The 121,432-nt window shown below is 40.5% G+C and overlaps 7 protein-coding genes, 1 long non-coding RNA gene and 1 pseudogene across 21 annotated transcripts; 4 read left to right on the forward strand and 5 right to left on the reverse strand.

Moving 5' to 3' along the window:
• Nucleotides 1-28,643: 28,643 nt before the first annotated feature.
• On the forward strand, nt 28,644-33,304 carry baalcb (BAALC binder of MAP3K1 and KLF4 b). Of its 8 annotated transcripts, none has more exons than XM_075459160.1 (5): nt 28,645-29,499; nt 29,698-29,901; nt 30,138-30,356; nt 31,966-32,162; nt 32,532-33,304. In XM_075459160.1, the coding sequence occupies exons 3-5, from the start codon at nt 30,176-30,178 to the stop codon at nt 32,694-32,696; spliced, it is 543 nt and encodes a 180-aa protein (XP_075315275.1). In that variant the 5' UTR covers nt 28,645-29,499; nt 29,698-29,901; nt 30,138-30,175; the 3' UTR covers nt 32,697-33,304. The 8 variants fall into 8 exon arrangements, with proteins under 8 accessions (XP_075315280.1, XP_075315281.1, XP_075315275.1 ...); XM_075459159.1 differs by having other exon boundaries at nt 28,645-29,026; nt 29,227-29,901; XM_075459162.1 differs by having other exon boundaries at nt 28,645-29,026.
• On the reverse strand, nt 32,293-40,731 carry nme6 (NME/NM23 nucleoside diphosphate kinase 6). The gene is made up of 8 exons (XM_075459158.1): nt 40,708-40,731; nt 39,992-40,167; nt 38,074-39,374; nt 36,773-36,867; nt 35,694-35,796; nt 35,499-35,538; nt 34,494-34,654; nt 32,293-33,602 (listed from the first exon to the last, which is right to left on the reverse strand). The coding sequence occupies exons 4-8, from the start codon at nt 36,863-36,865 to the stop codon at nt 33,451-33,453; spliced, it is 549 nt and encodes a 182-aa protein (XP_075315273.1). The 5' UTR covers nt 36,866-36,867; nt 38,074-39,374; nt 39,992-40,167; nt 40,708-40,731; the 3' UTR covers nt 32,293-33,450.
• Nucleotides 40,732-47,740: 7,009 nt separating this feature from the next.
• eif2b4 (eukaryotic translation initiation factor 2B, subunit 4 delta) lies at nt 47,741-53,865 on the forward strand. 2 transcript variants are annotated; one of them, XM_075459365.1, is made up of 14 exons: nt 47,741-47,885; nt 48,314-48,351; nt 48,446-48,626; nt 48,826-49,041; nt 49,348-49,430; nt 49,605-49,631; nt 51,265-51,356; nt 51,492-51,606; nt 52,186-52,262; nt 52,391-52,493; nt 52,608-52,735; nt 52,991-53,168; nt 53,272-53,452; nt 53,579-53,865. In XM_075459365.1, exons 1-14 carry the CDS (start codon nt 47,864-47,866, stop codon nt 53,776-53,778), a joined length of 1,641 nt encoding a protein of 546 aa, XP_075315480.1. In that variant the 5' UTR covers nt 47,741-47,863; the 3' UTR covers nt 53,779-53,865. The 2 variants fall into 2 exon arrangements, with proteins under 2 accessions (XP_075315480.1, XP_075315481.1); XM_075459366.1 differs by lacking the exon at nt 49,605-49,631 and having other exon boundaries at nt 47,743-47,885.
• A 785-nt stretch (nt 53,866-54,650) lies between these two features.
• Nucleotides 54,651-60,375, reverse strand: atraid (all-trans retinoic acid-induced differentiation factor). Of its 2 annotated transcripts, none has more exons than XM_075459379.1 (7): nt 60,264-60,375; nt 60,001-60,131; nt 57,132-57,200; nt 56,116-56,187; nt 55,901-56,022; nt 55,691-55,791; nt 54,651-55,575 (listed from the first exon to the last, which is right to left on the reverse strand). In XM_075459379.1, exons 1-7 carry the CDS (start codon nt 60,360-60,362, stop codon nt 55,471-55,473), a joined length of 699 nt encoding a protein of 232 aa, XP_075315494.1. In that variant the 5' UTR covers nt 60,363-60,375; the 3' UTR covers nt 54,651-55,470. The 2 variants fall into 2 exon arrangements, with proteins under 2 accessions (XP_075315494.1, XP_075315493.1); XM_075459378.1 differs by having other exon boundaries at nt 60,001-60,134.
• LOC142375377 (uncharacterized) lies at nt 57,780-59,993 on the reverse strand. 2 transcript variants are annotated; one of them, XR_012768943.1, is made up of 4 exons: nt 58,823-59,993; nt 58,684-58,738; nt 58,497-58,595; nt 57,780-58,395 (listed from the first exon to the last, which is right to left on the reverse strand). It is a non-coding gene; the product is annotated as an uncharacterized LOC142375377 (long non-coding RNA). The 2 variants fall into 2 exon arrangements; XR_012768942.1 differs by having other exon boundaries at nt 58,684-59,993.
• A 619-nt stretch (nt 60,376-60,994) lies between the features above and the next one.
• On the forward strand, nt 60,995-83,286 carry snx17 (sorting nexin 17). Its single transcript, XM_075459241.1, has 15 exons — nt 60,995-61,751; nt 65,307-65,381; nt 67,283-67,400; nt 68,713-68,777; nt 70,439-70,549; nt 71,803-71,893; nt 73,404-73,491; nt 74,883-74,952; nt 75,517-75,609; nt 75,929-76,132; nt 80,018-80,146; nt 80,552-80,629; nt 80,911-80,985; nt 81,090-81,131; nt 81,255-83,286. The coding sequence occupies exons 1-15, from the start codon at nt 61,692-61,694 to the stop codon at nt 81,372-81,374; spliced, it is 1,419 nt and encodes a 472-aa protein (XP_075315356.1). The 5' UTR covers nt 60,995-61,691; the 3' UTR covers nt 81,375-83,286.
• Nucleotides 83,287-84,750: 1,464 nt separating this feature from the next.
• On the reverse strand, nt 84,751-94,854 carry znf513a (zinc finger protein 513a). 2 transcript variants are annotated; one of them, XM_075458557.1, is made up of 5 exons: nt 94,653-94,854; nt 92,791-92,900; nt 91,499-91,624; nt 87,485-88,261; nt 84,751-87,342 (listed from the first exon to the last, which is right to left on the reverse strand). In XM_075458557.1, exons 2-5 carry the CDS (start codon nt 92,828-92,830, stop codon nt 86,384-86,386), a joined length of 1,902 nt encoding a protein of 633 aa, XP_075314672.1. In that variant the 5' UTR covers nt 92,831-92,900; nt 94,653-94,854; the 3' UTR covers nt 84,751-86,383. The 2 variants fall into 2 exon arrangements, with proteins under 2 accessions (XP_075314672.1, XP_075314673.1); XM_075458558.1 differs by lacking the exons at nt 92,791-92,900; nt 94,653-94,854 and having other exon boundaries at nt 88,739-91,576.
• Nucleotides 90,067-90,219, reverse strand: LOC142375722 (U2 spliceosomal RNA; annotated as a pseudogene).
• On the forward strand, nt 94,398-119,481 carry LOC142374754 (E3 ubiquitin-protein ligase RNF19A). Of its 3 annotated transcripts, XM_075458555.1 has the most exons (12): nt 94,398-94,488; nt 96,822-97,077; nt 100,512-100,589; nt 105,069-105,681; nt 105,943-106,433; nt 110,658-110,863; nt 111,005-111,152; nt 114,315-114,477; nt 114,912-115,026; nt 117,145-117,276; nt 117,402-117,672; nt 117,836-119,481. In XM_075458555.1, the coding sequence occupies exons 4-12, from the start codon at nt 105,529-105,531 to the stop codon at nt 118,098-118,100; spliced, it is 1,944 nt and encodes a 647-aa protein (XP_075314670.1). In that variant the 5' UTR covers nt 94,398-94,488; nt 96,822-97,077; nt 100,512-100,589; nt 105,069-105,528; the 3' UTR covers nt 118,101-119,481. The 3 variants fall into 3 exon arrangements, with proteins under 3 accessions (XP_075314670.1, XP_075314669.1, XP_075314671.1); XM_075458554.1 differs by lacking the exon at nt 100,512-100,589; XM_075458556.1 differs by lacking the exon at nt 100,512-100,589 and having other exon boundaries at nt 117,423-117,672.
• The last annotated feature ends 1,951 nt before the right edge of the window (nt 119,482-121,432 follow it).

A 121,432-nucleotide genomic window follows, 5' to 3' on the forward strand; every position in this document is an offset into this window, starting at 1 on the left:
TGTGCCTGCACCATAAAAAGGATCTCTTTACGTGTCTCTTTATATGTTGAATAAACCTTTTGAGCTGCAATATTCAGACATCTGCATCCTCATCTGTGCTGTCAACTCTGCCACTTTCAGATTTAAAGAGATTTTTTGGGAACACTTTCTCCAAAAGGTGCTATCATGAGTGTAAAGAGCCTGATTATGATCTTCACTTGCCCTCTTAGAATTTTTTCACTTTTAGTGCTGCCGTGATGAGCTTCAGTGTCCTTGATTTTTCTTTTGATTGCATCACACTGATTACTCAACGCACTGTCATTAGTGTACTTAAGCCAAAAGAAATGTATTCTGCAAAAGAGATACAGATTCTGCGTCTCCATGCTAGCGTCAACCTGTACACTTCGATGTCTTATTTCTGTTTTCCAATAGTTTGGAAGAAACTTGAAAAAAGACACGATGCATCACCGAGCAGCACAGCTTTAGAATACATCTGCTGCACATTCATTTAATGGAATAAACTCTTGTAATTATAATTGTCCCTGTATTATGGAGCAGTAATATTTATAAGCATATAAAACTCACGGTGTCAGGGTTATTTCTCCCCCAGATATACTTCTTGACTTTGATTATAGCAAATATGTTTTATTATATCTTTAAATTCCTCATATTCGTTTAATATTCTAGTGTTAATGTTGAGTCTTTTTAATGATTAAGAAAACTAGGGCTGACTTTACCAACATTGTGGTTTAAGTTGCATGATCTTAAGTGTTCAGGTCATTCATTCTGAATATCATAAGTATACCTACCCTATACAGTATGACCCGCTTCACAATAAAGGGGTGTAAGAAACCCACTGTTTGAAACCTGAGCTCATTTTTCTTGTTGTTTGTATCATTCATTACTGGTTGTCTGTTTACAAATTATACAGTATCTGCTAGTGACATGATATGAGGGTCTGAAAAACCACAAAAAGATTTTCGTAAATACCCTATTTTTAAAAGTAATACATTTTTACGTTTTGTTATGTCAAAAGAGCTCCTGCCTCCCTCCATATCTGTCCATTAAAAAAGATGTGAAGCAATATATTATATTTGACAGAAGAGGAAATGCTTGGTGAGTGGCGGGTGATTTAGCGCCGCAAGCCATATCTCATCCTCATATCGCTTGGATCTGAACGTGCCTGTTATGATTTGTCACTTCGGGCAACGCTGAGGGCTAACACACACACTACTGTCAGATGTGGAGCATGAAACTCTCCAGAAGTCCACTATAGCTGACCTACATTTAAAGGATTCATGACAAGTAATCATATTAGGGCTTTTGATGGTATAGATCTATGCCAACTATTGTTCATAGAAAACAGTGGTGACACATACAGAACCTGCCACAGTCTGTTTGTGGCTGTCATGCACAATTGTTGAAATTGCAATCCAGTTTTAAGGGTAGCACTACACTGAAATAGTTTGTTGTCATTAGATTTAATTGATTTTGTCCACTAGTGTATTCATCTTGTGTCTAAATCTAGTGATTCGCCTATATGCACATGTGCTTTGCTCATGTTTTAGTAAGGTGTTGGTACTGCTCAACTCTTCTCTATTGGTGCTTGACTTTAGCAGTCTTAAGCTGATGTCTTCCTAGCCCCAGAATTGTAAGTAGTAGTTTTATTTATCAAAATAACAGAATGAAAACTGGTTGTTGAAAGCTTGGTTTAAAACTATGTGTCTCTAAAAAAAAGAGGTAATGGTCTCCATGGGCATCTAAAGACACGATCAGTGGAAAATGTTCAATTAGAAGGGCTGACGGTGGTCAAATATGGCGCAGTGAATGTTTCCAAATATGGGTTATTATTGCCCAGATCAGTAGATCATATCAGCAAGGACAGCTATCTGTGAAATTCTGCAGCCATTGTAATTGAACTGAACACATATTTGTGTTTTAGTACTGATACTGAACAAACTCAAGTCGGTCTAGAAATCATCAGCCGAAAGAACTAAAACACATCCAACAACCAACCTGTTGTTGATAAGAGGGGAATGAATATGACAGTAGATGGAGTGGTCAGTGCTAATGTTAACAATAGCCTGCTAACTAACTATAAAACTTCAGCCATTTCCTTGTTAAAATATTCACAAATGGTCTCTGGCCACAAGTTTCCATCACTCTCTCTGTTATGGTTTTATACAGTAACTCCCTGTCCTTCAGCGTGATGGGGAGCTACAACCTCTATTTTGGAGTGTGTGACTCCCAATCCCATCTTGAGGTAAAAAGTGGAATCATGCAACAGGCTGACACTAGCTGGTGTCGCCCTGTGTCCTTTACGTTCTATTGATGATCTCAGAACATTTTGATTATATTCAACTGTTTTTGATGGCTGTGTCTGTTACTGGTGTATACAAGCTAACACATTTGGCTCTTGAGCTTAGCTTTTAACCCGTAAAGCTATACCTCCCTCTGTATTTGTCTCACACGAGAGACAAAGAGAAAACAAATTGAATCATATTTGAAAGACTTTAAGATTAACATTGTATATTTCAGGCAAATAGGTTCTTGTCTGCATGCCAGTTTATCATAATGAATTTAGTATGATCTTTTGATTCATCTTACCTTGAAATAGGACTAACCTGCTGCATTCAGGAACTAACACATTGGGCTTGGGGCACCTCTGATAACACCCATTTATATTCAGTACCTGTAATAATCATGCATGACACCACTATATACCATATCCTGCATTCAGCTTCAAATATACTTGAATAGTCGCAGGTGCATTAGTGTCACCTGTGTGGTGAAAGTAAATGTCTGCCATGTGAGGTAATGATTATTTTAATAGTCCTTGTATGAAGTACTTGAAGACAAATATTCATGTTATTCTTTGAGGTTAAAAATAGATCCCTGTTGATGTAATGAATTATACCGAGGCAACTGCACTTTTCCCTGCAGACATGCCTGGTTAATTGAACTCCATCTCTGTTTGGCCTTTGCTCATCTCCCCTGGCTCATTCCCCAACTCGCTTAGGTTAATTGAAGTGCACAGAGTAATGGCACATTTCAGATCTCCATGTAACTAGATCATATTTCGCGGTAACATGGCAACTTTAGAAGAGCATTCATGTCACAGGTAGATGAACCTTGGTTTTTATAGAGTCTTGTAACTGTGAGATGGTTAACCAAAGAAGTAGTTTACCATTTACATTTATCGAACACTCTCACTGGAATTTAGAGAGCAGGTTTGAATTCAAATGCAGCTACTCCTCAGCTGAGATGCCTCAATCAGACATGGCTATACAAACCTTTGAAGTGGGGGCAGAGACCAATTCAATAAAAATGAAACACCTCACTTCTCACTTCTCGCTTTTCAATTTTATTTCTTTTTTCTGTTTGACCTGCTACTCTCTGATGCAGCAACAGCACAGTAATCAAACTGGAGGTAATATGGCAGCATTGTTTCACTTAAACAAGGGATCATTCATCAAAGAATGTTCTACAGACGAGAATCAATTCTTTGCTAAATAAATGTATGATCCCAGCACATACAATCACGTGATGCTCTGATTACACTGAGGACTTTACAGATTATTTTGATTCAAAGGAAATTAATGGCAGGAAATTGATAGTGTTCCTCCATCCATTTTCTACACCTGCTTAATCCAGTTCAGGGTCATGGGGTCAACAGAAGTCAGTTTTGCTTCTTTTAAAAAAACAAACCTCTGAGGGCAGAATGAGGGCAATGACATGCAGCAAAGGGCCCATGATAGGACCCGAACCTGGGTCACCTGAATGAGAAGCGTGGCTTCTGTGCAGGGGGTGCCTTCTCAACTCATTGGGTAATTTGCTCTCCCCAGAAATATGAAAAAATTCTCCTCAAAATTTTACCAACAGTCTAATTTGGAAATAAATCCTCATAGTGTATCAACTGAAACATTTTACAATTTCAGTGCCATTAGCAAATATTGTATATAATACGTGAAGGATGACATCATTAGTGCTTTCTGTTAACGCCCATTCTGTATTTTGTTTTTATGTTTTGAGAAGTTTCTCAACTCTGTCACTGTAGCTACCCTCAGTTATTATCGTCAAACCTCTAAGTTTTATATGTAATATCATATTTTATTGTAATTAAATTAAACTAATCCAATCAAGGCCAGATGATTTAGAATTTATTTTCCCATGTTTTAGTTGTATTTCCTTCAGCAAAGTTTAACATTTTTTCTTCAGTGGCTTCTAGGGGCTTATAAGAGTCAATTGTTGGAAAAGACTGCTTTAAGTAGTGCCATTAAAATAGCAACAAATGTGCCAACACAACTTGGCAGATGAAGGAGAAGGAGCTCTCCACCAGCGTACCTTTGTTCATTACTGAAAACGGCCACTTTTGGCTTTTGAACCACATCGAACTGCCTGCCAGATGAGCTGAATTTATTTCTGCATGCGCAAGTTTAAAGACAAGATGTGGCCTTTTCTTTGGCCATTGCTTAATATATCCATTACAATGAGCCTACTTTTCAAAGATGGTGGTAATTTATCATGGAAAACAGGTACAGCCCTGTGGTTCAAAGTTACACATTTCACTAATTGTAGTTAGTGGTTCCCATTGTGTCGTATGGACGTTGCCCCATACAAAAAGAAAAGAAAACATGTCCGGGATATGTTGCTATCTCACAAACTTCTAACCATGGATTGTATGACTACTATGCTTCAGAAATATGTACCAGTACCCTTTCTGCCCTGTGACTACATCCATTGCTGACTCGTTGGTGTCAGTCGAAATAGACTGTGAAAAGAGCATTTGACTGATGGTAACAGTACCTTTCATGCAATTAGAGTTCTCTCTGGTCCAACTGATATAAAATGTAATAGACTTATGCATTTGTCAATAACATCTTAGCATGTAAGATGACCTAATTGTTAAGACCACAGGCAGCTTTGTGGTAGAGAAGAGGGATACCATCACAAAACAGATAGGAAGTAAAAGGCCAGTATCAGCCAACACAACTAACTAAATAGCTTCTTAATGCTTCCTCGATTATCAGTCTTGATGCTTGGCAGACAAAGCCATCAAGGCAGCTGTGAAACCAAATGTAACCGTATACCACATCCGTGCTTCCACAACACTCTTGCTCAGGGATTAGCGAAATGGCTACTGATTCGCTCAGGCTTGACTTCTCTTCCTCATGGTTCACTGGGGAAAGAACGACCTCACATCTGCAGTCACTAACAATGATGTAGCATCTCTTCAGAGAGCTCTTCATCTGTTCTGCAACATCTAATGCATGTTTTCAAAAAATATGTTGCTCTTTTTGTACACTTTAAAATTCACTGAAAATGATCAGTGATTCATTTTCTGGAGACTTACCATGACTGCATTGTTAAACGATTGTTGAGCCATATTTTAGGTGTAAAATTTAGCCTTAACATTTTTACAACTTGCTTTGTTTTACTTCTCTTACGTCCGGATTAGCCCACATTCTTAGTACAGAATATGAAATGGGAGTTTTCTGACTTTAAATCTGCTCTTTTCCAGTGGGAGCTCTGTCTTTGGCCAACAAGTTTTCAGACTCTTTATGAAAGCCCCTGTAGCTTTGACATAATTTGTTTCTCTGGCCTGTTGTGTTCAGGAAAAGATAACTGCACAATGTGTCTGCCGCCAGAAGTTTCTAAGCTCTTGTTTTTACTCAAAATCTGTCAGTGCAATTTTATAGAAGCTGCAGAGCGACCTGTATTCTGTAGAAAAGCTGACAGAGTTTGGACTGTTACAGCAACAAGTGTGTAGATAGAAATGAGATCACCAGCAGATACTTTTATGCATCTGTAGCCTTTCTGGCTACAGATGCCTTTCTTTTCCACATGGCATCTTCACTGAGGTAAAATAATTAATAACATATCCCCTTGATGATGGGCACTTTGATCCATCTGATTATGAAAAGATAATGAGAGGATTTTTTTTTTTTATCTAACTCTTCCAGCAAATTAAAGAACAGATAACTTGAGTTCTTATTTCAAATATAGAATTGAATTTTATTCCATGTCTGAATATGTCAGGCCTTGAGGTCATGTCCATGTTTTTAGCATTATGGGTCTGTGGCTGGTGCTGCACAGTGGTGGAATATTTATCACTCGTGCCTCACATGAAGTTCTCTCTGGCTACTCCAGCCTTCTCCAATCATCTAAAAACACAGATTAGGTCAACTGGGGATTCTAAATTGCCTTAACGAGTGATTGTGAGAGTGTGTGTTTTTGTTTTTTTGTGTGTCTGTGTGGCTATATGATCGACATGCAACTTGTCCAGCGTGTACACTTGTTTAAATATTCATCCATCACCATAATCCAGTCAAATTCTTTGATTAATATACTGTGGTAGATTTATGACTAAAACCTTGCAGTTGATATTCCCATTAACCTCAGAGACACTTTGGATTTAGTTGCAAAGAACCACTGTGAGAGCGTCAACACCCCCAAAATAAGTTGGTGAACATGAACCTCAAAACTTCTGAACACCAACACATGCTCTGCTCTTATCAGAGAAGACAATGGTCAACCAATCTAGCTGCGGACGCGTGGCTCTGCATGTTGCAAAATTTAGGATACTTTTCAGGGATTCTCTGAATTATAACACCGCTGACAATTTAACCAAGATTCAATCACACAAATAACGTCAGCAAATATACTTATTTGATACATAAGATGTGCTCTTTCTCGTCACAGCCTGAGAATTACGGGGGAAAAAGAGTAATCAAAATGGATTATCTTTTGCCTGGCTGACTGCCATTTTATTATCTTTATAATTAACATCGTGGGGCTAATTTATCAGCAAAAGTTGAACAAAAGTGTTTTGATCTATTGACAATGAGTGAAAACTTCACTGTGACAGCTGTCAAATACATTTAATGATAATGTGCAGCGTGAAGTTGGATCATGTTCAGTCCCTTTTTTCACAAAACGTTCAAACAAATTGTCATTTATTGGCTCCAACTGCCTCCAAGGAATATATCCACAGTCACCATGCAACATTGTCATAACTTTTCTTTCATTTCTTTCATTTCTGTCATTTAAGTTGAACAATTCAATAAAGCAACCACTTCTTTTCAACGTATCTCACTGTTTGCTTTTGCCCTAAATCCATCGCACTAACCTGCCTTGACGCCATTTGGACAATGAAATCTTGAACACAATTAAGGTGAGCGCCTTCTGTCTACAGTGTGACTAATTTGTTTATTTTTCATGGCTGTTTAGAAATGATAGATTCAGCAGAGCTAGCAGTGCAAGGGGCTAAAAAAGGTCTAATGCTGTGGAGAGATTGTTTGATACAGACAAGTTTAACAAAACCACTGAAATGAATATTGCATTGATTGAACTGATCAATTCACTCTGTAATTATGTTTTCCTAAATCAGAATATTTACATGTATTTCAAAATACTTTGTTAAAGGATGATTGTGCGGCTGCAACTGTCATGAAATTCTAGAGTGCAGAGACAGCTGTCTTCCCTAACCTCGTAGTTCAGCTCTGACCATCACAAATAGTTGATTTAGGAATAATAATGGTGCGTTTAGCTTCGAGGTGAGACATCTTGAACTGTGGCTTTTACAAGACAAGTGTCTTATCAAATAATCTTAAGGTTAAAATGTCTCCCATTACTATAGTGATTTAAGTCTAAAACGCTAAATGCATTCATTGCTCTCGAACACAAATGCTTCAGATCAGTTTACCTACTAGAATCCAACATGACATTTTTTCAATTAATAAGCCTCTGACGTGAGCGGTTGTGTTGTTTTTCGGCAGTCTGATTAGGAATGATGGATGATTTTAGCTGTTCTGTCAGGAGGTGAATGCAGATGTTTTAGTGTGTGGCTGCTGTTGCTTTGTATGGGCGCTACAGTCGTTTTCCATCTGCTGACACCTACGACAAAGAGAAACTGTGCAGCAACTCCGAGGCATAATTCATCCTGATTAGAATCAATAGTGGTAGGGTGTTAAAGTGAATTATCTTCACAGTCATCTAAAGCAGCCTCATTAAACCGTGCGAGCAATGTATCAGACATCAGAAGGTTTCTGCTGATCTTAGAGGAGAGATAAAGCATTTATTACACTCTGGAGAAATTAGCAGACTGTAGACTTCCTCCCACAGTGTTCCCAAATCAGCCTGTTCTCTCATTTAGCAATATTTGTGTCCTGTTTCATAATACTGTAATTAGCTCTAAGTTATTCTCAGCCGTTATGACGAAATAATAATTTGTCGACTGCAGCATCTGTCTCAGAACAAAGCAAAGTAGGCTTTATAGGAAAAAACTCAGGTCAATTCAATGGAACTGTTTCCCTTTCCTTTTGTGCACCTTGAGTCTATACAAAACTTGTAAATATTATAGATATTAATCCATATCTTGCTGACTGCCATCACTTCATGCTGCACTCCTGTTGGCTGTACTGTTATACTGAGGTTGTTGCAGCAGCCGCATGCTGAAATGTTTCTCTTCAAGTTGTGACCCCATGTAGACTTTTAAGAACTTTATGACAGCCGTCTTTGAGTGTCGCTCACCGTGCAGTGTACAACTGCTTTGGAACCATGACCAAAGATATCGCTATGACTCTGTTACTTTGCTCATCTTTTCTCTGGGACAGTCCAAAATTGCTCTGTGTATACCAATAGTGTGTTCTTCCCCTGCCCATATGCAGGGTCACAAACTTCATCTTAGGGTTTTGTGTAAACTCGCTGATGAAACCCACAAAGAAGGAAATGGCAGCCATCACATACAGTTTGTCCACCTGCCTCAGCAGAGGACAAACAACAGCAGGCAGTGATGGTTTGACATTATTCCAAAGAGTATATCTTTTATAGCCCATTAATGCTTCCATTAAGAATATTCACTCAAGTGTTTTAAATATTTTCAGTTCTATGATATACTTCGACTCACATTACTTTAGTCCAATTCAGTTTACAAAGCTTTGCACTGATGAACTTTTTTCCTTCCATGAACTCTTACGTGTAAATTTTGACACTTCTTATTTCATTACTGTATAAGTAATTAAAAGCACTACAGTAACAGTAAAATGCTGCTCGTATGTCAGTCCATCCAAGAAAATAATCTGGAAATGTTTATGTATGTGCTAATGCAATCCCTGTGCGAATGTTCTTGATGTGCACTGTACCTGCTTTTAATCAGTAGAGCTGACGGAGTAAGAAAATCTCTGACAACAGGGTTTGAATATAAATATCCTCACAAGCTCAGATTCCCAAGCACCTCTTTTGGGAAGTTATAATCTCTTGTGAAGTGAACTTTAACAATCCACACGATCTTTCATAATCGGCTGGTCTTTGAAGTCTCATCTACCTCACTCTTAAAATACTGATGCTTACATACTGATAAAGAAGAACTGCTGAAAGGCTCAGAAAGTTAGTGCAGTAACAGAGCTGGTGCTCTGTCTAAAGTTTAGACTAAGCTTACAGTTATATTCCTGAATTTGCATTATTAAATGCCAAGAAACCATCTTCGGTCGATACTTTATAGATATGAAGTGGATGAGACAGATGCAAGTTAGCAGATTGCAATGGATCTGGATGTTGAAGTTACATCATGTCACGTTCTGCTTTATACACCACTATAAATCGTCACTCTGGCATGCTGTTGTGCTCAAGTTAAATCACAATTGAAATGTTGCTCCGCTCTTGATATAAGCTGGCCACATGAGAGTGTGCAGAGTCTTTATAATTACCACTAATGCTGTCATGTACAATACTGTAAGTGATTTGATATTGTTGAAAGCAAAGTTGTTATGACTTACTGTGATGTAAAAGAAAACTACAATCTATCCACTGAAGTAAAAAATTAATCAATCATATTTGTAAGTCCGGCAGCTTTCTGTAGTTCGTGTTGTTACTTTGCCTGAAAGAAATACTTTGACGTTTAGGTAAAAACACCGAGAAGGCTTCATTAAGAAGCTCAATACCACTTTCGTATCTTTCACTAACAACAAGTTCTCCAATTAGGCCGGTTATTTGTTCAATACCATGAATACAACCCTAACGGGTGTTCTCTTAACTGCCCTTCGAGCAGCAAAACGGAAACACGACTCACATAAGTGCTTTTAACATCAGAGCAAACCTCCTTCTCTCGTGTTTACTTTAACAAGAGGGGCAACAGTTAATGACGTTGTCAATTACATGGCAATACTTTCATAAAATACTGTCATCGTTTCTTTGTTGGGTTTAGGTTCTAAACTTGTTTAGGGTTAGAAAAAGATCAAGGTTGGGGCTAAAATACATCCGTTTTTCCAACATCACCTTACCGGGTGCAGTTTTTGCACTTCACAGGTATTTGTTCTCACAACCACTGGAGATCACATATTATTTGGACCTATCCATTTCAGGTCGCTACAGCCTGCATGAACAAACGACCCACGGGAAAGACAGTGCAAGTCCTGTTTTTTGACGGGTGTCCCGTCAAACACATGAGATAAAAGTGTGCCTTCGTTAAAGGTGCCGTCATGCTTTTGTTTTCATGGTTTTCTTTTCATTCTCTGTTTCCGTTCATTTACAGTCATACCTTGGTTACGTTTAGTCCTCCCAAAGAATAGCCACCCCCATTGTCATCTCATTGTGTCTCTTCAGAGAGCAAGCTGCTTCCCAAATTCCTCTTTTTTTTACTGAGATGCAAGCACAATATTCACCCTGCATTGTTGCCCATCAATAATTCATTTGATAAAAAGGGTCTGTGCACAGTGATCTAGTTGTCTTCTGACAGCAGCAGTGAGACTGATCTGACAGACGTCAAACTTCATCAGGCCACAGCTGCCTAAATGCAAACCAGTATTACAGCACCATAATTGAAAATCCAATTGTCAGATGGGGGAGAAAAAAGACATGAAGATCAGCAGAATGGAAAAGAAGTGTAAATAAGTCAGTTACTAATGCACAGAAGAAGAACATGTAAATACAAGAAGACTAGATAGCAAAGGACATGTAAATACATTTAGACTGAAACAGGGGTCAGAATATTTTTCTATGTTTTACAGTTGCAAGTGTAAAATACTGTAAATGTCATGAACTGACGTTTGAGTTTGCAAAATGTCAGTGATAATCCTGGAAACAAAGTCAGAGAGGCTAATGCAGGTCAAGTAAAGCCTTAGTTAAAAAGGGGGTCATTTGATTGTTTGCTTTCCCAAAATGTTACAGTTTTTTTCAATCGCTAACAAGCGCTTACCCATACTTCAGATACTTTTTCTAAACTCTTAACACAATTAGCAAAGCATGGGTATTTTGTGGCCATACCATTCACACATTTCACGTCATTTCACACAATATGCAGTCAAACACATTTCCTTAACAGACAAGCTATACCCCCCAACAAAATTATGGATTGTTTTTGCATTATTTACGAATGTTAACACACAACATCCCACAATAGCAAAAACAACATTCCAAATCTTAGATACAGTATAAAAACCTCTGCTTCTGTAGTGATATCAGTTCAAAAACAATATATCTCAGCTGATAATAAACAAACAATTGAATAATTGTTTCTATTCCCACTTGACATGTCAAGAAGGGCATACAGTAATGCATATGTTGATTTATTTTATTTTATTTTTTTATTTTTTGGTGCATTTTTTTTCTTTGACCCGGTGGTTGGGGACTGCTGCTCTAAAGAATACAACGTCTTCCTTCCTCTGGGGGAAGAGGAAAGCTCCTCAATAATGATCAAGAGCTTGCCATTGTAGAAATGGTTGTTACAAATAATGCAATAAAACTACATGAAGTTCAAACTAGAATTGTGGAGGACCATGAGATATTTGACAATATCGATAGCATCAGCCTCACAACCATTACACGGACATTGTCCAAACACAGAGTGCGGATGAAGCAGCTCTACACTGTTCCCTTTGAGAGGAACAGTGAGAGAGTCAAGGCGCCACGACGACAATATATCCAGGTATAGTACTGTATATTCAATTCAATGTCCAGTTCTATAAGCTTTGCACTTTGCAAGTAGGTAACCTACACAGTAATAGGTTACAGTACAGTATGGTATACAGTAATGAGATATACATAAACTTTGTTTCAGAGTGTTATGGAATTGGAGACCAACCAGGCCCCTCATGAATTCATATACATAGATGAGGCAGGATTCAATCTGATCAAAAGGCGTGGACGTGGCCGAAATGTAATTGGAAAAAGGGCCACAGTTGATGTGCCAGGTCAGAGAGGGGCAAACATTACCATGTGTGCAGCAATTGCAAATGCAGGATTAGTCCTTCACAGAAGCCAGGTTGGACCCTACAATACCGAGCGCCTCCTTGCCTTTCTCAATGATCTCCACCAGCACCTGGTTCCAGAGCAGGATCAGCAGGGTGAAAACATGAGGACCTTTGTAATCACCTGGGACAATGTGGCTTTCCATCATTCGCAAGCAATAAGTACATGGTTTGAAGTCCACCCAAGACTGGTACGTCTCTTCCTTCCACCCTATTCACCTTTCCTCAACCCCATAGAGGAGTTCTTTTCTGCGTGGAGGTGGAAGGTTTATGACCATCAGCCACATGACCAGATGTCCCTCCTTGAAGCCATGGATGCTGGCTGCAGGGACATCACAGTTGATGATTGCCAAGGGTGGATCCGACATACCAAGCGGTTTTATCCCAGGTGCCTCGCCTTGGATAATATCAGATGCGATGTTGATGAAAACATGTGGCCTAACCCCGAAGATCACAGAGATCAGTAATCAGTCATTTTGTGCTTGTTTTTAGTTCCCCCCTTTTTATCTGGGCTTTTTGCTGTTGTTTTTTTGTTCAGAATGCTCTTGTGTATTTCATGGATTTTTTGTTCACTGTAAGTGAACTGTTTTCCGTTCTATCATATTGTAAACAGCATTTCTACTGTACCTCCTGTAGTAAACAGTAAAGGAAAAAAAAAACTTATTTGCTTTTTACTGGAATGCCTTTGAATGTGAACATTACATGTGGACATACAGTTCCCAACCAAGAAATTCAGTGAAAAAACGGTGGATTTCATGTTTTGCATGCAAATACCTGTAAAACTGAAACATAAAAGTCTATGCAGTTTTTGTAATGTCAACAATAGCCAGTATTTTGAAACCTGGGGTCCGTTTCACAAAGCAGGTTCAACCAACTCTGAGTCTATTCCTGATCTCTGAGTTGATCTACTCTGAGATAGAAAACCCTGAGTTTTCGGTTCCAGAAACGCTGATTTGAGTGAGGTTAATCAACTCTGAGTAGGTTCACCTTGAGTTTAGCGCGTGCGCCACAACTTTAAAAAGCCAGCATCAATGGAGCCCCGATTCGACGAGTCACCATGTCAACGGGGAAGAGGAGGGGCTACGTTTTTCACCAACCTCGAATTGGAAATCTTATTGCGCTCATACGGCGAGTTTCAATACGTTTTTAGAAATAAGTGCAACACCGCTGCAGCGGCAAAAGTGTAAGTTTAAATGTAGTCCTTTGCAATCACAATAATATTACAGGGAAACTGCTTGAATGGTAGCCCATTCATTTATTTCATTTAGGTGCAATCCCGCGGGGGAGAAGCGCACTTGGCAGCAGTTTAAGATGAAATATAAAAACATTGTTCAAACAGGTGAGACCTCGGCATGGAGGTACCTCATTTTGATCATGTTTTACACTGTAAAATAAATATTAAGTGGCTATTTGACTGTGCAGTTATTTTATTCCCAACATAATGCTGTTTTCACACACATAAACTATGTCTTCTCATCTATATCATCCATCCATCCATTATCTATACCGCTGAATCCGTCAGTAGGGTCGCGGGGGGGCTGGAGCCTATCCCAGCAGTCAATGGGCAAGAGGTGGGGTACACCCTGGACAGGCCGCCAGTCCATCACAGGGCCACACAGAGACAAACGAGACAAACGAACCATGCACACTCACACTCACTCCTAAGGAAAATTTAGAGTCATCATCTATATCATGTTCTGTTAAATAATTAAGCCTATTTAAACTAACACCGACTTCTACTGAGCCAACAGAAAGAAGGCAGATGCCCGTAAAACCGGTGCTGCCCAGCACCGCCACCTCTAACGGGAGGCCAGTGGCTGAGGGAGTCCCTGGAGGGAGTTCACCCCCAAGACACGAGTGCCTTTATAAAATATAATAGGCCTATATATGTCTTATTTAAGCCTATTCGTACAAATATTTATTTGTCTTTTATGTCTTTTTTTTCTTTTGTCCCAACACATTCTGATGGTGCCGCTCAAAAAGATAATTGTCTGTAAATGCAAAAATCTATGCGCGGTCTGATAACCATCTCCGACGAATATTTATTTCTCTGCGCAATAATGCTGCACCTTCATCCACGGGATCGTTGTCAAAAGGACATGTCGTGTTCGTGAAAAAGTCGCCTCCTACTGTGCCTAATGGACTTCTAGAAGTAGAAGAACTCGCTCTGTTGACTGAATGAATGAGGACATCAAATGGCGTGTGTGGCTGAAAGAGGGCGGAGACAGAAAGAAACTTGAGGTTTCTTGAATAAAACCTGGTCCCGACCAGGTTAGGTTCAGAGAGTCTGTTACTCCGGAAACTGATCGAGAGCTTAAGTTACCTCTCTTTGTGAAACAGGCTAGAGTTACCCCTCTCTCGGGGTTGACTTACCTCCCTTTGTGAAACGGAAAACTCAGGGTTTCCCTCATTTCAGGGTTAACCAACTCAGAGTTTTCACTAAACCTGCTACGTGAAACGGACCTCTGGTGTACTTTGATTGACTACATGTACCTTTTGAAGTGTAAACAAGTGTTATTCTTTGACAGAATAATTTCATTTTGAGTCAGATTTCCAGTGTTTTGGTAAAAAATGTGTGCAGAGAAAAATGTGTTTTTGAGAAGAAAATTATCCATTTGGCCAATTGTGTTTTGTAGGTGTGAGTCTGTGTTAAGAGTTTAGAAAAAGTATCTGAAGTATGGGTAAGCGATTGTTAGCGACTGAAAAAAAACTGTAATTACTCAGATATTGAAAGCGCAATGAGTGTACAAGCTCTATTATCAACATGAATTTTTTCTTTTACAATAAAGTTAAACGTAACTTTTCTTATTATTTATTTGCAGAATAAAACATCTCAGACCTCTCCCACGTTACTAGAATATTTTACTCTTCAAACGTTCCCAGCTTTTGACGCAAATTATAATAACAAATTTAAGTTTAAAAAAAAAAAAATGAAACCAAACAAAGATGCCACGTAACGCAGCTATTTTTATTGATACATCAACCACAACATGAAAGCCAGCTGAATCATTGTCATTCCCCTAGCTTGTCAGTGGTTTTATTTTCCCCCACAACTCAAATGCAAGTTTGAAGACAGCATCCAAGAATCTGTATTGTTTTCGCCGCAACAAAGAAGCCAAGGCCTTTAACAGAGAATTGATTTCTGAAGGCTAACTCCTTCCAAGACCACTTTGAAAAAAACTAATACAGGAAACTGAAATGGGGAAAACTGTGACCAATCACTGCAATAGATAGCATGTTCTTTCAGTTCACAACTTTTTAGCCCATTTCGGGATAAACACAGACCTCCCAGAGGGCAAAGGAAGAAGGAAGAAGGTCACATCTTCCAACTTCTATCTCTCATCTCCATTGATTCTCTCAGCTCCGAACTGCTGCCCATCATGTGAATCATGCATGACGAGCTCTGCTGGACTACAGTTTTAGTGAAGCAGTCTTTAAGCTGAATTTTTCAAATACCAAGGCTGTAAAATTTCATCCATCCTCAGGAGTAGCACAAGTTAGATATAATGATATATTTTGTGCAAGCAGTACGGTGTGCGTCTTTTACTAAAACATTTTAATATTCAAGTCAGCCTTCAACGAGCTGAGACACTGTTGCCACCGTGTGGTCAGATAGTGTCCAAAATTTGTCAGAGCTGAAAAATGTATTATTGAGGGAAAAAACGTACAGGTACAGTGTCAGAGAAGGTGGCCGCTCCACTTTAAATGTAAACTTGAGGTCAGATTAATGTCTGTGTAAGTGTCTGGCTCCGCTGCTTACTGTCTGGGCAGAAGTAACAATACCCAGAGAGAACAGAAGACAAAGATCATCCGTCAGAAGTCCGCAGCTCTCAGCACGCTGAAGCACAATCACATTTATAGCTTTCACTTGATGCACTTCTCCCATCTGCGGGCAAAGCTTTACTTTATTAAGTGGTAAATAAAATGGGGGTAAGAATGAAGTTCAATTTAAAGCACCTGCACAGAGATATTTTTTTTAATTACTTCGAGGAATGAGAATCCTGAATGAAGACACTATCTTCTGCCACAGGTTTTGGTTCTTTCCATTAGATGTGTATGTTTTGCTTTCTTTCTTCCTTTCGTTTTGTTTCTTTTCTTTTTGATTATTAAGTTTGTGGGACTCAGTTGTAAAGAAGTATGCCACATATATAGCTATTTATTTAATTTATAATCAGATATATTCAACAATATATGATTCTCTTAATCTCATGAGCAGATGGGATGATGTTTCACTGCCAGTGAAAACTAATCAAATCATGCATGTTCTGTCCTGTTAAGATTGTTTGATTAATAAACTCATGACAAACATACAATATCTAATCTACAGATTTTTGTCTAATTAGGTTCAAGTAGCATTCTCCAGCACCTCCCTCTTAAATAGTTCAAAACTTCAAAATGGCAGCTCACAAGCCAACAGATGATGCCACAGTGATTTTTGTCCACTTCTTATACAGGCTTATGCTCCAAAATGGAGCTGTCTATATTTCAATTTATCCACTGAGATTGTTGTAAGGCTTAAAGTTATGCATGATTAAAAGCACGGCTACCTTGTCGGATCAATCTTTACTCATCCAACAGCAACTGTAACTCAGTTATGTATCATACTTCTGGTCTCGACGAGATTCAGACAGAAATATTTCTCTCTTGTTGCTAAATGGAGCCCGAGCTCGAGCTTTTTATTTTTTGTGAGATTGAACCAAAAACATAAAACGTTGAAGACAACATGCTTGACTTCACAGGGAGATAAGTGAAAATTAGGGGTGAACAGAAGCACATTTGAGAGGTTTGATTTTTACATTTCTGGTCTTAAAAAGGATTTGATTTCACAAAAATAGCTACCTGTCTTTTTTCTGTCAAAAACACTATTTCACGTGGCTCTATCACTCATGTTCAAGAGGTTGGGCTGTAGCCTGGAGTTCTGTTCACAGGAGACACACGATGACCCTCTTGTTGGCGCGTTTCCATGGTTTTGGCAGCCTGATGGACAGCTGAGGTCAGGGGTGAGGTCTGAAGGTCGTAATCACTTTTTGCTCTGTGTTCCACATTCACACTGATCCCTTCCTCAGCCTTGGCAGACCATCCATCTCTCTCATCCCATGTTGTAGTCCCTCTTCCTCTTATTGTCTTTATTGCCAGAGAGGCCACAAGGTCACAACTAACAAAAGCAGAATCATGCATCTGTCCTAATTTGCCAGTGGACCTGTGCTTCTTTTTAGAGGAAAAACAGTAGCTTCAGGGATCATTTTGTGCCTTGTCAAGTTGACACATCAGCGTAATTAACCTGGACTGTGGTATCGTTGCATCCACATTAGTTTATTATCATCCTAAATGGCCAATAGAAAAACAAGCTGAACAGCTACTTTAAAAATAAGGAAGTATATCATCATCCCTACTATTCAAGGATCAACTCTGCTTTTTCATCTCTGTGCAAACAGACTGATGGGTCATATTCAACATCGGATTTACTGACTCAAGTGATAATATCTTGCAGAGCTCCCGGCATTCTCAGATTTCCATTCACAGTGTACTCAACATGCCCTCATGGTGTTCCCTTGTCCGTGCCAGACCACGCCTGACACCGCTGATTTATGGTTTTATGTCGAGTCATATCCAACCTGAGGAACAGCTGTGCGGTAGAGGTATAAGATATTACATCAGCAACCTAAAGACAGAGGTCACTGGGATGAGGACTCTGCCCTACAGGTGTCATTTTCACATTTTTTCATGTTGTCGACGTCTATCATTTTCGATTTCCTGTAAATATCATTACTCCAATTGCTTTTTTTTGGTGTCTTCTAGAGGAGATAAACGTTTTCAGATTGTTAATTGTCAGGTGAGTCCCATAGATGAGTACTCTAGGTGACAGATGTTGAAGACGTACAGAATGTAGAACAATAATGTAGATAATAATTTGACTCAAGAGTTGGTAAGTCCACTCTTATAGTTTTAGTACTGCTTCGATTGTCAATCGATTTGCTACAGATGGGGCCATGATGATGGACCATAAAAACAATTTGAATCATTCGAATATATCTGTTTGTTTTCGTAATTATACTGTAAGTATGACAGAGAGCCTTCAAATGAACAACTAGATAAATATTAACCGACGTGATGATAATGTCATTGTAGTCCCTTTGGCGTGCATATCATCACGTGTGTGTCAGCTTCAGCTCTATTTTCATCATCATTAATCCGTTAAGTGTGAGTCTGGTACAGTAGCTGACATTGAACTGATGTGTGAAACTTGATTTTGTCAGCGGGTGCACACTGTTCTCATCACACAGACGGAGAGACATGAATCAGCAGTGTGGCTGCCAAAATAACTGACAAAGTCACTCACTAACGCGGTGATAGCTGCCGAAGGTTGACACTTATGTCACATCAGATAAATGTGTGTGCGCGTGTGAGTGTGAACAGCCACCAGGAGACTCGGCTTAATCAGAGGGCTCATTGTAACTCAGTTTTTAGTTAAAGATCACCAAAGCAGTGCTCAGAATGCGCACAAATCTGTCTGTGTTTGCCATGTCCTCATGATTCCATGCAAGAACATGCTGATGGGGGTTCTCATTCGCAACATAATTAGGTGGAAAGCCATTTTAAATCAGACAAGGCTGTTTTTAAAAGTAAAATATGTCACTGTGTGTGCTGCCTTATTGACTAATTACTCTCTTGAATTATCATCTTTTACATAAATCACAGACAAAATCACATATTTATATTTGTGTATTTATGTTATTGCAGCTACATCATTAATAATTGGTATTGATCATCCTGTTAGAGTCCTGTGTTCTGTTGTGAAACACGGTACCCAGCAAACATTGTTGCCACACACCTCAGGATAACTCCCAGACATCCAGTACCGATGCCCTGACAGGTCAGAGCTGTGTTGGTAGCACAGGGAGGCACTAAACAATATTAGGATGGTGGTTTGAATGCTGTGACTTATTGGGACCATTTTATCAAAAATACAGTTTTACTACGCTTAGCAGCAGTGTAGAACTTTTTTCTTTTTTCCAACGCTTTACCTTTGCAGTTGACTTCAGCAGTAGTGAAATACTGCCCAGACAGAGCTACGTGAGCAGTGGACCTGTCGGTTCGCCTGTACTTTAAATCATCTCTGACAGCTTCGTGATTATAGAGGCCATCAGCTCAGGCACAGATATTCCTGACAAACACATCTTTGCCCTCCTCCTCCTTTTCACTTTGCCTTATGCTCATTCCTTCTCTTTACATATTTCATTTAACACAAATAGTTGCTCGGGATGGTTATTTAGGATGCCTTTTTTTCCATAAAAAGATGGGAAAAGATCATTTCGCACACCAATAAGTGCTGATCAAGCCTGTTGCAAGTAATTGCAAGATAATAACAACTTGGGGACACCTTAACCACAAGTGATAGTAGCTATGATTCAGCTTGATTTTCACAATCCTTGTCCTTAAATATCTTGTCGGTTTGAGTTTTGAAAAACATAGATCAGGTCATAAGCTGTGGATGTTCCCTGGTCTCATTTCAGTGAATCAGCTGTGTATTAAACAATCCCATCTGCTGCACCGCCTGCTCCTTTTTATGGTCATGCACACTTCTGTGTCTGTAATGAGGGTTCATTTTGGTTTGTACTGACCCTCTATGAGACTGGACAGTGCTGATTAGAAGGAGAGACGGCTGGATGTGGAAAACACTTTCGGGACTGAGTTTAAGTGGAAGTTAAACTCAAAAGTCTTATCCTATCTGAAAATTAGTTCCCGGCAGTGTCTCAGTGCTTAAAATCCTTGTGTTGGGAATTAGTTACACTTGTATGCGTCGATCATAGCTTAATTTGGAGGACTTGATAGTGAATATCCTGTCGTTGGATATTCTTTACTGCACTTGTGTTGTTATAGATATAATCCATATAAATATGTATCCCAAATGTACACCCACACAAAAACATAGAACTATGAAAAGCTTAATTCAGCTGCTCTGTTTATTTTCCATATTTTATATGATATTTGTGTAGTCTAAATGATTAAACATATACATTTAAATCACATCTGCAATTTTTTTTTAACAGAAATGGAATCTGCCGCTCAACCAAATATCAACAAATTAATCTAAATGGGCTCTTTGATTGATCCTGTTGACTTTATAAATGCCTCACTGCGCCCACAAGTGAACATCACCCATTCCTCAAAGAGTACAGAGCAACTAATTACCCAAATGATCTCTCTGGCTCATTAGCGTCTGAAGGCTGCTGACACTGTGAGGGCACTTTTCAAACAAAGATAGAAATTATTCTGTCAAAATGCCACTCGTGCTGTGAAATAGCTGTGCAACTATCATGAGCCGAAAATTCATTCCACACTCAGTCACTGCATCTGATGTTTGGATCACTCCCTTTAAAAAAAAAAAGACTGACCATATGCAGAAGTATTATTAAAGACATTTGACTAAAAAAAAAAAAATGTAATACAGCTGGGTAAAAGGTCATGAATAGGCTGTCAGTGGTGTTAAAATCACTATCCATCGAAGTTAATGATAACCTTGGACAAGCTCTGCATGCCTTCCCCTACACCAATTGAATTAGTATTTACTTGAATAATTGAATAATTGTGGTTTATAAAATCAGCCTTGAGTACATCAAAGTAGCAAACTGAGATTTTAATTCTTACACCTAATAGAGAACTTTATAGGCTGGTCCTTGTTGTTAGAGTATAGTTCTGCAAATGGCCTCATGTTCACCGTCCAGAGAGGAGGAAATTCAACCATAAGCTGCTGTCAGGAAAAAGATTGTGGAGAAATTTACCGAGCGTGCTCAATCAGCTTCCATGCTGCCACTCATTTAGATCAAATTGTCAAAATAAAAGAAAGAAATATGAAGCGGAGTTCATGGTGTGCCAAAAAAAACAAAACAACAACTACTGTACCAGTCACCTTTCTCACAATGCTTTCCCCACAGGCTTAAATTTCTGCTTACAGATAGCTAAAAAGTGAGAGCATGCCATTTACTGCCGTATTTGACATTCCCCTCATTCAGTTCTCAGTCATTAGTGTCATTCTCAGGCCAATTAGATTATCAGCTTCATGGCCCTATAACTGAAGACTGAAGATTACCACAGAGCTGCAGTGAATATTCAGATGATCGCAGTTATTGATTGTAGTGTTGTGTGGCCTTTCAGACTGACACTTCATAAAAGAAAAGAGTAAATTGATCGCCTTGACATTTTTCGAGCATCATTTCTCTCTTGAGGAGGATTTCCTTTCGTTTCTTTGATCAGATGACATGTTTTTTTCGGAGTCACTTTATGCCACTGTAGCTGCAAGGCTCCAACAACAGCAAAACCACAGATATTTGTCCATAATCTCACCCCAGTTCTCTCTGGTCAGCCTGAACTTGCCTTTTATTTAGTATTTCACCGAAAACAATGGAATTTCTTCCCGCCGATCGCTCAAGAATGCATTTTGTCGAATTTGAAGTCATTCAGATTGGCGGTGGTCTTTTTGGAACTCTTTTAGATTGTCTGAAAAGATACAAAAGGTTCTCTGTCTAACAATTAGATCAAAACTAACAAAGTTGGAGATCGACAGTTCTCCGTTGCCATTAAAAGGCAGCAATACAGTATTTTAAGCTTGTACAGTGTGTTTGATTTGTGACCATGCAGATGATGTCAGAGTCTTCTGTAATCACATAATGATGTCACTCAGGGTTGACGCCATGGAGTGTGACAGCTATCTTTGCTGATAACATGATTGTGACAGCAAGCTGCTCATTAGTGAGCAGTGAAAGAGAGCCACATGCTGCTGAAATAATGTGTTTTGATGGACTTTTTAGCTGAAGTGCTTTGTTATGCTCTTTGTTATGAGACCGGGAGGTCAAGAAAATAAGCAGCGCTGCCAGTACACCGCTGATGAAAGAGCACTTACTGTATGTCAGCGTACTTGATTATTGTTATTATTCATCTAAGAGCGAAAACTCAACCACGCAGGTAATTTGAGCCTGGGAGATTTTTGTGTTATTGTGTTATTTCAACCAGGTCATGTGCAACTCAAACATTTAATCAAGGCATTGATTTAAAGGGCAGCACAGGATTTCCAGTGAACAGACGATAGTGAGTCCTTTTGTATGTGATCTATGAGCATTTGGATCGCCAGTCAAGGCCTCATCCCAATTTTTTAAACAGATTTTAAAACATTTCTCAGCTTTTTCTGTGTTTTTTTTTCACTCTTGGACCTAAAGTCCTGCAGCTCCTTATTGATATTGAAGATTTGAAATACAACACAGTTGCTGGGCAGATACTTTCTATCTGCCAACAGTACTTTGAATTTCTCATTAACAGACAACGCGGAACTCATGCATCTGTTTTAGATACAAAAGAAGGTACAAAACCAGAAACAGAGCAGTTTTGAAAATAAATACTGGACTTTCTAATCTTTTACTTCCACCCTCTAAGTACCGCTATTAAACTCTTCAAGTCATACTGGGGAATTGGAAATCAGCTCACAGTGTGTTCATCTTTCCTTGAAAACCCACACAATTCATCGCTCTTTTAGAGCAAAAGTTTGGTTTCAACTCCTCTGAGACATCGACTGTTCATGGTAGCTCAGTTGGTTTAATGTTGATGTAAACTCCATCAATTTTCCCAGGATAATTTCCCTAAAACTTAAGAGTGTCCCTCATGAAATTCCATGAATACTAATACTCCTCTCTCTCGCCTGTTAAGCCCCCATCATGGGCCTTCCTGGAATATTCCTTGCCTTTGATAGGATTAGAGTTGTGTGTTTAGCAAGATAAAATGAATGAAGCACATAAAGTGCAAAGGCTGCATTTATGGGCCAGCCTTCACCAGAATTTAAAAGCCAGAAATATCAATTGAGGCCAGAGGAGTGGCAAAAGATCGATTTTAGTTCTTCCCCCAATGATGTAAATGACAGAAGGGGAAATTACATTAATCAGTCACGGAAAACGACTTCGTTATGGTGGCAATATTAATAGTTTTAGACCAGTTTTCACACAATGTTAGCGTGCTAAGTTTGACTCTTTGCAGGACACTTATGTAATTAAATGAGATGAAAGGCAGTTTCATCAAGATATGATGGAATATGGGAATTTATATCTCAAATTATAGCTCTTGAAGAGGATGGATGATATAGACTTAAAGATGCTATGCCTTGCAGTTTCACTTCCCAGCCTCCATTAGGGGCTCAGTCCAGAAGACACTGCAAGCAGATACTAACAATTTCTGCAAGCTATGATATAAAAGCTCTTTCAAAGTAGTCATTAGGTTGGTGATCGGTAAGAAACAGAACAAATAAAAAGTATTAAAGTATTCATGTTCACTGAGTGGTTGTATATTTCAGACTACTCACTGTTGTCTCGAAATTAATTAACTGGTCCTTTTCTCATTATCTCTTTGGCAAAGTAAATATGGTCGTCTTAACCCCACTTGCTTATTTAGGGCAGTCGCGCCTTCCTCTGGAGCACTCTGAACTAATGAAAAAGTGTCATGTTAGCAAAGACCATGATGGATTGAAAAACACAGCCTCTGAGAAGATCTTTGGCACTGCTCTGCTTGAGAGGTAGAGATTACCCGCTGCCAGTCTGTGGGGAGCAGGCGCGTCTCTGCCAGAAAAAGGTCCAGAGATGTGATTGATGGTGCTGAACCACAACCTCCAGGCAAACCTCAATCTGGATAAGCTGTTCTTTGTGCCGCTGGCAGCGCCACTATCAACAATTTGCTGATGGAATCCAGAGAAGTGGACATCACTGACACTCAAAATGTTCCTTTTCTTTGTTTTTCAAAGAGGGTAATAGTGGTAATTTTTATAATAATGTGGTATTGTTCATTTGTTACCGCACTAAGCAGTGACTGAGGGCAGTCTCGGGCATCCTAATTAGTTTCTCAGTGATGCAGCTCACGGACTGTCTCATTGAAATCCCAGTGAAAGTTTGGATTTGGCTCCACCTCGCAAACAGAATTAGCCAGAAATAAGTTTCCTCACTCTCACAACAACTTTGCAAATCAATAGTGAGTGCATAATATCTGCTGTCAGCCTTGACAAGCTGTAAAAAAAAAAAATGAAGGGGTTCAACACACGCAGAGCACATAAATTTAAAGTCGACGTAAAAAATGTTTCTTCATTGGAATGATTGGCTGTAAATTTGCTCTGGATTTATTACAGGATCTGAGTGTATTTCTTAGAAATTGTAAAATATAGTGAGGTATTGATTCCTTGCATGTGAGTCAACTGTTTGTGCAGCCAGATAATCAATAACAGTTGTTGACTGTAATTTATCTACAAAAGACAGCATTTACATTCATGTTAGATCAAAGAAGCTCTGACGCCGTGAGTGCAGTTAGTTGTTGGATTGATGACAACCCCTGTACTGAGCACCGATGTGTACATTTAAATAAATCTGCTACTCTGGAGAATATGCTGGTTTGAGGGGCAGAATTGACTTGACCTGAAAGCTGGTTTACATTGGTGCACAGCACATGGTGTTGCAGTTTCACAACATAGACAAAAAGCTTATTACCCCTCCCTTCCTCTGTTAAAATGATGCAACCCTTCATTTAGTCAGCATGCCATCAATCAATGTCTCCATATGTGTTCCTACTCACAGCAAAATGTGAAATAGTTGTGAAAACTTCATCTATTGGTTTTTGTCCACAGACTTTTTTTATTTGTCCTGCTGGATATGCAAATAACTCTGAAGAAAGGAACACTGTGTCACAGAATTCCTTGAAATACTTACAAAACAGCTGCTGCATCACATTTAAGAGGCTACAAAGAGGGGTTGGAGGATAGAGAAGGAAAGAACACAGTTTGACTGCCGTCACAGCGATTGATCTTTTAAAGAAACACTACAGAAATTTGGGAATCTTAACACGATGTGCTTCTGACTCGTTTTGAAGTGCACCAACCTTAGTTATGCATATAAATTGCCCTGGAGCACCCAGGAGCTGAGATACCGCAGTTCAAGACTTTGGTTTCGAGCCCTGCATCACCCAGTTTTGTTCAGTCACTTGACCTTTTTGTAGGCCTTTAATGCATTTTGCTGCCTCTTCAACATGACATCAAGTAAATGTCTATCCCACAACTGTTGGGGCAGTCATAGAGAAAAAGAATTGCCAAAATCTTTGGTGATCCATTAAAGTGACTTCACTTAGAAATATCATTTTATAATTCCTTTAGACAGTTTTTTTTTTTTTGAATGGCTGAATGAATGGCTTAAAAGCACCACCCTTTTCAGAAAAACACAACATGTCTTTGACACATAAATCAGATGTCTTCCTGAAATGTATTACTTTGAGAGTCGTGCTTACATCCTGTGTATAGTGTACAATAAGATGAAATATATAGCCTGATATTGTAGTTTCATGTACTACAGCCCTATACATGATCAGACAATATTCAAGTCAAATACTGTAGATGCGCTGTGTGGCTTCACCCGACATGTTTCAAGAAATTTTTATATCACTTTAAAATGCAAAAGAACCAAGTGTAAATAATAGATTTGGTATTTGGGAGAATTTGAATTATTATTATTTTTACAATTCATCACCAAGTCAAAATGTCTGCTGGAACCCTACATCAGGCTTAAATCTGAGAACTGAGGGACCACAGTATAAGTTAGACTTAACTTGAACTAGTGCCTCATGGAGTCATAACTAAAAGAATGCTGTTGAACGATTATAAAAAGTACATTTTTAATGTCATCCACTGGCATACAGCTGAGATCACTGAGAGCTTGGGGATGAACCATGATTCACTCCGGTGTCGCGTTTGGCAGCGCGCCACATTAATCGCCAAGGTAATGGGAAGACAGGCTTATTGACCAGCAGTCCAATAGGACATGAGGGCAGGACATACAAATCAAAGCTGTCCGGCCTCATATTGACCAGACTGTCCACAGGAAGCAAGATTCATTAGCCAGGTGACGGGGAATGAGGTGTGGGCGGAGCACAGGAAGTCACAGAGATTTGATTCAGCTTAGGACCCTGCCAAACCTGCACTAAATAATGGCTGAATATGTGTTTAAAGAGCATTGGGTGGCTCTCTATTTTTTTTTTTATATTTTGGTATTGGTCATTAAACTTGAATTGCCTGTCCACTGAGATGAAACACATGGTTCTTTTTACTTTTCAGTTCTTTTCAGTTCAGTTCTGTTTGATTAGGATGAGGGTTCAGTGGTGCAGCAGACAGGAGAGAATTGAAGAGCGATGGGTGTGAAACCTGCCCGTGGTTTGGTAACAGTGTTCTCACTCTTTTTTTTTCTTTCTTACCAGTCTCCATAATAGAATTGATTAGTTCGTAAATTATGTATTTTCACATGTATTATTTTAAGGATTTTGAGCATGACGTCATGGCAATTTGACAAAACCTGCAAAAAGTAGTATGTGTGTGTGATCACCACAAATTTCGCCATCTGGGACGTACGATATGCTGTTGCACGTTTAATCTGCTCGGTAACAGGAACAAGCTCAGAGCTTCCATATTAGGGAATTGATCCCACAGTCTGAGCTCCATTCTTCCTTTTTTATTCTTTTGTAATGTGTTTCACATCAGGAATAAACAACCTGTGCTGTGCTTTTCAAACTCTGACTGCAATGAAGCAGAAAGAGGGATGCTGCTTGTTGTTCCTCCAGTACATTTGAGGAAATCACAGACTGCAGCAGAGAACTTTGATGAATGTGCGCTTTGCTGCCAAGTGAGAAGTTTCACAAGCGGCCCATAAAATGCAGTTGGTTTTTTTTAGAAAGAAGCAGCTGCTTTGTGATGATGTGAATTTTACCGGCGGATGGCAGTACTCGCAGAGTGTTTTTTAACTGTGAAGAGGGCTTTTTAGAAGAGAGTGCACTGACATGTCACAACAAAAAAGCCCAGGGGTAACGAATAAAATCAATTAAGGATGTGGTCTGTGTGCACTCACTCTCAGCACTCACAGCTATTTCATATGTCATTTTTTAACAAGCACTCACACAGCGCGTCTATTAATAGGGTTTTCAAAAGATAAACATCTTTGCTTGCGCTTGTGTGCGGCAACTTCAAGTGGATTTTTCTTTTTAAATTGCTGTATAAAGTACAATGCTTGTACATACAAGCCACATTTTACATTCTTCATTGAACACTTTCAATCTTTACAATTAAACACATGAGATTTCTTTGTGACAACTGGGATAATATGTAAGCTCCTGTATAAAGAGGATAAAGAAGGTGCACAGGATTTATCGATGGTTTGATTTACCAGCCCTGTTTTAATTAAGTAGGCTGGGGGTGTCCCCTTGTGGACAAAGTAGTGAACATCTTTGCAGGGGTGCTCACAGTTTAAGAACCTTTGAGCAAGACTGAACATAAAACTAGGCAAAAAAAAATCAGATTTATCGAAGGAAAAGTATAGCTAGTCTTTAAGGCACTAAAATGTACTTGCATTCAAATTACCAGCACAAGTAGGCTCTCTTACAAGAGTTTAACTGTGAAACACTAATGTAATTCAGCAGTATGTAACTATTTAAAATGACAATATAAAACTGGATAACTTGAGTTTTCATATTTACAGTATGCTCCAGTATGATCAATTACGTTTCCAATTCAAAATTAGCATCAAATAACTGAACTTCATGCACATTCTTTCTCATCTTCACTTCTTTGCCTGAAACCGGAGTTAAGGGGAATAAATCTTCCCGAAATCCACTCGCTCAGCGGTTTGTTATTGCCTCTCAAATCAGTATTTTACGTGTAGCAGTATTTCAACGTAGTCTTACTGCAAAAACGTCACATAAAACTGATTTTTTTGTCCAGACAGACTATTTTTGTATTTTTTGTTGGTGCCACTGGAAACAGAAATAACTCGAACTCCATGTGAAATAGTCACAAAACAACTGATGCCTGCATCACATACAAGAGGCCACAGAGTCCATGTTGGAGGTCAGAGGGGTTAAGGGGGCGGACCTACGCACATCACTGTCAAAGCCATGTGTGTCAAAGTTAAAGTTGGACTCCAACCTGACATTTAGGATAGTTTCCTTTATTTGCTGTTGTTTTGCACCCTACAAACTACTTTAACTATGGTTAAAGTTAGGCGTTAAAAACCACACGGTTAAGTTTAGAAAACCATCATGGCTTGTGTGAAAACAGACTGGCCTACTGTAATAACATATCACATGAGAAAAAAAATCCTGTTCTAGGATCAGTGTGAGGGTGGCTTTTTGTCAGAAATACTCTTTTTATCTTGATAGATTAAAGACATAAATACTGTTATTGGTTAACTGGCCGCAGGAACTTACATGGAAGTACATTTATATGCAAAGGGCTAAATCTGACTGTTGCTTCCATGACATGATCATCGAATACAGTACAGCCAGAGACTGTTGTAAATCGCCTTCAATTTGGTACAATTTGTTGCTATTCAGTCCCATTTGCTTTTGCCCAGCAATGAGTTTGATTTACTTATTACCGGAGCTGGTTCTTTGGCTACGAACCAGCACTGCGTCGGTGGAAAAGCGTCCTCAAAGGACATTTATATTAGTTCCAACTTTACCCAGCAACAGCCGAGGTAATTTCTTTATTTCTTTATACTTCAATTTAAAGACAGGCAGACACCCCTCGACTTCGGGACAAGAGGACGGATGATTGAGCGTTTTTTTTCCGCCTCATTGTTGATCCGATCGGGCTGAGAGGAATGCGTGAAGAAGCTGCTGCGGAGCATCACGCCGCCGGGGTTGTGTCTGCTTAACAAGATGCTGGAGTTGTGAGTGGCAGACGGCACGCAGGAGCAGAAGAGCCGAGGCGACCCAAAAACAAAAACACGGACTTTCCACCATATGTAAGCCTCTAGCATCTTTTATTGTGCGCCGTTTGGTTCACCCGCATTATCCGTTGGTGTCTCTGTCTTCCATCACTGCAGATCGTTATTTTTTATTCATTTAACGCTGCTATTGGTGTTTTTTTTTTTCTCGTTGGCCTGTGACGATGATCCGTGCCAGCATGCATTTACTGCGTTTTTACTCTCGCCTGCTCTCGCAGGCAGATGTGCGCAGGATGGATACATTGCGGCTTCACAGCGGTACTGATGTGGTCCGTTTGGATCCACTCATCTGGGCATAATCGTCCCGTTTCAGGCAGTCAAAGAAGTGAACCAGGCGACGTGATGATCCATAGGGGGCCTGTCTTTGTGCAGCCTGATGTGTCTTTGTGTCAGTAAAAGTCATCTTCGTGTTGTTAAAGAGAAACCTGCTTCAGCTGGGCTCCATTACCCCTGTTGAGCTGATGTTAAACTGTCCTGGAGGATTTTGAGAGGTGATCCAGTCTTCTAGATAGATGCACACAGGAATTACTAAACTGAAATTTGGAAGTTTCTGGTCACTCCACTAGAACACAACTGAGAAATCCTCATTAAGCTGAGCCACAGTCTTTCAAAGAAAAACAGCGAAGAACTGTTTTAGGTTTTACAAAAAGAGCTTTTCCATCGCTGCTCTGTTTGTCTCATCATTTAAGGTGACTGAAATATGGTTGATTATCGACTGGCTCCTGTGTGATATGGTCTCCCAGGCCTGCTAAATCATCAGAAGATGTTGTATTTAAACATTGCTGGAGAAATGTAACTGAGTTAACACCGATAGGACCTCTTCATCTACACTTTGAAGGACAGAAATCCCCTTATGAGAGCTCTCAGGCTCTCCCACAGCTGTATGCTAAGCTGTAAGTATTGTGCATTTGTGTTGGTGTCATTTCAGAGAACAAAGAACAGATTTAAATGTAAAGATATTATTATATATTTCTGTTTTCAGTGTTTTGTTCCAAACAGCTTCACCTTGAATCTTTTTTTTTTTTTTTTTTTTTTTTTGTACCACAAACATGAGTGACTGGACTTAGGGAAATGATTTAACTAAATTAACTGAAACTAAAGTGTTGGGTTGTCTTTGCCTCCTCTGAAGAAGAGTTGAGCTGGGACGTGAAGGTGCCCTGCAGAGCTATGGGCTGCGGGGGCAGCAGGACCGACGCTCTGGAGCCTCGCTACCTGGAGAGCTGGACCAAAGAGACAGAGTCCACATGGCTGACCAGCACAGACACCGATATCCCCCTGTCATCCATCCAGAGCATCCCCTCTGAGAACTCTGAGGCCGGCTCCGCCTCAGAGAAAACAATCAGCCCCGGTAAGAATGAGAAATGCTTGAGTGGATGGGTGAGGGACTCCTTAATGAATCTTCCAGGAACAAGCAATAAGCTAGATTATTGACTACTAATTAATTGATAAACTGATCATGAAATGATTAAATAAAGTTGTGGTGTTCCTCACAGGACTGAGTATGACGTGCAGCAGACAAAGCATCAACTTTGGAAACCGGTTTTCTTCCAACGTGCACTTTGTCACTATGTGGATTCCACATTGTTGTTTGTTAACTTGTCTTTCGCACTTATTCCGGGGTGCGTTTTCTTTGAAGCCGGGGGGAAGATGAATAGCCAAAGCGTCACAATGGACCGCATCAAAAGCCACTCTGCTCAAACAGGACTTTGCTCTCATGGCAACAGTTGCAGCTGGCGGTGAATGTAGGTGGAGGAGCCTTGATTTGATCCTGTGGACCAATTGAGCTCGGCTCCATGCTGAAGACATGATACATATACAGTTCTGGGCAAATTAATTAGCAGACCATTTCAAATAGTGGCTCCACATTTCTATAACAAGTCTAGAAAGGGTTCATTGAAAAGGCTTCATCCTGTTTGTATTTGTTCTGTGTTATGGGTTTTTAACGTTTAGGCACATATGCACAGAGGAGGTGAAATATCCTGTATGTAAAATATACATATAAATATACACATACATACAAATATATATGCATACACACAAATATATACAAATACACACATACATACAAATATATATATATATTTATCATAAGGTATACATCACAATTGTATGAATGCAACAGAGAAGCCTTTATTTTGAGGTTTACCCTTGCTGCATGATTGATTTGACTTTTTTTTTTTTAAATGTATCTCATTGATGAATTTTTGTTTACATATCAATCTCACCAAAAATTCTCCTTATATTGATGTGATTCATCCCTTTGGTTTATTTCATTGATCCTCTGGCCCTCTAAATGTTTGTCTTTCCCATTTTTATGAGAATTTTTGCTGTTCACTGAATGGCCTGTTTTTTTTTTTTTTTTTTTACTATGTAGCCTATTTATTCATTTTGGCAGAAACTCAATGTTAAAATGCAGCTCGGCTGTTGGAGTATCAGCTGTTGACCAACTGTTTCCATGTGTACTCTGTCAAATCTACACACAATCTTTATTTAGTAATTATCAGATTTTATATATAGTCAAACAGCAGGTGTGTGTATTAGGCTGAGACTATGTTTAGTCTGTTTGGGCAGCCAAATGCTTTTCATTCACAACAGAAACGTGACTTTCACGAAGCCAAGTCTATGCTAAATCCAAGCCAATGTGCAAATGTTCCTTTTCTCAACAGAAATATACCATGGAATTAGTACTTGTGACACCTTTACATCCAGTGACTGATTAAAAAAAGAATTAAGATTTAGAATAAAGTAATGCAGGTCTTTAAAGTTGAAAAGAGGCTTAATGTAGCTACTTCTAAGATTGTGTTTGATTGCGATTATGTCATATACATTTGTGTTTCTTCACAAGACATCCATGGTCTGTTGTGATGTCTTGAGACTAAAGTTTTCATTGGTGAACAAGGTGAATCCAGTGGTTCAGTCTTCCCCCAGGGACAAAGCTGAGGCTTGCCTTTTTCCAGTTCCAGATTTCTTTGAAGATAGCCTCCCACCTCCGGCTCAGGCGTACCTGAAGGTCTGCTCGGCCGTGTCTGAAGCCAGCCTGAACGATGTGAAACCCAGGAGTCCGCCATCGATACTGGCGTCCCCACAGCTGGAGGTGCAGCCTTCATCTGGCACCACAGTGCAGCGCAGAAGTGTTCTACACACTGAAGAGATTGTAAGCCACTCGCACACTTCTTTACATGCTCGAGCCAGTTTAGCGTCGCCTTTTCTTTTTCATTTATTTATTGAGGAAAACTGAAGAATAAGTGCAAGAAGCTAACCATCTTTTTTCACTTCTTTGCCCTGCTTATTTACATTAAATAAATGCTTTTTCTTTTTAATACCCGATGGCTTTAAGCCTAAACAAGGCCTTTTAAATCCACTCTGGGCTGTGGGAAATTTTAAATGTTCAACAACTTTTAAAGTCATTTAAAAACAACATACGTGTCACATGCTCCTTCCTTCGCGTCTCACAAACAAACACAAAGAGTTTCAGTGTTTTATTGCTTTCATTGGTCATTCTCCGACTCTTCTCCCTGCACAGACAAAATGGCAGGACAATCGGATGTCAACCAAGCAGGTGACCATTACCGTGACGCAGAGCATCCACCAGGTGGACAAGAACGGGAAGGTGAAGAAGTCCCTCACGACCTACGAGGTCATGAAACCTGTGGAGACTCTCAAACAGGTGGCCACACAAAACACTTGAGGACAGGAAAACCAGGAAGAAGTCTCATTTCTTTCTTTCTTTCTTTTTTTAAATGTCTATGAAGTGGACATACTAAAGGTGTTTTTGTGATTTCTCTGATGGCTGCGAAATAATGACTTCAGACGGAAAACAGGGACTACGTTTTACTAGGCTGAACCATACTTTCCACAGTGTGATTTGTGTTTTGCTGTACTGTACTTTGACATCTTCGAGTGGCTGACATCTGAAACATTCATTCGATCAGAGAAAATACAAAGGATGACATCTCAGAGTTGCAACTCACATTTTCTCACAGGTTGTTTCAAACGACTGAGAACAGTATTAATAGTAAATGTCTCATTTCACATTGCAGAATATTGAACAAGTGTAAATATTTCGAAGTTTTGTTATTTGGTATTGTTACACGGAATGTGGTCGTTGCTGTCCTACAATCTGTGCGGCTCAGGAAACTGAAGGTGATTTGTGGCGATCGCAGAGCCGGCCGTGAAAGCCTTGGCAGGAGCACCTGATGACAAACATGGCTTAGTGCGTTGTGTCGTTTTGCACAACACAGTGTTCCCTTTTTATCTGGTGGTTTGTGTTTTTTAAATAAATCAACACACATATGATCCTTGTTTGAGATGTCTTCGTGTGTTCAAGGTAAAACATGAGTTGCGCTTTGAGCAACGGCCTCCCTCTTAGTCTCTGACGCCTTCGGAACGGTCTTCAACCTCCTTGACCTTCTTTTGCGAAACGACGCTGAGCCGCTCCGGGGTCAGCTCGGAGCCGAAAGTGTGTGGATCTGCTTTTGATGGTCGTAGTGCATCTGTCCCGATCTGAACCGGGGCTCCTCCTCCTCCATCCACACCTCCGCATGAAACTCTGGGAAGAAGAAGCTGATTTCTCTTTGAGCGGCCTCTGGAGAATCTGAAGAAGATGAAACGCAGATGATAAATGTTCATTTTAAAAATGTCTGACTGAAAACGAGACTGAAACACAAGCTTTTTCGTGTTGTACAAAGATTCTCTGTTGCAGTACAAAACTTTTATGTATAAATTAATGTTTAAATCAGTCTCTTGACAATATGCTGGCCATCCAAAAAGAGCTAAATCTCACTAAATATAATAAAAACAGGACAGATGGATTACCAAATAGGATGAGATGAATATTAAGGATTTTGACAGCATTTCTAAAGTCTATTCAACATAAATGAAAGAAACTAAAACCTGATGGGAAACAATTTAAATGCATACAGAGGGGTGGCAAATGAAAGGAGGACAACTAAATGTGTCTCAGTTGGGTAACGGGCCAGCTTGTTCTCACTCAGAGGGTGTTAAATACTGCAATTTTGTCAGGTACCCTAAGTGCCACGGATAAACTCTGAGTTTCCAAGCATATTTAAGATCTGAACTACAATCCTTTCCTTGCTCTAACAAACTTGCTTTGGTTCCAAAAACTAGAAAAGTTAAAAAGTCACGAGCTTATATAAGTAAAGACTTGAGTGACCTTGAAGACGCAACAATTTTCTGCACAAGCTTTTCTTTCCCAAGACATCCAGTACTGCCGCTTTGTCAAAAAGTATCGCAAATTAGTTGACCCACCAGAACAGCCTTAGTGCACCTTGGTATTCACTCGAAAAAGTCTGAGTAATTGTGTTCAAGCCTCCAAAAGATATTTCCCTGTTCAGTGTTTTTTTTGATGATGGTTGAGAGAGCGCTGTCTCATACAATGGTCTAAAATCTCCCACCTGTAAGCGGTTGACATCATGTTATTATTTCCACGGTTCAGGATGAGAATAGCGCAGATAACATTTCCTACCAGAGCCATGAGTTGTGTTCCTTGTGTCTGTGAGGCCAAACTGAGCCCTGATGGAGGCGGGCGACGTGTATCTGGCTCTGAACACTTTGGTTGGTCCCATCAGTTCCCTCCAGTGACTGATTGCGTCCTCTCGGGCTAAAATGTACGCTCGCATCGGACCACTTGGGAGGGGGGGGGGGATTTCAAAAGAAAATTGATCATTGGATGCTTTCACGTAGAAAGCACAAAAAGAAACATTGACTTTTCTTACGAATCTGATCTATTCTCTCCAGCACCTCCTGAGGAGAGATTCAGCCAGAAATAAAACATTTTTTTTTTTTTAAAACCAGCAGACGCAGCTGTCAGTTTATCAGTTTTAGCTAAACTCTGCCAACTGGAGCTGCTTCAGGCTTGACTGGCTGACACACTGAGGATGCCTCCCCCTGTATCCAATAACAACAACAGCCCGCAGAGAAGGGTTGCTGTGGCAACTGCAGTTTCGATGCAGTGGCCAGAGAAAAATGACAATGTAATTCCAAACACCTTTTTCAAACCCAGCGGGGGCTCGCTGCTGTTGTGAGCGAGGTACATAGAGATTTTTTAGACAATAGCTCCAGGGATGTTGTGCTAAACGTAGCGGCACGCCGACAGCTGAAACTCCCATTGTGAAGTTTCTGTAAATTATTGGCAGCCTGCTGAGCATGAAATAGGAGCTCCAACAACAGAGGGGAACATTTTCTGTGTTGATCTGGTAATGTTTCCTTTTCATGTACATCATACTGGTGAACGTTCCAAATCCAAAGTGCTTGGAAGTTTCTTTTTCCCAGTCATCTAATAAAAATGACCGGGTATAATAGTTCTTAATCATTTGTTTTAATTGGGTGCTCACTTTTTCTGCTCTCAGAATATCTGTTCAAATCTGTTGTTCAAGTCCGAGAGCTTCGCAAGCTTTGAAGCACAACCAGAAGAGCATGGCTCATCAATCACAAGGATCTCATCGTCTATGATGGCGGCAGAGAGGCTTACCTGGACATGAATTCCACAAGTCTTTGAAAAAAGAATCGCCCTGAGAAAAAAAACAAAAAAACAAACACAGTGAGTGAATACATACACAAAACACCGCTCCTTGCTGTTTGACTTGCTGAATAACTCTGGGCTCCTAAGCAGCCCAGTGTGGGATGATTTCAGACAAATCTTAACACACATCGTTCGTGTTCGCACCCGAATGTTCCGCGTAAAACCTCTCGGAGTCTTGTCTTCTCCACACCAGGTCTCTGCATCTGACAATTGCAAAGTTGCTGTCCAAAATTCTCTGGTGAAGAGCCTAAAAGAAGAGAAAAAAAAGACTTTAGAGACATCAGTATTGTACCATTTCTCCTTCCTGCAATTGCACTAACACTAACGATCGCATATTGTGATTGAAAAGGTCATTTCTCTGTGCTGTAACACTGCAGAACACATAAACTGGTTCACATTATGAGAACTGACGCTGAATATTTTGTAACTGACACAGCTTTAATGACTTTGATGCCCTGAGGCCTTTTTGAATCTACGAGGACAGAAAATGGAATTTCTCACACTTAAATGAAGGCGATATAACAGCAGGTCGATAAACGGCCCACTGATCTGAAGCTAAATAGAAAGCAATAGATAGCAATCAAATGCTCCATAAATGTTAGAATGAATCTCTAATCTCACATATCATCCACATTGTACGCCAGTGTGTTACATTGTCTGGTTAACTTGAGATTCACTGAAAGTGTTGAAATTCAATTAAGGAAATGAATCATCTTTTTAAGTAATCATACTGGGTAGCAAATTCATAAAGTGAGCTGCTGCACAAAGATACTGGCAGATTATCTGTGTCCGAGTCATCAATGCGATATACAATCAATGGCTGATTTATGAGGCACTCCTGCAAAAAGCTAACGCCATTTAAAACAAAGATCTGGCATCATATCGAGAGGTTGATTTTATTAATGTCCAGTTGCTTTTCTACAACTTTTGCAAAGGCATTTGACTTGATTGCATTACACCGAGAGGTGTCGAGAGTGTTTTTACATAATAGGAGCACAATATCTGAAATAAGCTCTCAACTGACAATGATCTCGGTCCTTAAACACATTGTGTATCTGGCCTCATTAAAGGGGATTTGATGGCAGAGCAGCTGCATTACACAAGATTATTTACCTTTAATGACAGCAAAATGCTCACTCTTTATCTGATCTCCCAATTAAGCAGAGTACCAGAATAAGTCTGGCTGTTTCTAAAGAAAAAAAAAAAAGTTTTGTAGGACTGACCTCTAACATCAAGGGATGAGCCACCGCATCTGGTTTGATGACCGCCAGGGTGAGCTGCAGCACTCTGGACAGGCGGCCAGCTGTCAGTATCATCGCTTGAAAAACGAGCAGAGAGGAAGCCGTCAACAGCAAGTTGTGTCGCAGATTTTAACGTTTAAACCCTCCCGAGACACAGGGGTGTGCTATGGAGCAAGTTCAGCACAGTCAGGCTTTCTTTGTGTGAGCTGGCTGGACAAAACTTAAATCTCCGATGAGAAAATTGGTTCCACAACGGTGATTATGATCCATCTTTGGGAAACTAAACCTTCCATTACAGGCTTGTATAAAGGTATATCTTTAAAAGGAAAAATAGCAACAGCTGTTGCAATTGAGTCGATAGAGGACTGCCACTTATATCTTGACATAAAATCGTGGAACTTTTAACTCGTGAGAAGACTCAGTCTGAGTTGCTATCTGGGGTATCATGAGGATAAGAATCAGTAAAAGTCAGCCACCGGGATTTTTTTTGGGCCCCTTTTAACTGAAGTAAGTCGTACAGATTTGCAGGTAAACTCACCTCATTTAGCAAAGTTATACAACCTCCCCCCTCATTATCTCTGCCTAACTTCTAACACAAGATCATGGGTTCAACACACGGCACATCCAAAGAGATTGTGCCCGATAGAGGGATCAATAGCCTATCAGCTGCCCACCGGTCCAACTGCAGAAGAGGGAAATGTAAGTATTACCAAACAAACTTGCCTGGCAATTTTGTGGCACTTCTTATACTGCAATAATGTGCTCCAACAGTTACTAAGTACAACAGATCTCAAAAGAGGCAGATCCTGAGGAACAGAGGGGCAGAAATTAGTCAAGTGGGTCATTCCACTCACCCAAGTTAATCCGCTTGAATAACAGAGTAAATTAATGGATGGAAAATCAAGCTGCTGCAGTCACTCTCAGACATTTCATTAACATCTGTGTGTCAGCTTGTGGGGAAAAAAAGGGCATAATATGTCTCCTTTAATCCGAAAATCTGAGGATAAACTGCTCCAGAGCAGGCTATGAGCTCAACCAAAGTAATACCATAGTCATCCAGCCACCTTCGTGACACTGAAAACTGATTTTCAGCTCAACGTTAATGAGTCATTAATTTCGCTAAGCGGTACACATGAACGCAATATGAACGAGATAGGCAGCAAAGATACAAGCTTTAATCCTGTTGAAGGGTTAATTGACCGCTAATTTACAACAGAAATGACGTTTTTCTAACATAAAGCAAAATTTCCTAAATGAAATTGAAATTGATCAGGATGGCCGACCTCTGTTGTTGTGGCTGGTGTCCAAAAGGTCAGGTTTCTCCGCCAGTTTAGCAGTCCGTAGTTATCAGACAAAGGCAGCTAGAGCTGTTCATTTAATCCCAGACTAGTTTAAATAATTATGTTCAAACATAAAGTGAAAAACTAACATTAAAATGTGATTACTAGCTACACAGCTCCCCGTACCCGGTCAGTCCGTTTGTGAAAACGGTCCCCAGGAACAGAGGCTGCATAATGCGGTTCCTCCAGAGAGTGGGGAAAAAAAAAGATTAAATAAATAAATACTGCAATATACTTATAAACTGCAAATTGTTCTAAAACAAGTTCGGATTTAATTCCCTATTAGCTGTTATATCAATACATTCATAATTAATTTCACCTTATATGTTATGTGTGTAATAATCACGGAAGACATGACTCTGCTTGAGCTAATGCACAGTCTTAGGTGCTTCCTCCACCACTGACAACAGGTGACTAAAGAGCAGTGCTTTCACAAGGGCACTGGAGAGAAGGTGAAGTCTCCCATATGACAAACTAAGTAGACAAATGATTGTTGTGTTTTATTCATTAAAAAAAATAATCCCTTTCTCCCCTTGCCATCCAAAGTCACCAATTTGCACAACAAATAAAGAACCATTTTAAAGTGCAGACAGGTTAGAAAACTCATCATGATACCCCTTTTTAAATGACAACCTGCACATTATAAACTATTTGGGATATTTTTAAGCCTGATAATATGGTTTTCTCTTACATCATGAGAACAAGTGCAGTTAAAGTTTCCAGATCACACTGAAGCTGCCCACCGGTTTCTAAACCAGCTGAGATGTCACAAGTCCTGCAGTTTTCACTTCATGAGCTTTTATCCACCTACGTACTTACACATGTCAAACACTTGTTTGTTCTATTAGTTTTTCATTCTGAGTTTTGACATTTTACCTCAAATCTTTACTTTTTTTATTTTCTCAGTTTTGATGCAGAATATAGATATTTTTCCAAAGTGGTCTTCATGTGAAGTACTTAGGTTCAGAACAACTCTGCTAGAAGGCAGTGCCTTAACATTCAAAGGGCTTGATGATTACCAAAAGTGTACCCTGGAGTAAAGTGAAATTTTCAACCATCAGAGCTGCAAGCAAACAGGGCCTCTTATCGTATCGTAGAGTCAAAGGTCACATCTTCGAGGCATGGATGGTAGGAGAGGATGTTCAGTCCAGCAGCTGAAAGTCTCTGGGGAGAGACCGAGACACAGCAGCTACAAAGGAGCACGGACTGGAGCGAGAGAGACTTTTGCCTGTGGAATTTCATCGCTGTGGGACACATCAGACGTAGAGTGTCAGATACAAACAGAGAGCAATTCCAGCAATGCAAAATGGTCACACCCTTGAACAGTAGATGCTGTACAAGTCTGTGTGTGTGTGTAGTTTGACATTCAGGGAGACAGAAGAGGGACGAAAGTGTGTGTGTGTGTGTGAGTGTGTATGAACGGGGTCCTGCATAGGTTTCTCCCACCTGCCCATGTCATGTGACTCGGGGTAAAACCACAGCTGTTACCTCCCATGAGGGGGATGAAGAGGACAAGAGGAGTTGTTGGGTGGTTGTGGAGTTATAGGGGACACATTTTTAAGTATATACTTCTATATAATTCCATAGTATAAAATCATTTAAAAATGTCATGTTTGTGTTATCATTTTACTACTAATATATGATACAAAGCCTCAATTAAACCCACTCATCTGAAAAGCTTCAGGGACAGTAATTCTCATTGTATGTCAAGTTTAGGAGATTTTGGGACACAAATATTCTTTGACCGCTAACAGAGTGGCCCCTGGAAGTCAAACTGGACACACTCAGAACAGACAGCATCTCAGAAAACACAGCAACCAATCAGAAAAAAGAAGAACAAACAGTTGAGATTACTCCTAACCTTTTACTAAGAAGTTGCTTCTTGTTGGGACAGTGGATGAGCTGAATAAAGATAGAGACCATCAGTGATCACTGCTGACTCGAGCTTCAAACATCCTCAGCTGATTCTGTTCATTCTTAACTCTGCAACTGACTGACTCACGACCCCCACAGGCACTTAGTGTTCATGTTCAAAGTCTGTTCAAACAAGGAGGATAAGATTGAGTTGAAACATATCACATGTAGCAGCTGGGAGAAAAGTTCACTGTAAGAGCATAAAAAGCCTTTAAGACTGCAAAAAAACGCAATGGAAATATGTAGTCTATGTATTTACATTAAGTATGAGATATATATATATATATATATGGATATCTACATATACATCTAAATATACTGTATATATATATATATATATATATATATATATATATATATATATATGTTTTATGTTCTTAACAAAGAGTATTAATGACACATGAATGATGCTTACATGCAGTAGGAAGTTTTGATATTTTCCATATTTTGCCAATGGTGCCATTATCTGAGCAATTTGTTTTCCCAAGACGCTTATGAACCATGTGTCTGACCTTAAGACAAAATGTTCTCAAATAAAAAGTACATTGTAAATATAATCAGGAGTTGTACAATCAGACCTACGTCAACACTATGGTACGATATAAGTATGTAGTGGTTATGCGGTGACTCTGGTGCACAGCGACCTAACACACGGCGGCTCACCTGTCACCCTTGACAACAGGCTCATTTAGGGCGACACAGGCCCCACCGTGGCAGCAGAGATCTTTCATGTCCTAATTGTGTGGTTAGTGAGAAAAGTCTGGGAAGTGTTTCCTGCTCTCACACCTTTTGAGGCTTCAGTATCACTATGAGACCTAATGAGGGTGCCTCATTAAAAGTAATCAAAAGTATCTCTGCTTTTCATTTATTCATATGGCCTCCAGCAGTCACATTTCTATCACATTTTAAAATGTTGTGTTTTTTTTTTTTATTGTGCATTTCTTTCTAGTTATTCTATATCTCTTTGTGGTCATTTTGTATGTCACTGTGGTCACTTTATGACATTGTGTCAGTATCTTTTTGTGACCAGTTATCCTCTTTGTGTCATCCCACATCTTCTTTCCGTCTCATTTGGGCTGCTCTTCAATTGCTTCCAGTTTATATAAACATACATATATATATATGTGTATTGTATTTCTGGGATGGGATCCATACGATTGGTTGAATGTAGCTTGTAGTTTAAATCTCTGTTTAGATTTTATCCATTTGCAGTCCATTTACTCCTTGGAGCTGTGAGCATTCAGTAATCTGCCAGTGTTCAGCCCTGAATCTAACAACCTCAATCCATCCGTCTAAATCTCTTTGTCCCTCTCTGTGAATCAAGTGAGTGTGTTCCCTTCACCTCTCCATCACCTGTTCTCTCTGTCCGCCTAAATGCTGCTGACCTTAGACCTTTCTGCTCCATTGCTTCACCACACGAGACTGTGCTGCCTTCAACAGCTGTGTCAACCTCAGTCCTGGCAACTGGTGTGCCAGGGGAAGGATAGAGTGGCATTAATGTCAGACCATGTAATGAGTCAGCAGCATGTTACTGTCTTATCTTTGTCAGAAATAAGCAGCTTTCTGTTTCTTATCGGTGTGTAGTTACAGGGTTGCCATTCTTTGTTTAAATTGTTCAGATTTTCTCTTTTATGCTCTTTTTCGTCCGTTTTTTTTCAGCTTCAAATAACAAAAAAGCTAGTGTCCTTCTTACGACTTTCAGACATTTTTTGTCAACATAATCCCAGTCTTTAACATCTCAAACCTACACACAGTTTATAAGATGAACTTTCCATCTCCTGCATTGCACTGCAGTGCTATCTTGTGCATGTAAAGGACCTGGTCGGGCACTAGCTGCTAGTTTATTTATACCAAAAGAATTCAATGCTTTTTTTTCGTGTGGAAAAAAAAAAACGTCTCTGAGGTGACTCAGTCAAACTCCTACCTGCTCTCAATATTTCCTCATGCCAAGAGAAGTGTGTTGTGACCTCCCCAGAAGCAGAGGGGGCATTGGCAACAGGGCATTTGGGCATGACAGAGGAGAACAAAGTGATTAGCAAACGGGGGCCCCGGTATGCGAGCACAGGTTAAAAATAACCTCACTGGCCCAATTTGTAGAGGACGCTCAGCTTAGCCACTCAACTGCTGTGATGTCTTTCTCCCATTTTGGCTTAATTGTTCTTGAGAGGGACATATTTAGGTAATGGACATGTTAGGGGCTGATTAATGGCTGTAAATGATCAACAGACCTAAGAGACAACAAAATAGGGGGTAACGGATGAAAAGAAGCGCAGTGTAAGATGAGCTTTTTGCATGATGATGATAAATGATGAAGGGGAAACAGATGATTAGATGAGAGGCCTGTGAATGCGTGACAGCGATCAGCTGTCCCACTGAGATTGCAATTTGTGTCTTTTACCAATGTGCCCCGTGTGAGCAACCCAGAATCCACTCAACAATCTAAGCCAGCGGATATTCCCAGCACCCAGATATAACCGACGAGGCCTCTGCGCATAGCTAACATTAGTGGAAATGTTGCATTTGTGGTACACCCTGGCTCTGGGCCACGGGAAATATTGAACAACTGTCGAATTTAGACAACATCCTGTGGTGGAGAAAAACGGGAGCTACAAAGATGCGGTGTGGGGATGCTATTTGTGGACGTCGAGTGCCTCGAAAATAGCGAGAGCATTGGGTTTCAATATAAGCCCCTCTCTCTGAGCTGGAGCTTTCTGTGAATGAGGCCCGGGTTCCTGTCACACCCTACCCCGGTGCTGATTTTAGAACACAGGTGTTGACCTTAGTGGAGTGGCTTGTGCTTGCTGCAGAGGAAAATGAACCCCTGAGCTCATTTGGCTCTAAAGCATGGGTAATCACTGAATGTTCACACAGATGCTTCAGAACTGTCATACATTCAAAACTGTACTTCTATATGTTTACTGAGAAGATGAACAGGTACACATACTGTACAAATGAGCCTTTTTTCAATGGAATGGAAGTTCTTTTCTCACTACAAAACAACCTTTTAAATTCAGTGTTGTTTTGGAAGTGTCATGGTGGTAGCATGGTCACCCTGTGGCCACTTGAGAATTTATTGCTTGTTTTTATGGTGCCACAAGAACACCCATACTCCCACTCCTCACATATTCCCGCCTGTGCTTTGTGGACAGAAGTTTACGGAGCACTTTATTTGGGGATTTACTATATTTACTATATTTAGATTGTGTTGTAACCCTGCCGTTTCTTCAAAGAAACCTCATCACATGAAATTTCACCACTTTCATGAATCAGATAATCACTTTTTCTTCCCTAGACCATAGATGATAGTGTGAAGCTTAAGCTAAGAACAGAAACCAAAGTGGGATGAAACTCAACCTTGGCTTCAGCTGTGACTCCCTGCCTGTTGTAACTGCTGCTCTGACTGTACCCCCAAAAACCCACTAAGACACGCCCATCTTGCAGTTGCTTCCTTGTTTCTCCTCTTTCTCCCTCTCATTTTTTTCTTCCTCCAAAAAGGAGCCATTGACATTCGGTGTAAAATAGAGGCAGGGTGAGGTGGGGCGGGGGCTGAACAGAGGAACGGCAGGGGTGTAGGGTGTCTCGAGCCCAGTGCGAACAGCTGAGAGGTGTGATTTCACAGGCTGGCTCCCCCCTGTCAGGGCCCTGATTGGGCCGGACAGGAGGTGCAGGAGAGGCCCGGGGCTTCTAAAGGACACCAACAGGTGGGAGGCCGCATCGGAGGGGGGCCACTCCTGGTGGGGATAGAAAAGGCCGGTCTGCAAGGCCTCTTGTGGGCACAAACCACAGGCCAGGAACTGAGGAGGATGGTTGATCGCAGGAGAGCTGAGGAGGAGGGTTAGTGTGAAATGAGTTGAGTGGATAGAAGGCAACTTAAGGGACAAGAAGCAAGGTTGGTCTAATCTGAATTTTAACTAGTTTTTAATGTAAGTGATTTTGATCACAAAACTCAAATATACAGTTTACAGTGTTTTTGACTGAGGCAAAAGTGTCTCTATGCTAAAAGTCCTTGTGCTTTCTCTTGGGTCAGTTCCCTTGACTTGCAGCACCACGTGAGGAGTATCAGGTGTCAGACCAGTTGTTGGCTGTTTTTTTTCCCTCAGTTTTATTAAAGAAATTACACATCGTGGCAGAGCTTGACACCTCTGTCAGCTGAGGGGGAAACAGAGGTGTGACTCAGGAAAGAATCAGGGAATTCTGTGCCTTGACATGTGTTTCCCCAGAGGAGCAATCACAGTCTAATCATTGTAGCCTTTCTAATGGCCATTTGCCTCGGCTTTAGTTGACACAGCAGCAGCTAGATTTATCAAGAAAGACACCAGCAGATGACAATGAAGGAAAGGTAGAGACTCAGGCCTCCATCTCAACTGTGGCTACTCATCACAAGATAATCACAAGAGGAGCCAGAACAGAGTCCAGCGAAAGTGAGTAAAATCTGTTCATTCTATTTCAATTTTATAAATATATATATATATATATATATATTGTATTAAATCTATGCGTAAAGCTGCATTTTACACAACTGTTGGGATCCAAATAAACTGGTGTAGGTGGATGTTGAAGAAACAAAACATGCTGTGACCTTTGTTTGCTGGACAAGCCTTACAGAGTTATTTAAACCCAGTACAGCATCATCACATCGGCATTACTCATTGGAGATCAGAATGCACTGCTGTTCAGCATATCAAAGCACTATTATTTTGGTTTTAGCATTAGAAAGTCCTGCCTTTTGCTTATTTAAGCCATAAGTTGGGGTATAAGACTAAAAAAAAAATGTAATTAGATCTCCTCATTTCCAAAGGAGTTGTGTGCATTTCAGAATCTCCTGTGATCGAAGCCTCCATCACGTGTTTCTGTGGCCCCGTTCCTCTCACTCTGTCACAGTTAACCATGATTTGGCCAGTTGTTCCCGCTACTCTTCATCTGTGGCTGTGAAAGGGTGCTTTGTGTCAGAGGAGCAGTGAACCCAGTTGTTGCCCCTTGCGAGGACATGCTTCCTTATATCCCCATATTTATACACCACTTATGGAATGTAAGGAAGTGTGTGGTTTCGAGGGGACTTGAACATCAACCAAACTGGAAAGAAGAGATAATTCTGTTTTTTTTCTCTCTCTCTTTTTTTTTAAAGCTTTGTAAGCTTGACTTTCATACATCATTGTTCCCTGAGTGAGTCTTTGTCTGTTTTATGAGATGTGAGGGGTATGACAAATTTCATGAGCGTGTGCGTGTGGCAGGACAACAGGTGAAAGGCCTGTTCCCCCTCCTTCAGCTATGGCACGTGTACAGTTAGCATTACTTCTAGAGCCTCTGATCGGGTCTCAGGGACTTCTTGAAAAATTCCTGCCCTGCCCAAACTGCTGACAGTCAAGGAGGATTGACAGACCACAGATGTCACCCATTATAGCAACCGCAGAACTCAAAAAAGGAAGAGGGGAGGGAGGGTAAAATTGTGAAGCTGTCACTGAGGGTGAAAGTTCGCTCATGTAGGCTGGGTTTGGAAGGAAGCAGGGAGATGTCACCAGCTGTCAGGGTTCCCAAACCTCTAAATAGGAACTCTCTGCTTGGTAACACAGCAACACTTTGTTGCAATCTGTCTGACCCATTAATAATGATCTTCTTCTGTGTGTGTGTGTGTGTGTGTGTTTTCATCAGGTAGCACTGAGGAAGATTTGACAGCCTGTCAGCGCATGAGGTCCACCTTTCATTTCCTTCTGTCCTTCTTCTTCTTTCCCTCTTTTTCTGTCTTTCACCTCTTACCTTCTTCTCTGCGTGGCCTTTCTTGCTCTCTCTTGCTCGGCCTCTTGCAGCTGAAGCAACACGCCTTGCTGTGGCTGGTCAAACGGAACCAAGTCAGGTGTTTCAGTGAGGTTTGGTCCCCTTCAACCAGCTACTGCGTCGTGAATTCTGTCAGCGTGGAATCAAAGACACAGTGGCGTTGTGGCGCCACATTGCTTTATCCAGAGGTGGTAGTCCGGTGGAAAATATAGTTTCTGTTGCAACTACTCTTTCATAGCTTGGTGATGGTTGTTTCGTGTGTCTTTTGTGTGTCTGTGAGTCAAAATGAATAAATAAATAAATAAATAAATGAACATTAACAATGTAGAGTGTTGATTTCTATGCATTGCATTCTCTTTATTTTGTCCATTTTTAAGAGATTGAAAGTCATTCTCATCATATCACTTAAAAGATGAAAAAAATATGCTACAGGCCTAATTTTTTCTGAATTTGAAAAGGCACCTAACTCGATAGATGAACCAATGTTTTGTCTAAGCATAACAGACAACACAATGAGTCTATTTTAAATTCTATCTCCAGGCACTTTGTTAATAGAAGCCTCTCACAAAGATGCTATCTATCAAGTCGCATCAGCGAAGAATACCAAGGATAACACCGTTAGACAGACATAATTCCATATTCTTTGGCAAAAATCTGGCTCATCTCATCATTGGGTGCAGTGTGTCCTTAAAAAAAATGAACAAGTGGAGAACACAAGAAGAAGTGTCAGGCTTCATCAGAAATGGTCTCCATGTTGGCTGCCAAGAAGCCATTCTTAAGGAAGAAAAACAGGGAGAAAAGGCTGAGGTATGCCAAATGACACAAGAAGTCGACTGAAAATCAATGGCAACAGGTCATAGAGTGATGAATTGTCCCAAGATCATTATCTTTAAAGCAGTTGTTATTATTATTAATTATGAAAGCACCTTATCAAAGAATTGTGGGATTATCTTGGCAGAAAACAGAACAAAAGACAAAAATGACAAGAAAGCTTATTTAAAAGGGTTCAGGCTTTGTTAAAGAATAAAGGTAGTCATACCAAATATTGACTTTCAAGAAACTCTGTTTTATTCCTCATATTTCCATTGATGTTGCTGCACCTCGTTTTCCTGGCATTACTTAAAGAAATGAAGGGTGGCTCACAACACACTGGGTCCATTTCAGACAATTCAGGACCATGGTCAGCACCCGTTTTGTATAGAATAATAAGTTTTCTTTTTCGGTGATGAAATATTGTGTCGTGATAAATTTTATAGTGTAAAATTAGATGTCCATCTTGCCAGATCAACTCTTAGATGGTTCCTGTTGTAAGAATCTGCACTGTAACTATGAAGACCTGATGTGGATCCCAAAAAATAAATCGATAAAGATCTCCGAGTCTTTCAGCAATCAGAATTGCCACCCACATGTGCAATTTTGAAGTTTCAATCAAAAAACAGAATTCCTACTTTTTCAGCCTAAATTAGCTATTTCTATAAGATATGAACAAAATCTAATTTCTAAGCAAAACGAAGTTGGAGTTGCAGTTCAAATACAGCTCCCACTGACTCCGCTGTCAGTGCTTGAAGGGAAAAATACTTGTACTTAAATGATAGCAATAAAACTTAAAATTATTGTAAACCAGCACAAAGCAGTCATTTGCTTCAGAAATTTATGGACTGTTTAACATCAGATTGATGATAATAATACCCAGTGTGTGATTTAAATTTTTTTTTTCAATAATATGAGTGAAGTTTATTCTATAATACTCAATACAGCAAATACAAAAAATAACAAAATATAATTTAGATACATTTGATTTGATTTGATTTCCACTCTCACCTGCAGTTATGACAGTGTGTGCCCCAGGCTCAAATGTAACCTAAAATAACAACTGTCTATGAGCTTATGAAGAATGATAAGCTTGGATTGGAAACTGTTGCACAGTCCGTGTCTTGGGGCACGATGACCGCTCTGCACTACACGCCCCCCTCCACAAGGGGGCGATGCGGAGTTTTCGGGTTGGTAGTTTCTGCAGCAGTGGAGGAAGTGGAGCGGTATCGTAAAGATGGCTGATAGTGGAGTGACAGGTGAGTTTGTAAGTGTGTAACAGCTTGGCTTTACACAATTTTCCAGGTATTTTTGTTTCTTTGGACTGGTTGTAACAAAGGATAATCATCTACCTGTTGTTCTCTCTTGGTGGTTTTAGTTGAAGCTCGAAGTAATTGCAATTTCCAGATGCGAGTGCCGCTAACGTTAGCATAGACAGTAGTCTGACGGAACACATCGTGATGGCATTGCATCATTTTTTTCGTGTTGTTTTGAATGGATAGGGTGTTTTGATAGGCGCCTTTTAAGAGGACATGAGACTTTGGAGACGGTTTAAGTAAAGTTCTGTGAATGATGTTAACACCTTATGAACCTGGCAAGTTTAGTGGTGTAAACAAGAGCATCACCTCATCTGAAAGCTCGCCCTACTATTACCAGTTTGATCACATATGCTTTGCTCGTCTTTCAGATGGACCTGTAAAGAAAGAGGATATTAACCGTTCAAAGGTTAGGGTTTGAATTCGTAATAATACGCTACAGTCTCCCGTAAGGCTTGGTGTGAAGTCATGTTTTCTTTGTGTGACACGATGTGACTCAACAGAGTGACGGCAAAGAGCTGACCAAAGAGGAGAAGCAGCGGCTGAGGAAAGAAAAGAAACAGCAGAAGAAAAACAAAGAGAAAAGAGATGACAAAGCTTCGCAGGACAGTGAGAAAGAAAAGAAGCCTGTCAGTTCAGCTGCTGCAGCACCCCAGCCTCAAGTACAGTCTGCAACACAGAAAGGTGCGGATTATTTGGTCACACTAAGGGTTGGTACACCTGGATGGTTATTGTGGCACACTTTTCATGTCAAATTATTATGCAACGAAAATCAAATCCAAGCAAATTCCACCGGATTACGTCGGATTTGTTTGTCATTGATATGTTCGAATCCTTCAAATCTTTTACTCTGACATCTGCGTGGGATGGGTGTGTTTTTCAGCTCATCCAGCAGTGCCTCCTCCTGCCCCGGTCTCCGTGCCTGCCTCAGAGTCACCTGCTGCGCCAGACAAGCCCACTAAGAGTAAAGCTGAACTGAAAGCTGAAAGGAGAGCTCGGCAAGAGGCTGAGAGGGCGAGCAAACAGAGCAAGAAAGGGGACTCCGGACAGCAGGCTGCCACAGGCAAACAGAAAGCACCGCCCAGTGAGCTCCAGCCAGGTACTGTTACACCTGCGAGACAGACGCTTTGCAGTGAAAATGCATGCACCTAGTAATCACTAATAAATGAGGCGAATAATATTTTTTATTGATTGACAACAGTATATGGCAAGGTCGGAGTTATGGTAGACTTTAACTATGAACTACAGCTGCAGTTGGCAAAGTGTACCTTTGGGTCTTGCAGAGTCCGGGCTTCAGCCTGTTTGAGCTACTCTGGCAGCACCCAAAAGACCAGTAACATATTGGGCAGCTGTGATCATAAAGTTTCTGCTCACCGGGGGAAAATCACTCTCTTTTTATTTTCAGTGGTCAAGAGGCTCCCAGAACACATTCAGGTGGACAACCCAGATGTTTTGAAGAAACTGGCCAAGAAGTTGGAAAGACAACAGGTTGGACACGGTGGATGTAATATCTAAAGACCTTCAACACATACAAGCATGCTTTTATTTTGACTCTAGATAGCTTGCCTTGAGCATATACTGCCGTTTTAGAATTGGAGTGAGGAGAACATGCATTCAGTTACAATCAGAACTGCATGTGATTGTTCCTCACGTTTCTTTCAGACACCAGGTCACAGTGATGCCAAGCAGGTATAAGCCAATGAGGCCAGGCTTTACAAAATGCGTGCTGTTAACATTTTTTATTTTGTTTTACTTCAGTTTGTTGGCTAACCCTTAAAGTGATGGTTCGGAGTAGATTCAACCTGGGGTCATTTGAACCGTGACATCCAGCCAAGTAGCCCACCCGAAGTTTTTCCGATCTTGGCTGAACATCAGCTGAGTTACTGAGTTATCCCAAATAGCTTAGTACAAGCGCTAATGGAACCTGGCAGTATCTCCAAAATTACCACACTAAAATCACATGCCATGACACCAAACTTCTACAGTAGTACAAATATGGTCTGTACCACAGATTCTCTTACTACCAGATTCGCAACTCACGGTGCATTTCCGGTTTCCAACGAGGCGATTTTGGTTGCAGTTCCACCCTCTTTCCACGTGGGGCGCTCAATTTTTGGAGACCAGAATGAATGGAGTCCTATGGAGCTATACGCCCTAGCGTGCCCTTATCTCAAGATATAATTTTTTCTCTAGTAATTCGAATGTTGTGTTCGAAAGAGGATGTTTAGAAAATACCCATGGCTGAGTTTTAGATTTTTAGAGCCACTCATTTGCTTTTACATTTTTAAGTGTCTATGACGTCATACATAGCTTACGACCGGAGATGCCGCTTTAAGCAAAGTCAAATGAAAGTGACCGTAACTGCGGAAAAGGTTTGGAAAAGCAGAGGTAACATAAGCGGAAAAAGTCCATCTTAATTCTGTTGTCGCTTGGTATGGAGCCAGTCGTCAAGCGGTGCCTCTGGTCGTAATTCATTCTTTCGCCGGTTGACCAGATGTCATTAGCACAATGCTAGCGCGTTGTGGACAACAAGAAGCCAACCTGTAAGAAATCAAAGGGATATATGTACTCGTTCAGTAGATTTTTGACTTGAAACCCATTTTGAGCTCTCAGAAACTACATTCAAATCTGAGCGCTCTTGAGGAGACTTAGGTGAAACTGACCATTTGTAGCATTTCGCTCTATTGGGCCCAATTCATTCTGGTCTCCACTGACGCGCCCAGTGGAATTCTGGTGGAACTGCAGCCAAAAAGCCGGTACAATGGGGCTTAATAGTAAGTGGCAAGGCTGTTAGATAGTGTCTGTACTCACAAAACGATGCATTTGGAAGTTTGTACATAGTCCAGGAGTTTATTATTATCAACACAAGCCTAATAGCTTCTCTGCTGCTAAAGCTGCGTCGACGTCACTTCCTTGATCTGGGAGCTTCAAAGTAAGATGAGGGTTGATCTACTACTGTAGACAACAAAGCAAGGCATGTGATTTTAGTGTGGTAATTTAGGAGATACTGCCAGGTTCCATTAGCGCTTGTACTAAGCTATTCGGGATAACACAGCAACTCGGATGATGTTCAGCCAATATCGGAAAAACTTCGGGTGGGCTACTTGGCTGGATGTCACGGTTCAAATGACCCTAGGGTGAATCTACTCTGAACCATCACTTTAATGTTTGCTATCTAATACCATACATTCGTTGTTTGAGTGTCTGAGCTTTCTTTAGCCTAAATTTAGTTTCCAGGCTGTGCTGTGACTCTTTGTCGTTTGTAGTCTTCGTGTCCTAGTTTCATTCCCTGAAATTTTGGTACCCGTGTCGTGTGTTTCAGATCCCGCTGCGCTCAGACTACGGCTATAAAGTCAGCCTGTTTTCTCATCTCCATCAATACAGTCGGAAAGCCCCTCTAACGCAGCAGCTCAGGTAATCTGGTCTGTAGATAAGAGACTTATAAGTGTTGTTTGTTTTGCTTTGTTTAATAGATTTATTGCCAAAAACTGAACTTGATCATGTAAATCTGCTTTCAGTATCATTGTTGACTTTCAATGTTGTTTGCAGCATTCCTTCCACAGTGATTCATCCTGCGGTTGTCCAACTTGGCCTCCAGTATTCACAGGGCATCGTGGCAGGATCTAATGCTCGCTCTGTTGCCCTGCTGCATGCTTTCAAACAGGTACCCGCCTTTTCTTCTGGGCCTCTTTGCAACGTGCTGAGCTGCACTAGCCTAAAACTTCTCATTGTTGCCAACTTTCAAGGATTGTTTTCAAAAAGGAACCGCCCCTATATGTAGCTACGTCCTGAACAAAACAACGCTGCAACACTCCGTTACCCGGCAACACCTCGGACTAAAACTTTTCTTGGTTGACCAACAGTCACAAACTGAAGCAATTACTTTCCATGCAGCCAGTTAAAAACATCAATCGGTTGCGTCTCCTTTTGTCTGCAAAATAATGCCGCCCGTGTCAGAGCATCTGTGGGAGACATTAGCCTCTGCTAACGTGTGTCTGTAGAGGAAAAAGTGGAAGTTCCAACTAACGCACCCTCACTGAAAGTTGACCTTGAGAGTCCTTTGATGCAGCACTGCTTACCCAATAAACACTTTCCTATTGCACTCAAAAAGCAGATGTTAGCAGGTGTTGGTCGGATTTTTGTAAATAGCTTCGCACACTCGTCTGAAGTGATTATGGGTGACACTAAAATTGTTTTGCAAACAAGTCAGGAGAAAGACTGCTGAGACCTGCTTTTTCTTCAGGTAATAAGGGACTATACTACACCTCCAAATGAGGAGCTATCGAGAGACTTGGTCAACAAACTGAAACCATATATCAGGTAAAAAAAAAAAGAAAAAGAAAAAAAGTATTTGTTTTGTAGCCGTTTTTTTTTCTTAATTTGTCACTTGATAAACTGAATAATTCATCTGCTGTGTTTTTTTCTTCTTTTTTTTGTTTGTTTTTCAGCTTTTTGAATCAGTGTCGCCCTCTGTCAGCCAGCATGGGTAACGCAATCAAATACATCAAGAAAGAGATCTCCAATATTCCAAGTCAATGCAAGGAAGAAGAGGTTCGTGTGACTGTGATTTTGGCATGTGGGCATCAGACTCTCATAACCCACAAACATAACACAGCTTTACAACACAACATTCTTAATTGTGCATCCTGCTGTAACGTTTTTTAGGCGAAGAGAAAACTGCTCAGCTGCATCGAGTGGTATATTAATGAGAAGATCAAACTTGCTGCTACAGCTATTGCTGAGTACTCCATAGAAAAGATCAGTGATGGAGATGTCATTCTAGTTTATGGATGGTAAGCCACTTAAATCTGGCATGTTTGTATGTCTCAACTGTGAAAGTGCTTAATTTAAGCTGTTATTCCTGTTTCCTCTTCACTAAGCATTGCATCATTGTTTATTGCATTAAACTAGTGGGTTCAGACATTCTTTTTTTTTTCTTCTAAACTTTCTCTTCCCTGTTTTTGTCTTGCCTCTAACACTCCTTCCTTCCACATTTTCCAAATGCGTCCTCCTTTTAAAATGATCTCTGCTTCCGTCTTCTCTGTCAGCTCATCACTGGTCAACCACATCCTGTGCGAAGCCTTTGACAAAGGCAGGAAGTTCCGCGTTATAGTGGTGGACAGCAGGCCTCGGCTAGAAGGCAGGGAGGCCCTGAGGCGGCTGGTGCAGAGAGGCATCAGCTGCACCTATGTTCTTATCTCGGCTGTCTCCTACATCCTTCCAGAGGTAATCGTGAAGCCATGACGGACTGAACAGGGCGTCTATTTTGTCCCATCAGTTTGACCAAAGGATTGAGCTCTAAGCACATTTTGTCCTCATTTTTCTTTAGGTATCTAAAGTGTTCCTTGGTGCTCATGCCCTCTTGGCCAATGGTTATGTCATGTCTCGAGTGGGGACTTCACAGATAGCTCTGGTGGCCAAAGCCTTTAATGTGCCTGTTCTGGTGTGTTGCGAGACTTACAAGTTCTGCGAGAGGGTGCAGACGGACTCCTTCGTGTCCAACGAACTCGGTGTGGAAATCATTCAGTGGCTTTGTAGATCAACATGTTTTTATTTAAGGTTTTGGTGTCTGAATCCTTGAGTTCAGTTCCGGCTTTTGCTAAATCATTCTCTCGATCTTCGTTGTTCCTTAACAGACGACCCGGATGACCTCATTGTGACGCGGAAAGGTAAGACGCAGCTGGAGGACTGGCAGCAGGTGCCCTCTCTAGGCCTGCTCAACTTAGTGTACGATGTGACGCCGCCGGACTTCGTGGACCTAGTCATCACAGAACTTGGAATGATCCCATGCACCTCGGTCCCTGTGGTGCTGCGAGTCAAAAACGTGGACCAGTAAACAGCTTCCATCTAACTGTGTGCATGAAAGCTTACACACAATATCGTGCTTTTAGCATGCAATAAATGTATATCTGAAATGGCATAAGCTTTGTTTTCTTATATGGTGTCCATGTGTGTTTTTGTATTTTTTTAAGTTTTTTTATACTCTGTTGACTACTACGTTAATGTTGATTGTCCCATCTCAAAGCCAGGCTGTGGTAGTCAACCACGGCATAATATTTTATATATTCCATAAAACGGTTGGAGCTGAGGGGAATTTTATGGCTCCAGTGAATTTTTCAGACTTTTTTCTTGTAATGACACGAACAAATAAGCGTGAGGTATAAACCAGGCAGTTTACGTCCTCACAGCCGTGCAGAATATCCACCTCAGCTTTCATTTTTACCACAAATTTTTTCGTCGTAGATGAGAACAAGGAAAGCTAGGAAAAAGCTGAAGATGTGCTCGGCTTCTTTACAACGATTACTTCGGAATTATTGCGGTATCCAACGTCAACTGCAGTAATGCTCTGATATTAAGTCATCTGGCCATGTGTTGAACATTCCTGCACTGACTTTGTCCTCCATTAATACATTTAAACATTTTTTTTTAGAACCCCTTGTCCTGTCCAGCATTATGGCAGCAGAATTGTAATCTGAATACCGTTTATGCCGAACACATTTGCTATATCAAGGGAAGCTTTATGAATGTAAAGCTCCCCTTGATGCCCATCAACTCCTTATTTATTTATTTCTTTTTGTTACAATACTTAACATGTGAAAGTGCCGAACCATTAATACATTTTCTAAGTAGATGACTGAGACCTCTATAAATGGTTGTCTTATAATACATGACGGTGTGACGGACAGGAAAAAATAACAAAGCGAGAAATCCACATCTTAGAATTTTATTGGAACCCTAAATGTCATTTTGAAAAAGCATCAAAGCAACTTGTAACTGAGGAACCACTGATGCAACACAAAAAATTCTGAGATTTAACTATTTCATAAATATTGTGTAATAATAAGATTGTGAAAATGCTGTGAACAAAAAAAATTTCACAGACTCCACATTCACCATTTATATTTTGCATCCCTGGATTCAGAACAAACATAACTAGGTAACATGCTGTAACACAGTAGTTAAACTACGTCCCACCACAAGAACAAAGTATTTTCTGTATTAAAGTGACCATTAAAGCACAGTTAGACTTGCAGTTTTGGTGGTTGGGATCAGGATTCACGGTGGTTTTTGCTACCAGTAACGCACATGTTCGACATGCAATAGCTCGTGGCTCAAATTCTGTCGAGCGTGTTTTTAGGCGTCAAAAGTCAGTATTTATGTAAACTCGCACACATTCGGTTTGGCAAAAGTTACCAACAGTGGTCAGTATCATGCTTTGTAAGTCAGCTTCTTTTAAAAATAGAAATAAAGTATTAGTAGTTGCCATTTTGGACAAAAAACAGGGACATGTTTTAAAATTGAAGCAAATATTTTCTGTAAAAGAACACTGATAGTGTAAAAAAAATAAAACCCGTCGGTCTTTAAAAATTCCCTTCAGTAAAATTTAGCTGCCCCTCAAAATGTGTAACATCTATAAAAAATTTAAGAGGAAGCCTGGGGGGCGCCTGCCTCAGGCTTTTTGTCAGTATTGTCCCTTTTTGGAGCGTCAGTTTCCGTCAGATTAAAAGCGGTCGGCCGCAGCTCGGTCTCACAGATATTTTGCCTTTCGCCTCTGGGTGACCCACAGCAGGAAGGATATCACAACTGTCGATGCAGCAAGAGGCCCGAACACCTGAGGAACTGGAAAGTCTCCCTATGGACGGTTTTAACAAAGAATCACACATTCCAAGTTAGCGTTAACACTTAGCAACAAAGATACTGATAAAAAAATAATACATATTTAATGTAGAGCCGCTTTCAGAACTGACCTCTCGGAGACACTTGTATCCGCGGTAGTTCTCAGCGCAGCTGCACTCATAGAAGCCGGGGCCATAGGGGGCGCAGAGGGAATTTTCTGGACAGTTCATGGCTGTGGAGTCCCAATAATTGTTAATCGAGTCCATGTATTGTAGGACACTGCACTTTGAGATGTTTCCGATTTTATATGAAACAGTACAGGACATCACATGGGGACTCACACAGCTCTCCGGTCTGGTTGCACATGTTTTTTTGGCCTTCACAAAGACGATTTCCCTCTTCGACTTCCACTTTTTCCCAAGACGTGTTCCCTCCAGGGCAAACTATATCTTGTGGCAAAATCCTAAAGCACATTAAGATTAAGATGCGAAAAAAAGAAAGAAAAAAAAGCTAACAGAAGAAAAGATTCAGCCATCATTTTTAGGAGGATACTTACATGTAATTTAGGTCACGAAATCCTTGAAACGTCGTGTCACTGATGTTGACAATGGGATTGAGAGAGAGGTCTCTGCAACACATTTATAGGATAAGATACTTAAGAACGGCACAGGAATTGTAAAAAAAAAAGAATGTGATCAGAAATAGATATGGAGTAAATTTGCTTTCACTGTCTAAGATGTAGCAGAGTAAAGTTGTCGTGTCCTGCTATAAATAGAAGCTATCCACATTTCCTGCTGCTCAAGAATGCTCTTATCAGTGTTTACTTTGTGAGAAATCACCCACATAGTTTGTTCTCCTGAGTGCATCAGCACTAAAGTATGCAAAACATGTTTGTGGAACAGGTTGGTGCTATTTGTACAAACACAATCTGCTATAGTCACGGGAGCCATATTTGTTTTTGTTTTTTTTAAGCCTCGAACGGAGCAGTCGCTGCCTGAGAATTTGGGGAGGCAGACTGCCTTCTATACTAAGCAGCTACAGAGGCTGGCTGGGTCTATCTTAGAAGATGGCTCCCACCCACTATATGATGAATTTCAGCCTCTCCCATCAGGCCGCAGGTATGCAATGCCTGTTTGCAAAACAAAGAGATATAGAGGCAGCTTTGTTCCCTCAGCCATCAAAACCTTAAATAGTAATTTGGCTATTGTTGGACTACGCACTAACTTTTTAACTTACTGACTGTACAGCCGTCTTAATCTATTTATTTATTCATTCTGATCTGTATTTGTATCTGCCATGATGGCTTTTATTCTGTATTGCATCTTCTGTCTTTTGATACTAATACCTTTTTGTATACTTTTTATCCATGTTTCCATGTCTGGAGCACTGTTGTCACTGTTATGTTCACTGTCTCTGTTGTTGTCCTGAATGTCGTCTTTGTGTCTGTGTAAGCAGCCAACTCTTTTAACTGCAACCAAATCTACCTTCAGGTATGAAATGAAAGTTACCCAACCCCAACCAATACTGTTAATAGTGCAAAAAGGGGTGTGACACAACAGCCTGTGTACCTACATCACTGATACCGTGGATGCACCATGGAGCTCGTCAATGTGAGTTAGCGAACAATTGGACAGATCCAACCTGACAAACAAAAATAATGATGACACAAGATAAAGGTTCATGCAGTATAGATCCAACTTTCAAAAACTGTGAGCCCATCCTTATCGTCCCTATCATGTAAGGACAAAGATTATAAACACAGGCACTGTTCAGGCACTGTTCATGCTTACCTTCAGGGGCCCGTTGCACTAAAGTAGGATAAGGGATTAAGCGGGGATATGTTGGCTATCCTGGATCAACTTATCCGTGATCCAGTTGCACAAAAGTGGGATAGAGGGAAGTGGGATATGTTCAGACGTAAGTTACCATGGAGATTTATTCTGTGAAGCTAGCCTGCTCCAGACCAGGCTAAGTTCCAGGATCTATTTAATCTCATTCCTTATCTCAGTCAGCGGTCGCCACAAATGGAAACCAATATTTATTCCACTGCCTAGAACATTTTGTTAAAACATTTAACTATACCCACTATCATTATTGAAACGTTTGTGATCATTAATTACAATCATTTTAGATAACTGATGATTTTAGATGAACCACTAGATAATTTAGTTTCCCACAGACTACACATAAAGTACATCACCATATAAATATAAATACACATTAGAGAGTACCACGATGTTCCTTTATTGAACAAGGATGAATCAAAGGAAGTAAACCATCAGCTCCTTTCAAAAACTGAAGTCACACAGTGCTCTACAAGACAAAGCACAGAATCAAAGCCTGCAGTTTGAGACAAATGGTTTGTAAAAATGGGCTATACAAATAAAATTGCCTTGCCTATACAGCACAAAAACCTAACAAAAATTCCTCTGCCATTGCAGGCCCAACTTAAATCAACATGCATATTAATTAAAATAATTTAACACATATTGGCCTCTGACCAGCCGACCACAGTCGTCATCCGGGAAGATGGCAGGATTGTCCCAGTCTATGAGAGCTGGCACTCTGGGGGCCCTCTCCTTTCTCAGGCAGGCCACATTGTGGAGGACAGCACAGGCCACAGTGATATCACCTGCCCTGTCTGGGCTGACTCTCAGGTGGGTCAGACACTGAAAACGTGCCTTCAGTTGGCCAAATGTCATTTCTATCTGGGCCCTTGTTCTGGCATGGGCATGGTTGTATGCCAGTTATGCCTCCAGAGGGTCTGCAAATGGAGTGAGCAGAAAAGGCTGGCAGGCATACCCTCTGTCACCCAGCAATACACCCAGGAATTCACCTGTGAATACAAAATGTTACCATCACAACCTCATAAGTAGTGACATTCTTAACACAGCCATGATGTTAAAAGTGGTTATCAATAGAGGTTCTGTGGCGCACCTTGTGATAGGCGCCGATAGATCTCCGAGTTCCGAAAGAGACCGAGCCGGGCCACTTTGCCACAACATTACTGATCAAATAGTTAGCATTGCAGACCATCTGAAATGATAAGATGTTAAACCAATTAATGCACATCACAGGCAATGTACAGTGTTCATTAATTAATTTTATCAAAAGTCATGTTCACCTGTACATTGATGCTGTGGAAGTTTTTCCTGTTCACAAAATCCCCCTCAATCCCCCTGTAATACGATGCAATGAGTATCTTACTCTGAATGTTAACATTGTAATTGTAACTGTAATTTAAAAAAAAAAAAATTTCTTACCTGCAATCCTATAGAACTCCTCCTTGATGTCACAGAGTCTTCTATGCCCAGGGAAGGAGATGAAGATGCTTGCAAGTCCTTTAATTGCGGTTTTTTTTTTTTTCACTGCTAAAACAGTACAGGCAATGTGTGGGCAGGCACATTCTTAATAAAAAGTTGCTGCCATGTCCATTTTGGTTGCTTGCTTGCGCTTGACTCAGAGCGCGGATCTCGAAAACACATGAGAAGCTATACAGAATCATACGCGGCGGACAGCACAGCTTTATGCCAATTACGCACACAGGCTCCACACCTCCACACGCATCGCGTCTGCAATCATAACTCATCAGGGGAAATCCCATTTTGCCAATATTTTAGAGACCCCCCCAACATTTCCCAAATCCTGTTTTCGGGGGGGTCTCGTGTCAGTTTCAGGGGGTCTCGGATCCCCCGAGTCCCCCGTAGTTCGAACACTGCCTATTTGTGATAGTTTCAGTGGAGTGGTGAGTGTGTATTTGTGCACTACTTACGTATTCAGGCGGTCAGCAATGGTTTGCCACGCTTGCTCCCTTTGTTTTTTGACTGTGGCAGTATTTCCTTTTTGTTTTATTTTCTCCGTCACCTCTTCATATGCTTCCATTAATAATTATTGCTCCGCTGGGGAGAAATACGCCGCCCTTGTTGCCATGGTGAATCAGTGAATCTATGATCGATCGTGGGGTCTATTTAAGAAAGCCGTGTGCAGCACTTATCCAGGATCGGTTTCACCTGGCTTAATGAATCCGTGTCTGCTCATCCTGGATTGGCCGTTGTGCAACCAACTAAGCCTGGGCGCCGATGTTTTGGATTCCTTGAACCTGGCTAAGTGACTCATCCTGGATGTCTAAATCCTACTTTTGTGCAACGGGCCCCAGGTCTCCAAGTGATTGCTTCATTTAGGCTATATTTACTAAAAACACTAATTAGATCATAATTATATAGATCTATACTACAGAAATCACCGTTTTGTTTTCACATGCAAAAACAATAAGTGAAGTGCACAGTTGAAAACTAATGAATACATTTGTATAAAAGTAGCAATAAACAAAGGTAATTCGTTACGTAATCTGAAGAGGGCCTTTGCAGTCTTAATACATTTCAGTTGAAACACAACGTTCATATGTTTCCAACACGCTTTGTAAGCAACATTCAAGTCCTACCCGATTATGTCTTCGGGGTCTCTTGTGTTATTCCTCAAGCAACATCGCCCGTCTATTCGTCCAGCTGATAGAGAACAAAACTTCCCCACCGGGGTGCTGTTTAGGGGTGTCCCGCCACAGAGCGAACATACCTGCTGGTACAGTCCAGGGCGAAGAAACAACGATGGTAAACAATAACAACAACGGTCCCTTTGCATTCATTAACCTTCGTTTTCCTATTCTGTCAAACGCTACGATGTTACATGGTTTAATTGGAGCCTTACCTGCCGCTCAGTCAGCTGAAAGCTTGCGTTAAAAGATATTTTAAATATCAAAATAAGCACTATCGTTTCTGTCCAGCAGCATACAGCTTTCATTTTCATCGACTGAAGTCATGTGACCTAACTGGAGGCGACATGTGACAGGAAGCTATTCCCAACAGAGTTGCGCTGCAACTACGCATACAGCCAAACAGTATTATGTGCTTTTGTTGTTTTATAGAACTAAGAATATGGTGGGAATATTTAAAATATGGGTTTTAAAAGTGTATCAATGCCCGTGAAAGAAAAAAAAAGGCAAAACCATTTTTATAACCTTTTTATATTTAAAAGAAAATATATGTTAAAGCTAACCATCTAATTTAGACAGATTATGTAACATTAGAGGTCTGTTTGATTTAATTTCTTGAAATCTACATATTTTTTTGACAGTAACCAACGCTGACTGCGCTTCTACTGTCACTTCGGGTTGCACCAAATAAAGTGGGGTTTTCGTACAAGATGTTTCGGTGGCATCAAAATTATAAAGGTACACGCATTTGTGGTATATTTGGACATGTTTTATCAATTATATTATTACATCCTAAAGGGAAACTATGGCAAAGTTGTCGAACGTGGGTGTCCGCAAACCACGACATTTATCGTACGTGTAAAGAGCACACACCCCCGCGTATGCAGATGGAATGGTTTAGTCCATAAGGATTGTTGCAACGCCTCTGGATGGGCCAGTTGGTATACAGGCGGAACACAGAATGGCTAGGCAGCCGTGCTTTTTCAGCTACATGGACCATAATTAATCTATGTGTAGCCTCCGTCGCCGCGTAGACTTTTCTTCAGAAAATGTAGAGGACTGGGAAAAACAAACAAAACAATTTCAAGTGCAAGTGTCCCCTCACACATTTGGAGAGGTTCACCAACGGCTTTGCGACGCTCCGGGGAGTGCAGGAGCCAACTGCACCTTTTATCCAGAAACTTCAATAGGTTGCGTCAATAAACTGAATTACTGAGAACTCGTTTCTCGATAGTAGGTGGTTTTAAGTTTTTAGCAATTACGTTTAGTGAGCGAAAAGGATATTTTAACGCTAACAGTTAAGGTGTAATTACTTAACACTTGCAACATGGCTGCTGCGGGAACAGCAGACAGAAAAGTTTAACACTGACGTGGGAGAAGTTAGGTGCAAATTGGAGTTAGCACATGAGCCGTTGTTCACACAGTAAAGTCGTAAGCAGTCGTCCCTAGTCTGGCACATCTCTTCCCGGACTCACAAACCAGTGGAGGAACCGTGTCAGAGCCGCCGCCTCCTCCTCCGTGGGCACCACCGATAGTCACTGCAGTGGACTTTCTGGGGGAACTGTGGTGTCTGGCTTTCAGCAAGCTCTGGTGGTGTCGCGGAAGGACTTTTCGGCTGTCTACAGGCTGTGTTTCGGGCAAAAATGCATTTTTCCATCCCCGAAACGGAGGTTCGTTCTGGGGAAAACGGTTCAACCTATGTGGTGAGTGGTTTTATTCGATACGCGTAGCATTTACTCTGTGTTGATGTTTGAGCTGGCCACAGGTCAGGCTAACGTCAATGCAGCAGCAGTGCTGGTGTTTATTGGAACACATTATTTCATACCATGAGACCTAATGTGTCACCTCCGAGTAAACGGCTGCTTATTCAATAACATATGCTATAAAAACGTGAAAACATAAACATTTTGGCATAAGAAATTTAGCTTGCGAAATTTGATATGCGAAAGATAAGTCGTTAACTTGAGCAAAAGGGATTTTTGTTCCGCTTGTATTGTGGTTTTGAACTTCATTATGTGGGTGTGAAAATGTTACCCTGGGAACCCTGTGCTGTTGCAGGGCATCTTAAAGTTGAGCATGTTGTCATTTACAGTCAAATCCACCAGAAGAAACTTGAGTGGTCCTGCCTCTCATTTCCAACAACAGAGTCCCTTTTGTTTTAAAGTTTTGGGTCAGTGCTTAAATTCTTGGTGAGATTTGAGGTTTGCCACTATGGGATTGCAGTCCACCTTGCTATTTAGAGAAAAACACAGCCAGCATAGCTTTCACTTAGACTCATAACAAACACTTGGATATACAAGTCAAAGCTGAAGCAGCACTGCCAGTATCAAGAGGAGCAGTTATCTCCTCCTCAGTTATGTTGGTTGGACAGAATGGTCACATAGCCTGTGTGCTTATTGTCCTCCATTCTTTCCCCTTTCTCATTGTCCTTTTGAATAATGTTGATCTCTAATCTAAAGCACTATGTATTGCCATTGTGTTTGAATGATTTTACGCCTTGTGTTGCCTTGACACACTGGTATCAACATATAATCTTCTTGCCGGGGTCCAGACTTTCATGCCATCTCACCGTGGTTTGATGGGTTAAAAATTCTAACTGATGCCAGACACATGCTGTTGTGGTCTGAGGATATTATTCGTGAAGTTTGGTCAAGAACAAGTGTGGAGAAGTAGCGCAGTTGCTTAAAAGACAAATTCCCAAGTTTTCTCCCTTGTTTTTCGTGATACAAACAAACTCAGCTGCAGCTCTCGTCTATTTATTTTGACCCGTTGACTATTCATCAGTCTTGGTAAATTTTGGGGTTTCTGGCGTACTTGTAAGCGGCGTAAAGGGACTGTGTCTGCGACTTTGACCTTGTATCTTGAACGTTAGCGGTTTGCTTTTCCATTATGCCTTTCTCAAAGTATCCCAGATGCTTTGAAATGACGGCAGCAGCAGCAGCAGCATCTGCTTTCCATGCGACACGACACTGGCTGTTCTCAATATCGCACACCTGTGAATTTTCCACATTGACTCCATGTGTTCCAAAGAGGAAAAGATTAAAAAAAAAAAATAGAAATCTTGGAATGAGTTTATTCGTATGTGCTCACTGTTCCTGTCGCACAAAGAAGCACACAAATTGCTTTGGATGTAAGCTTTTTTTTTTTTTTTTTTTTTTGGAGAAGAGGGGGCAGTCACCTCTCAGCTGGCAGCTCAGCAACTGTCATTGTGACCTTCCTGTAACCAGACTACAGGAAAGGACTTTGCTTGATTATAATACTGAGAGATTGGCTGTGTACCTTGAAACTAGTTGGCCACAGAATCTGCAGAGTTTGCACCAGCCTTTGTAGAATAACAAGGAATGATTTATTTATTTTTTTCTGTTCAGGTCAGTGTTCCTGAGCAAGCACTGTTCACACTTCCTGTTTTCAGATTGACATGTGCCTTCCTCTCTTCTTTCACATGTTTTTTACTGTGTGTCTTAAAGTGTTTGTGGGTGTGTAAAAGAGAAATGGACAGTGAGAGATGGTGACTCATTTACTCAAGACCGAGAACATGTTCTGACTTATAGTTCATCTGTTTCTTTTAAGGCTTTGCCAGCCGTGGTAGTACTCAACAGCATGCCAGTGTTAAACGTTGTCAACCAGTGGTTAAAAGGTATAAACACAAAGAGGAGCCTCAAGAATTGCTTTTTGCTCATATCTTAGAAAGATCTTATCAATCTGTAAATAGGCCCCATACAAGACGGGGGGCTGAAAAAGATGAAAACACCTGCACACTGAAAATGTCTCAGAAAATCTTAAAGACAATGTTTTGATCCCGCTTGGATCGTCTTCACAGGAATAAAACCTGCATGACATTTCGGTTCCAGCTGGATATTCATCAGACCAAAAACATTGAAAATCGACATTTAAATCCCAGCTGGATAGTCATCAAGTCCAAATGTTTTTGATGCGATAAAGACCAGAGATGAAAAGGCGTGGTTTCTAAATTAGCTTTCAGATCCCGGCTGGACTGCAGGAGTGCTGATATCTGTGCAAACGAACGCATGCAGCCTTTTGAACTGACCCAGAGTTGAACTGCTTTGCAATTCACCAAAAAATGTTGGACACAAAACACATTCTGCACAATCATTCTTCCTTCCTGCTTGAAAACTGCCTACATACTTGTTTTTTTTAGTGCCTGCGTTGGCCCCGTTTCAAATTCCCCAGCTTTCTTACTTCTGTTTAGAAGTTTTTGTTTCTGCCTTTTCATTGATCGATGGTGTGTTTTAGCAAAAGCAGGGACAACTGCGTGCACGACCAAATGTATCACTGCGGTGAAAAGTCCTCAGAACCTCTTTTGTTTTGACAGGTGACCCACCATGTTGACTATAAATATTAAAAGAGACTGAAAGGGAAGGAAGGGGTTAGTGCCTTGAGATCCAAAGGGGAAATCTCCTTAGCTCGAGCTTCTGGCTGGAGCTGTACACAGACTGGTGGGAGGAGCTGAGATTTCTTGGCAAAAAAACGAAGGAGCAAATATTTTTTTTGTTAGTGTCTACATGGAATGTAAATAATAAAAGGTATTCTAAGAGTTTTTCTTTTGTCAGTCGAGCATGCTTTTGGGCAAACATTTTCTTGCTTTTTACTCATGATTTACTATCGAATGAAATGAGGCATTTGTTTTAGGCAACTGGCTCTCAACATAAATGCTAGCAGATTTTCCTGGTTTTGCTGATCCAAAGTGGTGGTTTTGGGAGTATCCAGTGATATCTCTTTTTCTAAAAGAAAACTCATCTCAGTGAGAGGATTCAGCTTTGTATTTAATGTCTGCTTAATGCAAGGAGAAACCGCTTTGCTTTGAAAACGCGCAGTTTGGCCCTTTTGTAAGCTAGAAGGATGTGATTGACACCAGTACATTCTTAACTTGTTTTGTTGGCCTTGTGAAAACAAAGAGTGAGGCAGCTCGGCGGTGAGATGACAGTGGATGGATGGATGGATGTAGGTGAGGTGTTGGAGGAGCTTTGAGGGAAATTGTTTGTGAAACTTGAGGATGTCGTGTTCTCTGAGCTGTTGTGGTTTTATTTCTGCACTAAATGTCTCACCTGGTGCGTTTTGTAGAACATCAGACTAAACCTGTTGCATTGGCAGAAAAGTGAGCTGGCTTTATTAACACTTCTATTTAAGGTTCTGCTACAAATCTGTACACACATCTGATATTTACTCTCTGCAGCATGTCAGACCTTCAGACGATCTTTCTCCTCATATTGTCATTTTTGCTCACCTTTACCTTGCAGGCCTACAACATCCATGTCAACGGGGTGCTGCACTGTCGGGTACGCTACAGTCAACTTCTGGGCCTCCATGAACAGGTGAGGCTCCAACCAGTGTGCTGTCAGTGTACTCCAAAGCACACGTGTCTTTGTGTGCTCCTCTGAATGTTGTTTAAATGCCACCACATCCTCTCAGTGCGACCTTTCACGCCTCTTTGTGTCCAACGGTCGATTCGCCAGCTTCCCATCACTTTCAATCACGACCGTCGTGGCTTGAAGTCTTGTGTTCTTTTTCCCTCCTGGAAAAACTTTTGCCTGCAAAATGGCAGAATTATGGAGGAGGCTGGAGAGGGTGGGTGACATGGAAGGAATGTTCTTGGCCTTTGTTTTACTTTTACCTGCTGGGAAAAGGAACTTAATCTGGAAATCAAATGTTGTTGGAAAGTATTGAATTGCCTGGTCCTCAGTGTTTTTTGGTCTGTCGGCCTTATTGAGACTAAGAGCAGAGCCAGAGCTATTTTGTTTTTCGAGCTATTATTAGTCAGTTAGTGTAGTCAGCACTCGCTTGTTTTCTGCTGTGCTGCAGTTGAAAATTAACACACAAGAAAGTGCCTCTGGTGCATGATTTGTTTTCATTTTTACAACAGATTTTATGAGGAAAGCATTGTTAAGAGATAGATTAGGTTGTTTGCGACAAGCTTTCCTTCAAGCTTATTTCAGCATACGATATAACCTAAACTGCCCAGGTTTATTTTTACCCATTAATAAATCAGCAGGCAAGGGCTAAACTTTGCAATCTTTATCCTCAAGTCTGTCTTATCCAACCCGTCAGCTGCCGTTGCCTGGCAACAGTGTGTGGGAGAGACGTACTCAAATCTTTAAGCATCAACCTGAAAGGGCCTCCTGTGATGCAGGCATGACCCCAAAACACTTAGGAGATTATGGAGCACAAACTGTCCAGTTACTGTTGAGGGAATGTGAATGTTAATTGTTTCTCTGGTTTTCTCTTTTATAAATATTTGCAACGTAGCCACGCCTCTGCTAGACTCGGAGCCTGTTTAAAGTCAGCAGTAAAAGCTGGGCAAGTTCTGCTAAAATTGAGCCGCATGAGCTCACATTTAAGTCAGATTTAGAGGAATTTGAATGTGTAACCTGTGCTCAGTGTCTGGGGCTATGAAAGCTGATTTATATGTCTAACAAGTGCTGCCTCTGTTGAAATGAAAATACCAAAGGGCAGTATGCTGAGGTGAAAATCTCTTCCCTTCCTCTAACACTCACTGTGGTCTACCTTCATCGCGCCATACGTGCAAGGTCTGGGTGTTTTTCTTTTATAGTGTGTGGTAAAAAATAATAAATGTGCCAGTGAAATCTAATGATGAGTGCAGTGTACTTTTGCCTAAAGCACTAAAGCAACGTACATCTTAAAATTTAACCACGTTTTAGGTGTGATGTGATTCTTAATTTGTGAGGTCTTAGTTTAAGGCTCCCGCATTTCAAAGCAGCAGCTCTCTGATGATAGAAAATGGAAAGAAATGAGTTAAGAAGCTGGAGGACAAAGAAAACTTGGAATGAACAGACATTCAGAGTTCCAGATGTGTGTGTGTGTGTGTGTGTGTGTGTGTGTGTGTGTGTGTGTGTGTGTGTGTGTGTGTGTGTGTGTGTGTGTGTGTGTGGCATGCACGGAAACTTCACCAGCTAGTCATTGAAACGGGGCTTAAAATAAACCTGTGATTCATCTCAAACATGCTGAATGTACTTCTTAGAAAATGAATTCATTACTCTCTAATTGAAGAGACTGACACTTGGTACTTATGTCAAATCATGTATGGCTTCAAAGATCTTATGACTTTATAAGAATATTAATTTAGCCAACATCATCTCGGATAGATCAGATCCTCCGTTGACTGCTGAAATAAGATGAATATAGGTTACAGTAGCTCTCAGCATTGCAACCTTTCAGTTCTGTCTGAGCCTCACAATTTTATGGTTCGCACCAACAGATCAAGAAAGAATATGGCAGCAATGTGGTGCCAGCTTTCCCCCCAAAGAAGATCTTCACACTGACCCCTGCTGAGGTCGAACAGAGGCGAGAACAGCTCGAGAAATACATGCAGGCTGGTAAGTTATTCAGTACAAATAAAGTATTTATAAATGGTTGCTTTTTCTGCTGTAGTCTTCTTCTAATTGAAGTTCACCCCTTCTGTACAGTTTATTCTACTTTTAAACATGGGGTTAAATAGGGGGGAAAAAAAGTGTAGTTCTTTATGAAATGTTGTACCTCAGGAGCACAATCCTCAGCATCCTTGAGATGCTTAATAACAATCACAAAAATGGATTGGTCTGGTGTCTGTCCAACCACAACAGACTCTTCATTCCCCTTGAAAGAATGAATAAACAAATTATCTGAGCACAGAAGGTCAGGGGCAGACTCTAACTTGACATAAATATGCTAGCTCTCCTGATGGGGAGAACAAAATTCAGTTTCTGGATCTCAGACCTGTTGTGGATTTAAAAGTTTTGTGACTTTTGTACCATTATGTTGTTATGAAGGGCTCCCTGAATGGATCCAAACCTATGTTGACATTTACTGCTCTTGTATCTTCTTCATAAACTAGTTACCAAGTTGGAGTTCTCACAGTTTAGGTGGTGTAAAGCATAATATCCAAATTCTGTGAGCGGGTTAAAGGTGAACTAATTGCATACACAAATGACGTGGAGCTGGCATCAATGCAGAATGTTCGTTTCAGTGCTCTCAAGCACCGGCAGCTAAAGCAGAACAAGGAGGCGTTGTTTGAGTGTGTATTTGCTCATAGCCTGGGAGCATACACACACAGGGTGTTCTTGGCCACAAGTTCACATGGTTACATCATGGCTTTTTATATGGTTATGGAAAATCAGCTGCCACAACACACAATCTGCTCTGATGCAGATGGCTCAGAACTTTCACGTTTTGTCCCACAGACTAATTTGTAAAGTGCAGCAGACACACACACAATTATTCATCTTGTACTCGTACAAGCTTATCAAGTAAACAATTAAGTGCACTGCTGCTACAACTGAAAACCGCCTTTAGTAGAAAAACAAGTAGCACAAAGAAATCAGTTGTTCCTTCTTTTATTTACCAATTTTGTCCATGCCAGATAACAAGTCAAGTCGACCTATAGGTTCAAACCCATTTCACAAGCACTGAATCAAATGATATGATAAGAGGAAAAAATGGGAAGTGGCTCCAGCGAAAGAAGTTGTGTCAACATGACATCCCCAAAAAGACTCTGACCTAATTGCTGAGTTATCAGTTCCACCCAAAACGTCTCTCTTTGTGACTTCTGCTAATGCTGCAATTCCACAGAGCAGCAAGATAAAGCTCATTTTAGCAGGGAGTTTTGCTTGTTTGCTTTCTCAAACATGTCTTCAATCTATTATTTTACAGTCCGTCAGCACCCCTCGCTTGGAACCAGTGAGATGTTCAACAGCTTCTTAAGGAAAGCACAGCAGGTTGGTGGTTGTTTTCTTCCCACCTTCATCGGTCTGTTTTCTTTTGCATCACCTTGACCAACATGCTGTGGGGGGAGGAGGAGTGGATCGCTCCTTTAAGCAAATTGCTGAGGCTGTTTGTCCCGATTGACCGGTAATTATTTTTTGCATTGTGGTAGAGTGAAGCTGCAGCCTCCTTGTTCACTGCAGTTTGCATCAGCACTATTCTCGTCTTGTTTTGTGTCGACTCACTTAGTAAGCTGCTGATGAGATGTGTGAGATTAGGTTCGTTTGTAATGCTACAACAAGCAATATGATAATATTGAGCATAAAACTGCAAGGAAAGCAAAATCTTGGCAAACTTGATTCTTGGCAAACAGGATCCTTTTGAGCCATTATGTCATAAAAAAAAAGGAAGGGTGAGCCTCCTGATGATTCATCCCCGCAAGATCTGCCAGAAAGCTTTTTGTGCAACGCCAAAAATGGAGACGGGTCCTGAACTGAGGTGAAAGAGGTTGTAAGAACACAAACTCATTTCAAGTGGAGTCTGTGTCAATGATTTATTGGGTTCCAATGTTGATTGGGTAGTCACTCAGGGTGTGACCTGTATTGCCAGGAGGGCTGTAAATCACACTCACAGACCGATTCATCCATCTACAGCCACCTCACACCTATCCCGCCTTCCTCTCCTCTCGCATTTGCACATCAGTCGGTGTTTGTGCACATCCGCAAACATGCTGCGAGGACCGCAGGTGCAGAATAGGAGATGACTTGACACCCACTGCTAGGTGTTTCATCTGCACTTTCAGTTGAGGGGCTGTTCTTGGAGATTCCTCGCTGAGAGAACAGGGAAGATGAGATGATTAAGTGGAGGGAATGAAAGATTGCCTGGGGACAGGAGAAACAGGAGTTATTCACCTCCTATTTCCTAAGATCAATTCGGAAGCTTTTGTTTAGTTTTGTTGTAGTAATCATTAGTCACTTTCTGTTTAATCATCTTCCTGTTTCAGATGAGTAATAAACTGAAGCACAACAGCTGTACTAAGCTGAAGGGAAGAAACTAGTTGTTGTATTTCTGTGTTGGCTGAGAGCAGTAAATAAATGGATGGGTGAATTTATAATGGTTATTGTTGATCACCATCAGATTAAACTACAGCAATTTTGAAACCAAGGTAACAAGAAAGCTTTTCGAATTTGACTATTTGCTGGTTTCCTAATCACTATCTGAAGCTTCTTTTGATCGAGGAAATCACAGTCAAATCTTTACATTGTCATTTAATTAACTTAAACATGATGCTTACATTTTCAAGGCTTTTGTTAGATTTATTGTTTTTATTCCATTAAATTAGTCCTTATTGTAGAGTCCATAGCCAATTGAGCAAAGTGCATCTCTTTGTTTTTATTGTTTGCTTTTTCTTCTATGACGTCAATATAAGCTACTTTATGAAAAATGTTTACAGTGAACGGGTTGCTTCAATGCCTTTTTACTTTTAATGAATCCCCACTAGCAATGTAGAAATTCAGCTCTCACCAGCCCATATAATTTCCATCCTTTTGTCCTGGTGTGTTGTGTTTTCTATCATTTGACAAACAAAAAAAAACAACAAAAGAAAACCCACAAAAAACACATTTAGCCATGAAGCTAAATTAAAAGCCTGTTTTGTTTGTGTGCCATTTCCCAGGAGACCCAGCAGATTCCCACAGAAGAGGTTGCCCTAGACATCTGCCTCTCCAACGGTCAGAAGGTTACAGTCGACATTCTGACCTCAGATCAGACGGAGGATGTCCTTGATGTGAGTCGCTCAGTGTGCTGTTTCTGAAAACATGTTTTAATCCAACTCCACACATGTGGTAATTATAAGCATCTCTCCGAGAGATGAAAAGACATAGAGCAGATTGGAGAGGGCCAGAAATCTTACAAAAATGATTTGGAGGCATTTGAGTTGTGCTCTTCATAGCAGATCTGGCAGACATGTGGAATTTGCCTCAGGCAAACAATATTGCAGTAGACTCCCCTGTGAGCTTTTAACCATTACAAGCCATGAATCAGATTAAGTCATGTTTATATATGTATAAAAGTATGTATAAAGTATATATATTTTCTAGTCAAAGAAAAACTTAAAGAACTTTCTTAAGTCTGTGCTACTTTTATTTAACTGAACAAAATGATTGTACAGACAAGCAAAGACGACATGAAAACGAAGCAATCAAAAGCATCTGACAATGCAATAAATGCAGAAGATAGTCAAACATCTTTTTAATATTTAATCCCACCCGCTGTCTGCATCAGATTGTAGTTTCAACCAGCCTCTTTGTAAATCCGCTTCACTTTTTCCCGGACCATTAAAAACACACCGCAGCCTGCAGTCTGAAATCTCACCGTAAACTGTCTGGTGTTTCATCATGATGTCTGTTGTTGATCTTGGCCTCTCAAGTGCTTCTATAAAAGTTTAACCACGGTTAACCTCTGCTCACATCAGCAGTGTTATATCACAGAGTTTCTCAGTGTTCTTGCTTTATCGTTTCATTGACTTGAAAAAAAATCCTTTTTTGCTGTGTGTCGTCTTAACACTTCAACAACACCTTTGGAGCATTTTGGTGTGTTTGCAGTTAAATGGCAGGAGTTTTAAAACTGGTCAAATGAAAAATAATTGCCTGAGCCCAGCTGTGCAACGTTTCATCATCACAGAACTAAAAATAGACATTATTATATTCATGCAATTGCTTGTTAAACTTTATATGTTCTTTTAGTTTTGTGTTCTAATAGTTTTTATATTAAATGCCTGTAATAAATGAGCATAAAGATGGAAACTTTGTTTTTTAAAAGGCACACTTATCTTCCTCAACTAAAGAAGTTAAGCTCCATTTGCTTCTCTAAAGTTGGTCAGATCCCAGTTTTAGATGTACTTGATATTCAAATCTTCCCTTATAGTCTTTGAACATTTTTTTTATCTTAAATCTCTCAGACTCTACTGACAACTAAAGCTCGGAAGAAAGAATTCACTTACTGAAAATGAACTCTCAATCTTTTATGATCTATCCGCAGGCTGTTGCGACCAAGCTCGATCTCCCAGATGATCTCGTTGGGTATTTCAGTCTCTTCTTGGTCCGTGAAGGGGTGGATGGAAGTTTAACGTGTAAGTTACAAATCATTGGGAGGCCGGGAATGAAATGCACTTTGGGCATGTCCTAAATGTGTTGTTTTAATATTGGTATTAAAGATAGCAGAGGAAAAAAAATGGTTGTTTTAGCTTAAAGCTTAGATTGGTTTGCTCTGTAGTGTTTTAAGCATCATTAGTTCCAAAAGACTCATAAAATGCAGAATTCATTACCCTTAATTTCTATCTTGATGGTTTCACTTTCTGCTGTGAACCATCAAATAACCAATTACAAAACTGGATATGAATGATGCCGGGTCATTAGGGGGAAAAGCAGTTTGTACATTGTAATTACATTTTTTTTCAGGTCAGCCGCACACCATTCTTGTAAGGTACACAGAACACACAGACCATAAAGGACAAATGGCTCTTAGAAAAGGAGAAAGAGGGAAGCAGAACATAGAAGCGTTGGACATTAAACACTTACTATTAGGTTTATTTTAGGGACATAATGTCAAGATTTTTCATAGTTCCTCACTATTAAGCATTAAGACCTAATTTAAAAAAAAAAAAAAAAAGAGGTGGTGCATCAGGATGTGTCTCAGGTCCGGAGTTTTTACAGTAAATTGCTAAAATGCCTGATGCCTTATCAGCGGTTCGGTTGCTCGGTTAGAAGCAGGTGCTGTTGGCTGGCTGTGTTTAAAGTTCTGATACTTGACGTCTGTGTTGGCAACAAAATGGGGTCACGTTCACACGCCATCATCTCCACGATGAGGTATTTTTTTGGCATTATGAGAGAAAAGTTTAAACAGACAACACATTTTTCTCTGAACTCCATCTCAAAGTAAAAGGATGGCATACATTAAATGTTCAGTGACGTCATTTTGGGCCAGAGAAAATGCATGTGGCGCCTAAGTCCAATTTATGTTCTGAAAAGGGGTAACTTGAATCATATTTTACATGTCATTTGTTTTTTCACATCTACTGCATGTGTGCTGTGTGGTTGGTACACGCTGCACAAAATGTGCACTTACTTTGTGACCAGCCAGAGAAACACGGGCAAACTAAATTCATTCTGACAGGTGAACTTTAGGAGTCTGGTAACATTGCAGCCATGCTCTTTAATCCACAGTTTCAATCTGAAGATCTGAGTAGTAAGAAAGAGAAGACGAGCTTTATATGACCCACAGTGAGCTGATAGTTGGGGAGTTAATGGAACAAGATAGCTGGAAAAATTCAGTTTCTCTCTGACATACAGTGATATCACAGGTCTGTGCGTTAATGTCGATATATGCTAATATTTGCTTTAAATTCGTCATGCTGCTCTTATTTTCTACTTTTTTTTGCCCAAAAATGTTCCAAAATATTTAAAGTATTAATTTCTTTCTGTTGTTTCTGCAGACTTTTCTAACATTAAAGCAACCAGTATTTGTTTCTGTTGGCTGTACACAGCTTCTCTGCCCATGAAGCAGTTTTTAATATCTATCTTATCTATTTGTTTGTTTGAGTACTCGCTCTAATTTCTTTTTTCCTTTTGTTTCCCTCTCAGTTGTGCGAAAGCTGCAGGAGTTCGAGCTACCTTACGTATCCATCACCAGCTTGCGGAGCTCTGAATTTCACATAGTCTTACGGAAAAGGTACACAGCGTTTGCTCATATTCTACCTGAATGTTTACACCATCACATTGTTTATAAAACCCTGTAATGGGGTAAGACAAGTCTGCTATTTTTTCTTTTGCAAAAGATTGTATAATCAATGCCTGACATTTTGCGGGTTTCACTGGCGTTCCAGGCAAGTTAAAGACTAGACAGTGACACGAATCGACCAAATTCCATGCTTTCTCTTTCAATTCGTATTTGAGTTACGAGGTATGTACCATTGCTTAAATTATGTATAATACTGAGGAGCGCACCTTGGATTTTGACACTTTTGCTTATTTATCCATTACTGTAGCAAAATTCCGAGTTGAAAGAAAATAAATGCAATTTGGAATGGGGGGTGTCTGTGCTTTTGATGGCCCGACCTTGTTTATACTCTATCAAGATACGTCTGCGATGAATTTTCAGAGGGGGAGAGTGTCCAGAGATGCACATTGGCTTGCATATTTACTGTAAAATTCAGCTTGAAATGGTATGGCATCCTGTTAGTCTTGTCACATTTCATTTGATATACGGTACCATATATTAAATCTTTTTCTGTCATATAATGGATCTTGGAACAGAGCCCTGTTGTTACTTAAGCAAAGAACTGGACACCAGTGATGTTTATTACATTTTAAACAATCCTCAATCCAACCAAATTTACTGAAACAACTGTCCCTGTAACTATAATATCAGCAGCTACAGCAACTTGGCATGTTACCAACCTTTGAGCTGACAGCCTTTTAGCGTTAATTTGTCATTGAATTAGACAAACAGGAGCAAGAACTGAGCCAAAGTGAGCCAAAAATGTCCTTCGATGGGAGCAAATTCGAGATCATGGGAGATGTCGATTTCCCTGTAAGATGCATACTCCCCACCCAGTGTGACTGCTCTCTTTGTAAATGAAACATTTTTCTTTTTCCTCATGAGCCTGTTCTTTCGTCACCCTGCCTCCCGCTGACTGGAGGTACACAGGATGTTTACTTTCTTTCCCCCTGAAGGAAAGTCTCAGTCCTGCTGACCTAGTTTCACTTTGAAATGCAGGGGAGCGAGGAAAGAATGACTGTAGAACTAACAAGTCGAGGGGGAAAAACAGACCCCCAATGTGTGAGAGTACAGAGAAGGATGAGGTCAAAATGAATCAAAAAAAGCACTTTTGGCTAAATGTGAATGCTAAAGATGGAAGGAATTTGTCTCGGTACACAAAATATCAATTGGGTAATTAGGAAGTCAGTAATTGTCCTGTTAGTTCCTGTTTTCTCTCTAAGAATTTTCTAACTCTGTACGGCTCAGAAGATTAGGAGGGATATCAATAGGAACTTTGCATCTGTGTTTATTTTAATGTATGTCAAGATGTAAGATTGTTTGTGCTTTTTTTGTTTCACCAGCTACTGGGACATGGCGTATGATAGCGATGTGATGGACAACAGAGTTGGCCTGAATTTGTTATATGCCCAGGTAAGTAAATTCCTTAGGCATTCAGTCCTTTAAACTAGACACTGTTTGTTGTTTCCAGCTGGAAGTGTGCTCTCAAAAAAACTGAAACACTAAATATAGAAATGTCTTTACATGTTGCATCTGCTGTGAACTTGTGTTAGACTTAAATGGTGGAAACCGAATCAGTAATTCTTTCAGCCTTTTGTTGCCAACGCTTCTGTTCATTTTCTCCCTCTTCCCTCTCTTACTTGATTATGGCTTTGGCTTGTTTTGATTTCGCAACACCTTGAATCCTCTGTCTCTCTGAACTCCTCTATGATCCTGTTAGTTGCGAATGACCTTTTCCGCGACATCCTTGATCTGTTGTATCAAGCACTTTTGAGGCTGCAAATTTGATTAGAACGTGGAAGTGCCGAAGAGTGCCTCTGCTTCAAAATGTTCAGGCTCATTTGTGCATATTTCTGTGTAATTAACCTACTAGACTGTTATCCTTAACTCCTCACAGGGTAATTTCTTCTACAACCTGATTTATTTAGTCCATCAGTGTGGAAAGATGAACTTCCTTTCCTCTTTTTGCTTCACCAGACAGTGTCTGACATCGAGCGAGGCTGGATACTCGTCAACAAAGACCAGCACAGGCAGCTTAAATCGCTGCAAGAGAAAGGATCCAAGAAAGAAGTAAGCCAGGGCATCTCTTCCAGATGATTCCGCCATCACAGTGTGCCACTTGAGTCCAGCTGAGACACAGATATGTCCTAATCCAGGGATAAATCAGTAAACTCTAGAGAATACTGCCTCTGGTGTATTTTGTGACACAATTAGCCCAGTTTTTCCTCCGTTATGTGGAATTTTAATCACAAGAGAGATTTTAAGCGCATTTTCCACAATTTCCTTTGGGATCAAAAAAGTATTAATCTATGTGTCTCTTTAGGAAAATATATATTTCTTTTAGACCTGTCATGCATCTAAAAATGGTCTCCCTTTTTCATTTTCCCAGTTCATCCATCTAGGTCAGACTCTCAAATATTACGGCTATATCAAGTTTGACCCGTGCATCACTGACTTCCCCGAGAAAGGCTGCCAAGTCATTGTTAGTGCCGGCAACAATGAGCTGAATTTCCACGTCAAGCTGCCCAATGAACAAATGAAGGAGGGAAGCTTCAAGGTCACGCGCATGAGGTGTTGGCGAGTCACATCGTCCGTAAGTGGAAAAAGCGTGTCTGCGTGTCTGTGTGTGCAAGGCTGAGTGAATACAGCTTTATTTGTGAAATGATCACGCTCTCACGGGGACTTTGAACCAGTAACAAGGTTGCCCGTGGTTCTTGGACGTCCTGCGTACAAACCTCCTCTCACCACTGCACCACAAGCAAAATTTCTTGCCAAGCATTTTCCTTTTTTGTACTCTTAACGTCTCACTAAAAGTGCTGACTGCTACACCATCTATCTGCATTGGTCCAATTACGCAAACACGCACAAGAGGATAGTGGTGTATTGATGCGCTGGATTAACACATACAGCCGCATCCTTCATGTAAAGGGATCTGTTGGCAAAGAGACAATCAAAAGATATGCATTAACTCAAAGTACCCACACCGCCTTCTGTATACAGTCCAGACCAGTTCTTTTAGCTTTTGTGTATGCATTCCTTTCACAAAAGGAAAACAAAATACCTGCTGTGGAGATTTTGTCAAAGAATATTATCTTAATCAATATTTAGGAACCTTTTCAGTCGATAGCTGCCTAAGGTTTTGGCTCACAGTCTCCAGATCTTTGAAAATCTTCCATGTACTGCTCTGCAGAACCTTTGTGCAGCTTCCTTTAGCTCGATCGTAGTCAGCCTCTCAGCATTTGATCTGATCTTCAGCAAGTGAACTGAGACCAAATGACTGACCGTCCCTTTGGTTGAAAGGTCTTTCATTCGATATTGATGCTGAATCAGAGCACACAGCGTGTTCCTGTATGTCTGCATACTTCCTTCACTCATTAAATCATCATTATAAGCCAGTTTCATAAGCAGCCACACATTTCTAAACACAGCTGCCACCATGTCTGATTGATGAGGTTGTGCTTTGAGTCGAGAACTATTCCATTTTTCCTCATCCTTATTTTTGATGGATCTTTTTTTTATTGTTTCATCAGTGCAAAGAATTTTGTACCAGAGGTTTCCTGACTTGTTTTTGCAAACCGAAACCTGGCCTGGCTTTTGTTTGGGGCCCACCAGGGGTTGCATGTAAATCCTTTAAGATTCTGGTCACGAGATCTTATTTGGACTATTGACAAGAAATATGCACACCTGCATCCTGTCGTGTACTGTCAGTGTTCTGTGCAGTCTTACATATGTTGCCTCTTTACTCCTTAAATGAAACGGACCGATTGCTTTTGTGTATGAATGAATGTCTTGTTAATGTCCGAATACTTTTCAACCATTGCAATTTGGGCACTGGATAAATTCATCTAATTTCCTATTAGTGTGCAGAGCTAGGGGAACAAAAAGTATGTGACATTTTCAAATGCTAACTGTAAATTAAAGTCTTTGAGCAGCTTGAAAGAGGGGAAAAAAAGTCACACTAGAGTGTGGTCTTCCAAACTGAAAATGTCGTAAAAAAAGAAATGGAAAAAACACAGACTGTGGATCAACATAAAATAATGTAACTCATCATGAGGAATTTTGATCATCCAGAGTAAAGGCAGGTTTCCGGTACTCTCTGTGCATCCAGGGCAGCTTTCATAAGTCTGAGAAAAGAGCCAGAAGTCGTGGGGTTTAACAGTGGTACACGAGCAGTGTGGCTCTGTTGAAATTTCACATCTAGTTTCATTACAGAAAATGTATCCTGTGGTTTTCATACTTTACTCAACCCCAACCCCCCGAAGTCAATAAAAGAGCTTGGTTAGCCCTTCGAAGAGACAAATTTACAAACGGACTGAATTAAAGTCTTTTTTTTTTTTTCAGTTTTGAAGTGTTTTTGTTTACGCTGGCATGGAGTCAAGAATGAGTGTCTGGTCTTAAGAATAAAAACCAAAAAGGGTTTGTCTGAAATCCTGAACAGTCTATTGTGCTGAGAAAAGCTCTGCCCACATGATTTCAGCTGCCATTTGAAAGATGGAACGTTGACAGTTCAGACTTTATTTCAAGCGGACTGGTCGAAACGGTCAAATGTTGCATTGCTCCATAATTGTGTATCGCTGAAGCTTTCATGATTATCCTAAAGTTAATTTGCACAGAGATCCACACACATGGCAACGCATAAAATTAAAACGCATCTTGGCCTGTCTGATTGCAGAGTGAGCCCCAACACTGCCCAGCGGGGTGATTAATTCCTGAGCTTACTCTCAGAGGTCAAAGTCATTTTAATGAGCTCCTTCCTCTCCAACAAAATATTCAAAGCGCCTCATTTTAGGGCAGCACTGCAACCCCCCTCGTAGCTGAATCTCAAATTACATCCGGAAGAACTCGTATAAACAGAGTGTGTGTGTGTGTGTCAGACCTTTGTTTTTGCTTGGATTTCTTCTGTGTTATCTTTGTGTGTGGTTAGCATGGGAGGAACAGCAAGTTTCTGACTCAAAGGAAAGGAAATAGTTCAGCCTCCAAAAATGAGAAAAGAGGAATCATTTCCTCAGAGCCATGTGTGTCTCAAAGTTTAACACATTTCTTAAGCGTTTGATGTCCTGTATTTGTACATTTTCTTTCACCCACGTTAGTCTTTTAGCGTACGTCCACTTGATATTTGGCTGCCTGTCATTTCTTAATGCACAGCTCAAAGCCTAAAGAGAGAAGAAGTAGGACAGAAAAATGGGATTTTAGCTGCATATGTGGAGCTCCAGTCATATAGAAGAATAATGTGCTCCTGATTGTAGATTTGAGGTTGGTCAGGAGAGTTGCAGATCTGTTCATCTTTGATGCGCTCGCAACAACACACCAAGATAGATTTAGCATGAAGGTTGGAGAAGGAGCACAATGATTGTGAGCGTGGCGTCTTTTTCCCCCTAACTTTATCTAAGGGGAGTCTCACTGTCTGAGCTCTTGATAAAAGCCTGGTCTTTCTGTGTTTTATTTATTTATTTTTCAGATTGGAATTTATAATCCACTTCTATCAGTTTCAGTGGCAGCTAAACAGCCCCAGCACGCCACCATACTTAATAACTGGTGCAGTGTTCTTTATTTCTCCACGACATACCTCTGGTTACTGGTAAATTGTGACTAAAACTTTTATCTCATTTTACCATACATCTGGCCTCCATCAGACTTTTTCTTTGTCTGCGTAATTAGCTGCAAACTGTAGTTGATGTTGGAGCTTTTGTGTCTTATTTGGACAGCGACACCGGTATGTTTATCCTGTTCTTATACTCACTCTGTCCTTCTTAGTGCTGGAGCTTCTTCCTGCTATCGCAGGGCTACGGGTACTCAAAGATACAGACAACCATGCACACCATCACTCATAGCCACAACAAATTTTCTCTCAACTGAAGCTCTTCTTCTCAGGCCTATGTAGTGTGGCTAACCCTCCAGCCACTGGTATTTGTGTACAATTGATTGTTGAATTGATCTTTGAATCTGTAGTTGTTTACAAATGCCTCCAACAGACATCTGACTTGTATAGATCTGCAATCCTTCTCGGTGCTGCGCCATCACTTCATGGGCTTTGGCATTGTGCTGCATAATAGCCAGTCCAACAAGAGCCGTCAAACACGCTTGTTTTATGTAGGCACAGAGAAGCTAGCAGCTGCAGTAAATCACTAACAGCGAGTAAAGAGGCTCTGGCAAGCAAGAAGAAGTGTTGGATCCCTCATCACCACTGAATTATCATTCTAAGTGGGTGTATTTTTTAAGCCTTTATGAATCATTTTTTTTGCCCCGTGTTGAGTTCAGAATAACCCTATTGAGTTAAAGCTTTTTATTTAGGATGTATGTAATTACAGCTCAAAGAAAAACTTGAAGCCCAAAATTGCCATGACATATATACATATTCATGATGAGTGGATGCACACAGTAGTGTACGGTGAAATAACATGATGACAAGATGCTGATGAAACCTGACAAGCAACAAATTCTTAATCATATGTGTATATTTTTCTGTCCAACACTACAGCAAGTCCCAGTATCAAATGGTACAACAAATCCTTGCAGCTCAGCCAAATGTGACGTCAAACTGGAGCTCGCCTTTGAGTATTTGATGAGCAAGGACCGCCTCCAGTGGGTCACCATCACCAGCCAGCAGGTAACTGTTACATGGACGAGTTCAGCGTGAAGGCCTTGCTATATTAGTATTCACTGAAACCTATCAGATTATTATTTTTTTGTTTTTTAGATAAACTGAAGGATTAGTGTTCCTCTTTGTGTTGAGAAAACTCTTAAAACTCTTAAGATAATCCACATAAGCCACTTTGCCCAGTGGATTACCTCAGAACGCTCAAGCTGAAAACAGGCCCGTTGTTGCGGTCACAAAAAGTTTAGACACAGGGTTTTCCCAAGGATGGCAAAAAAAAAAAAAAAACATGTTACAGGGAGCAATATGCTACTGTAATTCAATTTATTAGGGTGAGAGATGTGTGTTAACGTAATACAGCTTTGCTAATTACTATTCCTATACCAGATGTGACTGATTTTGTGTTTGTTGTTTCAGGCTATCATGATGAGCATCTGCCTGCAGTCTATGGTGGATGAACTAATGGTGAAGAAGGCAGGCGGCAGCATAAAGAAGGTTTGTGCTGAGAAAAATATTATTTTTTTTATTTCGCTTTTATACTTAAAGTTTTGGAGCAGATGGACTCAACTTTGTTTGACATGACGGGTTGCCTCGTTGTCAGCATTAAATGCTTCACCACACCAGCTTCATTTGCTTTGGTTACTAAGATAATGTGTTGGTGCCTTGATAAATCACAAAGTGGATAAACGCTAAGCAAAAGATGATGAATTTCCAGGCTTTCCATCTAAACGGTGAATGTGATATTTGTTAATTTGTTTCGTTGTCTTCTGCTTCAGATGCTGAAGAAGCGACACAATGGCTCCATCCACCGAGCGGACAGTCAGCAAGCTGTAAAATCCCCCCCGTTACTGGTGAGGAAAAGGACAGCAGATCAAATGTTTCTTTTCTGGGGGGTGCAGACTTGGTGCAGCTCTCAGGTGGGGTTATATTTGACTTTGTGTGTTGTTCCTTGCAGGACTCTCCTGACCCAAACCGTGAACAAATTGTCAAACTCTCAGTGAGTATATGTTTTTTTCCACTTTTGGTCAAAATTGCAACCTAGAGCAGTGAGGTGAAATCTCACATTCAAATAAATCTGTGTCAGTTTAGTGTTAACGACACCAATGATTATTCCATTTAGACCAAGCTGAACTCGGTGTCTCTCCGAGGGATCAGCGCCTCCAACTCGGCCAACGATATTAGCGGCAATGATTTCCACGGCAACTACGCTTTCGAGGGAATTGGGGATGACGACCTGTAACCCATGATTCATCTCCTTCCCTTTTTTCATTCTACTGGTAACGACTAAAACAACAAAGATAACGAGCTGAGCTGAGCCGAGTCGAGCCGAGCGGTCCTCACAGGTGTCCACTTCTGCAAGATTGTAGCTTCTCCCTGAAGAAATAGCTGCCTTAAGCTCCTATCTAAATTTTGACCCTGTCCTTTGTTCTTTTAGACTGAAGGCTTATGTTAATTTGTATTTTAGTCACAGTGATTATGTTTAAACATTGTTCCTATGTTACTGAACTTCATGAAGAACCCAGGGTTCTACTTTGAGTGAGTGTATGTTAATCTCCAACCAGAGAGCCAAATGTTTAGTTAGACCTGCCACTAGTGATAGAATAGCAGTACTGGGCAAAACAGTGCTCGGAATGATCCAGCAAATTCCAGCAGATGTGTTCAACTTGAGTTCAAAGCTGTAGATAATTCGGCGCAACTGCGTTGTTATACGGATGTTTGGCTCGGCTAAATACCAAAACATGTTTTTGTAATGTTAGCGGTCCTCCATGTGTTGTGCCACATCAGCAAATATCTTCAGTGGTGTTTTCAGCTTACGTTAGAGGAGGTGTCACTCATGCTGCCTTCAGAGTAGTCCGATGCCTTAACTTGGACTTTTTTTTTTTTTTTTTTGCCTCATGGGGGGTGGGTTACCTTGCCATTTGGATTTGAGGGTTGAAATGAAACATTTGAATCATCCGGCATTGACTAGAATCTTGCAGAACTCGATGGAAGGTTGAACTGCTTGCACTTGCTGAACCCGTCATTTTGCACAGTATTACAGGTAGAGATGAATGTTTCAGTGGAAGCTCAAGCGTGACTTTAAACATTGGATGGAGACTTTTTTTTCTTCCAGGGGGCTCTGTAAATCCATCTATGACTTTATTATTTTTTATTTTAAACAAGTTTTTTTAAGGTTACTCATTAATGCCAAATTCTAGTTTACTAAAGCATTTTGCACAAAATAAACATAAAACTTATGACAATGTCACTTTTTCTATTCTGAACATGCAGTTAAGCATTCTGAACATTTACTAATATCTTTTTATCATCATAGCTTATTGTAATCGAATACATCAAATGTAATCTAAGCCGTATGGAACAATGTTTAAATGGACCAACATTTATCATGTTTACATAATGTTTAGAGCAGTTCTCAGTTCAAATGGAACGTCTTTCCAGATTTTGCGTCTGATTTTCTTCGTCTTGTGCTTTTTTTGGGGGGAAGTGATCATGTTGTGGGGAACGTTCTTTGGGGCGTCATGTCATTGATTTGTAATTTGTACGTTGTACCAATCATCTCAGAGGATTTAGCTGAAAAAGGTGCTTTGAAGTGGTTAATGTGATCACAATTGCTGGAGTGAACAAAATTCCTGGAGAGTAGGCAACAAAATGAACATATCTCACTGATATTAGAAGACTTGTCATTCCATTTTATTGTTAACTTGAGGTATTTCAAAAAGCTGCCTCTTGACATGTTATCAAGCCTCTAATGATAAATCAGTGCCAACCTATCAACAGCTTTACCCTCACTGGTAGCCAGAATGACAAACTAAATGTTCTCAATGTAAATGTCTTGTACTTTCACTGCTGTGATTTTGAATGAATTTGCTTTTACAGTAATGAAGTTGGTGTGGATATCACCACTCATTTTTTTCTTAATTTTCTGTTCTCATCTATACCAAGTACATAACGCTACAAAGTGCAGGATGTTAGTAAATGTGTAGGTGCCAAATCACACTTGTAGTGCAGTTTCCCATCAGCATCACTTTCAAAGTAAATTTCAGAAACATTCTACTGACTTGTTTCAGCCCACTAATGTTCCATTTTGATTTTAGTGGTAAAGTCAGCATCTGCGCCGTTTGTCATGATGAGAAAATAAACTCTGAAATTCAGTGGTGGTGTTGTCATTAAATGCTCTGCTGCGGTCATCGCTCAACACTGCTCTCCATGTTCATATGCTGCTGCATCTTTGGTACCCTGAAAGGTAAGATGGCAAGACCAGTGCAGAACAATCACAGGTTACAGTAACCAGACTTTTCATTTAGGACATACAGAAGCAGTCTGTAAAGCAAAATGCAACTAATTTTGATGATGAATTTTGTTTAGCTGCTTCAGTTTGAGGGTCCTTGCATTGTGCTTACTGTCATTGTTATTACTAACACAATTCAATAGAGAGGATTTATTGTTTCCTACTCTTTCCTAGTTTCTGAAAAAGGTTTATTCAAACAAAAGTGTTCAAATATCAGAGCACAAGCCGTTTTACGTTCTTGTAAAATGTCATGTCAAGAAGGTGGATGTTGGATCACATTTGCTGAAACTGCCATCTGTGACCTGTGAGAGCATTTAAGTTCCTCTGACATCTCCTGATGCTTTTAATTCAATATGCAAGAATTCATTGTGCCTGAATGAAAGCAACCAGTAGGAGCCAGGAGCAGTTCCTACCAGTGTCAGTCAATGCTACCCTGTGGTTGTCTCAGTGAATAACATACATGTGAATAACAGTCCCTCCTCTGGGATTTAGTGACAGAGCTGCAGCACAGCAGAGAGGGAACTGCAAGTTGTATTATTTAAAATTCTAACAAACAAAACATCTTTTTAGGTAATTAGTTTCTGCTTTAAAGACCTTGCCAGTATAATACTATTGAGTGCCAACTAGGGCTGCACATGGGTGTGATAGTCAGCACTGTCACCTCACAGCATGAAGGTCCCCTGGTTTGAATTTCTGGTTTGAGTTTGCATGTTCTCCAAGTGCATGCATAGCTTCTCTCTGGGAGTTCTGGGCTCCTCCCACTTGTCCAAAAACATGCATGTTAGGCTAATTGATGATTCTAAACTGACCCTAGGAGTGAATGTTAGCATGTAGGGTTGTCTCTGTGTTGGTCCTGTGATGGATGGGCAACCTATCAAAGGTGTACCTTGCCGATTGGCAGCTGGGATAGGCTTCAGTCCAAAAAGCTGAGAGGTGTCCAGTGGCTTTGTTCTGCTGCGGAGACCCACATGCTTGCATTGTTAGTTTGTGTCCTCCTGTCCCTTTAAAGGGAAGAGTAACCGCAACTTCCAGGGTGGCCGCATCTATAGGGGACGATGTGATGACAGAATGTTTGGCGAATGTTAAAAATTATGTCAATAATACGGCCTTCAGTCACCAAATCTCTATACAACTTGAGCACCTATTGGAGAGTTTGGAAAGACTTTTTAGGACAGCACTGTTTATTATCCTGCCTGTAGTTTTGGACTTACAGAATCAATGCCACCTCTGTACACTGTAACTTTCACTGCAGCACACCAGCTTTTCGCCCGTCACCTATCTTAAGGTATGTCAGAGGGACAAAACAATGACAACTCTGTGCATTCACTGTGCTTATAGTTGATGATTTTATGTGAAAATGCCACAAAGGTGTACAACTTCTGACATCCACTGACATGAATTCCATGTGTTTAATTCAAAACTCCTCACTTAAGGCATTTATGAGACACTGCATAAAAACACAAATGGCCATTTGCAGGCTGTCGCTACCAGTCTATGGGATGGATGCTCCACTGTGACAAGGTACGTCGGCAACCTGGAAAACGTCTAACTTGCATATAATATTCTTTCACAAAGAGTCGGTTTTAAATCACAGTTCGTACTCTGACCACCATGGCAACTAAATGACACATCACACATTCAAAGTAAAATGCACTTCTAGCAGTGTATTACAGCCACATTAGAAGAAAAGAAAGAAAACAATTACACGCTCACATGCTTACAAATAGTGTCATCTTTTCCCGGAGTTAGGAAGAAAAAAAAGGGAGGGAGGGGGGGGGCTAATTTCACAGTAAACGGGAATCAAAACAGATGGTTCAACAGTCTCCCTTTAAAAGGCTTCCAAAGACTCAAAAACTATTTAAGATGCAAAACTTTAGAAAATGATTGCTATGTGGAGACAACACGTTTTGGTTGAGAATTCTATTACACACATTACAAGTCACGATGAATCACAAATAAAAACAAATTATTCACTGCATTTTTTCCCCAATCCGGCCCACATACGGCTGTGTGTCACTTTTTCTCTCACCACATCGAGTCTAAAGACTGCCCGTCGACATGCACTGGCATGCAAAATTAGTGCCAAAACAACTGGAAATAATTTAGATGTTTGCCAAAGTTTTAGCATAACAAATCAAGACCTGAGGGGTTTGGCAAAAATGACAGTTTGAAATACAACAGGTTTTTAAAATGAGGGCAACGTAGTTTAATCTACTGATAGATTTAACAAGTCGAAAACAATTCCAGTTCCATGAAACAGCACTTTGATAGTAGTACATACATTGATCGGAAGGCATACCTTTACCAAAGCTCTCTGTCGTTAACGAAGCACAATGTTTCCCTCTCAAGGACTCGACTTTATTTAAAGCTGCACTGTGTAGTCAAGAACAAAATTAGATTTTTCCTCAAATCTAGCCGAATGTAGAGCAAACCAAAGGTTAGTCCGTAATTGTGTTGGGGAAATATTGTGAGGGGGATGATTCGGGTGACCACATTTGTTTTTTTTTACAAAATAAAATGGTTTCACTACAACTTATTCTACTGCACAGTGCAGCTACAACAATTCAGGCAAATGTGTGCATTAGTTCCATATTTGTTTATGTCTCTGGACTGGAGACGGGCTTTGTAGTCCGAGTGAAAAGTTATAAAAAGCCTGGCATATTTCAACTTTCCCAAATGAGACCATGAAAGGACTTCCACAGTACGTAAAGTCCGTTTGTTGTGACATTTAAAAACAAAACAAAAAAATGTAGTAGACATCCAGCTCACTGAATCTAAAAAGGCCTCAAAATACTCAAAACAGGATTTCCTTAATTGTGCGAAATTCCACATGTGAACAATTAGCAGCCTCAGAAGAAATCTGACAAAGTGTAACACTGAAAGACTGACACGTTTAAACTATATAAAGGCTCTGTGAACATAAAACAGTTGTTGGTAGCTTACATTTGCTGAATTATAAGTTACGCAATCTCAAGTTTGTAGCAGGAGTGTATTGCCTGACCCCCCTCCCTTGGCATATACTGCATATCAACTCCTGCTTCCTTTCTGTGAGTTGGAACGCCACTTCCCATCCCTTTCCTCACGTCCTCCGTTTCGTCGCTGCCAGTCATCGGAACTTTGACCCAGCCGTCTGTGGCCAGGCCGTGTTTCTTCTGGTGTCTTTTGTAGTTGTCCCAGTGGCCGGTGGTGTAGCCGCACTCCTGGCATTTGTACGGCTTTTCCCCGGTGTGTCGAAGCATGTGCCGCTTCAGGTTCATGCTTTGGTTGCAGCTGTAACTGCACACGGCGCACTGGAAGGGCTTGGCGCCCGAGTGAACCCGCTGGTGCCGTTTTAGGTTCGCCAGGTTCCCGCATGCGTAATCGCACAAATGGCACTTGTAAGGTTTTTCTCCTGTGTGCACTCTGTGGTGGCGCTTGAGGTTGTCAAAGTGCGCTGAGGCGTAGTCGCACTGTGGGCACTTGTATGGTTTCTCACCGCTGTGTGTTTTCATGTGGCGTGCCAGGTGGTTAGGGTAGTGTGTGAGGAAGGGACAGGCGGCACATGTGTACACCTTGTCACTGCGCTCACCAGGGCTGTTGGGAGATGACGAAGAGTCTTTTGTCAACATTTCAAGGGTACACTTGGCACAAATCTGGGCAGAGGAGCCGTCCTCATCTTCTAAAACGATTCCGCACAGCCGGCAAGTAAAAGGAAAGAGTGAAGGTGGGAGGGAGGCACCATCTGCTACACCTCTTCTGGTGCCCCTGCTGCTACTGCTGTCTGTCATCTCCAGCAGAGGTGGATGAGGGTGACCAGGAGCTGGGTTAGAGGCAGGTATGGGTGGCGGCGACACTCCCTTTAATCCATCAAAGGCAGACAGGTAGTCATTGTTCTGGGCTCCTAAACTGAGGTTGGATGTTGGTCTTGCAATCTCTGAAGCTTCACAGAAAGATTACAGTGCGTTAGTCAGTATTATGAGTGATCAAAGCTGTCAAAATAACCATCAGTCATCTGCCCTTTGAGTTAATTTAAATAACACAATTTAAATAATCAAAGAACAGGAAATGACAAGCAGCCTTACCTGCAGCACCAGACATTTCCTCACTGGGTCTTTGGCCGTTCAGAGGCCTCTTCAGGCTGTTTTGGCCACTGGCAGGTCGTGGTGGGGCCTCCTGTGCTACTCCAGCAGAAGGCATATGCATGCGCTGGTGCCTCTTAAGGTTGCCAAGGGAACTGCAGGCAAAAGTGCAGCTGTCACATTTGTAGGGTTTTTCCCCAGTGTGGATGCGCAGGTGTCTCTGGAGGTTCACCAGCTGGGCTGAGGCGTAAGTGCACAAGGGGCAGTTAAAGGGCTTCTCCCCGTTGTGAGTCTTCATGTGACGCTTCACATGGTTGGCATAACGAGAGGAGAAGCCACAAATGTGACACGAGTGCTGTTTGGGTGATCTGTCCTCATCTGGCAGTGTCTTGTCACCCACACCGTTTCCCAACCCCTCACAATCAATCTGAGAATCTGCACGAATCTGGGAACCTGTGCGGATCCCGCCGATGCTCCCGAAAGATGAACAGAAGTCTGTACTTTTGGCTTCCCTGGAGGCCTTACAACATCTAAGGCAGTACGGACCGACCAGGTCTATGCCAGGTCCAAGAGGTTCGTCGCGAAGCTGTCCGCAGCCCCTGCAGGACAGGTAGGGAGGAAAACTGGGCTCAGACTGGGTCGATCTGCCCTCATCTTCCCTCCCATTGTCTGTTGTGCTGCGTGAGTTGTCCGTTTCACTTTCCATGCTGAGCTGGCTGTAGGCAGAATTCTCCTCATTACCCAGAGGATACACAGAGAAACCAATCTCAGCAGCTACTTCTGTGCAGGAGAGACAAAGAGAAAACATTTCATCCATCATGAATGTAGGGAAATGCAATGCACTCACAAGGCTTAATAAAAAACACGTAGGTAGAAATAGTCATATATATAAATTAACCAATAACCTGTAACCAGCTTGAGATAGAAATTGAAAGGGTTAGTTACCTTAACTACTAGGGTTAAATTACCTTTTTACCTTCTGTTTTTAATTTCTATATCAATATCAAAAGTTCAAACAAAAGACAAACACGCGACACATAGATTAAAAGAGACACCCGAAGGTAAAGACCCAGTTCAAATGGCACTTTTAAGTCAATCTTGCTGAATGACTCAATAGTGTCTGACAAAAACAACCAGCAACACCCAGCAGTTAGTGAAGATGGGACTTTAAATACGACCTACAGGTTGGACGGCTTCTCCTCCCGTTGAAATGTGAAATAGACAAATTTCAGAGAAAGTACGACGACTGCTACTCACTGTGCAACCAGTCACACCGAGTCAGTTTTTCAAACAATGAACAGACACGAGTTTTCCCCAGAGGCTAAAAAGAAAAACTTTAAGACTCCAACGCTGAGGGCTCTTTGGCTGCGGCTGGTGCCTCTAAGGGCAAAAAAAAGCAAGAGGGAGACCTCCGTCCTTCCCAGATGCTGAAGCACAATGTGAGGAAGGCGAGAGCTAAGACTGCCCTTTTATCCTGTCCCATGGAAACCCCTCACGGATGATTACCAAGCCTAATGATAATGATGATGACTGTAATGGTGAGGCTGCTGCTTCTGCTTCTGATGATGATGATGATAATGATGATGAGGCTAGAAGATGATGATGATGGTGGCAGTGATGATGATGGGGAAACGATAATGGCAGTGGGGTAGTGGGAACAGAGGCAGCAGATGATGATGATGATGATGATGATGATGATGATGATGAATAAAAGCCTTCTTATAATGGTGTCCTTGATGGTAATAGTCCTATTTTTATGACCCTTATATAATATTGGTGTCTCGGGTTCTTCTTCTACTTCTCCATTTTTCAGATCACTCTGGCTGACAAAGAGCCACGCTGAGAAATACGAGCCACTCGTTCAATTTCTCTGCCTGCTGCACAGAAGGGGCTACAAGTCAATGCTGACAAACTGTAAAAAGCTGTGACTTAGGGTAAAAAGCAAAGAAATGGAAAAAAAAATAATTAATTATGCTGCTCATTGTTAAACAAATATGATTCAAACTACGGAGCACGCTGAAATGTACTATAGTAACACAGCTATGTCAATGGGCACATCTGGGGTGGAATAAGATAAGATTATATGAAATATACCAATCGAAAACATTTCAAGACGCAAACAAGAGCAACAAGAAGATGATCGCGTAACGTTCGAAGAGAGGGAGACTGAAAAAAAAGAAGAAAAAAAAAAGAGTTGCTCTGCTTACATGTGTTTGAAGTGATACAGCACAGGCACACAGAGGGGCAGATATTAAGTGCTTTTTAAAGCCAAGAATCCATCTGATGCAAAGAGCTACCTGAAATGCTTAAAGGGACACTATGTAATAAATTAAGTCATTTATTAGCTCAAATCAACATATTGGTTCATAAATTAGTCCTCATTGGTGTAAAATTATCTCTGTCAAAAATCTCAATTATCCTCCTGAGTGAAGAATAACTTGTCTGTATCTACATAGAGCGGGCAAGCTCTATGGAGGCTGCCATGTCCTTCCGGTCTATGAAAAACGACGAAGTGCCGAGAGGGACATAAAGCACTTCGAATCGCGATTTCCCCAATGCCAGGCCTTTTTTTTTTTATTTTTTATTTTTAGTGCACCATTCCTGGAGATACTGCAATACCAGGTCGATGCGTGGAGTGGACGGAGCAAGCCCCTATTTCATCTCCCTGTTCCAAAAATCAATTTAATATATGGTCCCCGGGTAGGGGACGTATCCCCAACGCCAGGCCTGGAAGCGGAAATGACGTCATTTTGACGTCACGTCCGCTACCGGCACTAATGGTAAATAGATTTTATCTCGTAAATTATCCCACTAATAATGCATTGATTGTTACCAAACTTCTGCCGTAGTACACATAGGCTCTTAACTCACAAAATGAGGCATTAGAAAGTTTGTAAGTTTACCGGGAGTTTATTTAAAAGAACATCCAGATAGCAACTACACACTGCTGCTAACGCTACCGCTGCGTCAACGTCACTTCCGGTAACTCCCGGAATATGATTTGCACACCAAAGGCTATGTCAACTTATGTTATCTGACATGTTATCTGTCATCTGTATTTTCAGTGTTGTTGTATGTGTGTTATGTAATCCTTTGTACTATGTGTCTTGATGTCTTTTTGTTTGTATGGACCTTGAGTCTGAAGCTATAGCTTCTTGAATCTTGACACATACCGCCTGCCGTAGTTCAAGAAGTTGCAGCGCACATTTGAAAACGCGAGGCGCTAGAGAGCAAATTCATTCGACTTTGCAAAATAAAAATGCACCACTAGATGGGGGAAGAAATTACATGTCCCTTTAACTTTTTATCCATTGATTTCCCCCAGCAGAGCAAAACCAGTGCTGGTTTGGAGCAAGAGCCCAACTCAAGTTTTCTCTTTTTCAGTGGCCAAAACTCTGGCTCCGGCCCTAAAAAAACTGGCTTCAACGTGTTTAAACCTCTAAAGCGAGCGTAGCATCTAGTCTGCTTAATTTGAGAGGGAAGCCGACATAAAGAATTTGCTTCAACGTGGAGTTGAAGCAGCCGTGGAAGAATGCCTGCACCTTCGTGTTGTAATGTCAGCAGTTGCATGTGTGAACGTTTCCCAGAGGAATTCACAACCGCCTCCCAACTGATTTTATCAACAATGTTTAGAAACCTGGTCGGGTGATAAATTAATACCAGCTAGGGTTCCTAAATCACGCTGAAACGTTGGGTAATCCAGTTTGGCGTTTGTTAATGCTGGTCAGCGCTGTACTGGTGGAACGTTGTGCTCAGGCAAACAATTCATTCCAATGACCGAAGTGCCGTCTTACAATCCGTTCATCTGCGCATACTAAATGACATATCTAAGCCATGAGATTGCTTTCACAGGAAAAAAAAATAAAATAAATCCTACATGTTGAAGTTTTTAGGGGTTTATTCAACGCCAGGAGAGGAGCTTCATGTTTCTGAATGGTCCTTCTCTCTCTGTTACACATTATACTCAGTAAGGCTTTCATGCTCAGCGGCATCAAAAAAAAAATCTTGATTACAAACCTGAGAACTTTTCCAGGCTTAGAATCTTGTCATGATCACCAAACTCAAGGTCCTGTCCTAGAAGGAAGTCGGTGTCTAAAGGAAGATTTCCTGGAGCTTCAATTGCTACACCATCTTCAGAATCCACTATGATCAAAAGAGAATCAAACCTTTAGGGACCTTTTCTTTCCCCCACCCCCAAATACAAACATTTGGATACAATCATTTTAAAATCAGCAAGTAAAATGTTAGTCTTTATGAGAACACTAAACCCCAAACCACCAGGATAAGTATTATAAATAACATTATGCGTTACTTTTTATTTAAATGGTTGTTTTTGACGATTTAAGAACACCTGAAACAATACTTGGTGGCCACAAAGAAGTGAACTTGAATTTCCAACACGGCAACATTTTGTGAACATAAATGAGCTGCTAACAGCTGACAGATGGAGCTATTTTCTGAAGTTACAGCTAATGATGCCTGAAATTATGACTTGTTTTTTTCTTTTTGTTTTTTTAAGCTTGATGGAATCCAAACAACCACCACACAGCTGTTAGTCTTCAGAGAAACCTTCGGGCCAGTTCAAGGGCACGATAGTAAGCAGGTCTTTTAGGTCGATATTAAAGAAACAGCATTATACCACCATCTACTGGTAATTTCTTTTTTTGACATAATGGCAGTGGTTTATTCAGACTGTGCGGCCTATGTTTCCCCCTTTTTATGACCAGAACTCGTATCAGATACACGAACAGCTATTATCTGGGTGCAAACAAAACACAGCATAAGATAGGCTGGACAAGTGAATTATTTTATAGGTCAGTAAAAAGAAGCTGACATACTGTTGGGTTCATCATTGATGCTTTAACGCATTACTTACAGAGTACATCATTCAAGTTGCGAGCTTACATTTACTACTTATTACCACTTTAACATCTGCAGCGAGACACAAAGCATTTTAACAGCCGTGTACGGCAGCAAGCTAATAGCATATTTATCATTTAATTTAACATTAAAAAAAGATATCCACACACAGAAATTGGATGAAATTGAAAAGAACGATTTAGTTTTCTACAAAGGCTTAAAAGCACCACGCGTCCCATCTGTGAAAAGTTCCCTTTGTGTATTTTAGCATTAACTTAACTGCGAGAACGTTCTGTTTTCAATCACATTGAACACATTAGCAGTCAGTGCTGTTCATTCGGTGCGGCTTTAAATATTTGACATGTGATGCAAGAAACAATTTCAGACACATGGTTAGGTTATGTATGATTTTTTTCCCCCCAACATTAAACAGGTCTCTGAATACCTACACTTGACTGGCTGTGGATTCTGCTGTTTCTTTCTTGGCATCTTCCAGACAGCCTCTCTCTTTTTTCCAACGTCTCCTTGCAGACTTCCGCAACCATCAGCTCATTCTCACCTGTTTGGGAGATATTTGTCAGTATTTATATACAAATATATACAAAGCGGAGTAGTTAAACTTACCCAACTATGTCAAATATTCATGGTAGAGGACAGCTTTTGTCCTGGAGATGCGACTCCAAATCAATTAGAATGTTCCATGGTTATTTTCTAAGTGCAACGGTTATGTTTATGAAATTCAAGCAGAAAATTCCAAAAAGTCTCAGATAACAATTTCAAATTAAGCTAAAGCAAACTGCCATATCAAACTACAAAAAAAGTGGCATTTTTTTCATTTGAAATCACTTAAATTCTACATTAACTAAAATGCTGTTTACTAAAAATTATTCAAGATATGGTTCTATAGTGAATGTTGTAGAATTATGTAGGCCATAATTTGATGGTATTCACATCCAAACTGAGAGTGTGAGGGACTCGGAGCCCTTTAATATGTAAAAAACTTTTTTCAGGGCCTCAAATGATCAGACGGTTGACTCAAAAGCTGCTTTGTCCATGTATGGGTGATACTATTTTCCTCACTTTGTCGTTATTCAAGCAAGAAAGAAGTCTTTGCATTGCTTTTCTTTTTTTTTTGCATTCTGAGGGTGCTGCCATAAAACCTTAGACATGTGGTTAAAGGAAATCTCTTTAAGTAAAACAGGCTGTGCTTAAGCTGCAAAAAATAAATCAAACCCACCAGCAGGGATGCTAATAGCCACACAAACAGTGGTTCATTCTGATAAAAAGCAGAGTTGGCAACAGAAAAACACCAGAACATGCACAGCGGTCTGTGATCACAGCATCTTTACAGTCCAGCCAGCTGAACGTGAATATAACCCAGGAGATAGACACATCATTATCCCGGTCTACAGTGCCACAGAAAGAGGATTTATCGATGATATGGCAGAAAACAGAAACAGTCAAATTAGCAGCCAGATGTAGCAAAGGTGACACCAGTAAGGATGGATGACACATAACACACTTCAAAAAAGCAACTCAACAACTGGAATATTCAGATTATTTCCAATCCTCGACAATTCCTTTCATTTAGATATCAACACTCTCACATTAAGTTGACAGCGTGCACTTGATGTCCGTTTTCATACTATTTCTGGAACTTGAACCTGTTTATTAAAAAAAATAGCCTAAAGTGACAAAAAAAAAAAAAAAAAAAAAAAAAACCTGTCCAAATATTTCCGGAAGTGTCTGTAAAGGAAATAACGCACAGTTTACAGCTTCACACGAAGCCAGTCACTACACCTGTGTCTTTCTGTGGGTAATATCCATGCTTTTAAGATAAAGTTTGGCCGACAACACAACTGTGTTATTAACATAGTCAGTTTATACACATGGTGACAAGTGCAATTGGGTCACAAAGGTAACAGCTCCTCGAGAGTAAACGCATGATTCGAAGTGGTGTGTATACACTGATAGCAAAATATATCAAGCTGCTTTAGCAAACTGGCTAACGCATTAGCTTTTCTGCTGCAACACCTGGGCGAATCATGCGAGTCGAGCAGCAAATTAAGCTGCAATGCCCTCATAAACAGTAGCATGCAGCTGCACAACACTGCAGAAACTGGCAGTAATCATTCAAGAAACTGCAGGTAAGCGACCCCAATGCGCAGCTAATCAAAACTTCTCAGCACAAAGTCGTGACTGAAACGTTCCATCTTCAGTGGATACTACCCGTGGAGAAACATATAACCCTACAGCTAATTAGCCGAAGAGCTAATGTCAACTTCACTGGTTAGCTATCAAGCTAACTTACCTATAAAACGTAAATATGCAGGTCGGCTGAGGTGTGTTTTGTCGTCGGTAAACACTCCATTGGGTGGGGAATATTTTTCCTCAAGCGTCTGACGTCTGGAGATCCGCCATTTCTTCATGGGTTGTGGTGACAAAGAAAGGCAATTAATGGTATTTTTCATAACTTAATTGATTTTCGGATTCGTCTGTGATCCTGCAGAAACAACAATAACAAAACTTCCGGTTTCACCGTTTCAGAATAAAGTCGCCTGCCTGGCAACTCGACCTAAAAGTTGACTTTGTCACAAAACTGCAGTTACTTCTCGTAAAAAAACTATTGGCAGTGTTACATCCCTTATATTCACTTGAATTTGGTTTACTTGGATCTATTTGCACGCTATCTAAAATTCCCCACTTAGCTTTACAGAAGAATAATGTTATTCACTGCACCATGACCATTTTCATGTTTTATGTTTACAAAATAAGACCCAAAAAAAAGTCAAATAAGTAATATCTGTTGTCATTTTTTAAATGTATTAGTGACGTGAGTTTATGTTTCATTGGTAGTGTACACTTTGAAGTGTGCTCACTTTAGAACTGTTCACAATGATGAGTTGAAGCTCTGTGCTTTTAGTGTGAAGGCCTGAAGCGTATTCCGGAAGTTACCTTGTTCCTTTTGGGGTACAACTTGACTCCGTTGTATACACTTTCAAAGCGGTTTCCGATGCCTAAAATAATTTCCGGTTGCTGCAGCTCACTGGATTGTTGTAATTGTAGTTCGTGTCTGTATAAGTTAATATGACCGCATTCTTGTCTGAATTCTGACACAATGAACGCATGTCTGATATTTCAACAGTAGCCTAAGCAGACAACTGACAGAATTCAGTGCTGCCTGTACTGCATATTTACACGGTAAAGGATATAAATCAATCATTCAGTAAAGCTTTTCTGAATCCTGTATTCAAATATCTTGCCCTTTAGAGTTCCGAATAAGGTTAGGGAATTAAGTAAAATATAGCTCTGTAAGGATGTCTCAAATAAAATATGCATGAAAAAAAGTCCAGTGAGCAAAAAATAAATAAATCAGCTGCTACGTCATTTCCCCAATACCTTGTGAAATTGTAGGTCATTATCTTCATTATACTAAAGAGTTAAATGTTGTGTTCACAATCTGGATACAGCCAGGATTATTTAATTGCTCTAAAATTCACATTATTAATGATTTATCTTGTAAAAAAGTGGGATCTCATCTGGATTAAGCTGGCTTTGGTGAGGGCTGTCATGGAATAAAAAGTCTCACCTGCAAAGAGTAAGTTCATTGGTCACCAATTAACCGCAGCTCAGACTTTAACATTGCCTACATGAACACTTTGCAAGGTTCAAGTGGCAGAAACCGCATAAAATAAGGAAAGAAACTACCAGCGATGGAGGCCAATATTACAAAGTAAGCCAAGAAACACATGGAAGAGACATTAGACCGGTGGATATCCAAACATTGTGTCTCTGTAAGATGCAGGAAATGGGAATGAGTTGTGTCTGGATGTGTGGTTCTCCCCATGAAGCATGGAGGAGGAAGTGTGATGGTGGGACATATCCCACCTGAGCTGCTTTTAGACAAGAACAAGAACCCAAAACACACCTTCAGACGATGTAAGCTCTATGTAACCAAGAAGGAGAGTGAAGGAGTGCTGCATCAGATGAGCTGGCCTGGACAATCATTTAACCAAAGCACAACTGAGATTTGTTGTACAGAGTTTAACCAGTGAGTGAAAGGCAAAAGGGTCACTGGGTGCTCAATATATCTAGAAACTCCTTCAAGGATGTCTAGATCATGATTCCATGTGTGTTTTTTTTCATAACTTGGTTGTCTTTGAATTGTCCTACAATGCAGAAAATGGGAGTGTATCGTCTAATTAATTTATTTTGGGAATCCTATCTGTCAGCAGTGGATCATATTTCTCTTTGTGAGCAACCTTACCTCATATGAATATTTTACGAAATTGTGCCACTGGTTGAAAGGGACATTTTTTTTGTGTGTGTAAGCATAGCGTAGGCATAATATTTGAAAACGTGTGAGATTTGCTATGTTTTTTTGTTAGTTTTTTTGTGGCGCTGGGCATTCATGAATAGGGGATCCTGGGATTCTGCGTCATTTCATTGGTTGCTGTCACTGCGGTGTGCCTCCCCTCAGGCCGCCGCTCAGCGAAGCCGTCAGCTGCCGCTGTATCCGGTCGAAGGCTCTCCCTCACCGCGCATCTCGCTCCTGCTCCGGGTCGCTCCTGGCCATCGTACCCGCCCCCTCTGCAGCTTTGTCCCTCCGCTCTGTTTTCTGTGCGGCATTAAGGAGGAGGAGACGGGGGGAGATTTCTGTGCTACTGTTTGGTCCTCAAGGGGAGGAGCCAGTTGTCGATTGCACGCTGCAAAGAGACACGGCGCCGCACAGGGAGGTAAGATAACGTTTACGCAACAGAAATTATTGTGTGTTTTATCTGCTGCTTGGGATGACTTTCACATTCAGACGGTCTTATTGTTGTTTTTTACTCGTGTCCATGTGGGATACGTGGAGGCAGAGGTGAATGCGACTACGTAGCCTATTAAACATGCCACTCCCTGCAATAGCACACTGATGCCCTGGACAACCCCCTCCTTAAATGATTAATATAATGTCTGAAAACGTGGAAATAACTTTTAAATAAGTGCGCAGAATGCACAGGGCTGACTTTTAATTGTCCGCCATTATAACCCATTTCATTTCCTGCTTTACTCCCAGTATGGAGATTATATAGGCCTGTGGCTTATAATTATTTAGTTGAAGAATAATATTGAATTTTAACAGTGATCAGTGAGTTTTTATGGACCACAGCGCTGTTATGGAATTCTACATCCACAGAGGCTACTGTAACATAATGTCCTCTTACATCTAATCCTCTATATTGTGGTTATTCAATAGGCTGAGACTAAAGCAGACTATAGGCTTTCAGACGTCACTAAGATTCAGGCTGGAACAGTATGGTACAGAAACTGTGTGTGTTTTGGTCAGGGATGCCGCTGAGCGCATGAGTGTGTGTGTGTGTGTGTGTGTGTGTGGGCTGAGGTCACTTCATGCCTCGCATTACCCGCATTGCTGATGTGGGCATCTGTCCAGGTGGTGGACATTATTTAATAGGGTGCATCATCAGGTTCCCTTCCTCTGAGGCAGAACTTAAGATGAAAACTGACCCCCTGAATGCAAAGCAACAGCTTGTTAACAGGTGTCAGATCTCTGAAAAAAGAAAAGAAGAGGAAGAAGGGAGAAAAAAAAACGCCTGCAAAGTGAGGAGACGATGCGGCTGTGATTCTGTGGTTCAAGTAGAGGACGAATTTCAGAAGATGTGTCGTGTTTCTTCTTCGTTTGACTTTTCAAAGACGGGCAAGCAGCTTCAGGGCAGAATCCGGATCGTGTAATAATCCCATCTGTCATTGTCTTTCCATCTTTCATCAAGGCACTTGTAAAGTCAAAGCCTTGAATGACTTGCAATAACATATGCATTTGGTTACACTGCATTTAAGCCGGATATTAGTAATTAGAGCACTGGCTTGATTTAAGAACATCATAGTAACACCTTCCCTCAATTTCACTAAAATGTGCCACTTTTTACAAAAACAACTAGAAGTTAGGGTAAATGTTTTTTAGCAAAGAGGTTTTATAACTCCCTTGAAGTGATTTTTATTTTCTTACCCTCGTGTCAGACTGATGCATTTCTTGTTAAGTTCAGAAAATACTTTGATGTAAAAAAAAAAAAAAAGTTGTCATTCTAGTTGTGCAGCTGCCGCCGTCTTCTGTAACATCATCAGTAAACACGAGTGTCACAGCCAACTGCTGGCCATGCATGCCCATGCCATCACACTGCCTCCTCTGGATTTTATATATTCATATTTATTCTAAGCCTTCTCCATAGTTTTTATTTTGTCTTTGATGCCAAGGTGAGTTTACCAGTTCAAAGGATACTGCACCACAACTTTTTTTTAACTTCTTGAGATGTACTTTCATTTGGCAAAGTCTCATCTGATCCTCCAATTTTTGTGGTTTATGATTGGTGTGCGCCTTCTGGTGAACCATCTGTATTTCTCTTGTGAAGTCTTCTCTTGACTTGGATAATGATATGTCTACCTCCTGTAAAGTTTTCTTCACTTGGCAGGATGATGACGCCTGTGGATGTCAAAGTCTTTTTGTGCTCGCTAGTGCTTTTTTTCTTTTCTTAGAATATACAAAACTGTTGAATTGGCCACTCCTTATGTTCCTCTTTTCCTCTGTAGATTTGCCTAGTTTCTCCACAAGATGATATAATCTTCTGATGTTTTAATGAAAGGTCTGGGAGATGCTTTGGTCAAAATACCACAGAGAGACACTACAACAGCTCCTGTCTCAACCATGTTTTCACACTTCTGTTCATAGCAACCGGTTGAGATTGCTCGTATGGCTTTGAGCTACTATGACAACACGTGTTCGGACACAAATTACTTTCAATAACCCTTGAAGTATGTTATAACCATGACAGAGTATACAGTAAATAGCCTGAGAACTCAGGCTAAGTACACACAGCCACAATATTTTACATAAAAAAATAAAGAAATAACAGAAAGAAAATTCACCAACATAGAAAGAACTTAAGAAAGAGCTTAAGAACAGAAGTTCTGCAATGACAGTAACTGCATATACACAAGGTAAAGGTGGCAATACTAACCTTGTTATTGTCCAAATAGTTTTCTGTGATGTTATGCCCCCTTACCTGAACATTAGTTTAGTGTGCAACGTTGTTGACAGCCCCCACAGGTGATCTCATCATAGTTGTCTTCCCCTCAACGTGCAGGCAAAGCAGCTCACTACCACCACTTTGTTCTTAAAGTTGTTCCTATAACTGGAGGTTTGATCGAGTCGTGTCAGTGAGCTGGTGTGTTTGAGCTGGATTATGTAGCACCGAACTCCATATTCCGTTTTTCAGCGTAGTCAGAACTGAATTATTAATGACTGTAATGATAAAATACCATTGTTTACATGTTTGTTTTTGTAAAGGCAGATTCTGCTGTTGCACTGTTGATGTGCCATCCAATAAAAAACGGGAACTCCCAGAATTTACAACGTCTGACTGAGGAAAAGAAATGAAAGAGAAGTCACATTTCCTATTTGGGATATTATATAAAACACCAGACTAAACACTGTTATAGAATTAAATATAGCTTATTTCTTTCTTGAAAGAGCTACATGGCTGCTGATGAGAATTTACTGTTAATTGCGAAGCAGAAGAGTTTAAGCTTCCTATTGCTGAGGGACAGCCAATGCAGCATGATTTGAAATTGAAAGTTAGAAAATGATGGAGAGGCTGGATCATTCTTCTCTTAGCTGGTACTGTGATGTAACATTACTCTGCAAATGAACTGTTCACTGAATGAGATATTTCCAGCTCTATGGGCAGACCAATACAAAGTGCCAGTGTTGTATTTTTGAGGCGGTATTTACTTTATACATCGAAGCACAGAAAAAGTTATCTTTCTTTTAATTTGTCCCTTTTTTGAAATACTGAAAGAGTATCCCATACTAAGTACTAATTCCTTTTAATTCTTAGTATTGGTAAAGCATTTTTTTCACCACGCAACCAACAGGATCAGTTTGCTTGACCTCTGTTGAAAAAAGGCCTTCTGAACTCAACGCTCCTGTTTGCAACAGTGCATTTGTGTTGAAAGTCTCAAAGCTCAAGCTGGGATAACACCAGTGTCATATGCAATGTTTTCTCGCTTTGTAAAGCTGCTCCGAAGGCAAAGAGACTGTAATAAAGTGACGACTTTTATGCATGAAATCAATCCCTCTTTAAATCTCTCAAAGTTGTCGCCTGTGTATTTTCAGTGAAAACCTACCTGAGTTTGGGCCGCTTTAGTCATCGTTACAGCTGGTGTGAATCAACATGCTGAATCATCTCAGAAGGTACAGTTAGAATACAAGCTGATGTCCTTGTACATTACGTAATGATGTCTGGCAATACTGCTCACAGGGGGATCAGTTTTTCTACCGCCTGTTGGAAATAAATTAAAAATGAGGCTTTGCAGCTGTGAATTAAGACTAGACCATATGACTGCTGTTTTTTTTCATTTTATTTTTACTGTTGCTCTGTTGAAGGTGATGGTACATATAGTCAATTCGCAATATCACTTTCTTTGCTTGCTAGAAAGGAAGGGATGAGGAGCTAGCCATTGCAAGTTTTAGGGTTAGATGAGTTTAGCCTTGGGAGCAGAGGTCCTGTCTCCCAAATGCCAACATACTGTTGAGACTCCCATGATTCATTGTGCCTTTTATTACATTTTAAATGACTCAGAAGACTCGATAATGAAAAAAAAAGAAAAATTCTACATTATATCCATGTTACATTTTCAGTGGACAAGAAATGAAGAAATAGCAGCCAGTTACCCAGGATTTGTATTTCAGAATCAAAGTGGGTTATTTTTCTTCCAACAATTGAAATTGAAACTCATTTCAGTATGTTAGACGTTCTCTCTCTCTCTCTCTCCAGCTGTTTGAGCTCTACTCTCAGAAGAACTTGAGTTTTATGTAACTGCAGGGTTATCATTTACTTCTCGATTTAAACGATATGTTATGACTGCACATATGAAAGCAGATCTAAATTACAGCTCTGTAACAGTTAATCAAAGTAATTCAAACTAACATTTAGGTTGCAAAGGGATTTTTGATTGATTGATTCTTTCCACTGATCTATGAATACAGTCACATCCACCAGAAACACGTTTTCACCTTTAGATAAATGATTAACATGTCGTGCAGAGGCTTTCCTTTAGGGCCAAAGTGTGCCTGTGTAAAGAAAACCAGGTCCTCGCAACACGAGGACTCCCTGAACCACACGCTCACATTCAAGATAAAGGAAACGCATTAATCTGTAAACTGTGGATGTGCTCTGTCTTTTCGAGCTGCATCTGTGTCCTTCACTCGTGTTGCTAACTGCGCTCCCATGAGCGATGAGGGATGACCTTAAAGACAGCTTCCCTCCTTTCCCTTCCTCCTCATCATTAAATATGCTTTGAGAGAGGTTGTGTTTCCTATACTTAATAATCATTAAACATTATTTTCATGCAGTAGATACAACAGGGCATTTAATTATCACATCAGCTTTAGCGAGGCACAAAATCCCTTAGTGTGAAATCAATATTGTAACAGTGTTTTAGGAGTGAATGCATGTGAATGGCTCTGGTAACCTTGTAGCTTACTGTCGTGCCACTTCATTCTGCATATCAAATCTTTTTGTGCGTTGTTTTGTACATACTTCCCAAAAACTAGAAACATGGCAAACATGTGACAACTGGCCTTTCAGTGGGACTGTGAGGTGAAATTGAACTCTCCAAACATTCTGACTGGCGTTTTTACTGACTTAAATAACAGCATTTATTGCGTTGTATCGCGGCCAGACAAACAGCGTATCATCATCCACTGGCTTGCTCTGCCGTTGCATCTCTGTATCCATGTAATTGCAGTGTACAGGCAGACTTATGTGGGTGAAAGTATGTTTGTGTACATTTTGATGGATTGATTTATTCAAGATCAGAAGAATGATCCGTACCAATTCAAGCATGACTTACACAGGTCAGTAAGTAGGACTGCAGCAAGAATTGAAGTAAGAAAAAAAAAGCGAAAGTGCACTCAGGTACCCAGAAGCATTCAGCTCAGCAGTGGCTTTGCTTGTGTGCGCGCAGTCGAAAGGCTCATGTGGGCTTCAAAATGACTCTTGGGATTCTAAGCATCATAACTAGTGTTTATTTGAGTGAGTATGATTTCCAACTGTATTTTTGTCTTTGACCTTTAAAAATATGCATCTCCTTGTTGCTATATTGTTCTGTACAATCAAAATTTGAGGTGAACACTCCTCGAAAAGTCACTGCTTGTTCATTTCTTTATACTCTTTCACTCCGTCAAAGAGGCAACTTATCAAAGTCATTAGGCAATGGATTATGTTGTCCAGTTGTTTGATTATCTTTTTTAGAGCAGAGAGCCAAACTGTGGGCTGTCTCTTTTTCTACATGCATCTGGGTGCCTGTGCGTGTTTGAGTGTGGTTGGGTGCGTGTGTATGAGTGTAAACACACCAGCATTCACGCACTAACAAGGATACAGGACATTAATGGCATGCAAAATTAAGTCTCATAAATGCTGGATGTTGTACATTTGATGTCTTCATTAGTGGAAACTATTTCTGTGGATAATCTGCACAGTGCATTTATTACAGAGGCAGGGGTTTTGCTTGAGGTCAGTCTCCACAGAACACAGATGCTTGGGAAATTCAACTGGATGCACAATTCAGATATATTTAGATACGACGTGGTTAGACGGAATTGCATATAGGGTAGCTTTATTTAGTGATGCTGCTTGTCTTTTTATTTGAAGTGACTTAACACAAAAATGACTCAACTGCCTTTTTTTATTGTCTGCAAAGGTTTGTACAAGAAATTCTAGTTTGCATGTAGGTTCGCTGCTGTAGAAAAGTATTAACAAACTAAATATTTAAGTAAAGAGTTGTCGCTGAATTAAATGCCGCTGAATTCCTGGCAGATTGTGTCAGAATTCATCTTGCCAGTCTTCAAGGTAGAGTCTAAGCTTGCTGTGATGAAACAGTGGTGTGGACCAATCAGCGTCCCTGTTTGGGTATTAGGTGTGATGACAGTCAACAGTGACAGCCCCTAAAGAAGTGTAGCGGTAGTGGAAGTAATGGGTCAGGCAAATATGACTTGAAATTGTAATTTTGTGGTGTATTGGCCAAACTGTATCATAGCAAAATACAGAGATGCAGTATTTCCAGCAGCATTACAATGGAGGAAAAAACATGTATCTAAAATATCAACACTAACTATCACTTTATTGTGCCAGCTTAAGAGACCAAAAATGTATTTTCTTTACACTTAAATTACCATATATAACGATGTACTGCTCCCTGCAGTAAAAAATGGTACTGAAACTCTGTCTTTATATGAGAAGGCAGGTTAGGCATTGCAATGTTATGTAAATTCCGATTCTTTTGTGCTTCCTTGTTTAAAGAATAACGGAGCATATGACTTCCATACCCTGCTTTAAGCCATAGCAAATAAGTTTTTCACCTTTTTCTGTGATTACAAATGCATGACACTGTAGACCTTGAAATGGGTAATAATTCCTAATTATCTCATATTTCATGCCAGATTCTATTGTCCGATCTGACATGGTGCCACGACGACAGCTATTTTAATTGGTCTTGGGTTTTGTGAATCACCTCATGCTCTCTTTGCTCTCTGGGCCCATTTATGAAAGCTAGCTACTGCCTAATGGAAGCAGAATGAGCCGTCTGTGTTGTCTATTATCACCTCTTCTCTACCTCACCCTCCATCTCCCACAATCCCTTCTGTCAACCAGTCACAATGCTCTCATCCATCTGCTGTATGTGTCTCATGGTTGTGACCTTATTGCTGAAGACTGAGGCAATATTATGAGCAGACCATGGTGCAGAGATCTAAACCCGTCCCTGTGTTTCAGTTTGAACCGGGCTTCATTCAAGTAACTCTTGGGAAATTTAAAAAAGAGTCAGTGTTGAAATACCACAACTGTTGATGTGTTTCCAGTCAAAGCTCATTTCCAACACCAACCTCCAAATGGTTATTCATATTTTAAACTGTCATTAAAATCCCATGATGATGTTTGAAGTCAGTGCTGTACGATGGTGAAATAAAATCGAAGCAACAAATGGTATTAAAACAAAGTATCACATATCTAATAATGTAATTATAGTGAAATCCAAAAGTATTAAAGATATGGGGAACTCGACAGTGTAGACTCAAGATGAGAAGTTGTACAGTCGGAAAGATAAGAAAAATATTATGGCATGTATGTACAGTTTTTCGTGACTGGTTTGTTAAACCTTACTTGAGGATCTAAGATAGTTTTTATTTTTTCTATTTTACCGTTTGCCTTTTTATTCCGACATTGTTCCACCTAACAAACTTTCTGAAGCATCAGGTTGTTAAACCTCACATCTGCATACATTACTGAGATCTCATTGATGTATAAACTGAAACTAAATTGTGAAGATCAAAGAAGTCTTTGTTGTGGAAGGCCATTTTTTTTTTTTTTTTTTTACCTTCATCATTTTTAGCTTTAAACTGACCAATGGACACTGAACAGAATAAATAATTCATGATGAACTAGGAGCACTACAGTTTTAGAAAAAGGCAGATCCATGCATACTTTATAAAGAGCTACCATAAAATATAAGTTTGCACAGATTAAACTAATACTTTTTTTTCTAAATTCAATGACATGTTAATTGCAATCAATCATAACAATTGTATTATTCTACTAAAATTTGATAGGCACAACACCAATATTGAGAGCAATTTATGCACCATGATTAACTCATTATATGCTTTTGTTTCTAGGATAAAAGACTGCAGACAGTGGAAAGGAGACCTAAAATGATGATGGCCAGTTTACAAGTTGAGGAGCAACTTTACTCCGTGTGAACTGCAGTGGAGGAGGAAGCTGTGGAGGAAAACTAAAGACTGGAGAGTGACCAAGTAAACCACGTGATCAGCGCTCAGAAAGGCTCCAAATTAGCAATGTTCCCTTCAGGCAGGGATTACCTCCTCTTTACCATCTCCCTCTCCATCACTCCCACTCTTCCTCCATCGTTCAACCAAACAGCCGTCCAGCTCCAAAAATCTGAGCCGTGAGAGCTCTCACCACACTTTACCCCCCCGCCTTCCACACACACACACACACACACACACACACACACACACACAAAGTCAAACGCACGCACACCCTCAAGCTTTTGTATCCTGCTCATGATCGTTGGCCTGCCCCCCTCAGCTGCTGCTACTGCTCTAGTCTTAGACCATGAAGAGGCCCAAGCAGCAGACAGGGCCTTTGAGCTTCCTAAACTTCTTCAGTCGCAAGCCCAAATCAGAGCCGAGGGCCGAGAGACCTGTGGAAGCCTGGCCCAAGGAGGAGGTGGCTATAACTCTGACCCCCAGCGAGCATCCAGAGCAGGTGTGACTGAAGCTTCAGATACAGTTGATCTTGTCTTAGAATGCGCAAAAGCAACAAATCTGTGTCATATTTCATAGCTTTTGTATCTGTTTTGTGTTTGAATTCGTTTTGATACAGAGCTCAGTTTTGAAGTTTTTCTTTGGAAATTTGCAGTACACACTGTATGAAAAATTATCCCTCCATATGTTTTCTCTGAGTCTCACTGCGTGTACCACAGCAATTTAATTGACCTGATTGGGTTTGCTCTGTAACTGTTCTCAGGATCGCAGCCTGGCAGCGGAAGATGCTGGAGAATCAAGAGTTTCTGGTGCAGAAAGAGGAGAAGGAGGAGGTCTGCCAGCAGCTGCCGAGGTGGGCGAAAACAGTGCTGCCACGAGAGAGTGTGTGGGCGGGGTCAGCAGTGGCTCCACTGGTGTCCTGTCTCTCTCCCCCTCCAGCCAGGATCAGCTATTGGAGGAACACCTGGAAGAGTGCCCACTGTGCCTGCTTAGTCAGCCGCGTTGCCACTTCCCACGACTGTCCTCCTGTTCCCACAGGGCGTGCACTGACTGCCTTCGCCAGTACCTGCGCATTGAGATTTCAGAGAGCAGAGTTGGCATTGCGTGCCCTCAGTGCCCCGAGGCACTGGCACCATTGGATGTTCATGCCATTCTGGATGACCAGGCACTTCTGGAGAGGTTTGAGGAGTACCAGTTGAGGCGGTATCTGGCTGCTGATCCAGATACACGCTGGTGCCCCGCGCCTGACTGCAGGTGAGAACTGAGCTTATGCCACCCTATACCAACGTTTGAATTTTGGAACGAATCAACTAAATTTCCCGGACATCTTCCTTTTACACAAGAAAACATTTCAAATTCATTTACAATTATAAAAGGTCATTTTTGACAAATTGATAGTTTCCTTCATCAAGAAAAGGTCATTTAATAGGACAGAATAATACCAGTGCGGGGAAATCAAAATAATGGCTACTCTTGATTTTGTTTTCATCACATCTTGAGTCACACAATTCACTGCAATGTAATTTCTTAAAAGAAACAATCCGATGCCACAGTATGACAGAAGTCCTTGTCAAAGCCCTGTTATCCCACCACTGGCTTTGTGTGGTCAAAAACTAAAGATGCCAGTTATTTTTTTTCCACTGTCAGAGTGATTGACTTGTCATTGAGAGGATTAACTGGCAGCATTTGAAAGTTCAGTTTGAATTTTGTACACGCATCGCCGGTTTGATGCGGTTAAAAGCTTTATGTAATCAATTTATTATGCAGATCCTGGAGCAGAACAGAATGTGTTTGGAAAAGGAATCAATCCTCCATTCACAGTGCCAACTGTAAGTTTTCAGACTAAACTTAGTATGGATTCGATTTTTCTTTCATCAAACTTCACACAAAGCTCCACCATAGCAAAGGAAAAACATATTGGGGTTCATTGCAAATGTATTAAAAATGATATGATTCCATTTGCATAAGCATATAGACTCTCCCCTTATCACTTTGTCACATGTCTTCCATTGCGCGATTCTACGAGTTTTTGCACACCTTTACTTTGGAAGAAGAAACATTAAAGCTCGACCAGATTGGATTTATTATCATTTGGCAACAATTTTAAGTTTTTCAAGAAATGATTTGCTGGGTTTAGGTTATACTGTAAATATCTGCTTTCAGCCTGAGATCTTGAGCACCTTCGAAAAAAGGCTTTCACGAAGAATATACTGTATTTTCCGCATATATCTTTTTTTCTATCCTGACTGATCAACAGGACCCTGTCCCAAAAGATCATCTCCTTTTAATGACGCTGCCATCACTGTGTTAGACTGTGGGGATGCTATCAAAACAAGCTGTTGGACATTGTAGCCAAAACGTTCAACTCCCATTTCATCAGATCAGAAGATTTTTACTGCATCATAGAGCATCATAGAGGTTTCTTTTAGTAAACTCCCAGTGGGCTTATTTGTGTCTTTTAGATTGTGAGAAATGGCTTCTGTCTGACCTCGCTAAAGGCCTGATTGGTGGAATACTGCGCAAACATTTGCCAGATACCGCCTCAACATTTGCCCCTTCATCCCTGATTACTCAGTCAGACTTGGCAAGAGCATTTGGGAAGTCTGATCTGTCTTTTGTCCATTTAGAAGGGTCAATAAGATTTCTTGTAAGATCTTGACTGTGTGTGAGTTGATGAAAAACAAATGAATCTACTGCCATGAAAAATAACCCATTGTGGAGAGCTTGAGATGCTTTGAAAAGTCTCTGTTGGTGCCTTATTGACAATAGTGATGCAAATCCTTCTGGAAAACCTCGCAGATTGGCACCTAAAACAAGATGCACTTGGAGTCATCGGACGCATTCATCTTTTATGACAGTGGTCTCAAACTGAAGGTCTTAACCAGTTCAGTTGATTGAATGAAATAAGTCAGCCGTGCTGGTGCAGGGTTGGAACAAAAACCTGCAGCCACACCGGCCCTTTCACGGAACAGTTTGAGACCATTGTTTTATGAGGTTGAAATCATTACTGGTTATGTGGCTTGCATTTCTCGGACCATTTAGCCATTACTGTGTTCTTCCTAAAAATAACCGTTTGAAATGTGGATTACATTATGTTATGAAGAGATGCTTTGAGCTCAGCTACAACATGATTTCATTGCAGCATTGATTTTTGGACATCATCATAAATCATAGAGGGAGAAATCCTTTTGTGTGAGATATTTTTTTTTTTTATTTTTTTTTTTTTATTGACAGCAGTCCCTGAACACCACTGTGCAAGCTGTTCTGGTTTAACCATAGTTTTTACAGATGCTGTTTTAGGAGCTTGTGCTGACACTGATCCATTGCTGCATAATGTTAATGTCCGCGGATGGGTAACAAGATAGGGCCATTGATGGGAAATCCTAATGGGTGTGTGCGTGTTCTATGCACACACATATTCAGCTGATGTGAACAAAGGCACATAAGCACTAGAGATCTGAGCTTAGGAGAAGACTGTCTCCTCGACTGTCACTGCTCACAGCGGGGTTCTGATGAATGAATGGAGCAAAAATCAATAAGACAATATGTCTGATGCAGTGATAGATTAAATTCAGAGAAACAAGAGCTCTTATTTAGTTTTTTTTTAAAGAATCAGGTTTTGGATTTATAAGTAAAAAGGCTTCAAACTGGAGGTTCGAGGCATTTCCATAAATTATTACAAGTTTCTCCATAAAGAGCCTTTAAAGTGTTGATTCATTGCGTAAACTGGTCATTCGCAGTTATTATCACAGTCTTTGTATTCCCATGTTTCCAACAGACATTCCATGAGGTCTTAGTGACAGAGGCTTAGCTGGAGATTATGTTGGCTCTGAGAAAGTGTGACAAAGTGTGTGTTTTTGGACCCTGTGTGTCTACACACACTTGTATCTATGTTTGCTCCTTTTTGCCACGTCAGTCAGGAATTCTTCGGCAGAGACATAAATCTTTATGTGACTGTAACAACAATTTTTTTTTTCTTAATCTGCCAACCACCTGCATAGTTACATCATTTTGTGTGCCTCCTTTTATTCTTTTACTCTTGCCTTGCACATCATCTTCAAAATCCTTCTCTATAAACAGTGCTCCTCTCTGTTAATTTCCAAACCAAAGCAATCTCACCTCGCGTACTTTGTCCCCAAACTGTCCAGCCTGAGCTGCATATCTGATGTGCTCACTTAAAATGTAAATAGTAGAATCTTTAACTAAGTCTTCTCCAACTCTATCTGCTTTCTTTTTGTCAGTAGCCAAAGCAGACCCTATTAAAAGACCCAATATGGGACCCTGTATAATCTTTTTAAAGTCTCCACTTTGACTCTTAATCTGCAAGTACCCAAATTAGTGAATTACTGTTCAAAGCAGACAGTTTTTTGAAGTCTCAAACTCCCACTCCAGGTATTTATAACACTTTTAAATTCAGAAATTAGTATTTTATAATACCAGATCTTTTCATAGAAAGAATTCTTTCACGACCTGAAATGGCTTACATGTTAGCCCAGCTTCTATCTGCACCACTGACGTGTGTGCAGCAGCTCTGGCTGAACTTAAAGGGATAGTTCACCTCTTTTGACATGAAGCTGTATGACATCCCATAATAGCAATATCTTTTATTAAATTTGACTTACCCCCTGCTGCGTCCTGTGAGCCGAGTTCCAGCCTCGTTTTGCCGTTGACGAAGGTAGTCCGGCTAGTTGGCTGGGGCTACAAAAATAAAGCGTTTTGCTTCTCAAAACAATATGCGTTCAAAAGAGATCTGCATCACAAAATCATTCATCCAGAAAAAGTCAGACCTCACAATCATTTGGCGCTATTTTCTTAAAAACATATATGAATGTGTTTTCACATGGTTAAAAGTTCTATCTGAATTTTTGTGCTATCCAAAAGTCTTTAGTGAAACGACCATCCATCACATGGACCTTTTGACTGATTTGAATGATGTCAACAGCCTATAACATTGGAAACATTTATTTTTTTTTTTTGATCAACAAAGTATGAACGAATCTTATAAGATTTAAATAATCCAGTCAGCGCCAGTTTTTGTGATGAATATAATACCCAGAACATTTTTATTTGACATCCAGACTGTCACTTCAGTTCTCAAAAGCCACAAAAGTGGAATCATGTCCAGAGTGTTATATTCTCTTTTGCATGTTTGGTCTTAAGCTTTTTTTAATTCTGTGAAACCTAAAAAAGCACATTAAGCTGGAAATGCCGGTGAAAAAAAGCCAGATAGAGCCTTTTAAGTAACTGCAAAGTAGAGGCCTTTGAGACACTCGCACTCACCTGAACTTGTATTTGAACATTAATCACTCAGTCATTTGAACATTAATATCCCTTCTGAGGAGCAAGATTTGAACCCCACACATTGAGTTTCTTGTCATTGCGCTCAAATAAAACGGCAGCTGCTGTGAGCCTTTTCTCTTGAAATCAACATGTGAAGGCGACAAGGTGGTGTGAGGGTTACATGCTTTCTCTCTTCAGCTATGCAGTGATAGCTTACGGCTGTGCAGAGTGTCCCAAACTGAGCTGTGGCCGTGAGGGATGTGACACAGAGTTCTGCTACCACTGTCGGCAGCTGTGGCACCCTAACCAGACGTGCGACCAGGCACGCCGTCAGCGAGCTCGCCACACCTCAGGCGGGAATGATGCCTCCACGTTGTACGTCTTCAATGAAGAACCTGGAGGAGGTGAGACTTGATGACCACCTTTGTCACACTCCCCAGTTTCTCCCAGCATATATAAATATGTCCCCTAATAGCAAACTTTATTCCTTTAAGATAATGAATGAATTTGGCAAAATGTCCTGTTACATGTTTACTGTGTTGCAGATGCAGAGGAGATCAAGGGATGCCCTCGCTGTGGTGCCTACATCATGAAGACCAATGATGGCAGCTGTAACCGCATGAACTGCACTGTGTGTGCCTGTCAGTTCTGCTGGCTGTGTATGCAGGAGATCACCGACGTGCACTACCTCAGGTATCTCATCCTCACTCAGTTCATTGGCACAGTAACACACACAGCCAGATGTCCACATACAAGGCTTGCTCTGAAGGTGTTACAAACAGCGACAAAATCATTCGACCATTTCAGAGATACTCATTGCGTGGCTCGCGACTTGCGAGCCACATGCGGCTCCTCAAGCTTTAATTGGTGGCTCACACTCGCATAGTAGCTTATAACAATATGGTAACAATAACAATACATTTTTTCAAATAACATACAGCGAATACTTCACAGCATTAGGTATTTTTATTAAGTTTGCGTTTTTGTAGTATTAAGTATTTTTATTAAGTATTAATTAAAGCTTAATGGTGTTTCATAAAGGGGGCACTGTTAAACCTGGCAACGCAGCCCGCTTAAACCACCGTCACACTTAAAGCTGCAGTCTGCAGGATTTGTTGTTGTCATACGTAAAGTCCTAATTTTTGGCATTTTAAGAGTTTACATGATCTATCAGAACGTTTGAAGTTGAAAACGGTGACCTCCGTAGTCGCAAAATGCAAGAAATGCTTATTTTTTAACCGAAAAATAAAAAGTTATTCAACTTCCTGTCCCGCCCCATCAAAACACATGAGAACTCGTGCACGTTTACGTGCACGCCAGATGCGCGTACACGACTCCTCATTCATCAACTCACCTGTCATTTGCGATCATGGAAGACACAGTAAGTAGACTAGCCCGTAATGAAGTTCAATAGTCTAGATAAATAAGCGTGGGGACGAGCCTACCTTGTATCGCGCGTGCACAATCGGTGATTGACAGGCAGCAGAGCCCAGCTCGTAACCTGATTGGTTACCTTTTACCGGTCCGGTCTGCAATTTTGTAAACAAACCTGCTGGCTTTGGAGGGACCTAGCGGGACATATAGGGGACCTAGAGAACTTTTTTTGTATTGGGGTATTTAATGTACTACTTTCAGAATCCCCGGACAGTTCCAGGCATTATGCTTGAAAAAGAGTTGCAGACTGCAGCTTTAACCGCAGAGCACGCTAGCTCCTTTAGCCAGCGCGAGATGCAGGCACAATGGATCGGTTTTTAATTAAAGGGCAAAAACCAGCACAAAAAACATGCCCATCTTGAATGTCTCACTATGATTACAACAACAAACTACAAATACAACATGAAGAAAGTCGAGGACATGCATGCCAGCTTCCGCTCATCCCAGTATTGAGGTAAATATGGTCTTAATTGAAAATGTATTGGCTGTGTTGTTTCTTTTGTGTGGAATGTTTTATATGTAGAAATGCATATTTGCAAAAGGGGACTTTAGTATGTTGTCGTAAAAGTGGCTATTCCCTTGATTTTGCTCTGCCAATGTGGCTCTTGTGAAAAAATAGTGAGTATCACTGCACCATTTAGTTGGCGCATTTACTTATTCATCAGACAAAGAATGCTGAACAGCAGCTGGTTTCACCTTCATGGTGGAGTGATTCCAGTGATCATTATTTTTCTGCTTGCAATCCTTTAGTCTGTGTTGATTTTACGACACACTTGCCCATGTAAATGCCCATGATTATTAAGACAGCCTTCCACGTGGGCTTTTTTTATCGTCAATTTTTAACGTATTCGTATCTAAACCTAATTTAAGAATAGATGTAGATGTAAATAGACTATTCTTGCAAATTTAAAACTGCTGTATTTATTCTGTTGATCGATGGCATCGAGTTATGACCGTGGAGCTGATAACATCAGTCTCAGAGTACTGCAAATACTTCTGCTTACGGTTATTATACAGTAGCTACATTAAGACTGTATTAATTAGTCATAGTAAGTTATAGTGATATAATAGTGGCAAGATGAATAAAACTAAGCTAGTCAAAGGCTCCACTACAGCTGCATTGCATATACTATATATTCCCTGTTGGCTGATAGTTAGCACAGTATTAGATCATGAAAACAATTATTAGGCGCAGCCCTACAATGTGCAGTGTTTGTCTTTGGATAAGTACAAGTATTGCATAAAAACACAAGACAGAGAGCAGCAGAATGTAGCCAAGTCTCACAACAACATGAGGTGTAAAAACGGCAGGGGATTTTTTTTTTCCCAGGATACTATTTGTTAGAAATGTCACCTGAGAAAATGTGTTGTTGTCTATACTTCCCACCTTCTTCCTCAGGTTTGTCTTTCATAGCAACACGGCACAGTCATCATACCGCACTCTAATTCCCCCCACTCAGGCCTTTCACAGTCCCAAAGTGACACTTTCCATTGCAACACAATTGCATACTCTGAGAATCAGCATAGCCCTCAGGTGCTGTTTGTACTCTTGATGTTGTTACTCCTGCTCCTACAAGCTAATTATTGCTTTATTAAGACCCGACTGCATTAGTCAGTTATACTGCTCTGTGGTAGTTAGTCACACCACAACACCAAAGGTGGATACAAGGTTTTAGCAACACTTAAGGAAACATTAGAGTGTTGACTCCTCAAGTAACCTGTAAACATGTCAAATGAACAAAAATGTAAATGTTAGCTGCAAACGTTAGCAATACAGGGAGACGAGACACACCCAAACTGATGGATGCAGATGAGATCATTCAGGACGGGTAATGAAATAATGACAAGATTGAGATAGCGCTCTAATTTAGTCATGTTGTTATCAGTTTTCATTCATTCCATTTTGTTTCTGGAAGAAGAATCATTCAAAAGTGCTTTATGTTTGTGGCAGATGTAGTTTGCGCTGCTCGGGAGGTCATGACCAAAATGATGATGATGCCATTGTGTTCGCAGCAAATGATTATGAGTTGAGTGTATGTCAGTGTGAGTGTGCTCGAGGTGTGTATTTCAGAATAAAGTTTTGGATGAGACAATAACATTATTGTTTAAATCAACAATATTGATTTAATTTGATTTTGTATGCATTGAATCATAGAACCCAAACTGTGTTTAAAGAAATTAGTTCCCAACCCCGATGATAGCGTTTGATAAAAAGTTAAGATATCACCAAAGTTGTCGGATTCTTACTCTTGAGGCTACGAATGACTGTTCAAAATTTATTTAACTATTTTAGAGTTTAGATATGTCTTTCTGGAGCAAAACGTCATGAAAAAATGACAGACTTGTTGCTAATGTGTCTAGTATCCTGAACTCACTGCATTGCTTGAACTCTTGACTGATCTCACCTGTTCTGTGTCTCAGTCCCTCAGGATGTACATTTTGGGGGAAGAAGCCATGGTCTCAAACCCGCAAGGTACTATGGCAGGTGGGCATGTTGCTTGGAGCACCTGTTGTCATCTCCCTAATAGCGGGCATTGCCATCCCAGTCATCATAGTGGGTATACCAATCTACATGGGTCGTAAGGTCAGTGACAACAGCAGCAGCCAATAAATCTCTTGTCCAAGCCTGTGACTCCTCAGTGTAACAACACCGAAACAATAGACTGCTGCTCCCATATTGTTATGTACTGCTTAGTAAGTCCTTTACCTTCACATATTATTTGAAAATTGTTTTAATTTGCATGTAACCTGTGGATGTAAAACTGACTTTTGATCAATTGTTCTACACTCAATGCATGTCGGGTGAGTAGAATACCAGTCACACATCCTAAGAAAACTAACCTTGAACGTGTGAGTAGATTCTGTCTTTGTGTGATAACGATGTCAAAGCTCACCCAGTTTTCAAAGTCCGTCTCCTTTGTTTTGTCATGCATGGTGAAATGCATCTATTAGTGGGTAGTTGAGTGAACAAATGAAATTTCCCTGATGTAAATGATATTTTATGTGTTTACCCTCCAGGTCCACGGTCGTTGTAAGAAAAACAATATCTCAGGAAGTAAGCACTACTTGACTGTGGCGAGTGGGGTGATGATGTCAGTGTTTGTGTCGCCGGTCATAGCAGCTGTCACTGTGGGTAAGGAACAAACAAAAACGTAATGTGCTCTGTCCTGGAAACAGGAGAGAGGGCTCAGAGGGCAAAATTGCTGATTGAGTATTGCACATAGTCACTTGGAGAGTAAATTTTATGAAAGGAAATCACATCTCCAGTGTTTCCTTAAACAGTTAAGGGCAGACACCAAAGAGGTCTATAATACCAAGTAGTCTAACTTGGCATGTGTCTCTCTTTTAGAATAAGATGTACATTTGATCACATTTCTTGATCTTGCCTTCAAAAGTGAAATGATAGGAATGATAGAAAAAACGCAAGAGCAAAAGTCTTTAGCTTATGAAAGACTAAACACACAATGTCTGTGGGCTGTCTGAAATGAAATAGTTTATTCAACATTTTGTTGTATGTTTATTTGCTTTACAGATCAGTTACAAGCACTTATGCCACAAACATTATTCTGAATTGACTAACTTTGACGTGAGATTAAGCTACTTTTCAATCCTTTTCAAAGACTTTTTTTTATGTCAATTCTATCAACTTAACGTCACGAATATTCATAATAACATTGACATATTGTCGTGACATTTAGAGACTTATTTTGAGCAGGCTTGAACTACTTCTCTTACTTTTAGCAATTGCTTTTAGATTTAGCTACTTTCTAACATTTGTATCATTCCAAATTACATGACAAAAGTCATTGGTTTATGATTGTTTTGATTATTATTTTGATTTCCCTGCATTAACGTTGAGTTGATAGAGCAAACAAAATCAAGTCCTGATAAAAATGTAGGTTTGATTATGCTTTATTCTACTATAACCTTTGCTAAGTAACTTACTCCTGCTGAGAGCTCTGTAGGGCTTCTAAAAAAGATAGGAAGTGAACCAAATCATTGTAAGTACAAGTGCAATCTCAAACAAGGCAAAACTGCATTTTAATGACTGGTGCCTCATTTTGCAGCAGGTAACAGTCAGGACTGTTAGAAATCTTGAAGGCTTTAGAAGCCTCTCAGCGTTCCTCTGCAGTGTCATAGCCACACACTGGTGGATCCTCCCTTTGCACGCACACACTGAAGCACACGTTCAGCTGCACTTTATTCTACCTCACCTCCTACCCATGCATATACCTCCCCGCCTGCATCACGGTTTCTGTGCATTTTCATTGGTTGCCCTCATTCTTTTTCTGTTATGCCTTGTCATACCTCCTCAGTTTTGTGCTCTTACTATTTAACTTCTGTTACTTTCTCTCTAATATTTTAGGCGCATCTCCCTGCCTTGTTATTTTACAGTCTATCATGTTTGCTCCTCTTTCTGTGTGGATTGTTTGGTTGGTTGGCTCATCCTCTTGCTCTGGTTTCACCCTGTTGCTGAGTCAATAGCGACCCAGTATTCTCGCTGTGTTAATGATGTCCCTTTGTTTGTTTTGCACTCTGCTTTGTGTTCCCAAATTCCCGTCACAGTCCGAGGTTGCATAATCACACAGCGCAGTGAGCCTGGTGATCATCGCGTTCGTTGAAAGTACTTTTGTGAAAGTTCTGAGAAAGTGTGGGTATAAATCAAATTTGTAAAAGGAAATCTGATGTTCACTGTGTGGTTATGCACCATTGTATACATTTTGATTTATTATTTTGACAAGGTAATCCATCACAGTGTGCCTATCTTTTTTTTTTGTCAAAACTTTGTTATTAGATCCTGCTGATGTGTGAACCGTGCATTGTATCCCATTTTAATTTAAAACTATATAAGCGCATACACTGGGAGGAAGATAGGAAGATGCCAAGAAAGACTTTTGGAATCATTCAGTGTGTCCAGGGCAAAGACAAAAATGAACAGCTCCCCCTTGTGTTTGTTTTTTGTCACTGTGGTAGCGGCACAATGTGGTGGAAATTCATGAAGAGAAGTGTTGAGGACCTCATTATTTGCTGTTTGAGTTTTTCCTCCATCCTTTAGTGTGTTTTTCTAAATGCCTTGTTAATAGTCGTGTTTTTGTACATTATGAGAAATATAGGTTTACACTGAATAAAACATGTACATTTTTCACCAATTTAAGTAGTTTTTTTTGGACTAGTATAGTATTAAAGGATGTTTTTACAAAAACACATTGTGGCAAATGTATGATATATATATTTGTTTGTTTTCTTTCAGGTGTGGGTGTGCCACTAATGCTGACTTATGTCTACGGGGTCGTTCCTATGTCACTCTGTAGGAACGGCTGGTGTCGACCACAGAGTGAGCCCCCTGAAACACACAAAATTCAACTGGAAGACTTAGCCAGCTGTGAGTAGAGCTACTCAGTCACCATGTAGTTTGGGTGAAGGATGTCGCATAACCCTACCATGATTGACATGTGTACATGGTCGCCCCAAATTCCTGATCTGATGGAGTTTCAACTTCTCTTATAGATCTTCTATTCTCTCATGTAGTCAGTGATCACTGGACGGGTCAGAACAACCCCAAGCAAAGTGACACCAGCGTCCAGGAAGTCAGAGTCAGTGTACAGGAAGTGGGCGTCCTCCCTAGTACAAGCACCACGCCCCCGGAGCTAGATAGATATGTCGGATTGGATGACGCCACAAAACGCCATGGATACACCCAGCAGGACAGCCAGTCTGACTGCGAGGTGGTTATTGTGCCTGACAGCAAGCTTGAAGACTCACAAGCGCTTACTTCGAGGTAACTGCTAGGTTTTCCTTTTTAGTTTTTCATGGTAAGTTATTCCAACTTTGTGTAATTATAGGGACTACTAAGGAACTCTCTGATTGTGTGGTTTTATGGATAAGGATCTGTAGCTGATCGCTGTATAATGTACTGTTGTTTGTGTCTATTGCTAATGCAGGGAAGGAACTAATATTGAGGTTCGTGTTGAAATTGAAACCCATCCTAGAGGTGCCCGCCAGTCCAGCCTAAGTAGCATCCTGTCCTGTCGAAGCTTGTCAATGGAGTCACTGGGATACGCGCAGCCCCAAGAATACCCGTGTGCCTCAGAACTGGAAAAAAGACCAGAGGCAGGAGGAGGACAGGGGGAGGAGCAAGAGGGAAGAGAGAAACCAGGTGGAGACGAAGAGACACTTTTCCCAGTCTTTGAATCGGTTGATGTATGAGGTTCCTAGGAGCAGGTTTTGTACTTGGTTGAAGTTTTAGCCAGGTTTTATGGAAACAAACAAATCCATGAGCTGGCATGTTAATGGTCTGAAAAGAGAATTGTCAGTCAAGGACACCTCCTCCTTCCAAGACGGACCCTCTCACCAGATGCCTTCTAGCTCCAACCCCTAAGGAAGATGCGAGTTCAGAGAAAGCAAACGAAACAGGCGAATGTGTGTGAGCATTTGTGTATGAGCATGAAACTATGACGTAAGAACTGGAGGTCTATAAAAGCAGATAGGAAAGCATTATAGCTGGCTAGTTCAGACTTTTTTTCTCTGTGTTATTCCCTTTGAAAGAAACTACCTTACTCTTCCTCTATTCTTTTTCTCCAAATCCTCTTTTTATCTGGCTATTCTCTCTAATTGACTGCGCCTCCTTCCGTCCTGACCCTTCACAAATAAAAGAGACCACCACAAGTGGGAGGAAGGTGGATATTTTGGGTGGGGTAAAAAAAAAAACTCTCGTTGTTGAGTTAATTTTAAACGGTTTACAAGCCATGCTGCAAGACAGGAAGATTTTTTTTATTTGTAACTGAGATTATGTGTCCACAATTTTAAGACTCACAAACGAATTGGGCAGTTCTAAACAGATGATGCATGCTGCACTGTTTGTTTCCCCTTTTTTGAAAAACTGCAGTGGGAAATGAATCTGAAACGGTTTGCAGTTCGCCTGTAGCTGCTGCTGTTCACTGGAATCCGACATGCTCTGTGACAATGTGGCAGTGAATAGAGGGCTCACTGATACCAGAAAATGAAACGCAACCACAGATCCACAGTCTTCCATAAAAAGAAGTTTGGGCAGTGACATTTTTGCATCATAGTAGTGCAGCTTTCAGCAAACAAGTGGATATATCTTTTAAACCTTTCTTCAATTTGTAAAAAAGATAAAAATAAATAAAAAAGCAAAAAAAAAACCTCTAATGCAGGAGAACACGGCAGCAACACCACAGTCTTAACTCTTAAAAGCCGCATGACTCTGCAATTCGCTGTGTATCCACAATAACTTATAAAGACCCGCATATTCATACATAGACACTCACCTTTCCACATGCACAGCGGTCAGTGTAGCTGCAGTAGTGCGCGCTGCTGAGAGCATTAAAATAGATATTAAAGACTAAAATATTCACAGAGTACCAAAATTACAACAGCAGCATGCCACCACAGGCTAAACTGTAATAATCCCTTTTAGATGATTTGTGAGAAATATTTCACTATACAGTAAAAGCACTGTTTCTCTTCCTGAGTGTGAAATAACTGTGTGGTGAACTTGGACTTGACATGAGAACCTATGCTGGGTTGTGGCAAGAAACTGAATAAAGATTTCACCATGAAGGACAAATGGAGAATGCATGTGTTCTTTTCTAGGAAATCATTGTCATTTTGTGGAGTAAGACTGCGCCCGGGTAGTGTTGAACATTTTGACTTCTCTTAAACGGAAGCAAGTTCTTCTTGTGATCCCAAGAAACGAACTGCGTATCGACCAGTTAGAATCGTTTGTCTTCAATTCTCTTTAACTAATTATTTTAAATGAACTCATGGCTCCCTTTTTTCAGGAAAAAAACTAAGCGATGCAGTGATTTGCATTTACATGCAAGTATTTCAACCCTATATTTAACGGAAAATAGTACCAAATATTCAAAATGAGAAATTCTGTTATACTCAGGCGGCATTATATTTACCACTGTGTTACATCACTTTTGATTCCAGCTTGACATAGGATTTCACCTGCTCAACAATTCAGGGCCTGATTTAAAAAAAAAATAATAATAATAATAATTTTACAACAGAGGCATCCTTCACAATGTTGATTTTGCATTGTGTTGCTGAAATAAGCAAGACCTCTGAGAAAGATTTCTGTATTATGTTGCTCAGCATCAACGGTGCCTTCAGTTATGCGTTTTGGTGAAAGCCATAGCTAATAACCCCATTCCATAGATGCTAATATTTGGACTGTGTCAGTCTTGAGGAGGCATCAATTTCCTACATGAATGTGAAATTCTTAAGCGAGATTGGGCTCAAAGGGAAAATTTGGGATTGTCGTTTAAATTACTTTATAACAATAAGTGTTGCATTGGTGGTGAATGACTCTTGATGAGTAGATACACAGGCTGATTCGGATTGTGTCACGAATTGCAGTTGCTCACCATTAAATGACCACATCACACTCGAAACATACAATTAGCTCACTCCGTTTCACGTGGCTACTTCATACATTTGCAATAAAGTTTGTTGGATTTCAAAGATATAAAACTTTATTTCAGACTCATGTATTTGCTCAGAGTCTAATCTTATCCAATACAACTTTGTGCTGGTTTACATAGAAATATGGAGCTGTTTTCTTCAATCAATCTGGCCTTCAAATGCAGACATTTACATTATAAGTATCAACCTACGAATAAATTCAAATACATAAACTTGAGGTGTCTGAAGCCCACTTGACTTGATCCCATCGGATTGAAGAGATTTATCTGTGAAGTAACTGTTAATTCATATATCTTAACTGCTCACATGCCAAGCGTGAACTAATCACATAAAATCATAGCAACAGGATAATTTGTTCACAGTGAACAACAGTACCTTATCAATTAAAACCCCAGATTGTCTTAAATTTGTATTGATGTTGTGTATAATAAATTATGAAATCCCGCAGTTCTTTCCTATTTTCTAGTGGCAAATGTTAAATAGATTAACAATTCACCTATGCAGTCTTTCACAGAGGTGAGAGCCTCTCCCCATCACTACTTCTGAAAGAGTCTTTTTATAGCCAACCCTTACACCGACCTGTTGCTAAAATGAATCTGGCTGTTAGGAGCATCTCTTATGGGGGCATATTTAGCATCTCACAACTTTTCCAGTTCTTTGTTGCCCCTCTACCAAACACTGAAACACAGTTTCCACATCTGATCTGACGTCTTTGTGCTAATCTAGATGGGCCACATATGGGTTTAAACGATAAAAAAAAAAAAAACGGTGCCTATTCTACTCAACATTCCAAGTTAATCTTTTCCCCCCCCTTTTTTTCTGGAAATGTGGATCTTCAAGAGTGCAAGAACAGGTAACAGTCAATAGGGGGCGCCCCCAGTTAGAAATTAGAACACATGCACCAGTTTCATTCTTCATTATGTTGAGCATTAACATTTCCCTCTGACTTTATTTTAACAACATGATGTACATTTTTACTTCATTACCTGGTAGGAATGGAAATTGTGATATGAATAGCCACGACTGCATACTGAAATAAGAAAACACCCCTTCACTGGTGGACAAATGAGTAGACAAATAAATAAATA

Source organism: Odontesthes bonariensis, chromosome 24, assembly GCF_027942865.1.
Source record: "Odontesthes bonariensis isolate fOdoBon6 chromosome 24, fOdoBon6.hap1, whole genome shotgun sequence".
In the NCBI taxonomy this organism is placed as follows: domain Eukaryota; kingdom Metazoa; phylum Chordata; class Actinopteri; order Atheriniformes; family Atherinopsidae; genus Odontesthes; species Odontesthes bonariensis.

Bases quoted from the DNA above. Each gene is read 5' to 3' on its own strand.
- znf513a (XM_075458557.1), bottom strand. From the start codon at position 92,830: ATGCCAAGAAAGAAACAGCAGAATCCACAGCCAGTCAAGT. The intron at 91,625-92,790 runs GTAGGTATTCAG...TTTTGATCATAG, and splicing joins GAATCCACAGCCAGTCAAGT to TGGATTCTGAAGATGGTGTA. The intron at 88,262-91,498 runs GTTTGTAATCAA...TCTCCTGCACAG, and splicing joins AAGCCTGGAAAAGTTCTCAG to AAGTAGCTGCTGAGATTGGT.
- atraid (XM_075459378.1), bottom strand. From the start codon at position 60,362: ATGAAAATGAAAGCTGTATGCTGCTGGACAGAAACGATAGTGCTTATT. The intron at 60,135-60,263 runs GTAAGGCTCCAA...GGACTGTACCAG, and splicing joins TTCAGCTGACTGAGCGGCAG to CAGGTATGTTCGCTCTGTGG. The intron at 56,023-56,115 runs GTAAGTATCCTC...AATGTGCTTTAG, and splicing joins TTTCGTGACCTAAATTACAT to GATTTTGCCACAAGATATAG.
- nme6 (XM_075459158.1), bottom strand. From the start codon at position 36,865: ATGATACTGACAGCTGGCCGCCTGTCCAGAGTGCTGCAGCTCACCCTG. The intron at 35,797-36,772 runs GTCAGTCCTACA...CTCTTCTTTTAG, and splicing joins CTCATCCCTTGATGTTAGAG to GCTCTTCACCAGAGAATTTT. The intron at 34,655-35,498 runs GTAAGCCTCTCT...CCCCCTCCCAAG, and splicing joins CTTGTGGAATTCATGTCCAG to TGGTCCGATGCGAGCGTACA.
- LOC142374754 (XM_075458555.1), top strand. From the start codon at position 105,529: ATGAAGAGGCCCAAGCAGCAGACAGGGCCTTTGAGCTTCCTAAACTTC. The intron at 115,027-117,144 runs GTAAGGAACAAA...GTTTTCTTTCAG, and splicing joins CATAGCAGCTGTCACTGTGG to GTGTGGGTGTGCCACTAATG. The intron at 117,277-117,401 runs GTGAGTAGAGCT...CTTCTCTTATAG, and splicing joins ACTGGAAGACTTAGCCAGCT to ATCTTCTATTCTCTCATGTA.
- eif2b4 (XM_075459365.1), top strand. From the start codon at position 47,864: ATGGCTGATAGTGGAGTGACAG. The intron at 49,042-49,347 runs GTACTGTTACAC...TTTTATTTTCAG, and splicing joins GCCCAGTGAGCTCCAGCCAG to TGGTCAAGAGGCTCCCAGAA. The intron at 49,431-49,604 runs GTTGGACACGGT...CGTTTCTTTCAG, and splicing joins AGAAGTTGGAAAGACAACAG to ACACCAGGTCACAGTGATGC.
- snx17 (XM_075459241.1), top strand. From the start codon at position 61,692: ATGCATTTTTCCATCCCCGAAACGGAGGTTCGTTCTGGGGAAAACGGT. The intron at 71,894-73,403 runs GTAAGTTACAAA...TTTCCCTCTCAG, and splicing joins GGTGGATGGAAGTTTAACGT to TTGTGCGAAAGCTGCAGGAG. The intron at 80,630-80,910 runs GTTTGTGCTGAG...CTTCTGCTTCAG, and splicing joins CAGGCGGCAGCATAAAGAAG to ATGCTGAAGAAGCGACACAA.
- baalcb (XM_075459165.1), top strand. From the start codon at position 30,176: ATGGGCTGCGGGGGCAGCAGGACCGACGCTCTGGAGCCTCGCTACCTG. The intron at 30,357-31,965 runs GTAAGAATGAGA...GCCTTTTTCCAG, and splicing joins AGAGAAAACAATCAGCCCCG to TTCCAGATTTCTTTGAAGAT. The intron at 32,163-32,531 runs GTAAGCCACTCG...CTCCCTGCACAG, and splicing joins TTCTACACACTGAAGAGATT to ACAAAATGGCAGGACAATCG.